General features: G+C 43.2%; 7 protein-coding genes across 39 annotated transcripts; 2 read left to right on the top strand and 5 right to left on the bottom strand.

The window, feature by feature from the left end:
* Nucleotides 1-17,948: 17,948 nt before the first annotated feature.
* On the bottom strand, nt 17,949-68,814 carry CTNND1 (catenin delta 1). Of its 25 annotated transcripts, none has more exons than XM_014827815.3 (21): nt 64,575-64,786; nt 41,906-42,022; nt 40,387-40,675; nt 38,286-38,357; nt 37,159-37,311; nt 36,254-36,789; nt 32,302-32,765; nt 31,007-31,190; nt 30,038-30,155; nt 29,400-29,553; nt 28,983-29,000; nt 28,484-28,552; nt 27,530-27,657; nt 27,277-27,427; nt 26,369-26,561; nt 25,900-26,014; nt 25,281-25,368; nt 22,517-22,579; nt 21,645-21,748; nt 21,144-21,230; nt 18,701-20,856 (listed from the first exon to the last, which is right to left on the bottom strand). In XM_014827815.3, the coding sequence occupies exons 3-21, from the start codon at nt 40,579-40,581 to the stop codon at nt 20,845-20,847; spliced, it is 2,904 nt and encodes a 967-aa protein (XP_014683301.1). In that variant the 5' UTR covers nt 40,582-40,675; nt 41,906-42,022; nt 64,575-64,786; the 3' UTR covers nt 18,701-20,844. The 25 variants fall into 25 exon arrangements, with proteins under 25 accessions (XP_014683303.1, XP_070343909.1, XP_070343921.1 ...); XM_044750379.2 differs by having other exon boundaries at nt 18,701-20,853; XM_014827817.3 differs by lacking the exon at nt 28,983-29,000 and having other exon boundaries at nt 17,949-20,856.
* BTBD18 (BTB domain containing 18) lies at nt 65,014-76,828 on the top strand. Its single transcript, XM_014827813.3, has 5 exons — nt 65,014-65,301; nt 68,914-70,014; nt 70,172-70,246; nt 71,145-71,312; nt 73,972-76,828. Exons 4-5 carry the CDS (start codon nt 71,189-71,191, stop codon nt 76,041-76,043), a joined length of 2,196 nt encoding a protein of 731 aa, XP_014683299.3. The 5' UTR covers nt 65,014-65,301; nt 68,914-70,014; nt 70,172-70,246; nt 71,145-71,188; the 3' UTR covers nt 76,044-76,828.
* On the bottom strand, nt 76,780-79,095 carry SELENOH (selenoprotein H). The gene is made up of 4 exons (XM_014827812.2): nt 78,584-79,095; nt 78,351-78,496; nt 78,082-78,212; nt 76,780-76,971 (listed from the first exon to the last, which is right to left on the bottom strand). The coding sequence occupies exons 1-3, from the start codon at nt 78,700-78,702 to the stop codon at nt 78,112-78,114; spliced, it is 366 nt and encodes a 121-aa protein (XP_014683298.1). The 5' UTR covers nt 78,703-79,095; the 3' UTR covers nt 76,780-76,971; nt 78,082-78,111.
* Nucleotides 79,096-79,318: 223 nt separating this feature from the next.
* Nucleotides 79,319-87,597, bottom strand: TMX2 (thioredoxin related transmembrane protein 2). Of its 2 annotated transcripts, XM_014827808.3 has the most exons (8): nt 87,133-87,597; nt 82,150-82,210; nt 81,812-81,925; nt 81,475-81,551; nt 81,140-81,246; nt 80,923-80,988; nt 80,714-80,843; nt 79,319-80,170 (listed from the first exon to the last, which is right to left on the bottom strand). In XM_014827808.3, exons 1-8 carry the CDS (start codon nt 87,319-87,321, stop codon nt 80,024-80,026), a joined length of 891 nt encoding a protein of 296 aa, XP_014683294.1. In that variant the 5' UTR covers nt 87,322-87,597; the 3' UTR covers nt 79,319-80,023. The 2 variants fall into 2 exon arrangements, with proteins under 2 accessions (XP_014683294.1, XP_044606326.1); XM_044750391.2 differs by lacking the exon at nt 79,319-80,170 and having other exon boundaries at nt 80,751-80,843; nt 80,934-80,988; nt 87,133-87,416.
* MED19 (mediator complex subunit 19) lies at nt 87,558-94,579 on the top strand. The gene is made up of 5 exons (XM_014827809.3): nt 87,558-87,973; nt 92,647-92,903; nt 93,066-93,162; nt 93,479-93,573; nt 93,769-94,579. Exons 1-5 carry the CDS (start codon nt 87,706-87,708, stop codon nt 93,835-93,837), a joined length of 786 nt encoding a protein of 261 aa, XP_014683295.1. The 5' UTR covers nt 87,558-87,705; the 3' UTR covers nt 93,838-94,579.
* Nucleotides 94,580-95,422: 843 nt separating this feature from the next.
* Nucleotides 95,423-118,624, bottom strand: ZDHHC5 (zinc finger DHHC-type palmitoyltransferase 5). Of its 4 annotated transcripts, none has more exons than XM_014827801.3 (12): nt 118,211-118,624; nt 113,362-114,556; nt 106,169-106,290; nt 102,503-102,660; nt 101,546-101,718; nt 101,292-101,394; nt 100,696-100,787; nt 100,119-100,251; nt 99,296-99,419; nt 98,521-98,633; nt 97,224-98,083; nt 95,423-96,753 (listed from the first exon to the last, which is right to left on the bottom strand). In XM_014827801.3, the coding sequence occupies exons 2-12, from the start codon at nt 113,463-113,465 to the stop codon at nt 96,588-96,590; spliced, it is 2,148 nt and encodes a 715-aa protein (XP_014683287.1). In that variant the 5' UTR covers nt 113,466-114,556; nt 118,211-118,624; the 3' UTR covers nt 95,423-96,587. The 4 variants fall into 4 exon arrangements, with proteins under 4 accessions (XP_014683287.1, XP_014683288.1, XP_044606319.1 ...); XM_014827802.3 differs by lacking the exon at nt 118,211-118,624 and adding an exon at nt 117,990-118,153; XM_044750384.2 differs by lacking the exon at nt 106,169-106,290.
* A 5,357-nt stretch (nt 118,625-123,981) lies between these two features.
* Nucleotides 123,982-128,037, bottom strand: CLP1 (cleavage factor polyribonucleotide kinase subunit 1). Of its 5 annotated transcripts, none has more exons than XM_044750389.2 (3): nt 127,906-128,037; nt 126,020-126,647; nt 123,982-125,106 (listed from the first exon to the last, which is right to left on the bottom strand). In XM_044750389.2, the coding sequence occupies exons 2-3, from the start codon at nt 126,623-126,625 to the stop codon at nt 124,435-124,437; spliced, it is 1,278 nt and encodes a 425-aa protein (XP_044606324.1). In that variant the 5' UTR covers nt 126,626-126,647; nt 127,906-128,037; the 3' UTR covers nt 123,982-124,434. The 5 variants fall into 5 exon arrangements, with proteins under 5 accessions (XP_044606324.1, XP_014683290.1, XP_014683293.1 ...); XM_014827804.3 differs by having other exon boundaries at nt 127,842-127,990; XM_014827807.3 differs by having other exon boundaries at nt 126,020-126,641; nt 127,842-127,960.
* Nucleotides 128,038-130,844: the final 2,807 nt, after the last annotated feature.

Below are 130,844 nucleotides of genomic sequence, written 5' to 3'. Positions count from 1 at the left end.
CCAAAGCGGAATGTGAGCACTTAACCACTGCACCACCAGGCCGGCTCCTCCATATGAATTTTAGGATCAGATTCTCCATTTCTGCCAGGAAGCCAGCTTGTTGGATTTTGATAGAGACTTTGTTGGATACATAAATCAGTTTGGAGTATCATTGTTTTAAAAACAGTAAACCTTCCTACTCGTGAACACAGGATGTCCTTTAATTTATTTAGATTTTCTTTTATTTCTTTCAACAATGCATTACAGTTTTCAGAGATTAAATTCTGCACTTGTTTATTAAATTTATTCCAAAGTACTTTGCTCTTTTTGATGCTATCATAAATGGAATTGTTTTCTTAACTTCATTTTTGGAATGGTCATTGCAAGTGTATAGAAATACAACTGATTTTTTTTCATCCCAATTGCAACAACATGGATGGACCTCGAGGGTATGATGTTAAGCAAAATAAGCCAGACAGAGAAAGACAAATACTGCACGATTTCACTCATATGTGGAAGATAACAAATACATGGATAAAGAGAACAGATTAGTGGTTACCAGAGGGGCAGGGCGTTGGAGGGGTGGATTAAAGGGATAAAGGGGCACATATGTATGGTGATGGATAAAAATTAGACTATTGGGGGTGAGGATGATGAAGTGTATTCAGGAATTGATAAACAATAATGTACACGTGAAATTACACAATGTTATAAACCATTATAATCCCCCAAAAAATTACTTGGGAAAAAAAAGAAACACAACTGATTTTTTAACTTTATTACATTGAGATATAATTTACGTATCATATGATTCACTTATTTAAAGTGCATGAGTCAACAGTAAAAATACAATTGATTTCTACATATTCTGTATCTTGAAAACTTACTGAACTCCTTTATTCATTCTAACAGTTTTTAGTGGATTCCTTAGAAATACAAGATCATGTTGCCTGTAAATAGAGATAGCTTTATTTCCTCCTTTCTAGTCCAGATTCCTTGTTTCCCCGACTCTAATTGACCGGGATAGAAACTCCTGTACAAGAAAAGTCATGAGAGCAGACATCATTCTTTCGCCTTGTCTTAGGTGATTTAGTCTTTCAGCATTAAGTATTATGTTAACTGTGGTTTTTCCATAGATGCCATTTATCAGATTGAGGAAATTCCCTTGTATTCCTAATTTGTTGAGCATTTTTATCATAAAAAAGTGTCATATTTTCTCAAATGTTCTTTTCTGTACATACTTATTTCTATTATGTCAGTAATAATGTCCCCTCTCTCATTCTTGATTTTAGCAATTTGAGTCGTCTTTTTTCTTGGTCAGTCTAGTTAAAAGTTTTGTCAATTGTGTTGATCATTTCAAAAGACCAACTTTTGGTTTTGTTAATTTTTCTCTATAGCTTTTCTATTCTCTGTTTAATTTCCACTCTAATCTTTCTTTTGTTTGCTTTAGGTTTGGTTTGCTCTTCTTTTTCCTTAAATACTTAAGGTAGAAGATTAGGTTATCGATTTGAGATCATTCTTTTTTTATAATATAAGTATTTATAGCTGTAAATTTCCCTCTAAGTACTGCTTTAGCTGTATCCCATAAATTTTGTTATATTGTGTCTTCATTTTCATTCATCTCAATGTATTTTCTGATTTCTCTTGTGATTCTTTCTTTGACTCATTGGTCATTAAGGAGTGTGTTAATTCCACATATTCATGAATTTCCCAAATTTATTTCAGTTATTGATTTCATTGTGGTTGAAGAACATTGAATAATTTTGATTCTTTTACATTTGTTGAGGTTTGTTTTATGCTCTAGCGTATTGTCTATCCTGGAGAATGTTCCATGTGCACTTGAGAAAAATTTATATTCCACTACTGTTGGGCAGTGTTCTATAGATGTCTGTTAGGATTAGTTGGTTTATATTGTTCAAATCTTCTATTTCCCGTTGATCTTCTGCCTACTTGTTTTACCCATTATTGAAAGTGAGGTATCAGAGTCTCTGATGATTATTATCAAATTGTTTCTATCTCTCCATTTATTTCTATCAATTTTTGCTTTATGTATTTTGGAGTTCTATTGTTAGGTATATATATATATATATATATATATATATATATATACACACACATACATGTTATGTCTTCCTGATGGATTGGCCTTTTTATCATTATAAAATGCCCCTCTTGATCTCTAGTGACATTTTTTAAAATCTATTTTTGTCTGATATCATTATAGCCACTCCAGATTTCCCTTAAGGTTCTGTTCATTTATCTTCATTCTTTTTCTCTCTGTTCTTTGTTTCCAGTCTTTCTTTCCCTCCATTGGATTGTTTTGCTTCCTTATCACATTTTAACTTCTGAAAGCAGAGCCTTGTTTTGTATCAAGTGAACAGCAAATACTTGAACAGCTACTGTTATCCAAAAGTATTTGAACAATTGAGGTTATCCAAAGTACTTTGGATTTTATAATCTTTATTGACCTATCTTCAGGTTCACTAATTTTTTCTTCTACCTGTTCAAATCTACCCTTGAGCCTCTCTAGTGAGTATTTAAGTTATTGTACTTGTCAACTTCACAAATTCTATTTGATTCTTTTTATAATTTCTATCTCTTTATTGATATTCTCTACATAAGACATTGTCATCATATTCTCTTCTACTTCATTAAGCATGGTTTCCTTTAGTTCTTCAAATATATTTATAATGGCTACTTTGAAGTCTTTGTTGTCTGACCTCTGTCCCTCTCACAGGCAGTTTCTGTTCCCTACTTTTAATCCCATGTATAGGTCACACTTTCCTGTTTCTTTAAATGTCACATAACTTTTGTTGACGTTGGACACTTCAGATAATATATTATAGCAACTCTGGATACCAGTCCCCTTCCTCTGCCTCCACAGCTTACTGTTGTTTGCTTGTTTGTTTACTGACTGGCTGGACTATTTAGTGAAGTCTATTTCCTCTACAGTATGAAGGCTCTGATGTTGCTCCTCACAGGGTGCAGAATTGTGCATGTCCACAGTCACACTAGGATGACAGTGAGTTTTAGTAGGGCTCTCTTCTACTGTCTCTTTCCTTGATCACTCCCAGATCTTAGGCTCCACTAATTGCCAGCTTATTGTCCTACTGTTTGTGACAAGGCTCTGGGACATATACTGCTCCATAGTCTAATCCAATTAAATTTGTGCTCCTTTGCAGGGGTAGTTTTTGAGGTCACAGTTTGAAGTTTGTTCTGTCCCCAGGAAGGCTCTTTTTAGTTGTCTCCCTGGTTCCCTCTGGTAAACTAGCTGGTCCATGGTTTAGCTTGTAGCACTCATGAAATTACCAGCATCTTCTAAATTGCTTTCTAACAAAAATTCCACTGTTTTTTGAGAGTACACGTAAACTTGAACTTCCCTACATTCTGTTTCAAATAGTGTGTTCCTTAAGGGAGAACTTTAGAGTTCTCCATTTTAGAGCCTGCCTCTTCCCCCGGGCAAAATTCCAGAGCCAGAGTTTGGAGCTGGGGGCAGGGACAGTGGTTTAATTCTCTCTGAGTGACAGCCTGTTTAAGAGGAGGGTGCTGGGTAAGAAAGTAACCTCTGGTCTTCTCAGTTTGCCCCTCCCAGCGTGTTCTCTCTGCCCTATAAGTACCCAAGTGATTTTCACCCATATCAGAAGATAACCTAAATCTACCAATTTTTCAAACAGCTTAACCTTAGGAAATATCAGAGACATGTTCATTTACTAATTCGGGTGTAGTGGGCAAAAGGAGGGGGGGGGACCTAATGTGCAAATGCACCTCAGGAAATCTAGGATAAGACAGAACACTAGAGTTCTATTTGCATGAGACTCTTCCCCAGCCCAGTTTCTGCAGAATGTTTCAAGTTCTTGAACGGAGGGAACTGTAAGAAACTGAAAGAGTAAAGCCATTCGAGCAGGTGTGGGACTGTCAGGGTTGGGGAGGTGATCACTAGAGCTGAGGATCCAGAGGTGGCAATAAGGACTTTTACTTACCAAAGAAGGAAAATTTTATTCCAATTCCAAGGCAGGAACAGCATGGGAAAAAGAAAGCAGGAGTCCTAGCAGAGGAGCCAGAGGGGAAATAACAGCAGGCACAGCAGAAAGAATGAGAACAAAGGAGGCAAGCCTCTTGAGAGTTTAGAACACCCACGGCAAACTGGGTTGGAGTTCATAGTCCATAAACTCTGGCATAATGTTTACTCGAGCCTGAAGTCTCTGAGAGGATGTGGTACAGGACTGAAGTTATGCTTCCACTATTAACAAAATAGACCGCCCCTCCTCTCTTCAGGAGAGAAAAGAGGTTGTTCCCATTTATCCTCTCCTCTCAACTCTATTTACCCACCTTTCATTGTAATATCTTGCTTGTGCACAAACCCTTTGGAGCATTTTTGTTATGTAGTGCAACTTCTAAGTGTGGTAAGACACTCCATTCAGCTAACCTTTCTGGAAAACAGTTCAGTACAGTATATCAAGAGCCTTAAAAATGTTCATAGCTTTTAACCCAGCAATTCCTCTTCTAAGGAAATAATCAAGGGGACAAAGATTTAGGCACAATGATGTTTATTACAGCATATTTATACTATACATAAGTATTACACCTAAGTATCCAACAACTAAGCAAAAGTTTAATAAATAATGTTATATCATTTGATTAAATATCATGTAGCCATGAAAAAAATCATGGTTTTGAAGAATTAACTGGGAAATGTTATAAAACAATGTTAGATAAGAGAAGCAGGTAACTATGACGTTTATATTGTATAAGCTGTATTATGTTTTTTTAAAAGTAGAAAAACACTAGATGGAAGGATGCCAAAATACTAATAGTGGTTGCCTCTGGATGGCAGGACCCAGGATTATAATTGACTTATCTTCTGCTTTCAAAAAAAACAAAATTCCTGTACTTTCTAAATTGTTTTCAATTATATTTTTAAAAATTTTATAGCCAGTAAAAAGAATCAATTAAAAGGAAGTAGCTCAATGACCTTCTCTATTCTATGATCTGTTTTGAACCTCAGGAAGGTGGCTGGACCTTCTGGCATGTAGACTTAACTCTGCAAACCTCATTACTGTATCCCTCTGTCCCACTTACAAGGTCCTCTAACTCTAAACTACTGACCAGCCACAGGAGTAATGCACCTGAGATGAAGCAAACATTCAGAAGCGCAGGACACCTTGCTTTGGGTGGGAATCTGCATCTCCACAACAGGGTAGGTTCACTGTGGATTAGGGAAAGGCGAGTACAGAAAGAATCCATGAGAGATGGATAAAAGGAAAGAGGGGAAAATGGCTCTCTGGGACATGACTTGGCTCTCTAAATTCAGAAATATGCCTGGAAATGAAAGAGACCTGGCCCCATTGGCAGACTCTGGAGCTTCTCCAAGAAGGGGCTTCACTTCAGCCTGAGAGGAAAGTAGTTGTTTTCTTTGGGTGAGGACCGGGACTGCAGAGTTTGAACACCTGTAGCCATGGTTAAGTGGCGGGGAGGGGAAGATGAGATGATAGACTGTGAAGATAAGATGAGTCTTCAAAGCAGAATTCCTGAAATATTAGCGTACTTACAAATTACCAGGGAGATTGTTTAAATTGCTGATACCAGGCTCTACCACCAGAAATTCTAATTTAATAGGTCTGGGGTAGAGCCAAGGACACTGCATTTTTATTAAGCAATGCCCCCTCCCCACCACCACCACCAAAAGGCTTCCTGATGCACGGAGCACAGCTTTGAAAACCTAGAGACTCAGAAATTTTGGGCACAATACTGTGTGTGTATTTTGCTGGAGAAGGTCCGTCCTATCATCAGTTCTCAAGGAGTTCCATAATTCAAGAAGGTTAAGAATTATCTTGATGAGCATAAAAAGAACTAAGGAGGTCTCATCCAAGCATCAAGACAGAGTGATAAGGGCAAGGTTTGAAAAAAGAACCCACAAAGCCAAACCATCAGAAAGCTGGCAGAACCAGGAAGGAGTAGAGTGAAAGCCAACGGGGTGGAGACCAGTGAGGAAGTACCCAAACTATTTTCACCTATTTGTCTGGAATGTTAATAGCTTATTTTTATTAGCCACAGGCAACTTGGTTTATGGGGGTGTGGCTTTAAGGTACAGGGGTCAGGGAGACATTAGCTCCAGGGGAGAGTAATGGGAACAAAGGTCAGATTTTCCTAGGCAGACAGACTCGAAGGTTGTGGAGATAATGGAAAAGGTGCTGGGTCTTAAAGTCTGGAATTCAGACTACTCTAAGAAGCTAGAGTACTGTCAAGCAGGTGTGGTGGGGCGTATCTGAGGAAGCTGTAGTTGAGACAGGGACAGGGGTGATAGAAGCGGTTGCCGTGAGCCCAAATAACAGGTGCCATTCCCTCCCGCTCTACACTATCAGTCATGGGGCACAGGAGGACCAGACTAAAGACACTGAGACTGTAACAAGAAGGGCATGCATTCTCCAGGTGCTCTGCCAAGAGTGGGACAGAAGGAGGAGCTGGGTTCCATCCCATACTCTAGAAGGTGCTCAGAGAGACTGACTTTGTTGTTAGAGGACTGGGCATATTTCCACATCCTCTTTGTTCTTCTTAGAATTGTGGCCTGGGAAACAACTATTGCAAATATTATCATAAAAGGTTTACCTCCTGGACCAAATCTTCATTAGCTAAATTCCTCTCAAAACAAATTTCTCATTCATTTGTGCTATCACAATAGTCTCTTAGCTGATTTCTCTGCTTCCAATTTTCTGCACTACTGCTCAAGTGATAGTCCTTAAAATATTCCATTGTTCCCCCAATGGCTAGAGAAAGTTCTTAAAGCCTCAGAATCCTGTTTTTAAACAAAATATTACCCAGAAGCCCAACTTAACAAAAGTTAGAAGCAAAGCTGTTCTTGTTAAAATGTCTAAGTGACCCAATGTCACCTCTCTTCAGCCTGACTCTCCCATCCTTGTGGCTGCTCGGGAGGCATGCCGCAGAACCCTAGGTCTCCAGGGTGACCTAGGGTTTAAAACCCATCTGCCTGCATATAGCAGGAAAAGAACTTCATAACCCGAGCACCACTGCTGCTACCACCACATCCCCTTCCTGACCTCACCTCCTGCTGCTATGTCCCGTGTGCCTCAGCTACCTTGAATGATTAGCTCCCAAATTCCCAAATTCACCATTTTTTAACAATGTTTTATTACAGGGAATTCCAAATACATAAAAATCAGGTAGAATACTATAATGAACCACCATACACCCGTAACCCAGCTTCAGTGATTATCAGCTCACAGCCAATCTTGCTACACTTATACCCCATCTACCCTTCCTCCCTCTACTTAGAAGCAAATTTCCTGATAACATTTCATCCATTAAAATTTCATCAATGCTCAAATTGACAAGGGATTAATTATAGCCCACAATACCATGGTCATATCTAAAAAAATAATAATCCCTTAGTAATATCAAGTATCCAGTGTTCAAATTTCCGATTGTCTCATAAAACGTCATCTTTATGTCGGGATCCAAATAAGACCCATGCCTTGAGACTGGTTGATGTATTTCTTTTAATCTATAGGTCTCCTTCCATCTTTTTTCTTCTTGCAATTAATTAAAGAAATCGAGTCACTTTTTTGTGGTCCCCCACCACCCATTTTGTTAATTGCATCCTCATGGTGTAGTTTAAAATTTGCCCCATTCTCTGTATTTCCCATAAAATAGTAGTTGGATCTAGAGGCTTGATCAGACTCAGGCTTGATTTTTTCTTTTTGCAAAACTACCGCATAGGTGGTATCTGATTGTCTCTTTTTCTGATGTTAGTAGCTGTTGATGCTCAATACCTAAAATCTATTTATTAAGGATTGCAAAATAGTGATTTTCTATTTCATTACTTCATTTATTAAATGAAATGTTTCTACAAAGAGAAACTTCCCTTGCCTACTAGGATACCCAGTGAACCATATTCTTTTCACCTCTGTACTTTTGCACATTATTCCATCTGACTTACATGACTTCACATCTTCTCCAATCGGTGGAATCCTAGTTATCCTTTCAAACCAACCTAACTATCACCTCTCAGGGAAGTCTTGCCCTCCCTCTAGCAGAATTCAGCCCTATTCTAATGTTAGAAAGGTATCATAATAATGCTCATCTCATTAACTCATATATTTAATGCCTCCATCCCTAGGACTGAAGCTTCTCAAAGACAGGAATAGATTTTGGCCCTAGCATCTGTGTAAAGCAGTGATTGAACAAATATTTGCAGGATGAATGAAATACTAAAAGAGTCAGGACTTCACTTTAGAAAAGTCAGTATCACTTAAGTGACATTATGTAGAACGCAAGTTACAAAGCAACTGGCAATGAGGTAACCATCACTAGAACAGAGTTACCAGAATTCAAGATGTCCTCCAAGAAGTAAAGGTGGAGTCAGAGCTGAGTTACCAAGTGTCCACAGCTGGACATTAACCAAATCAAGAGAAGAGAGCTCGGGGTGTGACTTCTCCAAAGTGCACAGAAGTCAGGGTGAGAATCAAGTTGAGCGAAGGTCCTTCCTAGGAATTCTACCAATCACAAGTCAGAAGCAGGTTGCAGCCTTCAAATGGCTGGCTGGGACTCAAAGCCAAGTGTATCCCACTTCCTGTCTCTGCACTCATATCATGCCTTGAGATAGCAGGCAAAGCAACTCCTACCTTCAAATGAAATCTGAGTTAAAAAGCCAAAATACTCCCTGGTGTGTTCTGAGGGAAGGGCAGGGTGTGATGATTAGCATCTTTGCCCAGGGTCACAGAGCAGTAGGAAGCTTATTTCCAAATCCTCTGGGGAGGTGAGGTGAGGAGGTTGACAGGCTGAACCATGGAGACGGGCAGAGGGGATGTCTGCTCATCCTAACCACAGGATTATAGGCACTGGCTAGAGGTTCCATACTTCCCAGTTTCCTGAGGTAGTGGACTGTTGGGTTCCACGTTGGCCACAAAAAAGTGGCCCAGAAGTAGGAATATGCCAGGATCTAAATGAAATTATGAGAGACTTAAAGTAGTAAACTAGGCAATCATGAGGAAAAGAAAGCAGACATATGCAGCAGAAAAATGTCCATGACATATTTTTATGGGAAAAAACAAAATGCAGAGTAATATGTATAGCGTGCCTGGATTAACTTCATTAGAAATAAGTCTATATTGTATAAGCACATTTAGAAAGATATCTGGAAGGATATACAACAAATTGTTAACAGTAGTTATCCCCAAGAAGTGACATAAAAGGGAGTGAGGAATTTTAATTCTATAATCTGCTATATTAAATTTTGAAGGAAAAAAAAGCTATATAGGGTTTTATCCTTTAAACCAAGTTTTTTTTTTTTTTTTTGAGGAAGATTAGCCCTGAGCTAACATCTGCCACCAATCCTTCTCTTTTTTTTGCTGAAGAAGGCTGGCCCTGAGCTAACATCCGTGCCCATCTTCCTCTACTTTATATGTGGGACGCCTACCACAGCATGGCTTGCCAAGCAATGCCATATCTGCACCCAGGATCCGAACCAGCGAACCCCTGGCCGCTGAAGTGGAATGTGTGCACTTAACCACTGAGCCACCTGTCCAGCCCCTAAACCAAGATTTTTTTTAAAAAAAAATCAATGTATGTGGCAGGGTGGAGTTAACGTTCACTGCTGAATGTGCATACCCTTACCAGAGGTGGAGATGCCTGGCAGCGATGGGCTTTGCCAGCAGAGGGCACCCATTTGTTATCTCTTGTACTGTGGGCAGATACCATGTACTCATACCTTCAGCACCTAGTATATTCTGTGCTTGGAGTTATACAAGGAATAAAAGGGATGTGTGTTCACAGGTCAGTCCTGCAAATCCTCCAGGATCCCTATCATGAGGGAGCTGGGAATCTGCTCTTCAGGGCAGACTCACTGACAGGGGCAACCTCGCACACAGTGGCTTCCTTCCATCGGTCACAGGATGGAAGATGGCACTGCCCTATCGGCTATGCTCACCACTCTTACAGGAACAAACTTCTGAGCAGGGAGACCCACAACCAGAGATTTGTGATTCTTGATAGGCTGCCAAGTGGTGCAGGTCTGGAGTGACAGCAACTAGAGATGCAGTGGAAGAGAAATGAAGAGGAAGCAAAGAAAGAGCGGGATCAAGGGGCAAGCAAGGAAGAGCAGAGAGATGAGACAGGACAGTCAGGCACAAGCTTGATAGTAGGAAGAATCTGAGCTATTGCTCATTTGTGTCCAACTGATAAAGAGGTCCTTCAGGATAGTGAACCTCCATTTTACACTAGAGGGAAGAAGAGTTAAAAAAAAAGATTGAACCCATGCCCTCTAGGATTTCAGACCCCAGAACAAGATCAAAACACTATAGGAAGATCAGAAAAAAACAAACATATCATCCAAAGATGAAACAGAGCAAAGCAAACCTTACTCTGTTGCTAGTTACTTCTTTGCACTGGAAGCCACGCAGGCTTTTTTTATTGTTATTTTTCTTTTGCAGAGGAAGAATCGCCCCAACAGCTGTGCCAATCTTCCTCTATTTTTTAGTATGTGGGTCGCCAGCACAGCATGGCCATTAACAGAGCAGTCCACGCCTGGAACTGAACCCAAGCCATTGAAGAGGAGCACACTGAACTTAACCACTAGGCCACCAGGGCTGGCCCCCATGCAGGCTTCTTTAAAAAACAAAAAACTGCTCCTAAGCCAGACAGTTCTCTGACATCACCAGCATTCTAGGAAACACACTCTAGTCCTTCTTTCAGTCCTCTTTTTCAGGATCTCCTTTCCCTTCTTAAATATGATATACCACTAGTGTTCAAATCTAAACCCTCTGCTTTTCTCACACTAACATTCCTTGGCCAGCTCAGATAGTCCCATAGCTTGAAGTATGACCTATAAATTGACCTATAGGGTGATAGCTAATAATACTGTATTGTATTTTTGAAAGTTGCTAAGAGAGAGCTTAAAAGTTCCCATCACAAGAAAAAAAACTATGCAGCTATGCATGGTGACAGATGTCAACTAGACTTACTGTGATTTCACAATGTACACAAAACATTTTGTACACCTGAAGCTAATATGTTATATGTCAATTATACCTCAATTTAATTTAAAAAATACCAAAAAAAATCCCACAAAAACCAAACAAATATAGTTGAAGTCTGACCTTTGCCACTGAGTGTAAGCTAAGGCAAGTTACTTAACTGCTCTAAGATTTCATTTCTTCATCTATAAGATGGATCTAATCATAGTTGTTGTAAATATTAAACAGGAACAATGCATGTGAAGCCTTTAACACAAAGTTGGCCCCAAAATATGTGCTATTATTATATACGTTCATGTAATTCCCCTCCTTATAGGGTTAAAGATTAAATGTCAATATATTCAAAGTACTTAAAGTCTTACACATAGAAAGCACTAAGTATTAGCTATTACCATTACTGAATAGACTGGAAATTGATTAACTTTTGTCTCTACACTACGGCCTGGTCTAAGCCACCATCATGTCTTGCCTAGAATCTTCCAGTTTCTTGTAACTGGTCATCTTGGTTCTCCCCTCCATACTATTCTCTATAGCTAGTGATCTGGTCTCCTTGCTGCTTAAAACTCTTTGCCCTCAGGGTAAAGTAGTTTGCTCCAAGTTCCTAGAGGACAAGGGCCTGTGTTCACTTCATTTCTATCACCAGTATAGGGCCTAGCATATCACAAGGTACTTAGTAAATATATGTAGTTTTTTATTCATTCTTTCATTCAGTTAAACCCCTTCCTAACTCCCATGGGCTCTGCATGAAGAGCTCTTCTTTATCTCTCAAGGTTTCAGACATACAGAAAAACCTTGGTATCTTGCTGGGAAGTCTTTTCTCATCCCTAGGTCAGAGAAGTCTACATGCTGTCACAGGCACTACCAGCCTTAAGGGACTCATCCTCCTGGACCTGCCACAAGTAGTCTCTAAGGCTTTAACATTAATTCCTGCAAGGTTCATCCCTAAAGCTCCTAACATTTAAGCACCTAGAACAGGGCCTGACCAAAGAGGCATAAGTACTCACTGAGTGACTAGTGCCACCCTTTCCTAACCCAGGGGCTGGACCTGTACACCACTCGGTTTTGTTATTTTGGGTTGCCCTTGAAATCATCCCTGAAATAGTTGGATACAATAACTGAGCAGAGTAATCATATAGCTAAACATAAATTATATACACATATATATAGAAGGACCTGGTGAATGATATAATAATATTCTATGTGCCAGAAACTGTTCTAAATGCAAATGTATTCATTATCTCATTTAATCTTCATAATGACCCTACGTATAGGTATTATTATTCCCATGTTACATATGATGAAAGGCACTAGAAGCTTAAGAAATTTGCCCAAGGTTTCATGGCTGAGTAGCAGAATAAGGACTTGAACTCGGGCAGTCAAGTTCCAGAGCCTGAGTTTAGGGCTGAGTAATATATATTATTTATATATATATAAAATCATTCTGTATCATATACCTATGTTATCATTCTGAATCATCTCAAACATCTATGAGCTAGATTTCAGAGACACTAACCCCAACAAGGAGAAAAGAAATAATGGATTAAAGCAATAGGCACTTGAATAAGACATTAGATAGCACATCTTGGTCCCACACATAATCCATGCCTTGCGGCACAAGTGCACATGGCTTAAGAGGATCATAAAAGAGAAAGAAATGTCTATTGCAAATGTGTGTCATGGAGCTGTATCACCAACAATCCAAAATTGGAATCAATGTCCCTGAGAAAGCCCTTCCTAGAGCCCCAGAAATGATCCATGACCCAGAGATGAGCTTTAACAGCCCAGTGCTCCCGCCTTGACTTCTACTCTAAAGCCAGCAGTCCCTAAAAAAAAAAAAAGGTCCATCTCCCTTATGTCAAAGGGCAGCCTCAAGCCTTAGCCCAGCCCTACTCTGAGTCAAGACCTGGTAGGACATGGTGAGGCCACTAAGACAAATAAGACTTTGTACTCAAGGAGTCGGCAATTTAGCCAGCAAGATAAATTCTTGGATTCTGTCCTGACCTTCTGTCTTGAAGTCAGGCTGAACAACTCGCATACTAGCCAGCAAACAATTATTTAAACTTTGCTTTAATGGCAATTGTCTTGGATCTGTTCTCTTTTCCCCTCCTCACACTTCACTCTCTGGTTCTTTTGCACACATCTACTTCATTTGCCACATACTACACCCCAGTCCTGCGATAGAGATAGGCTTTGCACCGTCTCCTATAAGTGGTGCCCTGGGAGCTCAGCTTGTCCTATCAGAGGTAGCACCAGTTCTAACTCCCTTCACCATCCTCTTGCCTTCTCTCTCTACTTGTTTGGAAGTTTTATGCTCTCTTTTCTTTAGTGGTTATTCTAACTAATACATACATTTAGTTTCATAAAGTCTTAATATGTTTACTCTCCTCCTGAATATAGGAACATGAAAGTTAATGTTCTAATCATCCCAACTTACATGCTATCGTTGGCCAATATTTTAATTCTAGTCCATATTTCCCTCCCACAAATCACACACTGCTTCAAGAGCTAATGTTTACTTTTACCAACCTTATTTACCAATATCTTTGTTCAGTATTCCTTCTCGCATCTGACTTGCCATTTGAGATCATCTTTCTTCTGCCTCAAGGGCATCCTGTAGAATTACCTTTTCTGAGAGTCAAACTCTGCTTTTGTCTGAAAATGTTTGTAGTTAGCCCTCTTTCTTAAAAAAGTTTCACTGGGGCTGCCCTGTGGCCAAGTGGTTTAGTTCACATGCTCCACTTCGGCGGCCCAGGGTTTGCCAGTTCAGATCCTAGGTGCAGACCTACACACCACCCATCAAGCCATGCTGTGGCGGCATCTCACATAGAACTAAAATGACCTTCAACTCGGATATACAACTATATACAGGGCTTCGGGGAGAAAAACGAAAAACAAAAAAAATGGGCAACAGATGTTAGCTCAGGGCCAATCTTCCTCAACAAAAAGCATACTTAAAAAAAAGTTTCACTAAGTGCCAACTTCTATAATTCTTCTGTTCTTAACAGGATGAAGGGTAAGAATTCGTTTTCTGGCTTTCCTTGTCAATGTTGAGAAGTCACCCACCTGGGCTGTTTTCTATAGGTAGTATTTTCTTTCTAGCTGCTCAAGATCTTAGGTTTTCTGCATTTTGCCTTGACTTCTCTAGATAGGAGTTGCTTTTTATCTTGCTTGGAACTCATTGGGATTCCTAAATCTGAGGTTTGGTGCCTTTCACCAAATTCGAAAACTTATCAGCCACTATCTCTTCCAATATTGCCTCTTCCTATTATCTCCTCCTGGAGCTCCCGATAATATACATTAGATCTTCTCATTTTACTTGTCCTCTATTGTCCATATTTCAACTTGTTATTTTCCATTCTTCTCCTTCTCTTTCTTGTTCTTTGGACTGCATTCTGGATAATTTCTTGACAACTATCTTCCAACTCACTAGTACCCCTTCAATTTCTCCAATGTATTTAATCCTAGTTTTTATTTCAAATTTGTATGTTTTAATTTCTTTTTCCAAATCTGCCTGTCGTTTTTTGTCATCTCATTTTCAAACTTGTTTTAGTTCATTAATCAAAATATTTCATCACAGTCTGTGTGACAAGACAAACATCTGAAGCATTTTCAGGATCAGCTTCTGTGTCTTTTTGTCCCCTTTTCACTCGTGGTGCCTTCTTTGTGCATCTTACAATTTTTGAGCAGGGCTGCTCATTTGCCTTGGGATCATGTCTGTGGGAGTTGTTTTGAGGCCTTCGAGGGACTGCATTTGCTTCTGGAAATCATCTGGAGGAATGACCAACTGAGCACCACTTTAAATTCTCCAGTTAAGATTTTTTTGGACCACACAGGTAGCATAAATTTGGACTGAAAATTCCAGAGGTCCATCTTGTGGTTATGAAGTCTCAGGGAAGATACTGTATATATTTTTCCTTCTACCTAGCACCAAGGTTAACACAAATAAGCTCTTTGCTGCCCCCTTCTATAATTTCATCTTTACACTGAGGGTATCCCGACTTTACTTGGAGTCACCTGCTAGACTCCTCATTTCCTGTTTCCCATATCCTGTGCAGTCACTAAAGCAGATGCTTGAAGTCTGCTGAGTTTTTACCCAGAGTAAAAGCTAGCTTTGGCAGTTGTTCACTTCCTAGGATTCCAGTTTTCACTTCATTTTTATTATCTGTGGATTCCGTACTTCTGTACTTGTTCAGCAATGTGTTTGCGGGTATTTTTTTTATAAATACATGTTACCCTGCATCTTACTCGTTTCTGCTGAAAGGACTTTTCAGAGTATCTAATCCACTGCAGTGCCAAAAACAGAAGCTTGAATTAGTTCCAACCATACACACTACACTTCCTCCACTCTGGATTCTGACAACAGAGTGAGTTGTAAAAAGGCCCAGAGTCCCAAGTCTGCAAAAGACCCACACTAACTTTGCCTTAAAGCTGAAGGAAAAAAGAATTAAGGTGAAGACAAGTGCAGAATACGTGCCTGGCACAATGTCACCACTGATACCCTTTTTCTTTTTCTTTTCCTCAGGCACCATGAGGAATGCCTTATGGCATTCAAACTATTTGTCCACTAGCACACAGATATCGGGGGAAAGACAGCAAGACAGTACTCCCTTCTGTATCCCCAGTAAAAGTGGAAGAACCTGTCTTTTTCAACAATAAAGATAGAGAGGTATATGGAGAGAAGGGTAGCACTTTTTCCTCAGCTAAAAATAAACCAAAAAAGCTAGTTGCTATGTGCTTACAATAATGCTTACGGCTCCTACAATTACAGTAACAGGTGTGAAGCTCTTGACTCAATCCACTTGTGGATAGCTGGCCCTGGTCATGTCATGCTACTTAAAAGGAGAAAAACGTAAGTCAGAATATAATGATGCAGACAGACCAAAATGATTGTTTTCAATGGTGCTTTCCCTACCTCACTTCCTCCAGCTTTCTCTCCATGTATGCCCCTAAATTCTAGGTGGATCAGCTGAAGAATTAATGCTTTAAGTGGCAGAGTCAGACAACAGAAAAAGCCAAAAGGTCATAAGGTTATATGAAAAAGAAATCAGATGAGACCAGCCCCGTGGCTGAGTGGTTAAGTTTGCGCGCTCCACTTCGGCAGCCTGGGGTTTCGCCGGTTCGGATGCTGGGCGTGGACATGGCACCACTCATCAAGCCATGCTGAGGCGGCATTCCACATGCCACAACTAGAAGGACCCACAACTAAAAACACACAACTGTGTACCAGGGGGCTTTGTGGAGAAAAAGGAAAAATAAAATCTTAAAAAAAAAAAAAAAAAGAAAAAGAAATTAGCTCTTACAACATCTTTTCTTACTTTTTTGTGCTTTCTTGAGGTAAGTTGTCTCTTAGGAGTGATTTAAGTTTCCAGACACACTGTCTTGACTTTGGCCAACGGGGCCACTTGCTCTCCAGTTGAAGTACCCTTTGTAGCCAGAGGTGACACTTCAGTCAAAATCAGCAACTCCAAGGGATTCTCTGTGCCCTAGAGGGCCCCATATCAGGGGCTAACTTCACCTCTCAGCAGCCTGGGCTTCACCTATGTGACATGATGTGCAAGATAAGAAGTTCCATCTATACACATGCTGCACATCAGCCTATCACTATTACCTCAAATTCAGTAAGCAACTCATCCCTTGAGATAAACTTTGTTTCCTCTATGAATTCTCCCTTACTGTGGTTATCACCACACCCACCATGAGACTAGTATTACTGCCAATGGAGTAGGAGCCAGTCATCCTGGATTCCAGCTTGAGGCTAGAACCTTAAGTAAGTCACTAGATCAGTAACTCAAGTTGCAAGAAGTACCACACGCATTAGAATAACCTAGGTGACTTATTAAGATTTCAGATTAAGGGAGTCCCATCTATTGAATCATTTTTTTGGAAATGGAACATGGGATTCTGCATTTTTAACATGTTTCCCAGGTAATTCTTATGTACTTGCTCAGATGTATAAAGCTAGGTCTAATTGGTATACAACTTAACTATGGAAATACCTAGTGAACCTTTATTATCCTAACTTCAGATATAAAGGTAGACAAAATGAGAAATAACTAGCTAGAAAGACTGGTCCTTAGTTCTCCCTGGGTGAGAGGCTTCCAGTTTGTAACAATGTGCATTATTCAGCAAGAAACAACAAGTGGCCAAATGAGGTCATAGCTTTGAGCTGTCAGAAAGTATGTCACAGCAAGACTCATTACAGCTAGCTATTTCACAAACATGTTAACAAAAATGCCTCATTGAGGCAGAAGAGTGGTTGAGCATAATCTATAATCACTTCCAGAAAAAGAACTCTAAAGGCTCTAAAGGATCAGAAGTACATGGGCAAGTCTTGACAAAATCCACAGGATTCCTAAAGTTGGTGTTAAGTAAGAGATACCAAGAGGCTTCAAAAGCATTACTAAATCAGTGTCAAGAAACTTAAGATATAGGGGCTTTACAGATCATTCTGTTTAACACCTTATTTTAGGTAAGGGCAGAGAGGAGCAATGTTTTTAAAAGATCACAGATCTTAGCTACATAGGATTCTCAGATTGCAATCTATATGAGAAAGGGTCCATCTGTTTTCTTCTCTAATCTAAACCTAACATCCACAACAATGCCTAGCATATAAAAATCCTCAGTAAATATTTATTGAATGAGATAAAACAAATGGACCTATCCAGAGAGGGGAGAAGAGTAAGGTTTATATATAGCTCAATGCCAGTGGATAATAAGGAACATAACAGAAATAAAGGCTATTCACCACTAGCCAGGTTTATCTACATAGATTTAAAAAACCATCTCAAGTGGGGTTACGAAACCTCTTTGGAAAGCAAACTCTTAATAGCTTTTTGGCTCTGTGCTTCAGCCTTCTAGTCTAAAACTACAACTGTCAGGCACAAATCAAGCTACAATGCTTAGGTTTCCTGGTCTCACTAGTACAAGAAAGTTTTCATACTCAAGACCTAAATTCAACAAAATTGAGACATGACATCATCATCAGAAGCAGCTATATATTTTTAATCTAAAGATTGGGCATACAAAAAGCATTTTACATAAATTCTCGAGTCTTTTAGTTATTTAACAGCAAATATGAGCCTCAGAAAAATAAGTTTCTTTCCATAGGTCTTAATCCTTGGCCTCTGCAGTAAAGAGAATCCCTGGTAATCCAACAAGTATTTGCTACCCTATTTGGTAGGACACAAAGGAAGCTATAGGCCTGTCCCTTGTCTTCTATTAAAGGACTGCAGATAGTCTGAGAAGCAACATTATGGCCTATTGTTCAGCACTTACATACATAAGGCTTTTAATTCTACATTTTCATATTTATTAAGTTGGTACATTCTAATCTTTTAGCCATAAATGTTACATTCAAGAGGGCCATGTAGTGCAATGGGCTTTATTCAATGTTAGTTTTGTCAAATGTTGCAAAAGAATCTCAGTGACTAAGGAAGTCATTAATTCTTTATACTTCCATTTCCTATCTCTAAGTTAGCAATAAACTTCCCGTGCTCTACTTGACCACATTTAATTTTTAAGACTTTTCAGAGGAAAAATGTTTCATATATAATTAAAAGCAATGTTGCTTGATAAGAGTTGGGATTGAGCTCCAAAAAAACCCATCCTGGTATAACCCCCTTCTTGGTTGCTCTGGAGAGAAAAAGGACACTGATACATAAAGCAGTAACCAAGATGAAAAAGAGAGAAGAGATATAGCTTGAAGTGAAGAAATGACACAGACCCCCCACATACACACTTTAAAAACTTTATTTATATAAAAAATTCATTTGTTTTTAAAAGCATTAACAAGAGAGAAAGAAAAACAGAAAAAGTGTGGAGCAGAAGACATGCCCCTTAGTAGTGTTCGGTGGGAAGGTGGGATTTTTGGTTCTCTGGAATTGAATGTTTAGTGTTTTTATAAACAAAAAAGAAAAAAAAAAACAGTTAAAGGTCCCCCAAAGCCCATGGCTGTTCTATCACCCACGCCCCACCGAGAAAAAGAGCACCAGGAAAAAGAGCAGAAGAGGACAAGAGAAACCAAGAGTGGAGCCAGGTCTAGATGGGGGCAATTCCCCTGTGCAGTATGCTCTTAGGGTCACAGGAAAAGGCTCCTTTTTGCCAGAAAAGGAGTGGGAAGAAACGGGAGGGGGAAAAGGGTGAATAAGGGATTTCAATGCATAGGGAAGGGGAGGGGGTTGGTGGCTGTGCACTTTTCTCCTACCCCATAGCCTCAATATATAAGGGAAGGAGGAGAGAGGAGAAGGATAAATATTTCCAGTTGCACTGAACGGAGCTTTAGATTAAGGGGAGGAGTAAAAGGGAAATAAACAGAAGGGTTAAAAACAAACAAAAAAATCAACCAGCACAGCAGCTGATTCCTCTAGCCCAACCTGCTAATATAGACTAAACTGAAAGGAGGAGGTATGGGGTGGGGGGGACAGACGACTTCCCTACAACTCCTTCAGAGATGATGGTAAATTCCGGGCAACTGAGGAGTAAGAGTGGCACCCCTCACTCCTCCCACCAACCTCATTTTGAGATTCATCAGAATAGGATTTTTGCAAAATCCCAACCATATACTGTTGAGCAAAAGTTTGCTATGGCTGAAATTAGAGGCTATACCAATTCCCAATGGAGAATCTGAGGTTCTCTAGGTCACCTCTCCTCTTCTTTCTGCAATTCAGGGCCAATAGTGGGTAAGAAAGCAACAAAATATAATTTGCAAAACCATGAAAAATGAGACTGCAGAGGCAAAGAAAGGCACATGGAAGGGAAGGAGGAGACGCACCCCAGGCCAAAGGCACAAAGAAGAGGCAAAGCCAGGGGCAATCCCACCTTTGAAAGGGTAAAGGGGGTAGGAGTATGTACATCAAGTCCTTTAGTCGGCCAACCAATCCAGGGAGAAGGCAGGGGAGGAAAGAGCTCTAAGGGTAAAAAAAGGAGAAATAAGGATGGGGAAGCCAGCTTTGAAGCTTCCTGCCAGTTTCAGACTAACTTATTCATGTACATTCCTATTAGCTCTTCCTAGAAGGTTTTCTCCTCCCCAGAAGACATCTTTCTGTTCCTTCTCACCCAGAAAGTCTTCCTTGACACATTCTCCTCTTTCTACAGCCTCTTGCAAATGGCCAGGCCAAGTCAGCAGACATTATCACAGGATGGGAGAGAAGGGTTAAGGGCAGCCTCAGTAAGGGGCAATAGTAGCAGCCCAGGGTTGACATGAGGCTTGGAGAAGAGATGGAGTCTGTAGGTCCTTGATGGTCCCTGCCCTGGAGATGAGGAGAGCAAGGTTTCTTAACCTCAGTTCTAGGAGACTTCCACTTACTCAAGGGCCCTTGCCAGATGGAATGTGCCAATGTTGCCAGCCTTCTTTGCTTCAAAAATAGTCGTTAGGAATAAGGGAAGAGCTTATACTTCCCGTTCTCCAAAAAAATTAAAAAATCCCTTCCCCACCAGGAAAAAAAAGCTTGATTAAGAATCACCGGTTTATCAGATTGCTGGACACTGCATATACAGTATGTAACTTCCAAGTCTTCCCACAGCTTCCAGTGAAGATTCCCACTCTCTCCCCTCCCTCCACACAAGGCCAAGAGTTCCAAGGAGAGCTGGCAAAAGAGCTAATCTGCAGCAGTTTCTCAAGATATGCGTATAACTGAGCCAAGGCTTCTTGGGAGCAATTGGAGGGGATCTGGAGAGGGGAAGAGGGACAATTAAGCTTCACTGGAAAAAGTTAGGAGTTGACGGAAATAAGGCAGCCACTTAGGGCTGTAAGGGCAGGAGGCAGCCTGGCAGTTGGCACAAAAGTCCAGCGAAGAAAGGGAAAAATCATCAGTCCATTTCACCACCAAAAAACAAAAGTACATATATTATAAGCCCAGATGTAGCGGAGATAGTGGTGCTAAATCTTCTGCTGTAGGGAAAAAAGAGAAAGAGATGTTAATAGGGTTGGGAATAAGGAGAGCCAAAAGACAGCTGAGCAAATCTGGAGGGAGGAAAGTAGCACATAACGGAGAATCAGATCACCAGCAGCACATCCCAGCCTCTTAAGAGGTAACAATCACAGAAGCATCACCCCCAAGCCCCATGTGGCTGAGACTAGTGTCTCTGGCCTGATCAGATCAGCATGATTGGCAAACTGCTGGCACACAGAGGCCTCCTTCCTCAAGGATGATCTGCGGGGGTGGCTGGAGGACATACCATGGGGGGGTAAGACACTTGGTCCCCCTCATCATCCAAAACCAACACATCCAACTCTTCCTCCAGAGAGTCCTGCCCCTCGTCCTGCTGTGAACACATGCAATTTGTTAGTATGAGAGTAAGGAAATAGGAACCTCATGAGTGTGTGCCAGATCCACGGAAAATCCCAAAACTTGTAAACTCAAACAAAACAAGATAGTAGTAAGTGAATGACACGACATTCGAGAAAAGGCAAGGACAGGAAGACAATGATGTGAGAATAGACCAGATGGCGTTAGTATAAGTAACACGTTTATAGCCTTCCTTCCCCCATCTTGACCATCACAGAATAATGGCTCAAGAAATCCCAACATCAGTCAAAACACTCACTTTTTCCCCAAAGACTCCTACCAGAAAAGGATGCTGTCTTTCACTAGGTACTTTTTTTCCTATTTCACAAAACATGCAGGCTTCAAAATAGAACTAACCTTAGAAAGACAACAGTATATAAAGAGAATTTACCATCAGGGGTGTTCCCTTCAATGGCTCCATTTCACCTAGATCCCCGGATCGATCCAGTGTTCTGCTGTGGTCCCCTCTCTCATTCAGTGTGGAATAGTTGTTATCTAGTGAAAAAAGTACACGAAAACATGATGTTCCTCTCTAGCGTACCAGGTACATTAGTGTACCATATATATTAGTGTACAACATATATTAAGCAGATAAGTGTGAATTAGGCACTGCTGCTGAGAACTGAGCTTTGCCAAATGCTCCAGAAAGGCATTAAGGTCTGGTGGTCCCTGATTTAAAAAGAACTTGAATCTAATCAGGAAGGCAATATATATGAAATACACAGAGTATGACATATGATAATAAAGTTAAACTGAAGAGATCTATCTATAAAGATTACTAGAATTAAGAGGAGAGAGTGAGGTATGCTGCAATAGTTAGGAAGGACCCAACAAATGAGATAGGACTTCAGTTAAGCCTTTGGGGATGAAGAGAATTTAGAAAGCAAATGGGAAATAGATGGCATTACATGAGCCCACCTGTTTCAAGTGAGCTGAAACAGAGTACAGGGAGAGAAGAGAGAGAGGAATCCTGGGATCAGACTTTGGCAGTAACAGTTTAGGGACACACACTTGATTCTGTAGTAATGGAGAAGGCATATGAAGATTTTTCTTTTAAACCCTTGAGCACATGGGAATGAAGAAAAAAGTAGATGGATCAAGTTTTCCTAAATGTCCTCACATCCTTCCAAACAGAAATGTCCAGCCAATGCTCTTCCAGGATGGTAAATGGTGAAGGTGCTAGAAAGAACTGCAGAGCCGGACAGTTCTCCTTGTCCCAGTGAAATAGTACTCCATATCCTTAGGCAGGAATTAATCACCTACCTAATGATTTTGTGTTTGATCCCATATTGCTCATCTGAATTTCTTCCCGATCAGGTTTCTTATCTACATGGAGTCAGAAAGTTATCCAGGTCAAAAAACCAACTCTTCAAAATCTAGACTCATCACAAAAATTGCTCTCTAGTCTGTCCTCCCTCCCTCCCTACCATCAGATTTTTACCGAATACCCACTAGGTGCCAGGTAGTAGACAAAGCTCTCCTGGATCTTAAAGACATCTCTCTCCTACAACTTGTAATATAAGAAACCATTCACTCTAAGTGAGTAATTTTCAAATCATTTGGTCTCAACGTCCCTTTACAGTCTTAAAAATCATGAGGATCCAAAGAGCTTTCATTGGTGTGGGTTATAGGTATTAATATCTACTGTACTAAGAAATTTTAAATATTTCACTAAAAATAATAAACTTATTCCATGTTAACATAAATAACACTTTTAATTTTAAAAAAGGCATTGCTTCATGGACAAAAAGAGCAGAGCAGTGGTTACCAAAGGGGAAAGGGGTTGGAAGGTGGGCATAATGAGTAAAGGGGCACATTTATACTGTGACTGACAAATAACGTACAGCTGAAATTTCACAATGTTATAAACCATTAAACTTCTTTAAAAGAATGGATAAAATAAATTATGTTACTTTCATACGGTAGAATTTTACATTAACTCTTAAAAGAATAAAGTAGAGCTATGTCTGCAGAAATGGAAATCTGTTCATCATAAGTCAAAATAGTGCAACATGCAAAAACACTGAGTATAATCCAATTTGGTAAAACAAAACTGTGAATCTGTTTATTTTTGTACACTTTTTAAATGTCTAAGATACCACATTCTTCACTCTGGGGAGTGGAATTTTACTTCATAAATTTCTGTTTAACTTGCATTACATGACAATAAGAATCTGTCACTTTTGTGATTTAAAAGTATACAAATGTTTTTTGGGGGGCCGGCCCCATGGCCAAATGGGTAAGTTTGCGGGCTCCACTTCGGCGGCCCAGGGTTTCACTGGTTCGAATCCTGGGTGTGGACATCGCACAACTCATCAAGCCATGCTGAGGCAGCATCCCACATGCCACAACCAGAAGGACCCACAACTAAAAATACACAACAATGTACCAGGGGACTTTGGGGACAAAAAGGAAAAATAAAATCATTTTTTAAAAAAGTACATGTTTTTCAAAGAACAAAAGGCATTGTTTTACATTTTTGGACATGTCTTTAAAGTTTGGCTCAAGAGAAGATAGCTGGATTCTCATATCTGCTTCAGCACTCAATCTGTTGTGATTTTATTTTGGTTAAGCGTATGAAGAAAATCCAGCCTCACACAGATAAGAAGTTGGAAAAGGGAGGAGAATTTTAATAGTCTTCTCAGATAATTGTAGATATTCTTTGATAGTACACTAATATCCAACAAGTAAAGCTTCTTTAAGGGTAGCAGCAAGATGGAATCTGAATCCAAACTAAAAATCTCTTCATACGCTGTTAAATTAAAATCCATTGATCTGTCTTGCACTTTGAATAGATCAGTTCCCTATGCATGATTCTGAAACATCACGCATTGGTCACTTGCAAAATACTGGTTTATAGTTATGCAGGTCTTCTAAATGTTAACACATCTCATTACACAATATTAAAAAAACGCATTCTTTAATATCAGCACTGATTTCATTAAAAAGTCCTTTAAGTAGTGAGATTTACCAGGCTCACAATGGCAGATACAAAATTATAATTTTCACTTAAAACTTCAGTACTGTCAGTTATTTTTCGTCAAAGTGATAAGCTCACAGCACTGATTTTCAAGAAAATGTCTGCCAAATACCCCAGTCTGAATAACCATAGCTTGTCCATCAGTCATTTTTTTCAAGTAAAAATGGTGTTCCATCAAAAAAGTGGCTAGTCCAACTAGTAACTCAACAGCCCAAGTGCTTTTCCTCAAAACCACCGTGCTTTGGTATGCAGCAGACTGCTTGATCAGTACTTCCTGTTTCATCAGCACAGAGTATTAGAAAGATGTGTACTCAAGGGTAGAAAGAAAAAAATAATTTTTACAGTTCCATCAAGTATATTCTTAAGTGAAACTGGCTCTTTTTTTAACTGCAAGTACATGGTAAGAAAAACTACAATGACCGTTTGGTTTGGCGTCATTGACCTGGTTTATGTCCAGCCATAAGCACCAACCACTGTTTTTGCACCATCAGCACAAATGTCAACAGACATGAGGACCCTCAGACCACATTTCAAGAACCCTGAGGCAAAACCAAGTGTCATTAAGATAACAGGGGTTACAATACACACTTAAGTGAAAAAGAAAACATTTTACAAAACAAAATATATGATTCATCTTTTAGGGAAAATGTGTTTGCTCACATGACTGGCGATTTAAAAGGAAAAAATTAATCATTTCGCTATATATATTTTCGTTTTATGTATCAAACCATTATATTGTACACCTTAAATTTATACAATGCTATATATATCTCAAATAGAGAGACTAGGGTTCACTTTCCAGTCATTTTAAGCCCAGAAGCAAAGACAGGGTACAACACCCAGGGTAACTGCCTGTTTTGTTTTACTATCTAATGTTCACGACTAGCAGCTTCTGTGTTACAATCCTGAGGGAAGTATTATTCCCCCTCAGCCAAAAGACTAGCTCATTCAGAAATAAATATATATCCTATTTCTTAGATAGTAAGCCCACTAAAGAATAGCAGATGTGGAATAAAAGCAGAAGGATATGCCCCCTGGATACTGTACCTGATTTCTGGTTCCGGTCAATGAGAGGGAGCGTGCTATCATCATATGAGTGACTGCTCTGGCTTCGAGAAGCATTGTGTAGATTCACCTGGAGGCAAACAAAATGCAACACCATCAGAGTACTGAATTCACCCATATGTTATCCCTCATGGGCACAGAGCTTTAGGTCCCATTCCCAAATACAACTCTCACCAAAAGGGTAAATAGATAGCTATACAGTGAAACAAATCAGGACATTATGGCTTCTATTTGTCTTTCTGAACAGGAGATTACAAAGGTACCAAACACTCATACTATCAGAAGTCTCAGAAAATGGCCAACTTCTTTAAAGGGCTAAGGCCGAGTTGGGGAAAAGTCAAAAAGGCCATCACTCTCCATCACCACCAGCATTTACAGTATGCTGTGTCACAGAGGAAAACCAGAGCTATTTCAGCAGCAAATGAACTGCAGGCACCATTCTTTTGTGAGGGGGGGGAAACCAAATGATTTCTTTACTAACAGAGACTTGGATCAAAAGCAGACTTAGTGTGATAGTGAAATAGAAGAAACCAGAGACAGAAGCATGACCCTAGACCAAGGAAAAAAATGGTAAAAGTCTCAGTCCCAAGAGTTATTCTACCTGAAAGTCTGATTTCTTCCATCCTTCTTTTTCCAGAGGCTTTCGCAGTTCCTTATACCCCCAGATTGTCTGTAACACAAGTGCTGCTGCTCGAACCTCTTTTTCTGAGCGGTTCCTTTTGAGGAAAGTAACACCATATGGAATTTGGATGTAAGACCAGGGAAGAAGCTGAGAACCTATACTTTCTAATATAATCTAACATGAGAATATAAATGCCAAAATGGGTAAGATCAAGTATTCACCAAGACCTGTATTATGTCCCAAACAGTGACAAAAAAATGTTTGATGGATGAGCCTGTTACCAATTCATGGATCAACACATAAGACAGAAAATGGAGCAATACCTCTTCACACTTTACACGTAAATAAGGGAAAATAACCTTAGAAAACAACAGGGGAAAGTTCCTTCCTAGCAACTCCCCTCTCATACCCAAATTCTTCCAGCTGTAATTTTAAATGTTAAGCTCACCCTGACTTGTTGATCAACACCAGCTTCTCAATACCCTGTGTCTCTCGAAGCTTTTTGGCAGCCTCCAAGTTGTCAGCAATAACTTCATTGATGGTGTTCAAAATAGAGACCACAGTGTCCTCAGAGAAATTCTGGGAAGAGCTCTGTTGCCTTTCTGGCAGATTCTTTACCAAGTTGGGAATAGCATGTTTACCTACAGTGGTAAGACAGAAGGAATGTGTACAGGGAGAATAAGCTGAGCCAGGTTAGGAGGGGCCTAACACTATGCTTAATTGCATTGATCATATAAAGTATAGGTACTGTCCATATGAATCAACTTTCTTCTCCTATAGAATTATCATATCAAAAGAACAAAGGACCTGGAATAGCCATGGATTTATTGTCCTTCCTATTCCTTTACTTATTCTCTCCTTCTTCAGCCATGTTGAAACAATGTGAATTACTTTATATCAAATATGCTACATAGTCCATTCAGATATTCTAATAAAAACAGGATATTTAATATTATAATAGTCATTATGAATTTAAAAAAATGAAGAGCTGGGCTCTGCCATTTATGAGCTATATTAACTAGGCAAATTACTTAACTTCCCTGACCCTCAGTTTCTTTATTCTGTAAAAAAAAAAAAAAAATGGACCTTTGCAAAGCTGTGACGATTAAATGAGAACATACAGAAGTGCTTAACAATGCCTACTAACAAAGTTAGTGCTTAGTAAATAATAACTATTATTATTACAGTTTTGAAGAGTCATCATTTCTTGTCTTTCCAAGAACCATTAAACTATAACCTCTTAAGGAGGGCTAGGATCCTCCTTCTCTGTCACTTCAATAAGTAAATTATTTAGCACTTGCTAGATTAAAGGCACTGCACTAGATGCTGAGGTACGGTTAATGTCCAACTCCTCACCAATTAATTCTTTGTTGCGAGCATCCACGGCCAGATTTCTCAGTGCTCCAGATGCAGCTTTTACTACCCGCTCATGTTCATTAGTAAGGAGGTCAGCGATGGCAGAAAGAGCCTTCTCTTGACGCAGAGCAGAGCGGATGTATCGACCATACTAGAAGTAGTACATGGGAAGAGGTGGAACAGATTACAAATGACAGCAAACTAGTTAGCTAAGTTCTCTCACCTCCAAATCCATCTTCTAAAAGGTACTCACTGTCCAGCGCCCAGCACACAAGTTCTGGATAGCTCCAGCTGAGGCTTCTAGAATGGCAGGAGTCTTGCTCTCTTTGAGGAGTGAGATGTATATCCGAACCACCTCTGGTTGAAATAAAAGCTCATAGCCTGCACAAAAAAGGGGAGGATGCTACTCAGTACCTACAAACCAGGCTCCGGCTGGTTGAAGTCCAGCCTTAGTACCCTGGAATGATGGATTTATGCTCCTATAGCATTAGGTTCCCTAAACTCTCCCACTCACCCAGCAGCAAACTCGGAGGCTTGACTCCATGCTTTCTTAAGAATAACTAATCCACGGTAAGAGCCAACAGATATCAACTCATCATATGCAACTCCTCTCTCTGCTTCCCCCTTGCCTCTTCTCTCCCAGTTTACTTTGGCCTTGCTGGCACTCAGGGGATTCATTTCCTCACTGATAGCACTCAGGTTTAAGATTCCTCATCTCAAGCAAATAATTTCTAACTTTTAACTGAGTCATTCTGCCCACTTTTACTATGACTCAGCAAAAGGGCCTATCATAGATTTAACAATATCTAAAATTTTTATATCCATAGAGAGCTGTGAATTTTGGACTCACTCTATTGATAAATATAAAGATCCAAACTGTGATAAAGAGGCTTCTTATAATAGGTAACTTTTAAGTCCCAGGAACTGTAGCAGCTACTTAGGATAACTAAGTTTCTGGTCTAAACTACCATCAGGACCTTATCCTATCATCAAGTAATCTGAATAGATGCCATAAGCAGCAGTTCTTTTAAGTTAGAGCTATCATACCATAGAGCTTCCCAATACTTTCACTATCACTTCAGATCCATTAAGTCGGAGAAGAGAGAACAGTGAACACACTGCATAGCCTCCTGCTAGGCTACCAAATACATCTCTGTGGACTATGTTTATGAGACCCTTGAAGACTGAGAAGAAAAAAATAACTTACCTCGAGCGGGACTAGTTCTTTTAGGAAAATCCACTGTATCATTTGCTGGATCTTCTGCTGGTTTTTTCCCTTTAGAAATTAAAAAAAGGAGAGAAGGGTAAAAACTTTAAGAAAAGAAGGAGTCCAGCGGGTGTATTTCTTATTCTTCAGTCAAAATCTCTGGATCAGAGATGCAACAAGAGGGGGGAAAAATCAGGGCCCTCAGCCTGTCCTAGCAAAGGGCTGTGCAGAAACAAGGACAGAAAACAGGCAGCAGATAGGTAAGATAAGGATAACCACTGTTGTTGCTATTGTCCTGAGTTCTGATAAGTGGGACTGCCCAGAAATAGCATGCCATGAGCCATTAGCTCAGAAGAGCTAACCTTGTTTCAATGGTCTTCCTCAACTTAATTTTCCTACATGCATCCAGAGGGAAGGGTTAGGCAAGGAAACACTAGGGAAGCTAAAACCCAAACATGCAAATTAGAAGTAGATAAGCGCCTTAAAAGATTTCACTCACCTCTGGAGAACCACTCATCTTCCAGTGCGTCACCCAAGGTGGAAAGCAGAGGAGAAATGAAGGAAGAAAAATGCAGGAGAAAGATGTCAACAGGATCATGAGAAATAAGCAGAAAAGCAGAGAGGAAAAGAAAAACACAGGAAACACAAAGGAGGAATGGGGGAGAAGGCCCCAGATTAGTTGAGTTCTCGTCCTTCCCTGCCCCAATCATTGATACCACTACCACCACCACCACCACCATCATCATTGCCTCAAATGAAGCACACGGCGCAGGGGAAGCAGCAGCAGAGCAAAAAGACATCCTAGACTATTCAGATTCCTGTATTGCTCGGTAAGCACTGTAGACCTAAAGCTAGAAGCATTCCTGCCTCTCCCCATCCTACGTTAAAGAGCAAGGAACAAGGAACCAAGACTCACCTTTGCCCTTCTTGGCCCCAAAGCAACTGGCAGCATGTGGCCCTGCATTGTTGGCAACATTGGGAGGGGCCTCTTGGTAACGCTCTGCCTGTGGGATCTCCCGGTGAACTTGATACGACAAGTTCCGAAGGAGGCAAACACAGTTCTCCACAAGCTTGGGAACACAAGACAAAAGGCTTAATGAGAGAAGAGAATGCCCATAGTGATTTCCTAGCAAGTACAGGTTTCCACGATTCAGGTACTAAAATACTGATCCTCAAAAGCACAGCCCAATCCATCATCTCTCACAAGGCCTCTTAAGTGCCCCAAGCTTCGCAAAATCCTTGTAGCCTGAGGCTAATGGAGGGTTTCTGCCACCTTTTGGTGTGTGGCACAAAACTTAGAGTCATTCTGACTTTTTCCTATTTCAAAAAATGTACAGCCTTGGAAGTACAGTTAAACAGCTTTAAAATATATTATATAGGTGAAAGAAATTCTAAAGAAAACAGTTTTCTTCTGAGGTGAACACCTGCTCTAGGAAGGAGGGGCTAGTATAGGTATCTAATGTCACCTGAAAGACTGAGATGATCAGATGTTCAGTCTGCACTAGAGGTACCTCATGATTGCTGTGAATGGAATTCATTCAGCCATTAACTTACCTTGCTGTCCGAATCCTTCTGCCCAATCTCAGCCTGAACAATGAAAATGAGGGCATCCACTAAACCATCACATTCCCGAAGTTTCCGGCGAGCTTCACTCCTCTCTGAGCTGACATTCCTAAGGAGAAAAGAAGAGGCTTCAAGATGACTCAAATCCAGAAATCCTCCCTTAATATCCTTGAGATCTAAAAGCCTCCTCAATACCTTTTCTATTCACTACACAAATAGTGAATACATGCTATAAGCAAGGCACTGCAGTCGAGAGAAACTTGAGTAAGACAGTCCCTGCCTTCAGGGCATTTATAACCAGGCCGGGGGTGGGAGGCAGGTGTAAATAAAGTATACCAAAAATGATAATTTAAGATAGAATAGATACTTCTTATACAGAAGTACAAATGAAAAAATGGGGAGTATATTGCAAAGAGAGAAAGAATATACTGCAGCATCTGTAGGATAAAAGAAGAAGAAATCAGGAAAAGTTTCATGAAACATAGGCACTTGAGTTTAGCCTGAAAAGATAAATAAGGAAAGAAAGGCATTGCAGACTAAAGAAAGAACAGATCTTCCTCACCCCATCTCCTAGCCTTCTAGGACTCTGTACTCTTGTTGCATCTATCACAGCCTGACTTGAAATACAGATCATTGAGGGCAAGGTCATAGACACACACAAGCCTAGGACCAGACAAGTGCCTTACATGTGGTAGGTATTGAACAAATGTTTACCAAATTCAATGAACAAAAAACAGGCACAGCAGTAAGGAGGATGTGTGAGAAACAGCAAGCAAACCGACATAGCAGGTGTATGTGGTACATAAGGAGTAGCGAAGGTAGGAAGATAGGTTGGACTCGTAGTGTACAGTATAGGTAAGAATGGAGGCTGAAAGACAGGCTAAAGAATTTAAACCTTTTTTAAAAAAGAAATCTAAGTTCAAAAGTTCAATCTTCATACTCTGAAAGCCCTTATGTTACCTAAGGCAGCCAGCTGTATTGGTGAGCACCGATTCCCACTCAATATGACGTGGCTTACAATCTTCATTAGGTTCCCGTTCCCAACCAGAATGCGGAATGATCACTTCATCTGTCAAGGCATGCAGTGCATGGTCCACAATCTCCATTTTGATTGAGTCATGGGATGAAAGATTCCACAGGGTTCCTGGCAGAGACAACTCGTCAGACAGTTCTCCAGCACCCAAGACAATATATTTGAAGAATGCCAAAGAAAATCCCCTATTCCATCAATTCTGTATCCCTCAGTGACCAAATATCTTGTAATGATATTCAAATTTTTATAAGAAATATATTTTACATTATGGCTCAATACAAATATATCTATCATGAAACAGTTTTATAAAACAATACTTACTATAAGCAACGTTCTCTGGGCTATCTACACCAGTTTCCCAACCTCAGCACCACTAACATTTTAGGTCAGAAAATTCTTTGTTGTGGTGAGCTGTCCGGTCCTACGTTAGATGTTTAGCAGTATCTCTGACCTTTACTCGTTAGATGTCAGTAGCACTCCCTTCCCCCACTCCCAAGTTACGACAACCAAAAATGTCTTCCAACATTGCAGGTGTCCTCTGGGGGGCAAGATTGCCCCCAAGTGAGAATCAACGGTCTATGCTATTTCTTTATCTTTCTTTCTTTCTCTTGTAATTCTGGTTGTGATGCACAAAATTGTGCTCAAGACACACTAATTAATCACAAACCACAACCTGAAAAACCACTCTTCTAAAGCAAGGACCACAAGCTCAAAAGTCTATACATGCCAGCCAGGTGAGTCAGGAAAAGCAGATATTTAAAAGAAATTACAAGAACATGGACAAATGACAAGTGACACTCAGCTTCAATGTTTGGGAGACAATTTCCTATATAGCGGCAGTTGGTCAGAGATAGAATGTACTGGGGATTATTGCAAACTTGTGTGGTATTGTGTGATAGCACAGGCCTGAATCAGCTTAGACCAACTACCGCCAAGTAGCAAAACAGATCCATTGTTACATGTTCTTGCCGGTTTTTAACAGAAGCTAAGAATCTGGAATTTTAAGTGGAATCTTCTGGATTTTAAACATTGGCAACCAATTCTTTAAAATTTTGAAAACCACAAGTGATCCAAACAAATCTGTGAGATGAATTTGACCTAAAGGCCACCAGTTCACAACTTTTCACCAAAAGTAAAAGGACTGGAAATCCTTCTAGCTCTCAGCATCTCTAGGGGTAACAGTGAACCTAACTTAGCAGTTTCCCTTGGGCCTAGAACTCACCAGTAATGACTTCAGTGAGATCCATATCACGAGCCTTTCGGAGTAATCGCACAAGGGCAGGAACACCATCACAGTTTTTTATGGCGATCTTGTTATCCTGGTCACGTCCAAAAGAGATATTCTTGAGAGCTCCACAGGCTCCAAGGTGCACTTCCTTTTTTGGGTGGTCTAACAATCCCACCAGTACTGGGATGCCTTTTAGCTTTCGAACATCGGTCTTCACCTTGTCATTGCGGTAGCACAAGTGTTGCAGGTATGCAGCTGCATTGGACTTGACGGCATCCAAGCGGAATCCTAGCATGGCTATTACCTCTGGCAGCTCTGGCTGTCTCCAATTTGGGGGTGGGGGCCCTCCCTTGCGCAGGCTATCCAAGCTTGCTAAACTTCCCCGTTCATGCTGGGCTAAAGGAGCCCAATAGTACTGGTCTGATGGCACCTCCTCACCAATCATGTCTTCATAGCTCCTGCAGTGTTGGAAGAACCAAGAGGAAAGAGGAATACATCAAGCTGTCAAGTCTGGTTTCATGGAGAGCTCCCATTACCCCTCATGTTCAAGGGAGGAGTAACCTCAGCCCTAGGAAACTAGATCTTATCTCTCCTTTGCATAAATGATATACTGATCAACTTTTCTTAATGAGATAAGGTAATAATTTTAAAGGCATCTGCAATTAGATTAAAACCACCTTTTTCCTGCGAAGCTTAGTAGCTTGGAGAGTAATGAGCATTCAGAAATATTAATCACAAAAAAAGAACCAAATCTTGACTGCTTAGCATTTGAATGATACCCAACAGCTATTAATTTCTCTGGGTAGAGATTGAAATAAACCCTCAGACAGCAGAGTTAACCAAAGCAACGGACTCTATGCCACAGAAGTCAGCAAACAACATCTGAGAGCAGTTCCCACAAGCCCTTAGCTAAACAGGAAATCAGGCATTTACACACAGGAAACAGCTGGTGGGATAAGACCCTTAAACACACTTTATATTTAAGCCTCTCCTTACCCTATTTTGGAAATTATAAAAGAGGAGAGGAGGTGATATAGTAAAAACAGTACAGGACTTCTTGCTACGTCATATGAGGGCCTGGCTTTGGTACTGATGAGGTATAAGCCTGAATATTAATTTTCACAGTTCATCCCAAGATCATCTCTGCTACTCAACAAATGTGTTTGAGACATGATTTCTAGCCTCTGATTTCTAAAGACAATACCTCCGATTCTGTCAAAATAGAGACTACTAACCACAATCATATTTAAGATTCCCAGCCACTAAGAAAAGGAACAGAGACAAAGCACAAGGCAACTGAAGGTAAAGAGAGTAACAGAGATCATTTTTCCCATTTCAGTACTATGAACAACCACTAGAGGGTGAGTCTGTCACACTATTATTTATTCATAGCCACCAGGAAGGAAGAGACCCATTATCTGTGAGCTCATCTCACTCTATGGCTCCCACAGGAGAGAGGAGAATCTATTGTGTGAAACTCCAAATAAGCCCATTGTTTGTTCCACAAAACCATTCCCACTGCCACCAAACCCTCAAGGTTAGCCTGAGCAGAGGGCCTGCCTCATAGCTGTCAACATCAACCACTCAACAGTGATTCAGATGAACAAAGCATTTAGTAAAAATCAACATTTTTTAATAGCATTGAAACAAAATGAAAAGATTATATAGCTAAGTTTTAAAAGTAGGCTACTAAACAGCATGTTAGTAAGACTCTTTTTGCAGGGGAAAAATAAAGTCAGAGTATGTTTCCTCGCATAGGAAAAAGAACTCAAAGGAAATGCACCAAAATGCTAGCAGCTCTTTATCAATGGATGGTGTGCTTTTCTGGCTTTTTCTAGTTTTGCAGAGAGCATGCTTTACTGTTATTATTATTTTAATATAAGCAATTACAAAAACAATTATCATAACCAAGATTTGGTCACTCAAGATCTATTTTCTTCTTTTACAAGCTGTGGATCATGACATTCTTTCCTTTGTTTTACAAATAACAAAGCTGTGCCCAGAAAGATTAAATGACTTGCTTGAGGCTACATAGCTTGTGGCAAAGGCACAACTAGAACCAAGGTCTTTTGGTTCAGTGCTTTTTCCACTAATTACTCTGCCTTGCTGTTTTGTCTGACCTTGCATTACTCTCCTAGGCCCAGAACAGGAAGCAGCAAATGTTCTTGCTAGTCAAGCAGGTTTCCAAGTCCAGCGCTACCTGGAACAAACCCAAGAACCAAGCCCCAAACCGTCTCTTTATGTCAACTGCCACAGCTAAGGACAGCAGAGAATGACCTGGCCACCCGCACCCACTTACGTCCAATCACTCTACTAATGAGGGAGTCAGAAAAGGCAGATTTGTCAACAAGCAGAAGGAGCCAACACCCTGGGCAGACTCCTTCAGTGATAGCTCTTATCTTCCACTGTTCCAAGTTGCACCAGCTAAGGTCTGGTGCCCCCTAGGAATAAAAGGTGAGTCACATGGGAAGTGGATTAGCTGTCCGAAAGATACCTGAAAGGTGAGTGACTCAGGCTTAGATAATGAGGCCTCTACCCCTGACCCAGCCAAGTTCACTGTTAACCAAAGCTACCTAATATGAGGAAAATGAGCACCAAGACACTGGCTTTAGAAGGTCATGACCCCATACAGAAATTTAGCAACAGCTGCTAGGATATCCTTACCATCAAGAGATCCATAAATCTTCTCCCTTATTTCTTAGTATTTCTCTTTGCCTGGAAAACACTGTCTCTTATTCATTCTAAAGTGGGGTTGGTAGCCCATAGGCCAAACCTGTTTTTATACAACCACAGAACTAAGAATGGTTTTTATATTTTTAAAAGGTTGTAAAAAGAAGAGCAACAACATACAACAAAAATGATATATGGCCTGCAAAGCCTAAAATAGTTCTACCTCATCTTTTACAGAAAAGATTTGCCAAACCCCATTCTACAGCATTCTCTCAAGGCAAACCATCTACCAGTCCAATCAATCACTCCCTTTTTCACATCACCAAAGAATCTCCAGGGATGAGTAGTAAAGTCAAAATAGGCAGCTACTTAGTGACCATTCAGAGTGTCACTAATGTACCAGCCTCTAAGGATGCCACCCCCATTTCACTTTATAATCAAATGTAAGAACCTAAGCACAAAGTGTCAGGGCTTTTGTGAGATCAAGGTTTTGTTTTGTTGTTATTTTTTTAAAGATTGGCACCTGTGCTAACATCTGTGCGAATCTTTTTTTTTCTTCTTCTTCTTCTTCTCCTCAAAGCCCCCTGGTACATGGTTGTATATTCTAGTTGTAAATGCCTCTGGTTGTGCTATATGGGACGCCGCCTTAGCATGGCCTGCTGAGCAGTGCCATGTCCACACCCAGGACAGAAACCAGCAAAATCTGGACCACTGCATGCAAACTTAATCCCTCAGCCACGGGCCGGCCCCAAGGTTTGTTTTTAATTTGAGATTAAAACCACCACAGAGAGGCTTCTTACATATATCCTAAACTATCTGTTCTTGCCCTGAAAGCCTAAAACCCTCAACTCTGTTCTTAATACCAAACCAGAAGCTGACAAAATTCACAGGAACAAGTGAGTATGCCATAGCCCCAGGCACCAGGCTCCTTTATGGTGCTCCCTATCACCAAAAGGGGGTCAGATCTTAGGCAGAAATAGCAGAAACTCTTAGCATAGCAGCAAAGGCCACTCTTCAGGACACAGACCAGTAACCATCACAAGTCATTTTATATAATTAGAATATATGATTTTTATAATGAAAAAGACACAAAAAAGCAAGTTGATACTTAGTAAAATCAGAAAAAAGAAGAGGGTGGCCTTTCACACACACAAAAAAGGCAGAAGAGAGGGGGCCACAAGTGTCTCTGACCCCAGAAAGCACTTAGGAGGAGAAGGAAGACCTACCCCTTTTCACTGTCTTGGAAAGACCCTATCTTTCCCCTTTCCTTGCCTACCTGAGGCGACGGCGAGGGTCAGATGGTGTCCCAGTTCGACGGGCAGTGCCATAATCAGACATCATGCCGTAATCCAGGTCATCATAGGCTACACTGCGCTGATCATCCTCGAGCCCATAAGGCTCTGGATGAAAGCGATGCAGATCCACACTGCTCCCACCGACCCGAACCTGGGGTTGGGGCCCGTAGACATCCTGTCTACTAGGTGCCCGGTAACCTTCCATGCTGGGCCTATACCGCTCCTCAATGCGGGTCACCCGGGACAGACTGCCATAGTTGTCACTGCTACTTGGATAACCATCTTCATAGTGGCGGCTATATCCATCAGGAGGGTAATGGAAGTTCCTGGGAAGGGTAGCAGTGCCTGCTTGCCCTACATAGGGACCAGGTCCTCCATTGCCATTCTTGCGGAAGTCACGACCCAGAGTCTGGATATAGTTGTTAGAAACGGATGACGCATCCACAGGCAGCCCATCTGGTCCCATAGGGACTGGCTGTACTGTCCGTGTTGTCACAGTCTTCACTACTTTCTTAACCTTCATGAAAGGAAAGAAAAAATAAAAATTAATGAAGTGAACAATATAAGCTTAAATTCTAGACCATTCTAAGAAAAGAAACAAACCCCTACCTCTAGCTCACTTTAACAGGAAATGCCTTACGATCTACTATCTACCCTTCTCTCCATCTTATAGGAAAGCTACTATAGACCTGGATATACCTCCTCTCTTCTCCGTTCCATTAGATTTTCCCACATCTCTTCTGTCTTCTCTGACCAGAGATCACTTTCTTTATGCCTTCACTACGGATCAGTGGCCCTTCATCCACCCTAAGTTCTTAATCCTTCCCCTAACAGACCATAGAAGACCTCCTCTGTCATCCCAGACCTTATACAAGCCTTAGCTTACAGTGGTCTCTGTGCGTCGAGTGGTTCCATCATCTGAGGTCTCCACAGAGACAACAGACATGGCTCCTTCAGGGTCCTCCTCCGTGTAGGTCTCCACAATCTGCCCTGGCTCCTGCATCCTGGGGATGGTGCTATACAGTAAGTGACTGTGATCCTATATGGAAAAGAGTAAAAGGAAGGAGCTACTACAGAGCCATATATATTAACAATCCCTACCAAAAAGAAGCACTGCCTCCCTGAAGACAGAGACTTCTCATGCATCTTCTATGGGTCCCAGGATTTTTAGAGGCATGGTTGTCCCCATCTTTTAAACTTGAACAAAAGGGGAGAAGATATAATTTCCCAGTTCTGGTCACTTAACAAATATGAACTAAGTTAACTAGAGCCACCCCAACACCCAAGAGACAAACTGCAGATTTAACTTCACAGTTCTTTGTCATCTATGCGAAGATGAACTGTGTTAACGGCAGCTACATCTACATCTGAGTAATCCTCCAAAGAAGAAGTTCACCCAATAAAGAACTTTTTAAATTTTTTTTGAGGAAGATTACCCTTGAATAACTACTGCCAGTCCTCCTCTTTTTGCTGAGGAAGCCTAGCCCTGAGCTTCCGTGCCCATCTTCCTCTACTTTATATGTGGGACGCCTACCACAGCATGGTGTGCCAAGCGATGCCACGTCCACACCCGGATCCAAACCGGCGAACCCCAGGCTGCCGAGAAGTGGAACGTGGGAACTTAACTGCTGCGCTACCAGGCTGGCCCCAAGAACTTTTAAGATGAACCAGAAAATCCCACTAAGAGCCATCTTCTGACTAGCTCCTTGTTACTCTTCAGATCTGGCTCAAGACCAGTCAGATTTTAGGTAGGGTTTTCTGCAAAGTAGAAGCACACTCAATCTAGAAAAGGGATGCAGTAGTTGAGGGATCAAATACTGTATCAATGGTCATTAAAATTCATTCCAAAATAAAACTGTACATTGAAGTTCCACTTTTCATTTTCCTAAATGAAAGAAACTAGTTAACAGGCGCTTACAACATGCCAGGCACAAGACAACAATATGCTCTTACAGGCTGGGAAGTTAAGAAGATATGAATGAAGCAACCCTAACCTTGAGTCAGAGGAATTACCTGGGGTCCGTTGAGTTTCAGATCTGAAAATTTCTGTCGCTCAAGGTCAGCATCGCCCACAAACCGGCCGTTCTGAAACACAGCCCACAAGAAGACAATTCATTTTGTGGCCTTCCTTTGCCCTACCAAACACAAATGATCTTTTTTTCCAAACAGGAAAAGGGCTTTCAAGAAGATATTTGTGGCCTGGAGTCCTTCTGTCAGTACTCATAAAAGAACCACATCACTCCTTAGTCTTAGCACTTTCCCCTAAATTGGAATCAGGCCTGGAACTCTGGCAGAGCGGGTCTCTGGAACATAAGAATGCAAGCTCCATGAGGGCAGAGGGGTTTTTTGCTTTGTTTCATTTTTGGTCAGTTTTGTCCAATGATGTATTCTTAGTGCCTTGAACAGTGCCTGGCACATAAAAGGCACTCAAAAACTATTTGCTGAGTGAATAGCGGAGACTCAGATAAGTTCCCCATCACACAATCTTTTTGGAAAGCCATAAGAATACAAGAAAAGTTGGAAAGGCTAGGTTGGGGAGTTTCCAAAAGCGTTCTTTATTGTTCCATGCATCTTCATGCTCTACCACCATTGGAAACTCCCATACCAGGCAGCTTTTTAAAGAAAGAAGCAACAGATGAGTCTCTCTTTCCAAGTAGAAAGAAAACAAGTACCCCAACTCCCCTCAGGCAAATAGATGTCTCAACATCTTCATCACCAATTATTAGAGCCATAGAACACACATGAAAATGTCATCCTTAAATTGTTCTGTCTTAAATAGCAGAAAATAATCTGAGGACACTATACTACTACACAAAAATCCATTTGACTGCTCCTCTTCCAATAGAATACAGTGAGACCCAGTCACCTTGGGAGACTCTTCCCCCACCCTACTCCCATTACATAGGGAATGTAATGCTGCAGGGAGAGGAAGTTAAACATTACTTTCAGGAAGAAGGAAGGGTGTGGTTTCATGCTGAGCAGAAGTTAAAAATAAAAGAGAGAGAGAGAAACCATGTACTAAATCCTGGAATTCCCCACTACCTCCAAGCCTGAGCAGTCCTGCTCTCCTCTTTCAATATATGCCTCTCATCCCTAACCCTCTATTCTGGTTACCATAAAAATCCTAGGAACATTGCAAACCTACGATCACTGCCTCCAAATTCCTGATCATTCCCCAACTGGAATTCAATCCTCTCATTCAACACGCATCTCAGCATGAGACCTTCTCTGTCTTAAAAAATAAATAAGTAATCAATGAAAAGGAGTATTGGAGCATGAGCACTCTTCTTAGTTCCCACCAGAGATTTCTTAAGATGCAATCTATCAGGCAATAATGCCTACTAGACACACACACATACACACACACACAGACAAAAACCTCAGACAGATTACATCACAGCAAAGTCAGACTAGAGAAACCATAGGAAACACAAGATACTTCTCATTTCTAACACCAACTCTCCCAAGTCACATCACAGAGTCGGCCAACCCAGAGACCACTGGCTCCTGTGGTTATTTGGGTTAAATAGCAGCATGATGCTCCCTCTCCAACTCTAACCAACAGAATTAACAATGACCCCTTCCTCCAAGACGTGATTTACACAGCCAACAAAAAGAGCACACTAGGACAACATGGAGCAGGGATACACCATTTATGGACAGTGCTACACCTTCTGAGCACAGGCTGTTCCCTGAGGGAGACTGAACTGGAGCTGAGAGGACAAGATGACCAATTTCCCCAACCACTAAGCAGGCATGTACTTTCCTGAATTTTTGAAACCAAGGGGGGAAAAAAATCAGAGAAAACAGAAGTAACTTGAATACAGCTCCAAACTATATGAGCTACCATTACTAGAAGTGCCTTCCCACACAGAAACCCCGCTCCAGCAAAAGAGTCAGATGGATGCTTCTACAGATAAAACCACCCAACTCAGCACGGCAGCAATATTCCCTCTCTCTTAATCTGTATTTATCACCCCTAGAAAGATTCATCACGAAGCGTGGGCACTGGACAGCCAACCACCACGAGAAGAGTCATATCCCAAGAAGGATCATAGCCTCTCTATGACCATGCCAAAGTCCTACCTGCAGGTCTGATGGAGAGAGGGGTTACCTGATGCCGGCGGGTGAGGGTGCCGTTGGCCATGAGTGGGTTGGCATCTTGTGGTGAGACCCGGACGCGTTCCAGTTGCGCCGAGACGTGGCGCCGTTCCTCCTCCAGCGCCCGGGTCAGCTTCTCAAACTGGGCCTCTTGTTCCTTCACAGAGGCCAAGATGCTGGCGGTCGACTCCACCTCTGAGTCGTCCATGAAGGTAAGGGGCGGAGCCGCCGCAGGGCAGGGTAAAAAGTAAGGTGGATCACAGAGGGAGGAGGAAGGAGGGAGAAGGCCCCCTCACTTCACACTACCGGGAGAAGGTAAGAGAAAGGAGAGAAAAGGTCACAGGTCAGAGAAGACAGATGAATTATTAATCCCAGAGCCAAAGATGCCCTCTTGTGGTTTCACTGCAGTGCAGAAAGCAAGCCACCACCAAGCCTGGGAGCCCATCACCAGTGTCTGCTCAAGCAGGATCTTTGCCCACCACCCTTATTAACACCCCACCAGAAATAACTATCGAAAGGAAAGGTACAACTAGATCCAAGTCCCCACACTGTTAGTCTGGGAGGGAGAATGTGACTAAGGGCTATAGTCATGACATGAGATTAAAATTAGATCATTTTTCCCTAAAAAAATTTGCTGGCCTCAACTCAATGAAAGTTGAGACTCCACAGTACATACAAGCACTCACTGTCCTTAGGGGCAAAAGCCCCTTCTAGAAATAAGGGGGCAGTGCAGATCTTACTTAACCTCTCCCAGATCTGAACACTGAAATTGGTCTAATGGCAGCAAAATATACTAAATTAATATGGTAAGTTAAAATGCCAACAAGAAATGGAAGTAGTAAAAAACTTCCCACAAGCAAAGGCAGGAAACAAAACTAAGGTCCTCATATTTAATACACTTATGAAAGGGCCTTTCTACTTTTCCAAACTATACTATAATATTGAGGGCAAAACGTGTGCCTTGGCTAATGGAGATAAGAGAGCAACAGAACCCCAAAAATTCTATGTGTAAAAAGGCACCATTTTCAGTGGCCGTCACTTCTTTGAGTAGGAAAAGGAGCACTAGACTCAAACTATGAAATTGTCCCTCGAAGTGGTTCATGTGCTAACCTCCAAACAGTCAGTGGTCGGAACTTCGTCCATCTCTGCTATCCTGCTGAAAGCTCTAAACAGACCATATTTTTACCTCTTTCCTTATTCCAACTCAGGGTAAATATCCAAGTATCCAGAGGTTTCATGTGTACTATTTATATGTTAGTTATACAGAAATGAAGAGTTACCCATACCCTATTATAAAAATTGCAAGTTGGCTAGTAAATGGAGGGGCGCTGTAGTTATACTGTTGGACTTAAGAGAGAAACCCCATTACAAGTTGGCTATGGGAGGCTTTTTGGCCAGTCCAAAATATACCATGTTGAAAGGCTGGTTTTACAACAAACCTTCTCCCCTACTCCCCACCCTCTCACCAACCCCTCAAGAAAAAACACAAGTAAATTATTTTTTATTCTTAATAAACATATTTCCATACACACCTGTTAAGAGAAGGTCGTAACTGATTGGTTTAACACAGAACGGCCCAGTCTAGATTCAAAAAATCATGGGAGAAGCATTCCAGCCACCACAGCAAGGAGGAAGCAGGAAGGAGAGAGCTGCAGAAATATTTGGAGGAAAAACGGGAATGAGAGGAAAATAAAATATACCCAACACATTAAAAAATAAGAGGAGCAAGGGCAAGTATTGGGAGAAAGACAATCTGGGAATGGAAGGGAGTAATTTAAAATATGACTTGGAATTGCTTAATGTGACAAATGCCCTTTTGGACTTTGCTCTGTATTCAGATACCTGGACCCCGGATGCAGTTTTCATTAAAATCTAGATTCTACTGTAATGTCAGAGTTCCTGTATTTGTATTTCTGTACAGAACCAGGAGCAGGTTATAGTATGGATAAAACTTTACTTATACCCCCTCTTCCCAGCAACCAAATTGGAAAAAGAAAACTGCTTTTGGAATGCCCTTCCCCCTCCTTTATACCCCTAAGGCAGAAACCTCAAAGCCCAGTCCCAGCATGCCCACAAAGACATTGAGAAAGCAATGCAATAGTCGTGGTGGGGAAGACATGTGGGGACTAGCCTAGGCTGAGCCTTTTGCTTCAGTTCCCTTTCCCACGCTCCTCAGAGCCCCACCAAGCACAAATGCTCGGGCCTGTCTGCCTTAAGAGTATATGCAGCATTCAGCAAGCAAGAGTACCCAGAGTAACCGATAAACAGGCGCCCAATAAACTCCTTAATTAATTTTCCATCACTAAGACTCCTTCCAGTGGATCCCCTCTCTAAATTCTTCCTACCCTGGCTCTGGGCTCCCACAATCACTTATCAACTCCTGTTCTTCCTTCAGTCCAAAGCCCCACTGTCGCTTTCTCATATCCCCACCCTACATTCTAAAAGGCCCCTCGAAGGTCTTTAATAAGTACCCTTATAAAAAAAAAGTTGCTCCCTTTTCATTTCCATTGCTTCATTTTAAGCACTTGCCCTTATCCGCTATGTACAATGACCTATGAACCTTCCACACCAAGAGGACTCTGAGCTCAAGAGAGATTCTTCCAGTTCTGGGTTTCAACAGGGCCCAAACTGCAGTTACCACTGTGGCAGCCTCCACCCTGTAATCTTCTTGGCTAATAAAAGCCCAAACTACCACTATTATGGCGCATACAGGGACAACACTCCCTGTTGCACAGATAAATTGTCATTCTGCCATAAATGGCCACTTTTTGCCCCCACAACTAATTCAATAACGGAAGTTAGGAAGGGTAGTATGGAAACTACCCAGGGCTCTAGGTCAGGAAGCAGTATCTTCTCCTACAACCACGGCCTTAAAAGCTGACCACCTGGCTCTAATTTGGAGAAGAGGACAACACAGTTAAGTAGGAAGAGAAGATCAGATTCCTGGGTCTAAAAGCATGGGGAGATTTTTCTGCCTGAAAGAGGACAGAAGCACAGGCTGTGTAGGATAGAATAGGACTCAGAAGACAGGTCCCAGTCCTGGCTCCACCGCTAGCCAACAATGGCACTAAGTCACTGCCATGTTCTCATCTGTAGGATGACAATACCACCAGCCCAGTGTAACTCAGAATTGCTGTGAGGATCAGGTGACATAGTACGTGTTATACAAATGTGAGGTATTAAGTTGTTTCAAAGGTTAGTTTCTGCCTTCCAATTACATTACTTAATGCTAATGCCTCAGCCCAAAACTATTTTGTGAACCAGTAGATGAAAATAACTGAATCAAGAGCATACCTGGGTTCTAAGGAGTGGACGAGCTGGTTTCCCTACTCTGACTCTATTTACTAGAGGTCCCACCTAGACCAGTGTTTCTGGGACATGGAGTGCTTCTGCCTTGCAGTTATCACAGCATTACACATTTGCTATAATAAGTTCTTGATTCCTTAACTGAAGTCTTAACAGTTTTTTACAGAGGAAAATAGGGAAGGTGAAAAGAACTAACAATTACTGAATGTTTTACATTTATTATCCTGGCAATCCTTACAACAACCCTAAGGAAATTTATCGCAAATGAGAAAACAGGCTCTAGGTGAGAAAATTTCCCAAGGTCTCAGTCAATAGCAAATTTTGAGGGCTGGCCCAGTGGTGCAGTGGTTAAGTTCGCACGTTCCGCTTTGGCGGCCTGGGGTTCACCAGTTCAGATCCCGGGTGCAGACCTACGCACCGCTTGTCAAGCAGGCATCCCACATATAAAGTAGAGGAAGACAGGCATGGATGTTAGCTCAGGACCAGCCTTCCTCAGCAAAAAAAAACGGAAAGAAAAAAACAGCAAATTTTGAATTTAAACCTGTATCTATGCCATTCCAAAGCCTGGGTTCTCTTTCTACCACATGCTATCAAGTCCAAAAATACAAGCCCAGTATAAGATGGATGGCCCAGCCCTCTCCTCTACATCCCTTGAGAGTTTTCTTCCCAAACATCACCGGAAAAAGGGAAAAGAAAAGATTCCTATTTTTCTTTAGGTTAAAGGGTTATCCATAATGTCTACATAAAAGATATAAGTGGGAGAATGGAAATAAATGGAAGGAAAAAGAAAACATAAGTGGGGATAAAGGGTTATCCATAATGTCTACATAAAAGATATAAGTGGGAGAATGGAAATAAATGGAAGGAAAAAGAAAACATAAGTGGGGAAAGAGAATGAAGCTGTTAGGCAAGCTATAGTACACTGCCTCACAACTTAAGAGACTTGAAAAAAGCTGCTTCTACATGCCATACATATCATAAAAAATTATACTGTAAACCAGAATCTGCCATTAACCATTAACTGACTTTGGCAATTACAGTCAAGAAAGTCTTATGAGTCCAGACCAACACCTTTCCAAGCTTGCAACTTAATATTTTCAAATGCATCACACTTGCTCTCACTAAAAAAAAGACCACCAAGGAATTCCCAAAGCAGGGGTGGGGTGGGGGAGAGGGGTACGCATAAAGTGAACCCTACTATTCCCCTAAGACTAGATTTTTCTGAGAATAACTGGTTTTACTCTTAACAAGCCATAGGTCCTATAGACCTGAGTCTATAGCCAGGCTCCCAGATTTAAGCAATGCCAATGGTAAAAGAATTCGAAACCAAAGGAAGTTAAATTGAATCAAATACCCAAAAGGATCAAACAGTTGGAAAATGCCAATCAGCTAGGAGCTGGGCAAAAAAAATTAACTTACCAATAGCAGAGTCTCTGGAATGATTTGTTCTACTGTAAAATGGCTGTAGAAATATAATTTGGAATTACGATTCTTAAAGGTTAAGAATATAGGCTTTGGGGGTCAGCCCCGTGGCTGAGTGGTTAAGTTCATGCACTCCGCTTTGGCGGCCCAGGGTTTCGCTGGTTTGGATCCTGGGCATGGACATGGCATCGCTCAGGCCATGTTGAGGCGGCGTGCCACATGCCACAACTAGAAGGACCCACAACTAAAATATACAACTATGTACTGGGGGGATTTGGGGAGAAAAAGCAGGGGGGGAAAAAAAGAAGACTGGCAACAGTTGTTAGCTCAGGTACCAATCTTTAAAAAAAAAAGAATATAGGCTTTCGAATCAGACTGACTAGGTTCAAATTCCAGCTCCACTGCTTCCTAGTTATATGACTTTGGGTAAAATACCACTTAATCTCTCTAAACCTCAGGTTCCTTTTCTGTAAAATGGGAGAAATAAAATAGAGTGGTTGTGTGAGACGATCCACATAAAGTGCTTAGAAAAATGTCTTGACACAGAAAAAGCTATTAACATTGTTACTAATACAAATACTACTACAAGAGCTAACACAAGGGACTAGAATTTTGGAGGTGTTGGTAGGACTTCTGAATAAACCACGTCTCCACATGCTCCCCTCTCCCATTAAGTAGCCCTGTAAACTACAAGAATTCTCCACATTCTCAAAAGGAAAAACGAAATAAAATTCTAGACTAGGGGGCCAAAAGACAAGGATTTAAGTCCTGGCTCTGCCAAAAACTAGCTGTGAGACCCCGGAGAAGTTATAACCCCTTCACTTTCTATTATAGCCATGCGTCACATAATGACGACTCAGTACGCCACGGACCGCATATACCACAATGGTACCACATCGCCTAGGTGCGTAGTAGGCTATACCATCAAGGCTTGTGGAAGTACACTCTATGATGTTCACACAATGATGGAATCGCCTAACGATGCATTTCTCAGAACGCTTCCCCTGTCGTTAAGCGACACATGACTGTACTTTTCAGAGTTTAGCTTTAATGGGCTAATATATGAAAACTCTAGACGGGTGACTCTGACCTCTCTCCTACCTCCATGCAGTTCAGATATCCAAAGACACGACCAGAATCAGGCAAGCAAGCCTCTGCATAAAGAGGAAAACTTATTTTTCCTGAGATAGAGAAGTCTAAACACCACGAAATAGTCTGAGTTCTTGGGAAAGAAATTTTATCTTCTGTAATCAATCCCAAAGGCAGCTCTACTCCTTTCTTTCTATTTATTCATTATGAAATCAAAACCAATGTCACAAATTTATGCCCACCCTCTAAAAGCAATGATAAGCAAAGCTCCTCTTCCATGTCATTTTAGGGATTTCAAAAGATTTTTTTTTTTTTTGAGGAAGATTAGCCCTGAGCTAACATCTGCTGCCAATCCTCCTCTTTTTGCTGAGGAAGCCTGACCCTGAGCTAACATCTGTGCCCATCTTCCTCTACTTTATATGTGGGACGCCTACCACAGCATGGCTTGCCAAGCAGTGTCATGTCTGCACCCGGGATCCAAACTGGCGAACCCCAGGCCGCCGAAGCAGAACGTGCACACTTAACCACTGCGCCACTGGGCCGGCCCCTCAAAAGCTTTTTTAAAAAGCACACTGAGCTTCCTACTGAAGAATACCAATCAAAAAAATATAGCACCTGTAACACTACAGAAATGTATTACATAACATTCAAGCCAAGAAAGGTGGGTCTTCTGGATACCTAAAAGGCATTTGTCTTAACTGGCATTTGCCCCCAAATTCAAAGCAATTATTCCTGTTCAACCACACACACAGAAAATTGTGTTTTATTTTTAAATCAAAGGAATATATTCTGTCAGTAGTTTTTCTACGGCTTCTTATCACAAAGAGCGCTTGTACCAGAGTCCAAAGTCTAAGTACCCCACCCATCACTTGATATTCCACCATCTGAAGCTCAGTCATAACAATTCTAGTACTTCTCTCTTAGCTGGGAAGACACTGCCGTACTAATCCCGAGTGCCTGGACGTGATCTGCGGTAAGACCTAAAGAGAACTCTGCTCACTTCAGTCTCATCTCAACTGAGTACTTCTCAGAGTTACAAAACTGATATTCCAGAAATGCCCGTCTTAGGTGTGAGCATTTTCTGTGCTTCCCTGGGGATCTGTTTTATGCTAGGCCCAGCTTCTCCACTTTAAGAGCACCCAAAAGGCTGACTGAAGGAGTCTTGCTTTCACAAGGACTGGATCTCACTGTGTCCACCCTGAATCTCTCTGATGAATTAAGGGAGTCTCTGGCAAACCACCCACCTTTTAGGAAAGAGTGATACATTCTATCTTATCAGAGTTTCAGAGAAAAGAAGGGATTAAAAATAAATATATAAAAGTTTTTAAAAATACTCCTTGTTAAAAGGAGGTTGAGCTGACAATCTCTAGGCCAACAGGACACCTTAAACTTATTTCAGATTTAAAATCCTGACCCAAAGTTAACCGTCAGGATTTAAAGTTTTTACTATGACTTTAGAAGAAAAATCACCTCCATCATCATGACCCTAAATTCAGAAACCAGATGGAACACGCTTCTTGCTTTCTTTTCCCCTCCCCAGTAATCTGTGAACCCCCCAAACCATACCATACTAAAATGGCTAAATGCTGGACAGGCTTTCAAGCAAAGGAAGGGTGTGGCTCTCAGCTAGTGAGGGGGTCCAGGACTGAAAGGGAATGGAAAGAAACAAAACCTGCTTCTCTCTGGAGCATGTGTGACACACACACAGGACTGGTCTAACAAGTCCGTCTGATCTCTCAGGCCAGGCTGCCTCCTTCTCCTCCCCCATGACCCACGTGCCTCTCCAAGGCCCTCCACTGGGACAGATTACACGGAATTTTCTCTAGATCCTGGGAGTCTGAGACACACTGTGTTACTTACCTGAATCCCTGTTGCAACCTTGCCAAAGGCGCCTCACCTAACCTTATAAGGAGAAAGCAGAGCTTTAGGGAGAGGCCGATAAGGAAACAAAGATAAAAGGGAGGGGCAAAAAAGAGAGGGAGGTGTCAGACTAGAGGAAGGGGAGAGGCCAAATGCCTTTCTCCTTCCTACAAGAGGAGGGAGAAAAAGAGAGGGAGGTCAGGTACAGAAGGGGAAATGAGAAAGTCTAATCAAAATGGAAAGGTATTGTTTAACTCTTGTGTCATAAAAGAAAAATCCTAAAATTAACCAGGATACCTTAAACCCTTCCCTACCCTAGGGTAGGGGAAAAAAAAATTCATGGAAAAAAAGCTTAACCTTAGGGTTTTCTAGAGGTCACCCAACTGTTTGAGCTCAAATTCCTTTTTTTAAAGAGGCAGCTTTTCACTAAACCCCCTTACTTTCTATCTATGGCACTCCCACCATCTCTTTGCCCATCATTTGAAGACAACTTGGAAAAGCTGAAAGCATGGAACTGAGTCATATTTACACAGTCCTGCCTCCTCAAAGCCCTGAAGAAAGCAGTAAGACACCTCTTCCATCAGATTTCAAGTACACCTCCCTTTTGAAAGAAAGAATAGAGCGAGGTGTGAGTCTATGAGGAAATCAGAGAAAGTGTTCAAGTCCTATCTCAGCTATAGGATAGCTAACTGAAGGAAATGTTTCTCCTTATCTAAAAGAAAGAAGAAAATCTGGGGCCGGCCCGGTAGCGCAGCAGTTAAGTTCGCACGTTCCGCTTTGGCGGCCCAGGGTTCGCTGGTTCGGATCCCAGGTGCGGACATGGCACCGCTTGGCAAGCCATGCTGTGGTAGGCGTCCCACATATAAAGTAGAGGAAGATGGGCACAGATGTTAGCTCAGGGTCAGTCTTCCTCAGCAAAAAGGAGGATTGGCAGCAGATGTTAGTTCAGGGCTAATCTTCCTCAAAAAAGAAAGAAAGAAAGAAGAAAATCTGACCTTCCAGCGGAAGAAAAGTTGCGAATTATTAACTATTGATCTTCTACTATAAATTATCACGCATAATCTTCTCAACAATTTCTGAGGCAATGTTGGCCTCATTTTATAGATGAGTAAACTGTACATCAGAAGCATTCAGTAACCTGCCGAGGTCATAGAGCTAATGGAAACACATCTGTTCCACTCCAAGTCCATGTTCCTTGTCCTTGATAGAGAGAAAGGAGTATGAACTTTCTATGCTTCTTGTGGTTAGAAGTCATTCTAACTCAAATAGAGAAATTAACCAAAAGTAAACTTTTAGGGGAGGAGTGGAAGGAGGTAGGAGAGGCTGGGGTGCAAGCACCTAGACCTTTGGGTCTTACCTTCACATTAAAGAACAAGACCTTACTCACAGTTCCGTGGAAGAACAGCTTGCAATCTACCTCAGATTTCCCATTTTATACAGAACAAGAACTCAGGAGGGAAGGTGCAAGGGACAAAAGTAGTATAACTTTGTACAAAATGACCTACCTTTCCAGTGGAAGGCCTCCTCTAGAAATCTGGCCACATACCACATTCTCTAATCACCCCCACCTCAAGGGAGAAAATCTAATCACAAATATCCCTACTCTAATTTTTAATGTGACATCTCACTAAACCAAAAGCAGAGATCAGAGTTGGGGTGGGAGACAGAAGGAACTAGAAGGAGGGAAGACTGTGCTAGCCAGCATCAGCACAGAGTGGAGGGATTGTTCTAGCGGTATGTTAGCAATCTGCCTCTAGGGCAGCTGTCCTCCTGGGCATCAAAGGCCAGTTTGTGTGTGTGCTCAGGGACTAGCCAGCTTGGCAAGAAGTTGAGGACTCAGCCACCCAATCCGCAAAGCAAGAAGAGATGCCTGTTTCACAGCTGGAATGGCGTGCAGGGAAAACACAAAACAAGGGGAAAAAGAAAGGAGGAGGGGAACATTGAGTGCTACAGGTGCTATTTCAGTCTAGACAGAGGCAGGAAAAATCCTAGGAACTACCAACCATCCTCTAGTTATGTGCAAAGAGAGAATTGCCAGTACCTCTCAATACTGAAATCAAAGAATGGGTAGGTTTCTCTAGCTCTGTATGTAGTAGGGGGTACCAATTAGAAGGATGAGACCTAGAATGTAAAGCCCCAGCATTGCCTGTTTCTCTGTCCCTTTCAGACCCAACAAGGCATCTTAAATATATATACAGTAAAAAAAAAAACATACAAATAAACATCTATCTCCTTCTAGAATTCCTTTCCTTAATTCCTTAATTAAATCCTAGAGATTTATAAATAATAGAAGCACACACAAAACTCAGTGAGATCCCCAATTCTAAGAGATCGGGGCCATTTATATAACTCAAGTGCTAAGATGCAAAAGGCCACAGTCAGAATTCACACTCCCTAATCCCTCAGAGTAGCTAGACGCTCTGAGACCCATTAGACACACAAAGGCTGCTCTCTTCTCAGTAGAGCCCTGTAGCAGAGCTGCTCTCCAGGGACAAAGAGATTTCACAGGAGAACCACAAAGACATCGCCCCTCTCCGTTCCCCCACTCCCAGCTTTCTCACTTCCTGTCACAGTAGCACCAGACCACAGTCTCCCAGAAACAAACAAATACAAAGTGCTGGATTCTGGGCTGCAGGCCAACCACATTCCAGGGCATCCTGTCTACCAATCACCAGCCAGAGCTCCCACTTTGCCCTGCTCAGTTCCTTATCATGTTCGGGAAAACAACCCTCCTCCCTGCTCCAAGCCAACACTACATAGGACAAAGCTCAGGCCTTTAAGAATCAGCAGAAAGATACTGTGTGTGGATCTAAGGGTTCAGAGGGGGTGAGGGGATTTTTAAGATTCCTACTTGGCAAATTTCTTCACTTTGGAGGCACTCTACTGGGGATTTTAAAGCTACTGCTGCTATTATACTCAGCTCAGCAACATGTGATACTTCCCAAAGAAAGCTTCATCATGGCAATCTGATCGCCAATCTAGATTCAGTCAACGGACTATTCCCACCTGGAGAACTACTTTAGGCCACATCCTCTGTCACCTTCTCTATCACCCTTTTCCACTGTTTTCAAAGTCTTTCAAACTCTTTTTCCCCACAGCCATAAAGTTGATTGTAAGAGGCCCCACAGAAAACAAACAAAGGCAGCAGACTCCACCCTACAAAGAGGCAGGATAGGCACCAGCAGGTGCTGGGAGCAAAGTTCCCTACTTCCCTAGGGGATGAGAGGCAGACCACTAGGAATTGCACAGTAGCCCTGGGAGCAAAGAAGTCAAGACAGCAATCTCAGCTTTTCCTACTCAGTACTCCCCCTGGAGTGGGTCAGGGGCTGTAGATTTGGAATCTTGTCAGAAAAGAAAGCCTCCCTTCCTAATAAGGTCCTTGGCTGATTCCAAGAATGGGATAAATGATACATTTTTCTGTTATCTTGTACAAACCCACTGGATGTTAGCCCTAACCCCCAGAAGCAAAGATGCAGATAGAAGTCAAGCTCTAATAGCCAGAGATTTTTGAAATCCAAAGAAGGAACACCCTTTACCCAAAGGGCTCAAATTTCCTTGCAAAAAGCATAGCACTAGGCTCAGCACAGAGTTCTCCAACCAGAAGATCATTCTAAGCAACTAACTAGTAACATGCTATCATTTCTCATCTTTTCTCCTCTCTTCCTCCTTGACTCCTTCCCCCTTCTTGGATCTGCTAAAAGCACACTGGGCTGAACCCTGATTGAAACAGTACATGATGCAAAGGAGCTAAGTCTAAAACAGCAAAATTCAGAAAGAATTAATCTATATCTGGATCTGATATAACCAGGTAGAAAGACATGGGGCAGGGGCCGGCCCTGTGGCCGAGTGGTTAAGTTTGCATGCTCTGCTTCAGCAGCCCAGGATTTCGCCAGTTCGGATCCTGGGCGTGGACATGGCACTGCTCATCAAGCCATGCTGAGGTGGCATCCCACATGCCACAACTAGAAGGACCCACAACTAAAAAAATACACAACTATGTATCAGGGGGCTTTGGGGAAAAAAACGAAAAATAAAAAACCTTCAAAAAAATTTTTTAAATAAATTTTAAAAAAGAAAGAAAGAAAGATAGGGCAGGGATATACACAATAGTCTGCCATTCTAAGGCTGGACAGAAAAGAGAATATTTAGGGGCCAGTCCAGTGGCACAGCGGTTAAGTTCACACCTTCCGCTTTGGTGGCCTGGGGTTCGCCAGTTCAGATCCCAGGTGCGGACCTACACACCAGTTGTCAAGCCATGCTGTGGCAGACATCCCACATACAAAGTAGAGGAAGATGGGCACAGATCTTAGCTCAGGGCCAGTCTTCCTCAGCAAAAAGAGGACTGGAGGCAGATGTTAGCTCAGGGTTAATCTTCCTCAAAAAAATAAATAAATAAAAAGAGAATATTTAGCAACACTATATTTTAGAACAGAACTTCAACAGCAGGGCCTAGTTACTGCAAACTCTATCGTGGAAGCACACCAAAACCAAAGTGTAAGATCTCGTACCTAGCACTGAATCAGACTAATTCCCTTTTTCTCTCAAGAGTAACTGAAAAATAATTACAATTTTAGTATTCTTAGCCAATTCTCCCTCATTCACAGCCCAAGACAAATAAATCAGTCAATTAAGTACCATAGTGTGAGGCAGATATACAAAAAGCAGATAAAAATAGTAGAGTCAAGTAGGGGGCTGTTCGGAGATACTTTCAAAAGAGTTTTTTAAAAGGAGGGTTAGAAAAGACACACCCCAGACAGAGAACTGGACACACCCTTATCAATGCTGCTGCTGCTGCTGCTGCTCCAAAAGGATGCTTGGCGAGTTCTCAACCTCAAACTGAACAGGTGAGACAGAAAGGAGTGCTGACTCAGAAATACAGTCACCCCAGCGTGTGAGGGAGGGAAGGACACCAGTACAGCCAAGCAATTATAATTCATATTACTTCACCAGAGGTGCTGGTTCTAACTCTATCTAGCTGTTCGCAGACATGTTTAGAAAACCTAACCAACTGAATAATGAATAAGGAAAAAGTCAACGGAGGGGCCTAAGACTTAAGCTGAATACTCAATGGTTGAAAATCTAACTTCCCACATACCTCTTTCTCTCCAAATCAGGCCCAAAGCTGAAAGAATTAGAGGGAGGGGAGGCAGAGAAAAGAATGTGACTGGGAAAGGTTTAGCTACATTCCAACTAGCCAACATCCCACATAGTATTAAGAGTGCCTGAGAATCCAATCCCACTACATGAGAGTTGCTGGGACTCTGCTAACACACATCCAATTCCTCTGTCACCCCCCACCCCCAAACACTCTGAAAAGAAGCGTAATTGAGATAGCTTGATGAAAGCACCAGCTGTTTCCACCACTCTCCCTTCCCCCAACCCCAGAGACCACAGTTCAAACTCACATCAAACACTTAATACAATTGACTGGCCAGTAGGAAGGAGAAGCCTGGACTAAAATAGCAGGAAGAATGCCAACTGGCCCCACTTAGAAGGAATGCTTTCTTGGCTCAATTTAAAAATTTGAAACCTCTGTCATCCACTCCCCTCTGCCCAGTTATGTTCTCCTTTCCACAACCTACCCTCCTTCAGTGTCAAATGGATTTCAGTTTCTTCTCTACAACTCCTTGATCTATTTTCAAATGTCAAGGAATACAGAGGAGATATAAGGCTGAATGTAAAATAATGTCTGGGAGATTGGAAGGCTTCCTGGACTGCAACAGCCAAACCTAGCACAGGGCTCCCACATAAGGGGGGTAGGGGGGGCCTGGCCCGGTGAGGCAGTGGTTAAGTTCGCACGTTCCACTTCGGTGACCCAGGGCTTGTGGGTTTGGATCCCGGGTGTAGACCCACGCACCGCTTGTCAAGCCATGCTGTGGCAGGCGTCCCACATACAATAGAGGAAGATGGGCACGGATGTTGTTAGCTCAGGGCCAGTCTTCCTCAGCAAAAAGAGGAAGACTGCCAACAGATGTTAGCTCAGGGCTAATCTTCCTCAGAAAAAAACAAAAGAAAAGGGCAAGGGGACAGGAGCCCAAAGCACCCATCCCTGTGTTTCAAGTAAGGAAAGAAAGGAGCGAGTGTTATGCTTCTGCACTTGAACATTGATGGTAACCTGACTTTCCAAGGCATGAGTAGCCAGTTAAAAGTATTAACGTGGGGCTGGACCCATGGCTGAGTGGTTAAGTTCGAGCGCTCCGCTGCAGGCGGCCCAGTGTTTCATTGGTTCCAATCCTAGGCGCAGACATGGCACTGCTCATCAAACCATGCTGACGCAGCATCCCACATGCCACAACTAGAAGGACCCACAACAAAGAATATACAACTATGTACCGTGGGGCTTTGGGGAGAAAAAGGAAAAAAATTTTAAAAATCTTGAAAAAAAAAAAAAGTATTAACATGATCAACCCCTCCCCCACCCATACTCTAAGTTAGCCAGAGTTAGCCAAGGAGGAAGGGAAGGAAGCCAGCACTTCCTTTTCAGACAGGAAGTAACATTGGCCCTTCCTGTTGCATTTTAAACAAATTGTCCAGCTGAGTTTAATGCTAACATCCTCTCCTGAATTTGTTCCACAATTTCAAAATGGGGAGAAAAAATAGAGATATGGTCTAAAATTTCCCTTCCCCTTAACAGGCAAGTCCTCCAAACCATGCTAAGTGCTAGCATAACACCCAAATCAGGCAGTGACATCTGTAATTCCAAAACAACACAAGATACAGAGGTAGAAACCTTCAAATTAGCCACCTTCTCACAATGTCTACTACCTGAACTATTCTCCTCTACTTCTCGTATTAATTAACCACTCACCTAAGAAATCACATAGATATGTAGCTTTACTCAAATGTTCAGGTTTTGTGGTCCTCAAACCTCAGTGACCAGAATCACCTGGGAAGCTTTTCTAAAAAATACAATACATCAAGCCAGCCCTGATGGCCTAGCGGTTAAAGTTTGGCACACTCTGCGCTCCATCTCAGTGGCCCAGGTTCAGTTCCTGGGTATGGAACCACATCACTCATCTGTCAGTAGCCATGCTGTGGTGGCAGCTCACCTAGAAGAACTAGAACTTCCAACTATACACAGCTATGTACTGGGGCTTTGCAGCGGGGTTGGGGAGGGTGATAAAAAAGGAGGAAGATTGGCAACAGATATTAAAGTAGGGTGAATCTTCCCCTGAAAAAAAAAAAGCACAATCTCCCAAGTCTACCTCCCCATCCCCTACAAATCAATTTATGGACGGAATACTGAGAATTCATATTTTTAAAAAGCCCTCAAAGTGATTCCAATAGTCAGCTGTTGGGAACCACTGTACTGGCCTATCCCTGACAACCCTCTGACCACCACATTCCTCTGGCAGAAATGGCACTGATTACAAAATACATTATTTGGGCCTGCTTTACTGTTCACCAGACAGCTCAGATCATTGTTTGGTCTGGATTAGAGTCTCTTTGAAAGCATGGATTTAAATATAAGGATGGCTGGAATGACACAATCCTAAATCCTATAACCTGGACTCAGACCTAGACGAGCAGTCTCACTTCTTTGGAATCCTGAGTTGCTACATTGGAGGATATCCCTATTTACATTGCAGATTGGACAAGTGGATTATTTTTAAAATGACTTAGTTTCCTCCAAGGAACAAAGAGCTGTGTCACATATTTAAAGATTGGTTCCATATTCCATCCCAAAAGAAGTCCAAAGTCCTAAAGCTAGCATTCAAGACCCTAGATAATTCTAGCCCAGTTGACAATATAATAGAAATAACCAGAAACTCTGGATTCAAGTGTTACCTCTGATACTTATCCAAGCAAATCACTTTAACTTCTGGTTTGAGTAAGAGCAAATGAGTAGCAAAATGTTTTTAGAAGAACCATAAAGAGAAATATCTTCACAAGGAAGCATGTATCACTAAAGATTTAGGAAAGATGAATGGCATTGAAAGACATACTTTCAAGACAACTACAACATCTATAAATGCTGAAGTAATACATATCAAGCAGTTATTTAAAGCAACTTCAAAATTTGGGGGTCTATGATTGCCTAGAGTACTTCCTATGCAAGATAATACAGTTACCTGACCAAAAGAGAGGGAGACGAAGAGAAAAAAATGTTTCTGGATTGAGGTCATCTCCCAAGGACGGTATTAAGTAACAGGATGACAACTAGGTATAATTAAAAGGAAGAATAGAGGGTAACCAGGTCAAGTTCCAGGGCTAAACTTCAAACTAAGAGAGAGAGATGGAGACAAAGAGACTCTTTAACTGAGAGACAGACTAGCTAAACCAGAAATCTTGAGAGGGAAAGTAAGATTGGGTGATTCAAGTACTCTGGTAATCAAATATCCTGTTACTGTCATATATGGGGCTGTCATAGGACAGCAATCACTAAATAGCTGGTGCTTCTTCCTCAGTCCTACCAAAGTCAACCAGGCCAAGTGGCTCAGTGCATACTTTAATAACACTGACTGCTTGAACATACATATGGAAAGGGAAAGCAGACATACAGTTAGTTATTGGGGATGATCATCTCCCCTGATGTGCAAGACAGATATGGATTTGGTGACCTATAAAGTAGTCCCTGAAGCCATTAAATCCCAATGATTAGGGTTTTGGGAAAGCAGGAGCTTTTTGGTCAAATGAGGAAAAAAAAAAAAAAGCAGCAGATAACTGGGGCAGGCACAATATTTGGTCAAAAGCACATAAACCAAACCAACAAATACACTCAAAAGGAAACTGTACCAGATCTGGGCTGTCACTTCTGTTCACAGAAAACTGACTATGTAGATAAGAAGGTGAAGAAACACTATTTCTCTGGGGAAGAAAATTTTAATCTCACTTCCCAAACACATACAAGCTTATTCTCAGTAGTTGCCCCACTAATTATCATTCTCCAAGACAAGGGTCATCAACCTATGCAAAATCTGCCACTCTGCAAATTACTTGCTGACTATACTCACATGGAGCTTCTGCAACGGGACAAAGATGGAGGCCAGGTCAGGTGTTGCCTCAACTGCTTACAAAGAATACACAAAAAAAACTGCTAAGAGCTGCTGTCTCTGGGGTCTGAAGTGAGGCGGAGACAACTTTTCTTTGTACTGTACAGTGCACGACAAGGTCCTGTATTATCTCCCCTTCCTCCCAACCCACATCTCATTGGACCTCCCTGAACAGGCTACTTCTTCCCACATCTCTTGCTCACTGGTAATAACCAGCCTCAGGGCCTTTGCACTTTCTACTTACATCTACATAACTCAACCCTCATTTCTTTTAGGTCTCTCTCAAACACATCTTAAAAGTGAGGCCTTCCCTGACCACTCTATATTAAAAAACCTCACTCCCACCCTGGCACTTCTTATTTACCACCCTACATATTCTGCTTTATTTTATTCTTCGTAATATTATCACACTCTGACATACTATATATTTACTTACTTATTTATTATTTATCTCTTTCAACTAGAATGTAAGCTCTGTGAGGTCTAGTTGGTATACTGTTTATTCCAGTGCACAGCATCCAGCAGGCTCTAAAATTTCTTTCAAATAAATGAAGACATTTTACTTTCTCAATGAAAACAAAAGTTAAATCTTAGAAAAATAAATCAACTTTGTTTCATTTTTCTTTCTATACTTTTTTTCTAATTGTGATCCTAGGCCCATCAACTGGGGTCTCCTGTAGCCTCACCTGCAGACTTGGCTAATCTTCAGCAGAGTAGACATTCAAATGGCCAGCTTGGCTCTGGTTACAAAGCAGTCAACAGAGAGTAGAACAGCAGAGAGGTTACAGAACTCCCTCTTCATTCCAACAAAGAAACAGTGGAAACAAATCAGATTGGCACCAACTTCTCCTTTAAAATAGACTATACTCTATTTTAAAAGTGTGCTGAATATACACCAGCTATTTTATTTCAATGAGATTTACTTCACTTGCAATGAAATGGGAACTGTAGGTGCTCTGATAAAGGTATTGAAAAGCTGACCTAGTTTCTATAACATCTTATGTCCTCAACCATCAGAATATATTTAGGTTTCTTAAAAAATAAGCTCCCTAAAAGAAAAATCTTTTCACCCCGGAGACTTCTCAACACGATCCTGCATGCCAATATAGAACAACATGGGAAGCACATATAAAACTGGTAACTTACTCTGGGAAAAGTAAATTTCTTTCGCTTTACTGTCAGCTGAATCAAAATGAGTAATTAATTAATAAATGTGGATGAGATCTGAAAGTCAAAAAGACAAAAACTAACCTGAATTACTAGAAGAAACCAACCTTCTTGGATCACAACAATTAATCCTAATCTAGATCTAATTGAAATCAACCAGAAGCAGAATCCTAAAACTTGTACCTTTAGCACGAGTACAATTTATTCTATAATAAGAATCAGAAATTTCTTCCATATTAAATGTTAGTGAGGCAAAGTGATGCCCATGAAGACCACCAACCTAAGGGGAATAAAAGATAGGGGAGGCAAACAGGGAAAGGGAGACACCACAGAACAGGAAAGCCAACAAAATGGAGAAAACACAGGAGAAATCAATAGAGGGAAATATGGGTTTACAAAAATGCGGAGAGCTGGGGGAGTTATGATAGGAAGCTATGGAGCGCCAACAGAAATTAGTTTAAACACCATTCAGAACAGTAGTTTCATGGGTTATTTAGTATGAAGGGAAGGAAAAAAGAGGAAAACTTTAGACTGGAGGAAGCCTAAAAGTTTCCAAGTAAGGCTGCATCTAACACATATATTTCCCACAGTCCACAGTTCGGCTTTTCCACATATAAGAGGAGACCTCTTTCTTAGAAGCACACTGTTCACAGGAAGCATTGGTGAACTCAAAATTTCTGCATGTCCCAAGTTTGCAAACATCCATAAATAAGGGTTGAAAATAGAGAATGATGTTTTCTGGATATAAAAGAGAGAGGTTTACTTCAAGAAAAGGGAGAGTAAAAGCCTGCCTTCATTTCTATGTAATTTACTTCTCGTACAATCATTCATACTGAATGTTATCCTCCAAAATTCTGGTTGGACAAGTAAGATTTCAAGGTAAAGAATCTGGTTCAAAGTCAAGAATAATAAACCCAAACAAAGCTTTTTCAAGCCATTCTCTGCCAAAATTAAGGTTTACCTTTGGATGCTAGAGTTTGGTCTGTCTCTTATAGATACAAAAAGGTGGGAAAAACTTCTATCGCTTTTTTTCCCTAAAATATCCAAATCTCTGAAGACATTAGTGCACAATATTCAAGTTTTGCCACCTGTTTCTCTTCCCCTATTCACACCTCACTTCACTGTATTAAAAGTTATCCATGCCCATAAAACCTTTATCTTGGACAACCCTACCCATAAAACTCCCCAAACTTGACTATTACTAAAGACACTTTTTTCCCCATTAAAAAAAAAAAAGCAAGTTAGTTTACCCATTCAGAGAGCCCATTTCTTCTGAATATAAACATCCATATTTACCATGTAGTCTCAGGTTTTAAGAGATCTTAAAGGGCATTTATTCCAACAGACAAATGATGTTTGAATTCATTTAATGCTTTAATTCTAATAGCAAACAATTGCAAGGTATTCCCATGAGGTGGGCACCATTCTATGAATTTTACATATATTAAATCACTTAATTGTCACAGCAATCCTATGAGAGTTAATATCATTGTCCTCATTTTACAGACAAGGAGATCAATGCATAGAGCAATTAAACAATTTGCCCAAGGTTACACAGCTAGTAAGTGGCAGAGCAAGAGCTGAACTCAAGCAGTCTAGCTCCAGCATCCATGCTCGTAACCATATGCTAAGCTGTCTTGCCTCTCCATATTTGTGGAACTCTCAGATTGGAAATTCCCTGTTTGGTCATATATCGATCAAACAATATAGAACAAAGCATTTGTGGCAAAATGTTAACAATTGGTGAACATTACTAGTGAAATAGGTGAAAGAAGGGTATACAGGGAGTAACCGTGCTATTCTTGTAACTTTCCTGTAAGTCTGAAATTTTTTCAAAATAAAAAGTTAAAAGTTGCTTTTATCATCACATAATGAGACATGTTTTGAGAAAGTGATGAGCAAATTATCTACTGGCCAGCAAAGAGGGCTTTAAGAAAAGAAAACTCTGGATCCTTATAATGTCCCCACTATATGCCTGATCTAAATGGCACACACCACTCAGCCCACACCAGTCGGCCACAGGCCCACTGAAGGACTCACTGGAGAGGAAGTGGCCCTAAAAATGGGGAACACTGGTCCTGAACCAGAATAGTAAATGTGGGCACTGTTCTCAATGCTTAATATATAATAATCAACAACATGCAATTATTCCAAGCAGAATTAGGGGAAAAAATTACTTCCAAAAATATATTATAAAATATAACTAAATACAAACCAATCCATATTTCTCTTATTAGTTCTGACCAGACAGGCATTCTTCCCTCTTTACAATATTCCTGCCAGACTATATCAATGCTTTCTATTGGAAATGTGGGAGGCAGCTGCATTGAAGCAAAGCAATCCCTATTTCAGCTTCTTATGGTATTTAACCCCTTTTTCGAGGGAAGAGAACATGAAATCACATACAGAATACCTAACCTACGGTTCATTCCTTTAGGCATGTTTCTTGTTACTATTATTCTAAATTGTCCATGAAAATTAATTTGGATTCTTAAACTCATAAACTTCCCATACATTTTGTGAACAAAATCTCTTGAAGTTTCACAGTGGAAGCAGTGACAAAAAATACAGTGATATCTAAAACATACTTTCTTTGAAACACTGATGTTCAAAACTATCATCCCAAGCTTTTTATATTTTTCTTAACAGGTATAAAAACCACTCACTTACAACATGGCTGAATGCCAATACGTGCCTGCTGCTGCCCTGATATGTTCTAGGTAACCAGTTCCTCTCCCCTAGCAAATGGCTACATTCAAGATTTCAGCGCTTGAAGTTAACAGCTACCTATATTATGAAACGAACCAACTAGGACGCTTACTTTTTTACACTATTCTTTGGATCACTTGCCCAGAAAGAAAACAGAATTAAAGAAAAATTGAAATGTTAAATCTTCAATTATTTCCAGGAACTTTACTGAAAAATGGAAGGTAGGAGATGCGTAAGAGGTTGAAACTACAGACTGCAGTAAAGTTTCAAAATTACATTGCGATTTTATTAATCCATATTGTATTGCTTCCTATCTCAATTTCCTTTCAGCCTTCGCCAAAAGTCCCTCACTGATTCCCATCAAATGCCTTATTTAACCAAGCCTTACTGAACACCTCAGTACATAACAGACACGAGGATAGGTGCTAAGAGAATATGGAGATAAGACAGTACCTACACTCAAGCAATTCAGTCTAGAGGAAATGACAAAAATAAATAGACAATTTTAATACAGTGTGATAAACATTATTTGAACTACCTGCTACAAGTCTCTCCCTGAAAGTCATTCCAAACCACAATGGCAATAGCATTCCAAACCACATGCCTGAAAATTCTCTGCAAGAAAAAATTTCACTGATAATCAAATGAAGTTTGAGGCATTTCCGATAAGTTTAAGAAATTAGGACAGCAATGGTGTGCATATGGAAAGATCCCTGTTCGAAAGATAACATCCATTCCAGCAAATTCAGCTCCCCATGTGCTTTATGGAAAGTGGATTTTTTACATACATTATCCCAACACAGAGTGGGTTGGAAATCTAAGTGAAGACTGACCCTCCACAAGATGAAACACTCTTGCCTCTAGCAAGGGCTCATTTTAGTTCTGGCTCTTGTTTCCATTCTCTCTGGAGAATGGCAGTGTATTAGTGGTTAAGTCCACGGACTTTGTAGTTAGTCAGACCAGGGTTTAATCCTAGCCTTGGCCACTTACAGGCAATGAGATTTTCAGCAAACCTCAGCTTCTCTGAGGCTCAAATTCCTTAGCACCCCCCCCCAAAAAAAAGCCAAAAACACAGTTGTTGTGGGAAATTAAGTAAATACTTTATGCAAAATGCTTAGCACACAGTAAAAAAACAAGGGAGGATGGGAGAGGGAGGACTAGCAGTTAGTAACAGGGGACCATCAGGTACCAAAATAGAAAGCAATCAATTATACAGAGCTAATCATTTTGTTATTCCAATTGAATAGTGATCTATGCTTGATTTATTTGCATCCATCCTATCTCACCCACCCATCCCTAGAGAGCAACTACCTCATAAACCTAAGGCTGAAATGCAATTATTCGGGAGCCGTTTTTTTTTTAAGATCTCCAATAGCCCCAATTTTTATACTAGCTGAGAGAACATGTTCTAGCCCCTCTGACTCTCCATAATTGGAACCCTAAGAAAGGCACTAGAATTCTAACCACCCAAAGGAGACACCCACCTGGAACACAGACCCGCTACCTTAGTCACATAACAAAGAAACCAACAATATATAGGAGTCAAACAAGGAAAGCAAAATCTGCACAACTCATACTTACTTGTCATCATTTTTTACCCCAAAATCAAAATGAGCAAAACAAAAAATAAAAGATTTACTTATTCACACCCCTTATTATATTTCCTGAAAGAACTAGGAGAGGTGAGGTAAAAGACAAACCTTCCATCTTATCATCCCAAAGGCTTTACAGTACACACCAGTCAAAACAATGCTTCAGTTCGTGGTAACAGTCCTGGACCCTAGTTAACTAGGATACTCACTGCAGCTACACAAAGCCCAGTATCTAAAGCTGGACCCAAATCACCACCACTCAGTCATCCAGAACCTATTTTCAAACTGCCTTTGTACTCCTTCTTCAGATTCCCTCATCCCTCCCCCTAAAGGTTGAGTGGGAAACTGACACTGTGGCAGAAACAGAACCAACCCTCCAAAGATCCACCAAGAAACCTCCCTAGGCTGGAGTCAAGGCAGAGGGAACATTTGAAAGAAATGTGGAAAATATTAAATAAGAACTACAGCCCAAGAGCCTATACACGTTGTCTTTTTTTCTTTTTAACTGCACTTGCTATAATTATGACATCCAGACATTAAAATTTTACTGTAGTTCTTGCATAGATTATCGTATATTAATAGGAGGAACAAAGTTCTGTTTCCCCTGAAGCCACAACCTCACAAAGATGAAATCACCTTTCAAGAAATACTTTCATTCTAGAAAACAAATTCAAGGAAGAGTTCTACTCTAAAAAGAATTGGGAGGAGGGAGGCACGAAACCAGAGGATTACTAAAGATACATACCAGTTTAAAGCTAATGAGCAGCTTACATATTAAGGTCCATCTTGTTACAATTAGGGCAGTATCTATTCCAACCAGAATTTTCAGACTGATTCGCATTTTCAAAGGGAGAAGGAAGAGAACACCCAGTTTTCAGCTACTGATGAGTTGGCTATATAATTACCTAGAATCAGTATTTTTGCAAGAATGTATTTGCAAAAACAAAGCATACCTTAAGATTAAATATAAGATATGAAAGCACTCATGGGCCTTCAGCTCTTACAGACTTTTGATTTCACAGCAAATTAACCAAACAAAAAACTCACCTCCAAGAAAACAACTTTCAGTTTGGTTTAAAGATAAGAATTCCCCTTGTTCTTTCTCAAATGCATTCTCAACACCAAAGTCTGTACGTGTTTTCTCTTAGCCTAACCTTATTTAATCCAAGGCCATTTCAGAGAGCACAAAGCTGAAAATGTTTCCAGGTGTGTTGCCACTTTACTCAGGTGAACTAAAAAACATGCTTAGAATTTCCTTATCCCTTTAAGGACATAAACCAAACATTACTGTACTTGCAGACTGAACATACAACACCTCCACAAATCTTTGCAATCAAAGGTAGTTTAAAGAGGAAGGGAATGGCAATTCAGTTAACATGGATCCATTTGTTTTCTTTTATAAGGCAAAGCACGGAGGCTAGATCTAGCAGGAGAATAAGGCTCCCACCCACCACACCTGGAAAAGTAAGAGGGATCCACCCAGGAACAGCAAGGCTGAAACTGATCTGGGCTGCTCCAACTCCCTGGGGAAAAAATACCACCATTTAAGCTGCAAAGCTCCTTGCAACTTTCCACTTCCACAAATCTAATGATAAAAGGAGAAAAAAGTTTTGAAACACATGAAGAACCATCTGTATAACTAGCTTCCGACCGGACAAATTCCTTTCTCAACCCACAAGCAACATGCCAGAAAAACCAACTTTCGGTTTGGGCTCCGAAATCAGAATTTTGTTAGCTTAACCCAGAAAAAAATATAAAATCAAAGAACATATCAAAATGTAAATCTACAGAATCGCTCTCACCCCGCTGAATCGATTCACCACCCCAATATCAGAGAGACCTAGAAGTTTGTTTCTGGGTCTTGAATATTTTACCTCTTTCTTCATACAATAAAATACCAAAATTCCCCAAAGTAAGTAGAAAAATTAGTAATTGCTTAAAAGTCACCCGTCAGCATAGCAGACTCTTGTTTTTAAATTCCCTCTGGGTACCATAAGACGAAAATTCGACTTGGCTTATCCTCCTTTACCCGTCTGTACACACATTTTTAAAAAGGCACACACCTCAAACGTGGACTTCTAAAAACCAGTCCTTTAGGAAAGAAATCCAAGGCTTCGTCAACGAGTTGAGAAAGACAAATCCAGCAAGGCAGTTGATTTTTCGCCACCTCTTCCTCCTTTCAGGATCTTTCCTACTCTTCTCTCTCTCTCTCCCTCTCTCCTTTTTTTTCTCTCAGATCCAACACCTAAAATGGAAGTTGCACCCAGCCAAAGGCTAGAGAGCCTGGGTGGTGACAAACTGATCTGGCAGCCCTACCCCCTCACTTTCCTAAGTGATGTCAGCCCCTGAGAACTTCCAATAGGAGCCAGGCATAAATCAGGGAGCTGATTTTATCCAATAGGAAACTTTATTATAGGAAATTAAAAAAAAAAAAAAGGAAAGAGGAGGAGAGAAAGAGACGGGGGAAGTTTTATATATATATTTACATTTAAAGTGGAGACTATACAATCTCTGAGGAATTACTGCAGAGCTCCAGCGGGGGCCAAAGGAACGAGGGCTTTCTAGAATGGCACGCCTAAGCCTCGGTTCTCTTTGACGGTGGGGGTCCTTGCTCCCTCTCCCTTCCTTTCCGGGTTGGGAAACAGAAAAGAGCTGATTTTATTTCTCTGCTGCTATTTGGTTTGTTGCTTTCCACCCCAAAGCATTTTCCCAAAGGAAGACAGGAAGGAAAGGAGAAATCCGAGAAACAGGACTACTATGTATTGATTGGGATAGTAGGGGATATCTGAGGTAAACTCTCAATTTCATTGTTTTAGTTTAACTGCATTAGAGCTAATTAGAAAAAAATAAATGCCTGGGTTTGCTAACAGTTTTTAGTGTCTATACTTTTAACTAGAAGGAAACTGAATCCACTGGCTGTTGAGGAAAATCACTGTCTTCCCCTTTGTCCTCAAATCAAAATAACGTGGGTTTGAGGGGGAGAATAAATGAAATCCAATAAACAAGGAATATATTTAGAGAAGATAGCAGTGTAAGGAAAAGTCTCACATCGAGAAAATTTGATTTCTTTGTGAACTTCAAGCTTAACACAATCTAGTTCATACATTATCTTTTTACACGCGACCTACATAAAGAATTATACAAGTATTCTTTTTCTGAATTAAGAGTTGTCCTTAATATGTGCTTAGACAGGCCATGAAGGAAGGGATTGGATTTTTTTTTTAACATGCTTGACAAAGACTAGTATTTTATGGTCATTCAGTGGTTACTAAACAAAGAGGATAATAATAAATTGAAAATTTCCTTCTTTCTTACTGAAAAATCTAAAACCTATCCTGTAGACTACTGCCAAATGAATCTTCATAAAGTTTTCATAATCTAGAATAGTGGTTAAGAGCATAGATTCTGCAGTCAGATTGCCTGGCTTCGAACCTTCCTCCTCTGTAAGTACACTTACTTGAGTAAATGCACTCCTACGTGATCTCGGACAAATTATATAATCTCTCTGTGCCTCAGTTTTCTTAACTATAAAATGGAGATAATAACTATCTCTCTCTCACAGGACTGTTGTGAGAATTAAAATACATATAAAGTTCTTAAAACAATGTATGGCATAGAGTATAAACTCACTAAGAATGAGTTATTATTATATTTCAGAAGCCAAAAATAATTGCCAAAGGAAAACAATCTGCACGAGAAATGCTCATTGGTTCCTAGGTCAAAACCATATTCTAGAATATTCTATGATTTTCTAGAGATGGATTGGTCTTGTTTCCTTTACATCACTGCTAACTACTTGCAAGTATTTTGCCTTCCTTTTTCGTGTATGTGTGTGTATGTGTGTTTTCCTGTCTCCCCCACCCGAAGATAAGCTCCATGAAGGCATGAACAGTGTCTTTCTAGTTCATATTGTACCCCCCGAGCTCAGCCTTATATCTCACATTTAGCAACAGATGAATGAGTGAATGAAGTCTCTTGGCTTACTAGTTATGTAATCCTGAACAAGTCATTTAACATTAATGAATTTGTAGATAACATTCAAAATAAAATTATAGGGGCTGGCTGGTGGTGTAGTGGTTAAGTTCGCACACTCTGCTTCAGTGGCCTGGGGTTCGCCTGTTCGGATCCTGGGCATGAACCTACGCAGCACTTATCAAGCTATACTGTGGCAGGTGTCCCACATATAAAGTAGAGGAAGGTGGGCACCGATGTTAGCTCAGGGCCAGTCTTCCTCAGCAAAAAAAAAAAAAAAAAAGAGGATTAGCAGTGGGTGTTACCTCAGGGCTAATCTTCCTCCAAAATAAAATGATATACAAATCAAAAAAGATCACTCAGTAGTGAAAAAGTTGTTGAAATTTATCTGAAACAGCTATCTCCAAATAAAGCATCACAGCATTAATAGTCACTAAAGGAAAAACTGTTTACACTCTGTTAATAGAAAATAAAAAGACTAGCTCCACTTGGGTTATTTTGAGCACCTACTGTGAACTAGGTACTCTTCTAGATGTCAAGGATAATGGGATAGACAAGTATCCTGTTCTCAAAAAGCTTACATTCTAGCAGGGGTAGAGAGAAGATTAGAAATAAGATGTCAGATGGAGCACTATGCAGAGATTTACAACAGACTGATGAGAATGATTTGTTGCTTGTTCTAGATTGGATGTCAGGGACAAACCTCAGGAGAGGTGACGTTTAAGTTGAAATGTGAATAGTAAGAAGCAGTCAACCATGACAAGATATGAGCAATGATAACTATTAATGCCAAAGCCCTAAAGTGTGGGGCTGAAACATACTGGATCCAGCAGAGCTATTGGTAACAAGAAGGAAGGGACAGGCAGGAATCAGAATATGAAGGGTTTGTAGGTTAGAGGAAGTTTCGATTTTATTCTTAGGTAGAGGAAAGCCTATGGGGGTTTTAAACAGCAGAATGACATGATCTAACTCACATTTGGAAAAGATCTGGCTGCTTATGTGACAAACGGATTAAAGAGGATGCAAGAGTGAAAGCAAGGAAATTAGTTTGAAGGTCAAGCTGCAGTAATATGTAACAATGGGGAGAAGTCAATGGACAGAGTTGATGTTTAGGGATCCAGGGTTGTTTTTTAAGTTGTTTTTGTTTTTTCTTTTTTCTTTCTTTTCTTGTTTTCTTTTGAATGCATGGAATATTACATTCTGTGCTCAGTTTTACAACTCTCAAACTTTAACTTACCCACCCACAACCATTACCACTTACACACAAAGAAAAACAAGACACCATAAAATGGTGAAAAATTAAGGAAGAGCTTAGAAATACAATTGTATTTTAAAAAGCAATATGAAAATTATATAGAGCAGACTGCTGTGCTGTAATGAAGCTACTTGTAAAACAGACTGACTATAAATACCAGAGAAGAAATGAACAAAACTCAACTACAAAAACACTGGCTATGCAAACAAAGGACAACAAAATAATTTTACTCGTTTCTACCCTCTGGTGGCTATATGTTACCATCCCATGGTTGTCATTTTTGAAGCCGTGAGTAGGATGACCATTTATCATTCCCTTTAGAAATTCTACTAACACAAGATTTAACGAACATGGTCTTGCATTAAAAAAAAAAAAGGAGTCCTCTCCACTTCTCAAAAATTAATATAATCCTGATAACAATATATTCACCAGGGGATATAATATTTCTATTTTCCTTACAACTCCACAGAGTCACCTGTGCTGGTGCTCCACCTGCCTAATCAAGTCTTGATTCCACAGTAACAGATGCCATAAACAAGCATGGTTCTGCCTTCTGTCTTTTTTTTTGATTGCTTGCTTGCTTTTGTGTGTATGCACGTGCGCTGCTGACAACGTCTAAAATCTGTCCTCCGTCTGCTAAATTTTATGTCCTTTCACGAATTGCTTCCTCTTCAAAATAGGACAACTGCAGCCCAAAATGTCTTCGGTTCTTTGCTTCTTTTTCCATCTTAAGAGCAGAGACCTCAAAGTAGGGAAAATATTACCTGACTTGGAAATTCCCCCCCGCCACCCAATATTTCAGCCAACCACCTCAAACCCTTTTTGCAAAAGTATTAGATATCAGTAGGACATATTTGAGCGTACTATACTACTCACCCCTCTAGTTTTGTCCCTTTGCAGGTTCCCTTTCTCTCAGGCATCTTACCTTTCTGCCTCCAGTTGGTCTCAGAGGGGCTGCTCCATTTTAATTCACCACATTTTGTCATCAACGGCTTTGTCGTTCAGAGCTGGACATCAGGGGGACATCTGACCAAAGCCAGGACCGGGTCCTAATACACACAAGGGAAAGAACCGCTGTCCAGATTTATAACATGGGTTAGCATTCTCCCCAAATGTTTAATCTTGAGATCATGCAATTTTTAATATCATCCCTGACACCAGCTGTTTCCACTCAGGAAGTGCGCTAAATCAATCAGCTCTGGAAGGACATCAGAGACCACTCCAGACCGGAAGTTCTGCAACTCCCTTGGCCACCAGTTCTCCGAGATTTGGGGCTGAAGTGGTATCTGTGAAAAACGTGAATTCAGAAACTAGCCAATGACCTTGTTCCAGAACACCGCTGCGTTGGGAGACACCCAGATTAGAGATGTGGGGTCAAGGTGTGAGCAGAGCCATCCAGAGGCTTTTTCCTGCCTTAAACCTGCAGTGAGGCCATTTGCAACGTCTTCAAAGGGAGGCCGGAAGTGTCCTTCAATGGCCTGGGAGCCTGCCCTCTGGCAGCGTCCAGCCCCTCTTTTCGGCGACTTTTCATGGAGCGCCGAACGAGAAGCCTGGCTTCCCTAAGAATTCCTCCCAAGCTGGCCCTTCCCCTACCTCTCGCGGCAGCCGACTCTCTTCCCTCAACCCTCAAGTCCCTCGAGACTTAGCCTCCCGCCCAAAGCGCTCCTCCTCCTGTGATTGGCTCTCCGAGGAGCCTTCGGCCAATGGGGATGACGTATTCCGGCAGACGTCGGCCGGAGGGTGGGGGAGGGGGAAGGACGTCGGGCCCCGCGACGCCTAGCGCGAGGACGGCGGCGCGAGGTGTGTGGCGCGGGCCGCGTGGTCTCCGGCCCTCAGTGCCACCAGCTGCCAGTGCATAAGGGCACCGGGGCCCGCGGCGGTGCCAGGGCGCCAGGGGGTGGCTGCAAAGCCCGTGCGGCCAGAGGTGGCGGTGAGGGTGAGCCCTGAATTCGGGCCTCCAGGATCCGCACGCTCCATTCCCAGAAACCTTCGCGCTGAGAGGTCTCTCTTCAAAGGAGTTGGGCCGGGGCGTCTGGAGCGTGCGGGGCGCCCAACTTTGCAGGGCCTTGCCTGAAGCCTTGCTTTCTCCGCCAACCCCGCTCCCCTTGGTTCTGAACGGGGCGAGGAACCCTCAGGCCGTTGACCCACCTGTGCTGCTTTCTTTGCTAATCGTCCCCGTGAGAGGCCGGACATTGGGAGGAAGCAAGGCGGGCTGGACAGAGGACCCACACACAGAGAGGACGGCAGGAGCAGCTCCTACTGCAGGACTATTGCAGGTTGGATCTAGGGGCAAGGCTGGGGGGATTGGGAAGCTTCCCCAGGCCCTAAGTTTGGGCCCTTGCAACATCTGCCATCCTCCACCCACAGCCAGGGATTAGCAGTGAGCCTTCCCTTTCTTAATTTTCCTTTCTGCTCTTTTTTTTCCCTTGATAGTTTGGCGTGAACTCTTTGCATTCTCAGTGCCACCTGACAGAAAAGTGCATGCAGGAAAGGAACGTCAGCTGTGCAGTGAGTCTGGGGGTTTCGGTGCAAAAAGCCGTAAACGTAGTAAGCCTGAAGTCCGAATATCCAGGTTCTTTGGGGAGGGGTAGAATGCTTAATGATCCTTGCTGCATGGTTAGCCAGGCAATTAACCAGAGTGACAAACCTGAAAGCTAAATTCTTTGCCAATTTCCAGGCCAAATCAGGCTTGCTTTGGTCAAGAGTATCTGAACCAAGGGTGGCAAGGACCTTATTTCTGTGAGAGACCTTCCCACCCAGTCCAGCAGCTTCTTTTCTTTACGGTGCACCCTCTGCTGGTTAGTGTGATAGTGAGCTAAGAGAAAAGATGTGTACGACTTTCTGGGGATCATTTTATGCTCACTCCTTAAAAGTATTAAATCGAGGATTATACCCATGGAACTTGGAAGTGTGGTGCTCAGGAAGAATATGAGTAGTCAGCACTGTGGGAGTTGAGTCTTAACAGTTGAGATGTTGAGTGAGGAAGGTTTAAGGATAATAATAACAGCTACCATATTGGGAGGGATATTTATTATGTGCCAGGCACTCACAGTGCTAAGCAATTTTACCTGCACTGACTCATTTAATCTTTAAAACAGCCCTGCTAGGTAAGTGCTGTTATTATTCCCTTTTCACATATGGGAAAAGTGAGACTCGGAAAAGTTAGGTCATCTGCCTGAGATTATACAGCTATACTAATAAATATAGCTGAGATTCAAATGTAGGTTTCTCTCTGAGCTCCCACATGTAATCACTATGATATTCTTTCTTGAGATATCCTTGGCATAATTTCTGGGCTTACGGTTTCTCAACTCATGCTATTATCTCTCACTTTTAAAATTTATTTCAAAGGCAAAAAACCAATTAGGTATCACCATGCTTCTGAAATGTATTATCTCATCCACAGGAATCTGATCTGAGAAAACATAGAAGGTTTGTTAAGGGACCAGTATGTGCTCTCCCGCCAGTCCCAAAATCCTGTACAGGAATCCCCGGTTCCTCCGGTTAGCTTTTTTGCAGCTTCATCACCAGCAACAGAGTGGTGTGTTCTGTGATGTCCTTCTGCAGGCAGAAGGTAAGAGACGTGGGGACTAGTTGAAAACACCATAGAATAAGATAAAACGAGTTTAGGATTGGGGGTAGAGGACAGACCCAGGAAATGTGTTATCATCGCCTTTGAGTGCTGTAAGCTATTTGGTAAAGAGCTGTTTGGTTCTAGGACACTTACTGTTTTCAAGAGTGAAAATGAGACTATGCTCTTTTTCTCTTAAAAAAGTGAAACTAATTGTGAAGTTTTGTAAGCGTAGAAATTCTATAAAACATGGATAATAATATGGTATTGGGGTGGTTGTGAAGATTGAGTTAACATATGTAAAGCACTTTGAAGAGTGCTTTTAATGTACTAAGCACAATATAAATTTCAGATGATACTTTTACATGTTTTCCCATTTTTTTTCCAAGCTGTTGCTTAATTTTTTTCTTGTCTTCAAATTGATGGTTTTTGTTGTTTGTTGTTAGACTTAAAAATATATAGCTTATTTCCACCCCTTCTCTTTACACTTAAAATGTTAAATCATCATGAGGTAGAGCCTGGTATAATGTAAAAGGCCCAAGACTAGGAGTCAGAGGACCTGATTTAAGTCCTAGCTTTGTTACTTGGGGGCTGCATGACAAGTGGACAAATGATTTCATCTCTCTGGAGCTCAGTTTCTTCATTTATAAAAAAGATTTTGACAACCAACGTTGTGTAGCACTCTACAGTTTGCAGAGTAAAACAGTATAGTATAGTGTCTCATTTGAGTCTCATAACAGCCTTGGGAGATAAGTAATGTTATATGGTACCAGTTCTACAGATGAATGAATTGAAGCCTGGAGAGTTAAGTGACTTGCTTGTTGGTTCTCTTAGTAAATTCTGAGTTGGGATTCATTCCTTTATTCAAAATAAAAAAGTATCAGTTGCTTGTACACTGTACTAGCATGGGCATTCAGTATCTATGAAGATAAAGTCCCTCCCTATAAGGAAATCATGTAAGGAGGAGACATGCAAATAACCAGTGCATTCAAGTAACTATGAAGTATAATAAATAACATATTGGGGTAAGTATAGGCTGAGAGAGGAGCATCTTTCATAGACCTGAGGAGGTTGAGGGACAGGGTTAGGGAGATTTCTTGGAGGAAAAAACGCCTTAGCTGAGATCTGAAGGACAAACAGAAGTAGGAGAAAGTGTGGAAAGATTTTCACAAACAGAGAGAACAGCATGTACAGAGATTTAGAGATGTGGCCAGGGATTTGTGAGTGGTTCATTACGGCTAGAGCACAGACTACAAGAAGTGTGTTGACCGGAGATATGGCTAGAGAAATTAGCAGCAATTTAAGGTATTTAAAGGTTTTAAGAGGAAGGTCATGATCAGATACCTGCTTTACAAACAGCACTTGGGATACATGAGAAGAGTGATTGGATTGTTATTGAGCCCAAATAAGAGGCTGTTTTGGAATCCAGGAAAGAGGGAACGGTGGCCTGAACAAAGGCTTTGAGAACAGAGAGAAATGTATGGTTTATAAGCTATTAAGGAAAATTTATAAAACTTGCTGCAGTTAAGAGCACAGACTGCAGCCAGACTCCCTGGGTTAAAATCTTGTCCCTGCTATTTACCACATAACTGTGGGCATGTTACTTAATTATGCTATAGTTTACTTATCTGTAATAACAGCTACTTCACAGGGTTGCAGTGAAGATTAATTAATACTGGTAAAACCCTTAGAACAGTACCTGGTACATAATAAGGACTCAAGAAGTATTAGCTTTTTTAAAATTTGATTAGGTACAGAGGGTAAGGGAGAAGGAAGAATCAAAGATGACTTCCAGTTTTCAGGCTTGGGCAGCTAGGTGAATGTGGTACCTTATTTTGAAGTAAGAAATAGGGGAAGTTTTTGCGGGTGGGGAATGATGGGTACTTTTTCTAGAAAGGCTGCGTTGGAGGTACTTGTGGGACATCCATATAGACATACAGGCTTTGGCATATTTAATGTCAGGAAAGAGATCTGGGCAGAGGTAGGATCTGGGAGTCATCAGCAAGTCTTTGGTAATTGAAGCCAGGAGAGAGACCTAGATTGCCCAGGAAGTGAGAAGGGGCATAGTGGCATAAAGTGAGAAAAAGGTGGCATAGGACAGACCACTGCCTAGCAGGCAGTGCCTAAAGGTCAGGAGAGAATTGAACCCTGATTGTCCACATCCAGAGCTCATTCTCTATTAGACCATAAGAAGCTTCTATAAAATTTTTTAAACTCTCATGTGAGTCAAAAAAATTTATTCAGCCTCCCTCCTTTGTGTCAAGCAGCGAGTATACCTCAGTGAGAAAGACAGACAGGGTCTCTGCTCACAGAGCTTCAGTTTAGTGAAGGAGATAGACAGTGACATTATAGATAGCTAAGTGCTATGATAGCTATGGAGTATCTCTCTGTGCCCAGGAACGCCTAATTTTAGACTTGGGGTGGGATGGGGGAAGGCTTTCTGAAAGAAGTAATGTCTAAACTTGATTTTCCAGGATAAAAAATGAGTTAGGTACGTAATGGCAGAAGATTCCAGGCAGGTAGAAGGAACAAATTTCTCTACTTGAACTTCCGTGGAGGGAAATTGAGAGAAGGGCCAGCACATTTGGCTAGTAATCTCTCTGCTTAGCCCATGAACATGCTAGTCTGCATGAGATAACAAAGTGTTTGTGTCTCCCTCCAGGTGAGGCAGTCCCAGCCCACTGCTGCATCCTGTCAGCCTGCAGCCCATTCTTCACAGAGCGCCTGGAGCGAGAGAGGCCAGCCCAGGGCCGGAAGGTGGTGCTGGAGCTGGGGGGCCTGAAGATCAGGACACTCAGGAAGCTGGTGGACTTCCTGTATACCTCAGAGATGGAAGTTTCTCGAGAAGAAGCCCAGGATGTGCTTTCTGCTGCCCGTCAGCTCCGTGTATCTGAGCTAGAATCCCTTCAGTTAGAGGGTGGGAAGTTGGTCAAGGCTCCTCAGGGCCGAAGACTGAACCGGGAGTGCTTACAACCTCCAAGTGCCGCACCAATCTCTGCCAGGGTGGTGGCATCCAGCCGCCGCCCTCGAACTCCACTGCCTGTTACCCAAACTCCCGGTCCCCTTGGGGCTGTGAGATTGAAGTCCTCAGGGAAGGAGGAGGGGCCCCTGGAGAAGAGCAACCGACAGAATGCAGAGAACTTGTCTGGCACTCTTCTGCTCAAGAGGAAGGCCAGAGCCTGCCCAAATCCACAAGAAAAAAGCTCTTCACCATCAAGCCACAGTCAGGGACCTAAAGAGAACAAGAGTGACCCTGCCCTTGGTCCTACAGCGCTTTCCCCACCCAGCTTGTACCCCTCTGTGGATGAGCGACTATTGCCCAGAAAGATCAGGCTGAGTCGCTCAAAACTGTCTCCTGATGTCTGTACATCTAAGCCTTCCAGCGTTTCAAGTGGACCCAGCTCAGTGCCCACAGCCCCTGGCCGGCGTCTTTGGCGGCAGAAGAGTATAAATAAAGAAGTGCCAGAGGACAAGCAGAAACCAGGGAGAGGTAGTCCTCTACAGAACACCCCAAACCCCTCTAGTCTCGGAAAGACAGGTGGGAGCAAGAAGCGGAGCCCTGAAGTCAGGGCACCTCATTCAGACTCTGCAGAGGAGGGGCAGGTTGGGAGAGTGAAACTTCGAAAGATTGTCAACGGGACATGTTGGGAAGTGGTGCAAGAGCCTCCCCTCAAAAACTCTCAAGTTAGCCCTCAGACCTCAGAACCTGGAGACTTGGAAGAGTCCCCTCCAGAGACTCAGCCATCCTCCATTAAGGAGCAGGAAATGTCATCTGCTAGAATAGGTCTGTGTCAGGACTCCCCCCTTTGCTCTAGGCTACAAGACATTCTGCTCTCGGCTAGCCGCTCCCCGGACCACCAGGTGGTGAAGTCCAAGTTTGGGTCCAGTTCAGAGCTGGTAGGGAAGGAAACTGGGTTGGATATTGACTGCAGAGAGCCCTATGCATTTGACACAGCCCTGCTTGGGCAACCCTGTGAAGCTGAGGAGTACCGAATCACAAGTGCTGCTGCCACCAGTGAGCTGGAGGAGATCCTTGACTTCATGCTCTGTGGCTCAGATATTGAGCCACCCATAGGGTCTCTGGAGAGTCCTGAAGCTGAGGGCTGCAGGACCCCTAGTTATCACCTGACGGAAACAGGAAAAAACTGGATTGAAAGGGAAGAATGGTGTTTGCCAGACATGGAACTCTGGCCCAGGGAGCTCACAGGACTGGAAAAGGAACCTGTTGGTGAGAGCAAAGAGCCAGTTGAGCCCTTTAGCCCCCTTGTCATGCCCTCTGAGAACAAAGCACCAGCTGAACCCCTTAGCCCCCTAGTCATGCCCTCTGAGATGAGTGAAGAGGAGGTGCTTTCAGTGGGAGGCTCTTGGACTCCAGAGCTGGAAATCACCAGCTCCCAGCCACCGGATGGTCAGAAAGACAAGCTTGTCCACATTGACTCCTGTGACCCTCCCCAAAGGTCCTATGAGGACCTCTCGCCTCCATGTTCAAACTGGGTGAAGACTCCACTGGAAGTGTCCCTAACTATGGATGAGGTATTGTGCCCTTCTCCAGAGGCAGGCAAGGTGGTGTCTGGCAACTCTGAGTTGTTGAGCCCACTTCCTGCTAGCTCCGAAGAGGAAGAGATTGATGTGGTGGACTGGACATCAGAGGGGAGGCTGGTGCCCACCAGTTTTCCCTCCGTATGGCCCGACCCTTCCTCAGAGTCAGAAACAGAGGTAGACATACTAACGTAGTGGAGTGGGGAGGGCAGGTCAGGGGCAATGGGAGGGTAGGAACTGTTGACCAGCAAAAGGTGTATCGACAGAGGCTAGCATATGCCCTGTCCTCTTAGCACAAGAGGCAGGTGTACCCATGGCTCTCTGTACGTCCCTTCCTCCCCTCCCCAGGCTTTCAGAGCTGGGCAGTAGTACCACAGGTAGAAAACCATCTTATTTCTCTGTAATCTATTTTCCAATTAGTGACAAACAAGTGGTCCCTAACTCTAGTGGGTCATAGGTAACAGCCGAGGCCAGGTTTCCCAGATTATGAGGCACCTATAGTCACTGCTAATATAGGAAAGGTTGAGGAAGAACACCCTCTGTGATGGGAATTTCGTGTCAGAGAAAATATTCCAGGTGTGAAGCAGTGCTGGCTTGGAACATTAAGTGGGTGGGAGTGACAGGACATTGTCCAGTACCTAATGTGTGTGCCTTATTCATTGCCAGTATGGGAAGTCTAGCGAAAACCTCTGCAGGGGCCAGGAAGATGTACTTCCATCATCACTTCCAAGAAGTGAGTTGAAAAAGATACAATTGTTTAAAAAAAATAAATTACCTTTTCCCCATAGTTTTTACAGATATTTCACATGCTTTACCAAAGACCCTAGGAGCTCCAGGTTAATTGGTAACCTTAGGCTATGAAAAATACAAGTGGGACCAATCCCATAAGGCTGGCTTTGTCCATCCCTTAAGATCTAAGATTAAGTTTGACTTTATTACTCAAATACTTTATTTCAACTTTTATTAAACAAACCAAATCCAAGAACTTCTCAGTGCTTTACTACAGGGTTGCCTCACAACCAAACCATCATTTCTGGAGGGGAAGAAACCACAGCTTCAGGCACATGACTGATGTTTGGCCATGTACCGTCATAAATGCTCCAACATCACCAGGGACCGAAGGCTGTGAAAATAAGAGCGGGAAAAAGGTTAGAAAAGGGATCCAGGCAATCACAAAAGCCCCAGGAAGATGTGCCTCCACCCTTGAACCCACAAACCTCTAAGAGAGCACAAGAATTGCATCCTCCCCCCACATCTCAATATAACAAGCCCCTGACAGTATGCCAAAGCACTGTATGAAGCACTGGGGATAAAGACCACAGCCAGATCCTCGTGACCAGGAGTGAGGTACTGAAATGCAGTGTTACCATACGGGACCATTAACAGAACATACTAGAAACAAAAAACTCGAGGGCAGGGGTAAGCATATGTCAAGTTACACAAAGACTTTGCTAGTATGGGGCTGGCCTGGTGGCGCAGCGGTTAAGTGCACACATTCTGCCTCTCGGCAGCCCAGGGTTCGCCGGTTCGGATCCCGGGTGCAGACATGGCACCACTTGACAAGCCACGCTGTGGTAGGCGTCCCACATATAACGTGCAGGAAGATGGGCATGGATGTTAGCTCAGGGCCAGTCTTCCTCATCAAAAAGAGGAGGACTGGCAGCAGTTAGCTCAGGGATAATCTTCCTCAAAAAAAATAAATAAAATAAACCATTTAAAAAAAAATTTTGCTAGTAAAATGGGAAAGTCATGACTCATACAAATAGACACTTGTCAATGATTTTGTTTAACTCATAAATGAGGGTAGCGGTGGGATCCACAACCAGTTCAAAGAATCAAAACGTGCCATCAAGGACGTGGAAAATGAATTTTCTAACAAAAACTGGTCCATACCCCCAAGGCAGTAACTGCATCTGCAGAGGCCACAAATTGTATTTCTATAAAGAATCATTTACATTGCCGTCAGTACCCCACGACTTAGCTCCAAGACCATGAAATGAAACATGGAATTAGTAAAAGGCACACTAGATAGGAAACAGTGATTTTTTTCTTTTGAAGGTTTCAGTTTTTCCTACCAGGAAAAAGGGAAGGAAGTATTCCCAATAGAGGAAATCCTGAGAGCAAGAAAAGAGTTATGAAAACGTAGCTCCTGCGTGAAATGAGGGGTAACAGTGAGGGCTGCTACGCAAACAACCAAACACGATTAATCCACTCCCCCGCCCCCATTTCAAACCTCCGCGTGAGGACTTCTGCCCAAACCTCCCTACGAAAGGTACTTCTTCAGCTCTTCCACCACCTCTTGAGGCTCAGGGAACTTGAGTTTGCGCGGGGGCCCCTTCTTAATCCCAGTCCAGAGCTCCGCACCTGGGAGAAGACCGAGTAAAGCGAAGTTACTTTGGAACCCACCACATCTCTCCGACATCATCACGTGCGCGCGGTTTGAAACCCGCGCTTCCTCGCCTAGCACCCGCGCCCCTCCCCCAGGCCCGGGCCCCTACTCACTGCTGCCGTCCGGGCGCAGCAGCGTCACCTCGAAGCTGCCCCTTCTGGGCTTGGCAGGGTTCACCTTCACTGGAAGCTCGGGGGCCTCCAGGCGCAGCGCCTGGCTCAGGGCCGCGGCGTTGCGCCCGTAGACGCGTCAGCTCGTGCTAGGGACAGAGGGGGAAGGTCAGAGACTGCGGCCCTTGGTCTGCGACGCCCTCACTCCCCTCCCCATGACTCTCCCGGTCCCTTACCAATGCTCGATAACGACCGTCACCTCCTCCATTCCCTTGCCGCCGCTGGTCAGCTTCTCTCGCTTCTCGGCCACTGCGACCGCCGCCTCGGCCTTCCGCTTCCTCCCGCGGGAAGCCATGGCGCCTGGAGCCCGACGGGGAACCGAGCCGACCAAGGGCGGGAACAGGGTGGAGACGCGGCCACTGAGCGGGCACGGAGCAGCGGACAGAGCCGCGCCGAGCGCCAAACCGCAGGCCAGAAACTCCGCTGGCGGAACAAAACCTCTCCTCGCGGCAGAAAGCGTGGCGCTGGGCGCACATGTGGTCTAGAGGCTGGACCTCCGGGCACAGCTACGCGGCACGCAAGTGGGGGGAGGTACGGAGCACCGGACCAAACCATAGGGCGGGGGCACGAGGGGCGGACCCAGCAGGGGCGGGGACTACGTAGCTCTGATTACAGGCTTGGCTTCACAATGGCTTTTCTGTAACCGCGCGTCCAGCTAACCGTGTGTGCTACGGCCCCGCCCCTCCCCAAAACCTCCTCCCTGGGACCTGCAGACCAATCCCAAACCAAGTCCACAACCTAACTCTAGGATTAGGGAAACCAGCCTTTCCCAACTCTTCCCCAGTGCTGGGAACCAACAGCGCGCAGTGGTGAAACTAATCAGGTTGGCCTTTGAAATTAAGATGGGCACTTCCTCTGCAGTTGCCTGGCTTTTCAAATATAGGAGTAACACAAAAAGGCACAATCAAAAGGAAATTCCAGTCTCTTTTATTACGGAAAACCATCAACCGGGTGTGGTGAGCAGGTAGAAGGGTAAGTGAAACCCCAATCTTACCCAGGGACTTTCTCCTCTAGGCCCCACTACCTCCCACTCTCCACAAAATAGGGGGATTATTCATTACTATCTTCAATGAGAAAACTCTGTGGTTAAAGGTTTCTCCTTGGGAGCAGTGACAAAGTTAAGCTTATACTTTTTAATGAAGGCCACAGACCAAGCCAGAAGGGCCTAAAGCAGCAAGGGTCCTTGAGGGAAAAACCTTAGTGCTGACTCCGTACCCCAGCATCTTATATTAGGATTTACTTAATCTAAGTATCTAAGTAGGCTGTGTAAGTCCACGAAGAGGAGTAATGAAACCTCACTGTGGTGATGTGTGAGTGGTGGACAGCAGCTGACACACTGACCCAAGCTTGGAGGGAAAGCATTTCCTCCTCCATCATATGACATCTCTCCCTTCCTCTAGTGCAACAGCAGTGGAGCCCTTCCTGGAGGAGGCCTGTCAATTCCCATGATGCCTCTTTAAAATCAGAAGCAGTGCCCTGCCCCACCCAGGCACAGCCAAACAGAGAAAACATAAACAAAGGGCTGAGGCCGCAGGCAAGGCTTGTGGTTAGAGAAGGGGCAGGGCCTCAAAAATTCCTGGCACTGACAAGAGAGAAGCACTGACAGGGCAGGGATCCTATTTTTCCTTCTTGCTTTCCCCATCTGGCACTGCAGCGGGGGTTGGGACTACAGGCTGCTCCTCAGGGATATTATCTCCAGCCTTTGACAGCTTCTTGGCCCGTTGATAGAGCTCATTCAAGCTGAATTCTCGGATCACATTCTCCTGTGCAAAAGAGATGCACACATCAGGGTTCAGGTTGGAAGGGAGAGTACAGAGCCTAGGAACTAAGAAGTATTTAGACACAGTCTCTAGGAAAGGAGGAAGCAAAGGACAGAAATCTACTCTAACTCCTTTTTTGGGTACCTGGAAAAGTCAACTAATATCTAAGTACCTATTATGTGCCAATCACTGTGCCAACAATTATAGCTATATTATTTAATGTAATCTGCAAAACAACCCTATGATCTGAGTGTTACTGTCTCCAATTTACTGCTAAGGAACCTAAGGTCTACAGACTATAGGTACAAGGGCCTTTGAGACTAAATCTTAACTCATAATTGTTCCCCAGTACTAGCAGGTCTGGCACATGGTAGAAGCATAATATAAATTTGCTGAGAGAATTCATGAATGAGTTCTAATAATTAGTCCCCACCCTCAAAGCTTGTGGGCAAGTGGCAGAGCTAGGAATCAAACCCAGGTTGGGCTTCAAAGCCCACCCACTGTTCCACACCCTTCTCCAAACCACTTGCCCACTCTTTCATGTACCTCAGAGAAAGTCCAAGAGACAGCTCGTCCTTTCTTGTCAATCTGTGGCCGCCGCATGACCTCCTTGCCACCTTGGAACAGGATCAGGGTAGGGAGCTGCTTGGTGAGGGGTGATGTGCTCACTTTGTACCTTCAGGGCCAAGAAAGTATTCTGTAAACACATCTGTATACATTACGCAAAGTGATTCCCTGCCCAGGCCCTTACATACCGGGTACTAACATCAGTGTAGCGTCCAACGTCCACCTTCCCAAAATTTAGCCCTGTACAGTTGTACCTGAGAAGAACATATTATTAACATAGTGAAACAAGACAGGTTGGGGGGGGGGGGAGCCTTTGACTGTAATGTGCAAAAATCAGGGCCAAAAACAATGAGAGAGAAGGTACAGCATCTCCATTTCCATCGTCCCTCCCTTTACAGTACTCACTTGAGGGAGAGGTCAGCATAGATAGGAGCAAATGATTGGCAGTCATTAGACCAATTGGCAAAGAACTCCACAATCCAAGTGACCCTCTTGTCCCGCTCCAGTTCTTCCTGCCACACACAGGGAAGAAACAGTGAGCTGGATCACACAGGCTCCTGGGGAGGTTCAGACATTAGCATCTAATTCCCCCTCCTGGCTCCCCCTCTCCCCTAGATCCCATAATAAACCATCGTGCCCAACTTCCATTCTGAAGCACTGTTGCTCCTGCTAGTGAGTAAAGAATACAACTACAAAACCCACAAGGGCCCCAAGAAACAGAAGGGAGGAAGGACACTCACATCAATGGTTTTATCATTGAAGTACTTGATATACTCAGGGCCCATATACAAGGGGGGCTTGCACGTCATCAGGAACACTAAACACAGAAAAAAGACATCAGAGGAAACATAGAAAGCCTTGGGTAGGGGACTTACTTTCAAACCAACTCAGATTTCAGGCACCAAAGATATGTAGACCACTGACACATTCCCTTCCTCTTAAATAAAGTCACTGTAGATTCTCATTACCTGAGCCACATCCACAATTAATTAGGTACAAGATATGGAAGAAGGGTATGGAGAAACTGGTTTGGGATTGGAATGTGGTTCCCACAACCAAGTCTTCCAGTCTCCTTACCTATGCAGAGTGTGATGTAAAGCAGGCCCATGCGAATATCCAGGCGGAAGAAAAGAATTGCATTGGCCACTTTACTAAACATGAAGATGTTGCCTATATGCTGCTCCACAGTGACTGAAACACAAAGACGTCACAGGTCAGGCTGGGCTGCACGCTCCTATATCCCATTATTTGTCTCTCTTCCTGGAGTACTTTGAAACGGGAGAGGAGGAAGGGGATAAAAGTCCAAGATCAAATTCAGCCTTGGCTTGGAATGAGGGACTCTCATAACATCAATGAAAGCACTTCCAGAGGCATTAGGCCTAACCTTGAGAGACGAAGAAGCAGGCTAAACTTACTGGATCTGCGGTTCTTCATCATCACAATGGCACTGAGGAACATCAGGATCTCTACTTCTCTCTGGGACAGAATCAAAGTGACAAGAGAGCCATGAATAGAGATGATTTGGGTGGGCAAGGAAGCCAAATATGGAATAAAAACCAACAGAGATCCAAACTGCAAATGGTAATGTTACTGCACAGAAAGGGGCTTCTCTGCCCGATGCACATAAAAACAAGCCAATAATTATACCACCAGCATTTGAGAAAAGAAAAGGCTTTATTGCAAGGTCGACCTGCAAGGAGACAGGACGCAAAGCTCTCAACTCTGTCTCCCCGATTCACTGTTTGGGGTGAAACATAAGAGGTTAGGGAGAACAGGCTGGTACGTGGAAACACTGGCGGGGCAGGTGTCAATTGGAGAGCTTCAAACATTTACAGTAAGGTGTGGAAAGGGTTTTCACACCAGGTCTTCCTACACACTGGACCCCTCGCTTCTGGTAAGAATCCGACTTTCAAGTTCTAATCATGTCCCAGTCCTTTGGTTCCATGGTGGGGGGGAATCTTTGGTTCCGGTGTCATTTCAGGTCAAGATTTTCTCCTCTGCACATGTTCTGGCTACGTGACTTGCAACTTCTTTTGCACACTGCCTCTGAAAAACAACTCTTAATCACTCTGTTGATAAGATGAGGTCAGTTCAAACTGGTCCTAGTGGGCCCGTGGTTACAGTAACAAGAACGAAAGAACTGGAGACAGCTAAGGTATAGCAGGAAGGACAACCATCAGAAGATCTAGGTTCAGGTTCTACCCCTGCCACAAACTGGCTGGTGACTTTCAACAAATCACTGGAGTAACCTCTGAGCTTTGGTTTCCTCAACTGAACAAGATCTTTCTCAAAATGCTGTTGTGAGGATGAAATAAGATAACAGGTATGAAAGAGTTGTATAAAGTATTTAGCGTAAAACTGTATGATATTACAACCAACTCAGTATGACCCTGGAAAAACAAAACTTTTCCAGGGAAACTTGCTCAGTAATATTCCATTCATACAATATATGCTTATTCCATTTGTTTGGTTGTGCTTAACTTAAGTCACTCCTCTCTACCTAATCATCAGTGAAATCCATGCACCTTTAATTTAATTTGAGAATCGAAGGAGGCCTTTCAGAACTCTCAAAGGCCCTTTTTGGTAACCTTGGCTTATAGTTCTTTCTCACCTTCTAGAATGTAAGCTCCATATGAGCAAGTGAGACACACAATAAACATGACAAAGAAACAAGATAATTTCAAAGAGTAAAGACTGCAATGAAGAATAGCAAAAACCATGTGAGAGAAAGCATGGGAGGAAGGGCAACTATACATTTGATGGTCTGAAGCCTTCCATACCTTTTGTTTATAATACAGGGACCCAAATCATTATTGCAGACAGAACCGGTCAACAGCAATTTACAGGTAGGAGTCAGGGACCTAGGTTTGCAGCCTTGATCTCCAAAAAAAAGTAACTGACTAGATTTAGAAATGGACGTGTAGGGGCTGGCCCCGTGGCCGAGTGGTTAAGTTCGCGCACTCCGCTGCAGGCGGCCCAGTGTTTCGTTGGTTCAAATCCTGGGCACAGACATGGCACTGCTCATCAAACCACGCTGAGGCAGCGTCCCACATGCCACAACTAGAAGGACCCACAACGAAGAATATACAACTATGTACCGGGGGGCTTTGGGGAGAAAAAGGAAAAAAATTAAATCTAAAAAAAAAAAGAAATGGACATGTAAAGTGGGGGTTAAGGAAGACGACACACCTTACTAAATATACCTGAGCAGAAATTAAGAAGCGTTTTCACGAATGAAATTGGTTTAGAATTGGGATTTACAATTGTGGAAAGGTGAATTTTAAAAGGGAACTGTGGTCAGTCAGAAGACCAAAGATGGGACTACAAGGAATATTCTCTCAAGATAGAGAATGAGTCTATGACAAAAGCTGGCTATGTATACTCCAAACCTTATTTCCTTTTCCTCTTGGGCATACTGCAACTAGACTCCCAGTCTCCTTGCATCTAGGTAGAACTGTGTGACTAGTACTCCTGAATAGAATGTGAGTGGCCACTGCCCCTAGACAGTTAAGAAGGAGTGTATCCTTGAATTCCAGCTTTCTTTCATCATCTGCTCGCTGGATGATGCTGGGATGACGGTAAGGCCATAGGCTGAAGACAGAATGAGACTGGGTTCAGAATAAATGTATGAAGCAGAGGCCCCCTGGTCATTCTGCTTGTTCATTCACTGTTTTTAAACTTTTTATTACAGGAAATTTCAAACATACACAAAAGGAAAGAGAGGATACTAGAGGGTAAGAGAATATGCCACTTTGGCATAAGGATTATTTTGAGCCTGAAGGTAATTAAGAAGTAGATACAAGAAAAGTTCCCGGGGCTGGCCAAGTGGCGCAGCAGTTAAGTTCACATGTTCTGCTTCTCGGTGGCCCAGGGTTCGCCAGTTCGGATCCCAGGTGTGGACATGGCACTGCTTGGCAAAAGCCATGCTGAGGTAGGCATCCCACGTATAAAGTAGAGGAAGATTGGCAGTAGTTAGCTCAGGGCTAATCTTCCTCAAAAAAAAAAGTTCCCGGTTCTCCCTCTGTTAGTCTAAAAGCAGGATATAAATTTTCAAAGGTATCCCTCCAACTCTCTCTACCAGGAAAGACAAAAGTTAATCAAGGGAGATAACTTTAGACCCTATCAGCCTGGAGACTGCCCCAGAAGAATCTACCTAGCAAACTAGGCTTTACCTAGCATTAGTTTCCCCCAGTTTGTTGCCCTTGGAAGCCTAAAACTGCTTTCCTTTGTCCAGTTGTTTCTCCACAAATTTATCATACTTTGCTGAAGATGCTGCATAAGTAGAGTTCTAAGCCACCCCTTAGAGTTATTCATGTTTCCTGGGGCATCTCCTGTGTATGCATGAGGTATACATGTTAATAAACTTCTATTTGTCTTTTAATTGTCTAGTCTTTTATTACAGGCGTTTCAGCCAAGAAACTCAGAAGAGTATAAGGAAAATTATTTTTCCTCCTCATAACACTTTAATGAACCCCTTTTACTCAGCTTCATGGCAACATTTTGCCAGAATGGTTCTATTTCATCTATGCTACTCACTTTTTTTGCTGGGGAAACTTAAAGCAAATTCCAGTTATATCATTTCACTATAAATACTTCAGTGTGTATCTCTTACAGATATGGAGATAATTAATTAACTTATTTATTTATTTTGAGGAAGATTAACCCTGAGCTAACATCTGCCACCAATCCTCCTCTTTTTGCTGAGGAAGACTGGCCCTGAGCTAACATCAGTGCCCATCTTCCTCTACTTTATATGTGGGATGCTTGCCACAGCATGGTTGACAAGTGGTGCATAGGTCCGCACCCAGGATCCGAACTGGTGAACCCTGGCTGCTGAAGAGGAACATGCAAACTTGACCACTGTGCTTTAGGGCCTGGGTTTGTGGGTTCAGATCCACGGTGCAGACCTACACAGTGGTCATCAAGCAACACTGTAGCAGCATCCCACATACAAAATAGAGGAAGATGGGCACAGATGTTAGCTCAGGGACAATCCTCCTCAAGCAAAAAGAGGAAGGTTGGCAACAGATGTTAGCTCAGTGCCAACCTTCCTCACCAAAAAAAAAAATTCTATCAGAGTAATAATAAACTATAAAACTTCCAATATCTTGCATATTATTAGATGAGTATATAGAGAAATTAATTATATAAAAGGTCCCTACATTTATTAAAATCTTTGGGGCTGGCCCCGTGGCTGAGTGGTTAAGTTCGCGCACTCCGCTGCAGGCGGCCCCGTGTTTTGTTGGTTCGAATCCTGGGCGCGGACATGGCACTGCTCATCAAACCACACTGAGGCAGCGTCCCACATGCCAAAACTAGAAGGACCCACAACGAAGAATATACAACTATGTACTGGGGGGCTTTGGGGAGAAAAAGGAAAAAATAAAATCTTTAAAACAAAATCTTTATTACTATCCACTTATATTTTTGAGTTCCATATTTTTTAAAATGGTATAGAATATCAGATAAAAATAGGATCTTTTGAAAATAGTAGGGCAACATTTGAGCTAATTAATAATACTGTCTGGAAAGGACTGACAAAGCACTAAAGAGTAAACAAGAGATGGAGGATAAAAGTAAACGAGTAGCTTCTAGTAAAGGTCAAGACTCATTTGAGAGGGCTGGAAAAAAAGATAAAAACTCAGGATGACCCTCCTTCCTCAGAATACAGATGCTGCCATACAGCAGAGGGCACAGAGCTTCAATTCATTTTTCTGAGTGGTCCCTCCACTCCTACCCAGGAAATACAGCAAGAGGCTTGAGATAGATTTCTCTACAATGTATTTTTTACAATTCCTTTTCAATAGGCTTAACAATTTTATTCATTTTTGCATTCTCAGGATGCAGCACAGTGCCTAGCATAAAGCTCGCACTCCGGAAATGTGAACTGAATTAAGAAATGGCTGACAGAGGGTGCAGGTACTATGGCCAGAAGAGTGGTTTCAAATCCCAGTCACTCACTAGTTGTGTGACCTTGGGCAAGTCGCGTAACCACGCTGAGATCAATTTCTTCATCAATAAAACAGGAACACCATTTGCCTTGTTCACCTCACTGGCTTCTCAACGGGCTTTACATACGAGCAGCACTGTAAAACACTGCACATGTGTTGAGTTGGGGAGGGCTATTGACAACCATGAATGGTAAGATGGAAAGATGACTCCAGAGTCAGAAAGAGCCAGGCTATCGTCCAGGCTAACCCGCTGTTTTCCTATCTTAATTGAACATGCAGAGGTTTAGACTCGAAGAGGATCCAGGCCCTACACTCTAATGGTCTGTTAAGTCCGCTACAGGCTCAGAACCTCAGGTGTTCTCACAAAGCTGAACCTCGGGGCCCCCGGATGCACCCGCGCGGGCAGGGACAGTCAAGGTCGCGGGGTCCTCAGCGGGGGTCGCTCACCCAGTCAAAGTCACACGGGTTGCCGTCTTCGCGTTGCGTGGGGAGACTGTGGCAGAGCGGGGGCAGCTTCCTCACGAGTAGGAAGGCAGCCGAGAGCAGGGCTGACAAAAGGTAGTAAGGTCGTGCCAGCCATCGTGAAAGTCGCGGCACCGAATACACCAGAGCAATTAAAGGCGCCAGGACCGCCATCTTTTCAGCCGGAGCCGGGCCCGCAGCTCCCAGGCGTCGGTTGGTCAGGTAACCGCCTCTCCCTCCATTGGGCCTGGTCTCGGATGCACCGCCTCTGGACCCGGAATTAGATCTCTGACTGGACTTTACGATAGGTCAGCAGTGAAAATGGGATTTGACATTTTATTGGCCAACGTGGCTGTCGCTTTTCCCGCCTAAGTCATTTTATTGGATATATGACCCCGGCTGGCAGAGAGAGAATTTAATAAGGTTAAATAGCGCTTCCTGAACGTTCTCACAAAGCGACGGAAGTCCTTGCCGGAAGAAGGTAGGCGGGGCCCGAGGCACTCCAATGATAAGCGGCTCCTGGAGGAAGAGGGCGGTACCCCGTGAAAGGATTGTCCAATGAGAATCACCAATACTAAACAACCAGACAGCGCCGGGGCGGAGGGGAAGATGGAGAATTTCACGGCGCTGTTTGGGGCTCAGGCTGACCCACCACCGCCCCCAACCGCACTCGGCTTCGGACCTGGAAAGCCTCCACCACCGCCTCCCCCTCCTCCGGGCGGGGGACCCGGCACAGCTCCGCCCCCCACCGCGGCCACGGCCCCTCCTGGCGCCGACAAGTCAGCGGCTGGCTGTGGTCCCTTCTACTTAATGCGGGAACTGCCAGGTGAGTACAAGGCCTAGCCGAAGCCAGCCAATCAGATCATAGCGAGGATATGATGGGCGTGGCTTTCAGCCGGCTGGTAGAGGTGAGAGGTAACCTAGGCAACGCGTGCCGGGACTTCGGGGCTCTAAGTTCGAAGGGCTCTGAGGATTCACCACCAAAGGGATGACATGAGTTCTTGTGATGGCTTGCGAACGGGAAGAGAATGCATCCCCATGACCATCTTTCACGCCTTATCAGGCCCCTGTCCCTCACACTGGCTTATGCCTCCCTAAAAACTATCCAGGGTTCGAGTTTGGAACGAGAGAGTCCGGATTTAACATCCCCGCGGATCTAAGGTTTTAGTTTCAAATCTGCGAAAAACTTGCTGTTGGTTTTGGGCATGTAGCCCTCCTCAGGGCCTCAGCTTTCCTCATCTGTTTGAAGAAGTGATTCGAATTGAACTAGATTCTTTCATTCAAAAAATTATTTTGTTGAGCACGTACTGTGTACTGAGCTCTGTTCTAAATGCTGAAGACACAGCTGTGAACAAGACTGACAAGATCTTTGCGTTTTTCGGAGTTTGTCAGTGAAGGAGGCAAAGAGTACACAAGGTAATATCAGATAATGGAGAAAACGTGATAAAGAATTGAGGGGGAGGCCGGCCGGTGGCGCAGCGGTTAACTCCGCATGTTCTGCTTCTCCGCAGCCTCGGGTTCGCTGGTTCGGATCCCGGGTGCGGACATGGCACCACTTGGCAAAAGCCATGCTGTGGTAGGCGTCCCACGTATAAAGTGGAGGAAGATGGCCGTGGGTGTTAGCTCAGGGCCAGTCTTCCTCAGCAGAAAGAGGGGGGTTGGCAGTAGTTAGCTCAGGGCTAATCTTCCTCAAAAAAAAAAAAAATTGAGGAGGGAGAAATCCTTTAGCTGAAGCCATCAGAGAAGCCCTCTCTGAGGAGATTATGTTTGAGCTAAAACATAAGCGCAGCGGAAGCGCCATTTATGAATAGGAGAGACGGATAATTCTAGATACAGGAAATGAGATTAGAAGCCCTGATGTGAGAAAAAGCTTGGGATATCTGAGGGACAGAAGACCTGCTGGACTCCAGTGACGTGAACAAAAGAAAGAGTGATAGGAGGTGAAGGTGGGAGGAATAGGCAGAGGCCTTTTTAAGGCATTTAGATTTTAAGTTCAGGGGGAAGCCATTTTAACATAGGAGAGTGACATGGTCTGTTATTTATTTTTAATCCTTCAAGCAGCTACATTAAGAAACGAAAGTGGGAAAATCAGTCAAGAGTTACTGTTTAGGAGTCCAAGAAAGAGATGGTTTCGACTAGGTGATAGCAGTGAAGGAGAGAAGTAAATGGATGCAGGATAAATGTTTGAGGTAGAGCTGATAGGAATGAAGGACTGAATATAGAAGTGAAGGAGAGAGGAATTAAGGATGATTTGGAAATTTTTAGCTTGAATAATTGGGTGGATGGTAGTGCTGAGACCAGGAAAGAGCAAGTTTGAGGAGGTGGAAATCAAGAGTCGTTTTGGACATGTTAAGTCTTCAAGATGCCTTTCAGTTCATCCCATCCTACTGCTACATCAAGAGTTGAGGGAAGGGGCCGGCCCAGTGGCCAAGTGGTTTAGTTTGTGAGCTCCAACTTCAGTGGCCTGGGGTTTGCCAGTTTGGGTCCTGGGCACAGACCTACACACTACTGAGCAAGCCATCATCAACTCATCAAGCTGTGGCAGCATCCCACATAGAACTAGAATGACTTACAACTAGGATACACAACTATGTACTGGAGCTTTGGGGAGGAAAAAAAAGAGGAAGATTGGCAATAGATGTTAGCTCAGGACCAGTCTTCCTCACCAAAAAAAGCGTACCTTAAAAAAAAAAAGTTGAGGGAAATAATAATGAATATCAGTACAGTACTTTGAAGTTCATAGTGCAGTTATATATGTAATAGTATTGAATAGAGAGGCTGCCTTTCCTTTGCTTAGTGGTTCACATCTACCAGCAGTTTCTTTAACCTTACCTGTTCTGATTGTACCTATTTATATCAATCAGTTGATAGATATTGAATATCTGTTTTGAGCAAATGCTGGATGTGTAGGAAAGGGGACATGGGGTGAGAAAGGGAGAGAGATTAATAAGCCTGTTCCTTACTTTTTTTTTTTTTTAAAGATTTTATTTTTCCTTTTTCTCCCAAAGTCCCCCAGTACATAATTGTGTATTTTTAGTTGTGGATCCTTCTAGTTGTGGCATGTGGGACGCCACCTCAGCATGACTTGGTGCGTGGTGCCATGTCCGTGCCCAGGATTCGAACTGGCAAAACCCTGGGCCACCGAAGCAGAGCGCGTGAACTTAAGCACTTGGCCACAGGGCCGGCCCCATGGTCCTTACTTTTAAGTGTATTTTACTTAGGGATACAAACTATGTTGTTTAAGGATAAAGTAGTGACTCTGTTTCTTGTCAAGGCCAAGCTCATTACTTTGTGGTCATGACTCACGACTATTAAGAACTACATGATGGTTTTCAAAATATGTCCCTTTTTATCCAAAATGACAGCAGGAATAAGTTGTCACTTGAGCTGGACCTTGAAGAATTCACATGAGTGAAGAAAATTAGGAAGAATTTTCCAATAATTAGGTCAATTTTCCTAAAAGGAATTTCCTAAAAAGAAACAATATGAGGGGTGTTTTTCTGAGGAGATGATGGCGACCCATTTGGATGGATCAGCAGCTTTGCAGAGGGGATTAGTGGTTGATCAGGCCCCGAAGCTAAGTCACAGTAACATGTGTTTGACGGCAAATGCCAAAGGAATATGAGCTTTTTCCTGAGGGCAATAGGAAGCCACTGAGATTTCTGAACTGAGGAGTACTGCTCCTAAAAACATCTGGAGAATGTGGGTGCCATGTATTGAAACAGAGAAACCATGAGTAAGGTGAGGAAGATTTGGAGTTCAAAAAAACAAATTGAAGCTGCATGGAATTAAGTCAGAGGAAGTTGGAAAGGCAAGATTAGTTTTCAGGAGGGCTGGGGACAGAGATTTGTAAGTCATCCTCATAGAACTGATTGTTCTATGAAGCTGGATGGACTCTTAGGTTAAAGAGTTGAGAAAAAGCACAGAGTGCCATCTCACCTGAGCCTTGAGCATAACCACCTGGCAGGAGGAGAGCTGAGAGAGGGGAAAAAATCAGGATACTGTTATGGCAGGAGGCACTGCTTAGGAGTTATGAGGAGAGGTACTGTGGCATTGGGTCTCCAGCCATTACGGTAGACATTCTTCTGAGATATTTGGCATGAAAAAACAAGGCAAAGAATAGGGTAAGGCCTAGAGGTCTGAGGGAAAGATTCCTTCTTCATTTAATAGTTATTGAGCACCCACTGTGTCTACTGTGTTGGGCACGAGGGATATATGAATGAACAAGACATTGTCGCTGCCCTCAAGGGGCTCACAGTTCAGAACCTGAGTTTTCCCAAGTGAATGATTATAAACAAGCCACTTTTGTCATTTGTACCCTTTGTGTTCATCATAACTCTAGATGAAGTTGTAGGCTAGATATGTCCACCCTTGCCACTGGATCCTTATTATATTACTAATAAGTTTATATTCTTTGAAAAAAGTCAGCTATGCAATATTTGTACTGATAATGCCTTGCATTTATATAATACTTTATCCTTTTGAATATGTTCTCATTTGAACCTTGAAAAAAAATTTAGTGTACTTAAGATAGTTATAACCCCATTCCATAGATAAGAGGAAACCGAGGCATAGAGGACAGCCAGAATTAGAATTCTAGTTGCCCAACTTCTGAGCAAACGTTTCTTTCTTCTAGGCAAAGTATTACAGTCGGTATGATGTGGAAGAATAAAAATGGTGATAAAAGTTAGGCAGCAGTAGCTAGAAAAATCTCCTGGCTGTTTTTCTATGTAAAGGTGATTAATGTTTCTTCCTAGTTAAAAAAAAAAGGTGGGGGAAGGGCTGGCCCAGTGGCACAGCAGTTAAGTTCGCACGTTCTACTTCAGCAGCCCAGGGTTCACTGGTTCGGATCCCAAGTGCCGACCTACACACCGTGTATCAAGCCCATATATAAAGTAGAGGAAGATGGGCACAAATGTTAGCTCAGGACCAGTCTTCCTCAGCAGAAGGAGGAGGATTGGTGGCAGATGTTAGCTCAGGGCTAATCTTCCTCAAAAAAAAACAGATCCTTGACAAGATACTCAAGCCATTGGGTCATACTTGGCCCTTAGCTTGGTTGTAGCTGAGCTGTGAGGTAGTAGTATCCTGGTCATGTCCGAGAGTATAATTTCTCACTAGTACATTTTATCAAAAGCACTCAGAACAGTGTTTAGCAGGGAGTAAGCATCATATTATTCTGGTTAGTCTAAGAAGGGAAGAGTGTCTCCTTCATGGGGTTAGAGAAGTTTCCATCTCTGCCCTGTTTGGACTTTTCCCTATTTTTTTCTCGTTCCTATTCCAACCCACCATCCTATAGTATTTTATTTTTAGTATTTATCATGTTATTTACTTTTGCTGTTTGACTTTAAAAAAAAGTGAATTTAAATTTTGTGATTCACACTTACAAGATTCCTTATTTAGGCCAAAACATAGTCCTTCATTTTCCCTCAGGGTCAGTGACTTAAAAAAATTTTCTACTCTTGGGACTAATCCTGTTTTATTATTCTCCCCGTCCTCCAGGCAGCACAGAGCTGACCGGCAGCACCAATCTGATCACACACTACAACCTGGAACATGCCTATAATAAATTCTGTGGGAAGAAAGTGAAGGAGAAGCTAAGCAACTTCCTGCCTGACCTGCCGGGGATGATTGATCTGCCTGGTTCCCATGATAATAGCAGCCTCCGCTCCCTCATTGAGAAGCCCCCTATTCTTGGTGGCTCTTTTAATCCTATCACAGGGACGATGCTGGCTGGCTTCCGCCTCCACACTGGCCCGGTGAGTCCCCTCTTGGGGAGAAAGAAGGCAGATGGGGGGGCCTGAAAGGCACGGAGGTGGTTTTTCTGTCCAAGTCTGTTCCTTCGTAACTTACTGAGCAGAACAGATGATGGGAGCAGATGTCCTCCCTCTACTCACCTGGACTTTCTTTGGTTCCTTCAGTTGCCAGAGCAGTGTCGTCTGATGCACATTCAGCCTCCCAAGAAGAAGAATAAACACAAGCACAAACAGAGCCGTACCCAGGATCCTGTCCCCCCAGGTAAGAAGTGGTTCTATTCAAAGGCAGAAAACCTGACATTCTGAATGTGGTTCCACCTTCCTCAGTTAAAAGCCGAATTAAGTTCGCCATGGAGCCCTGGACTCCCAAATTCTCCTGACAAAAGAAACTGACGGAACAGTGTCTCCTGGGCAAGTAGCAACTTGCGACAGGGGCTTTAGCAGTGCCTCCATATCCTTTCTGGCCATTTGAAGAAAAGCAATTGCCCTTGACTAGGGGTTGTCCTGTAGTCTTCAGAGTTCCTAGCTATAGGGAATCTGGAGCTCTGTGGGTGATAGACACCTAATGTCTCCTACAGAAACACCATCTGATTCAGATCACAAGAAGAAGAAAAAGAAAAAAGAAGAGGATCCTGAAAGGAAAAGGAAGAAGAAAGAGAAGAAGAAAAAGAAGGTAAGGCAGGGGCTGGTTACTACAGCCCACTGCGTTCCCCAGTATCTCTCCCCTGTCCTAGGTGGAGTCCTTTGCCTCAGGTTGGACCCAAGGTAAAACCCCAGGCAGGTTCCAGTTTTCCTCTGGACAGCCCTGGTCAAAGCCAAGGCTACTTCCTAAGGTGTTCTCTTACCCCTCCTTTCTTGTCTTCCCCAGAACCGACACAGTCCAGACCACCCAGGTATGGGCAGCTCTCAGGCCAGCAGCAGCAGCAGTCTCCGCTAACAGGACCACTGGACTCTGTCAGAATGGCTTTTCCTGCCATACCTAACCTGATGACAAAAGCTGCCTTCCCGGCTCTTGGACACCGCCTGGGGAGCATCCCCTCTGGGTGGGACAGAAGCCAGCTCCTGCTGTGCTCGGTTAAGATTAATGCATTGTAAGAGAAGGGCCATGCTTTTCTAAGGCGCAGCCCAGTTGGCTTTCTCAGTGGACATCTCTTCCTTTCCCAGGAAGCCTTCTTTTCATCTCTTCTGTGCAATTTGTCTGATTTAGGACTTTACCTGATTTGTTAGGGTTTTTCTTTTTTTAAAAAAATTGTGTTTACCAAACTGGCTGAAGAGTGGCTGCCTGTTAAGAGGTAAGTGCCTTTCCATGAGTCAGGGTTTAAGCCAAGGCATGCGAAGATCTGAGTGGATTTGGGTCTTGTCATGTATTATTTGATCAGCAGAGAGGGAAACAACCAGAGTGAGATTGGGGAACATGGTCCAAAAGTGAGGCAGAGATTGCTAATACCTGTCCACAGCGTAACACTCTGCCCATAATGTTGAGAACCAAGCACCCGGATGATCTTCAGACTCCATCTGAAGAGCTGATCCAGTTAGGGCTCAACTGTCTTCTAGGTCACTTTTGTGTTGAAACAGTAGCCACTGAAAAAGCACCCACAATCACCAGTGTATTTCAACAAGGTTGATTCTTGGTCAAGCCTATGATTTTTTTAAATAAACCTCTGGCAAGCAAAAGTAAATGCCTCTCTTGTCTGTATAACTTTTGACCTGCCTCATTCCTTAGTTAAGACAATGAAATTATCTGGCCAATGTGAAAACATTTCTAAGCTCTTAAGCAACAAATAGGCAGCCTAAACTAGCAAAATGTAAAATAAATCTGTTCAGTCTTTGCAGCAGGTCAGGTAACTGAAAATATCCATAAGAAAATCCAAGTTAATGTAATCTGACTTGAAGCTAAATTTGATGTACAACAGTTAAAATCTGTTGCTATGAGCCAAGGTTGTTCTTAGATCAATAGGCAGGAAACCACTCATTCAGCTCCAGTTCTAATCTAGGACTTCAGAGCAAGAGTTTATGTATTTAAGTTATGGATAGTGAAAATAAAGGATTCTGGCCAGTTTTCTGAGATTTAGTGTCTGAGGATGCCTATTTAAAATTAGGGCATAGCCTTTTGCTTTTGACAACTGGAAGAGAAAATATGAGAGATGAAATTGAACTGCCACCCATTTATCCCACCAGTCTGCCTTTAACAGGCTTTCATACTTTGATCATCCACTGTGTCACCTTTGGCTACATCCAAAATGAGCTTTTCTTTCCAGAGACAAAATTCTCTATTAAGGAACATCTGTGTCACAAGTCAGGAGTTCTCTAAGCTTTGAGACAACAAGAAACTTTGGTGATTACAAAAGGTTTTTTCAGGAATTTTTGAAATCTCTGAAATAAAACCAGGACCTGTTGTTTTAACTATAGTCCTGCCTAAAGATGGGCCTGGACAAGAGAAGCTTGAGGTTTTCTTTGTAATTTCCCACCAGAGATCACTCACCCTGCCTTAACCAGACAAAATAACACAAGTCAGGGGGAGCTGGTTAGATCAGGATTTCTTTTTATTCCTTGTTGGTTTAAAATGGCTAATCAGAATAAAAAATAAAAGGGCCTCTGTCTAGAGGCTGGGGTCTCCCCTATTTAAAGGTTAGAACCCAGGTATCCCCTCTACCCAGCACCATACTGAGGTGGGCTGAGGGGTAACCCCCAAGGGACAATCGGAGGGGCCTAGGCCTGCCACTCCTTCTCTCTATCCCAGTTTTTGGCATGTGATGAAAAATATTGCTTTTTGGATTCTTCTCTCCCGGCCTTGGATTTAAAAATAATGTTAACTGTGTGAAGTCGGGGCAGGCTTAGAGGGGACTTGAAGAAGCCCACCCTAATACCTCTCCCCCAAGGAGGGGGGATTATCCAATATTGTTTCTGGAGCTCGGCCAAGCTCTTTTCCTGATCTCCCCACCACCACCAAAGTCATGGGGCTGTGACCCCTTTCCTGGGGAAGCTAAGTGCCAATGAGCCTAGAAAACCAACTCTCCTCTCCAGGTCCTTCCCTCCTCTGATCAAGACCCCAGACTCGCCTCTCCCCGGGTTTCTTTCCTGATCACTTAGCACCAACAACAGGGGGTGCTATTTCCTTAGTTGGTAACTGGGACAAAAGAGAGGGAACCATGGGGAAAAGGAAGACTTGATCGATGTCTCCCCTCTTTTCCTGCTGGTCTGAGGAATGGGAAGAGTAAGATCCCCCTCCTTATACATATCCCTCCCTCGTTTTCCCAACCCAGGATAGATATATAATTTCTTTGATATTTATAATATATATATATATATATGTACACACACACCTGGTAACGCAGAAGAGGAAAAAAATAGAATCCGTAACAATAATAAAAAAAATTATTTCTGGTTTAAAAATGATCTGGTTCCCTCCAGGGCGAGCAATTGCACAAATGTCCACTGAGTCTGGTCCAGGGGTTAAGGAAGGGAAGGTCTTAAAAGGTGAAGGGGGTTTACTACCCCAGTCTCAGGGCCCCAACTCTCTGACTCCCCAACCCCACTGCATTTTATAAAACACTCCTCATCCTCTTGGAATCGGTAGTTTAAAAAATGTCCATGCAGGGGAGAGGAGCCCCTTGAGGAAAGGAAGGTGGCCACCTGGGGCCCTTTGGTGTAGGCGCAGAGGCATGGGGGAGGGGAGGTGCCGAAGGCTCACACCGAAATCTCATAGGTGGTGCCACCCACCCCTGACACCTTTTTGACTCCTCCCCTTGTGGGGCTACTGAGAGGTGGCTGGCCTGGGCCAGGGGAGGCTGAGCCTATGCTCTTGGGCTGCCCGTTGGATTTGCTGTAGGCGGTCTTGAGCTGTACTTCATCTCTGGGAAGAAAAGAAGAGAGATGTCAGGAAGTGGGACACAAAACACAGAAAAGGGAGACAGTGTAAAAAGTTAAGAGAAAAAATGAGGTACTTTTCTACATACACACTTTCTTACACAAACATTCCCTTTTGTTTTATTGCCCTGCTTAAAACAAGCCTGATTCTCTTTCTCCTCTATTTATTCCTTCTCTCCAATAGCAGCTATCTTGCATGCTTACTCTCAGGCAAATACATTACTTTTTAGGAAGACAAGATTAAGAAAAAGTATCTGTCGTCAGTCTCTTAACAGAAATGGCCCATGAAGGCAGCGGAGTGAGAGTGAAAACGAAGACCTGTCTACAAGCAGGCTAACCCTGGGTCTACAGGCACTGAGTACAAGTGTAGCCCTGATCCCTTTGGCAGGGCAGTGTGCTAACAGGGCGGTATGCTAATTTTAAGTCCCCTGAAGGCCAGGATGGGCTAATACTTACTTGGGTGTCAGTAATGGCTGCAAGGCCACTTCTTCAGTCTCAGAGACACCAGGTGGGGCTTTTTGGCTGCTGTAAGACATAGATCTGCCCAGGTATGGGGCAGTTGGGCCTGGTTCAGGGGAACCTATTCCCCGGCCCCTCAGCCCATCTGGCTTGCCAAAACGGGGAGCAGCTGGGCGTCCCAGTGGAGTCTTGCCCAAGGGTGATCTCTTCGAATCATCTGAGGAGGAACTAGTACGAGGGGCATGGCCTGAGCCTGGTGTTGACTGAATGCCTGAGTCCCCCAAGCCTGGTTCTTCCTCACGGCCTGGGAGTGGGGGTGACTGGCGTAGCAGCTTCTCTCGTTCCTGGAGGGAGGCCACGATATGGCGCGACAGATTGTCGTACCGGACTGGTGAGGGCTCTCGGTGTGTTGGGCCGGTTGGCACCAAACGTGGGTGCCTCTCGGCTTCCCGTTGCTGGGCCAGCCGGGCTGACAGGAAGGGAGAGGTGTAGCCTAAAGGTGGGTCTGGCTCAGGCCCTGCCTGCACTGACTCAAAATCAGGGCTGTCTGAAGGAGTGAGCAGGCTGTCATAAGATAGGCTTCCATTGCGTGTCTGGTTGGCGAGGCTCTTATAGGAGGTGGAGGTTGTGCCCTCTGAACGAATGGACTGCAACTGGCCCAGCTCAAAGCCTGTGCCCTGGGCCGACTTGAGGCTGGAGGAGCGTGAGCCACTGGATAGTGGATCGAAGTGAAAACTCTTGCCAAAGGTGGGAGAACGGAAGCTCTCTGGCTCCAAGCTGGGCTCCGAGCGGTAGCTGGGATGGCGGCTGCTCTCTGCAATGGAGGTCGGCTCCTTCAAGCTGTCCCCACGACTCAGCTGAGGGAGAAAGTAAAGCAAGCTCTTAGTGCTCCTCCCCTTGTGACAGATGCTAGGCCCCAGAGCCCACGGAGTCAGTCAAAAACAATACTTGTTATATGCCAGCAATATGCTTAGAACTTTTACATGCATTATCTTGTTTAACCTCTAAAGCAAATCTATGAGTTGGTACAAATATTTCAATTTAAGATGTAGAAGATGAGACTTAAGAATTCACATATGATGCTATAAGCAGTGCCTTTATCTAGTAGGCTGCTTTGGCCCCTCCTTGATGAAGGACACACTATCAAGGAGATTCAATCCTACTAATGCCAACAATTAGTAAAATGCCTTTTGTTTTCTTTTCTTCCCTCTGCCTCTTCCTTCCCTTCTCCCAATCTTTTTCCCAGAACAGTTGGCATACATTACGATCCCACTTCTTAGAGGGTTCTCAGTACCTTGGCGCTGGAAGAATGAGGCATGGCGGCTGACGTACTGCTGCTACTGTAGCCTGGCCGATACTTGTACATGGTAGGTGTAGGGGGACTGTCCTTGCCCAAGAGGCTAGTATCTGCAGGAAAAAAGGCCCAAGGGGCACCACTTTACAAGCTGTTCTCTTAACCTGGCTAGAGTTCCTTAAAGAACAAGAGGAGAACAAGGCAGGAACAGACTCAGCAAAAGGAAGTCCCAGAAAGATGATTTTGCTGAAATCAAGACTAAAGACTCGGGGCTGGCCCCGTGGCCAAGTGGTTGGGTTCGCGCGCTCCGCTTTGGCGATCCAGAGTTTCGGCAGTTTGGATCCCGGGCGTGGAAATGGCACTGCTCATCAAGCCATGCTGAGGCGGCATCCCACATGCCACAACTAGAAGGACCCACAACTAAAAAAAATACACAACAATGTACCAGGGGGCTTTGGAGAGAAAAAGGAAAAATAAAATCTTTAAAAAAAAAAAAAAGACTAAAGACTCATACCAGCCCAGAACTCAGAGTGAACCTATCAAACAGGTCTGGGATGTTCTATGGTCTGTCTAGAGGCTGACACTTCCCCCTACAACAGTCCAATTCACTGCCGATAGCTAACTGGCATCCCCTTTCTCCCAGCTGTCAAAAGAAGTGGCTCAGGTACTACCTGTTGGATGCTCTCAGCCACACGACCAGTACTACCTCCCAGCCCTTGTCTGTCTCCTCTCTATAGCTCACAAGTAACCTCCTCACTCCTGCCGTTGTCCTTACCCTCATTAGTAGCCAGGGTGAGGTGTGTTCGTAGCCCCGTGTAACGGCTCAGGTCTGGCTTAGGAGGTGGTGGAGGTTCAGCATCCGCAGACTGGCTCTCTGTTATCTCCAGGCTTCCCTTAGACTGCATAAAGGAGGGGAAGTCAGATTTGGAGAACTGGGCATTAGGGCAACTCAAAGTATGAAACTGGCATAAGAATGGGGGTTGGGAAGTCAATTATCATATATTTCCAAACGAACTGGAAGACAAGAGTCAGTTTGGGGATGGTACTGGATAAAGAGAAGTTGTCAGCAAGGGTTTAATTCTGTCACTTATTTGTTCATTTCCACCAACTACTACTTATCAAGCTCCTACCATGTGCAAACTACTGTATTAACTCCTATGAAGACATGGAAATGAATGAACTCAATTTCTACTGTCAAAGAACTTACAATCTAGGGGCCGCCCTGTGGCTGAGTGGTTAAGTTCCCACGCTCCGCTATGGTAGCCCAGGGTTTCACCTGTTCGAATCCTGGGCACGGACATGGCACCGCTAGTCGGGCCATGCTGAGGTGGCATCCCATATGCCACAACTAGAAGGACCCACAACTAAGAATATACAACTATATACCAGGGGGGTTTTGGGGAGAAAAAGGAAAAAAATAAAATCTTAAAAACAAAGAACTTACAATCTAATGGAGAAAAGAAGATATGTATTTAAGTAATTTTAACACAAGTCAGAAAGTGATAAACACTCTGAGATGTAAACCAAAACAAGTTTCCATCTCTTTGCCCTGAGTGAGAGTCCGCAATTATCTAGCTTGACTCCTCTAAACTCCTCACCTTACTTCTCCTCAGCTCTCCCTGGATGCCATTGTCCATGATCTTCACAGTTATCTGCCCGTCTGATACATCTGGTCGAAGGAAGGGAGGTCTGATGACAATTGTCTTCTCTTTCTTTGGTCTCCCCAAATACCTGTGTATCAAGAGTGAGAAGGCTTTCATTCATTCATTCATTCAAAAATATCTTTTGGTTGCCTACTTGTGTAAAAAATTTTTACAAATACAAGAAACAGTCCTACCAGGACAGTGAAAAAAGTCAGCGTTGAACTGATTCCTTTGAAATCATGAAGAACTGCAGCAAGACTAGGCCTCTGGGCAGATAGCGAGCACAAGGCACTCAGAAGTAAATCTCACCCTCAACTCTCAAAGGAGAATAATTCTCAATTCTCAAGGGAGAATACCTAAAGAATATCAACTAAACTCACAGGGCCCACTAAAGGATGGCAAGTCTCTCCCCTGGCGACTTCTTAGAAGAACCCTTCTTAAAAGGCAGCCTCCCACCAGACCTCCCCTATACCAGAACAAGCCCAAAGAAGACAAGTTTTGACCAAAGGTGAACCCAAAGAGGTAGATGTACCTGGGTGCTGGGGAACTGCAGAGTACACGGCTGACATTGTTACAGCAGCCATTGGTGAAGGGGTTCACACCTCCCCGGAATTTACCCGTAACCTAGAGGGAGGAAAAAAGGGCCAGATCAACCACACAATGGGACCTTCACTTCCAAAGGCCAAAACACAAATCAATGACAAATTACTGTGCACCCTCTACCTGGGAGATGTAAAAATGAGTAAACTTCATGTAAAATGGGGATAAATAGCTCTCTGAATATTGAAAACTGAGATAAACATAAGATAAGCAAATAAGGTTAGCTATTATTATATGCACGAAAAAAAACTGTTTTCCGTTAAGCAGCACTGTAAGCTTCTTGAGGGTTCGCCCAGGTCTTTTATTGTTTCTATAAGCTCAGAGCCCAAATTGCCCAGTATATAGTGGGCATTTTGTAAATGGTAACGAGAAATGGTCTCTGTTCCCATGCTTACATGAGGAACTCGGACACATCATCATAAAAAGTATTCATTAAGCATTTGTGAAAGCACTATGCTATACACTAATCAGAGGGCTAAGTGACACAAGCCCTGCTCTGCAGGAGTCTCCCATCACTTGTCCCTGTACCTGTTCATTGGTTGTGCGTCCCCTAGCCACCAGCACCACGTGAAATCCCGTGAGGCCAGCTACAGGGATGAAGAATAAGCCAGCCACACACATCACTGCCATTCTGAAGCCAAACAGTCAAGGAGAACAGAGAAACATGCTCTCACCTTCCTCAGCCCATACTGTAGCCATCTTCCCTTTGACCCTCACTACCACAGGACTCACCTTTCCTCTTTTCCCCTCCCAATCCCACAACCCACAGGCTTGAAGGATACGTGACAGCCGTGCGGACCCCTGAGAGTTCCTCCATGTGGTAGAGGACGTAAAGGAGGCCAAAGCCAAACACACCCATGATGTGCGCTGTCAGGGAAAGGAGGAAGAGGAAGAAATAACGGTAGTTCCGGCGACCAATACAGTTGTTCACCCAGGGGCAGTGATGATCAAATTCCTAGGGGCAAAGAGAGAGAGACTGAGAGGCATCCTCAGACCACAGCACTAGATCACTTCCGTCAAGAAGAGGTATAAATGGGAGAACTTAAGTGTTGCTTTTAGTAATTTGTGATCATCATCATCATTTAGTTGCAAAATTAAAAACAGCTTCATGCAGTTTATCCTGCTCTATCAATCTATAAGGAAAACCTTCCAGAAGTTAATCAAAGGCCAAGGCCATCTCTCAAAGTTTATCCTATGTGACCAAGGAACACTGAAAGGGATCAATGTCAGAAGCTTTGCAAAAAAATCAAGATTCATGAGAAAGAGGCTTGGAAGGAAAATCTGGTAGGCAACTGCTTAAAGCTAAGTAAAAATTGATTGGAAAACAGGGTTAAAAATAAAAGACAAGAGTTGGAGAAGCACAGGGAACAAGAGAAATATAATGGAAAAGTTTTAATGCAACAGCATGCTGTAGTGGAAGCAAGAAATAACACAAAGCCAGGACAAACAACCAAAAAGATGAGCCAAGAGAAAGAAGGCTGGAGCTATGAATCTTAGTGCTGGGAAAGCCTATGCCCAGTGGGGGTCCCTCCTGTAACAGAAGAAGATTTATGCTCCACCTTTCATGTGTACATCATCGCTAACACTTTTTGAGAGAGCTAAAACACACAGTCCAGGGAGTCAGCCAGGACTATATTTCAATCAAGGCCAAGAATCCACAGGATTCAGTTCTTCTTCTATGGGTAGAAAGAAGAGAACTTAGGTTAAGCATCAAGGCTTACCCTACTCAGGGTTCTTACCTCCACACAATTGTCACAGACACTGCAGTGGGAACATCGAGGAGGACGGTAGAAGCGGCAGGTGGCACACCATTTCATGCGCACCTGGATGCCCTTGATCTCCACTGTTTTGTAAAGAGGAGCTCGGAAGTCATCTTCTTTGTCTTCATCCTCCTCCGCTGTAGAGAGGAAAAGTTAATTGAAAAACAACCATGCTAGAACCATACTGGGCACTAGGAATACAGTGATATTCAAAATATGGCCTCTGCTTTCAAGGAATTCAGGCTAATGGGTAAGAGAGACTAGGAACTAGTAACTCTAACACTGTGAGATCAGCTCTATCTATACACAACACTATGGGAACATAGATAAGGAAGCAACTGATCTCTGCACTGGGAAATGAGGTTCAAGAGAGTATGACTCAGAGGTGGCGCCGATATGGGTATGCTAATATTCCTGGTTTACATATGATGAAAATATTTAAAAAGAAATAGATAATTTACATAACAAAGCACATATATCATGAGTTTGCACAACAGTTCAGTATCTACAAGTACACGACTGAACTATAGTAATCCAAAAGAGCAACTAACACCAACCTTTTCCCAAGCACAAACCCCTTGCTCGAAAGGTCTGCCCCTACTCTATTAATTCCCTATACATATTTCAGTGTTGTTTGTCTCTTTACCTGAATGCCCTTTCAGTTTTCGGCTATCAGAAACCCACCATCCCACTCCAAAACTTAAAGAACATTATTTGCCTTCTCATCTACAGTGTGCAATTCTTACTTTTTATTATTAATGTAGGAAAAAACACATGTAGGAAGGAAAAATTAAACAAGTGATGACATTAGGTACTAAAAAATAAGTTTTCAAATTTACTGACTTAGGGAAATGCTTACAATATAAATAAGTGAAAAAATGCAAGGTAAAGAACTGTGCAAACAAAAGATCCCATTTTGAAAACAGAAATAAAAATACATACACATATATGCTACAGATACATGGTATATATGAATATTATATATATAAATCTTCAAAATATTTGAAGGAAATATACAATATAATAGCAGTTATCGCTCGGCTGTGAAATTATAGGTATTATTTGTCTTTTTTATACTTTCTACATAATGAATATTCACTACTGACTAAAATCTTTACTTTTTTACAAGGAGTTTTTCTTTTAAAGAAAAAAATTCAAATGCTACTTACTTTGAAATATCTGATCTTTCCACACCATCATCTACCAGAAGTGAGCCCTTTCTTGTCTTAAAGTACCACAGTCATGCTTCACTTAATGACGGGGACTTGTTCTGAGAAATGCGTCATTAGGTGATTTTGGCGTTGTGCAAACATCAGAGAGTATACTTGCACCAACCCAGATGGTATTGCCTTCCCCACACCTAGGCTGTACAATACTAATCTTATGGGACCACCATCATGTTAGGTGGTCCATCGTTGACCAAAAAGTTATTATGTGGTGCATGACTGTATAATTCTTTGATTACTCTTCTAACTTATCACAGAGTATTTATTCATATAAATGTCTTCCCTTCTACACTGAGCTATTTAAAAGCAAGGACCTTTTAAAAAAATCATCTCAAATGACCATAATAAGGCCTACCATATAAGAGAGCAATAAATATTTGATAAATGAACACTAAAATAGCCCTCCTTGGCTTTAGGGACTCAAAGTTCCTCCAGCTCACTTAATCTTTGAAAGAGAAGTCACAAATGAAGTAGTGACACAGGCTTGATGAGCACAATGAATTTCAGAAAGATCTCATCTCACTCAAGTTGCTATCCCAATCCCATCTGTCTCACTCTTACAGGGTAACTTTACATTTGAGAGAAAAAGTAGATATCATAAGCACCAGTCTTCATCAATTTCTCTTCTTTCTACCTCTTACTTTTTCCACTAATGATGGTTCTTCCTCTCACCTCCTGTCCCAGAAACAGCCTACTTCTTCTGTAAGCACAATCCTTTCAACATGCACAGGAAAGCATCTCCTTCCTACAGAACATCACTCTTTAATTATCCCCTTTCCTCAGCTTCAGCTTCTCTCCCTTCTCTGCTTCAATCTCCTTATGCTACCAACATGCTAAAGCCTTCTGTATCATTAAAAAAAAAAACTCTCCCAGAAGATATTCCATCTTCTCCTTTCTCTGCTTAACTTCTTGAAAGAGTAAACTTAATACCCACTGACTGCTTCCTCATTTCCCATTCACTGCCTTCCAAACGATTACATATACACATACACACAAACACACTATTAAAACTATTCTTGTAAAAAAGAAAAAACTATTCTTGTTAAGATCACTAATTTCTGAGTTTCCATACCAAAGGGCAATTTTGAGTTTCTACATTATTGGGTCTAATTTCTTATACTGCCAACCATCAGGTACTTCATGAACTTTCCTTAGTTCCCACTTTGTCCGGTTTCTCCTCCTACTAACCTTTCCTGATCAATCCCTCTCAGTGACTCCTCCTTCTTTGCTCATTATTAAAATGTCAATACTAAAAAAAAAAAAAAAAAAAAAAAAAGTCAATAATGGTCACGTCTGACCTTGGTTCTGTCCTAATCTCATTCTACTTTCTCTAGACAATCTTACAACTGTTGCTTCAAATACCACATGGCTGAAGGCTCTGAGATCAAGGTCTTTGACTCTGACTACTCAACTGCCCACTGGATGACCCAAAAGTCTCCCAAATTCAACATGTCTGAGATGCTCTCTTTGTCTTCCTTCCAAACCTGTTCAACATTCCTTTAACTCATATCTTGGTTTATGAAAATCAGCATCCAACTTGTCTCCCAAGTTAGGAACCGTGAAACTACCCTAGACAATTCCTTCACCCTTTCGCTCTTCCCCAATAAGCAATTGGTTATGAAAAATTCTGTTCAGTCTACTTCCAAAAAATCTGTAAATCCAACCTTGAATTCAAGTCTCATCTGGCTTGCATTATTGCAATATCCTCCCAAAAGTTATCTGTACATTCTTACAAGAATTATTTTTATAAAAGGAAATCTGATTCTGTGATTCCTCCAATTAAAGACCTCTTGTTGTCCAAAGGAAGAAATATAATCTATTTAATTTAGCATATAAAATCTTTCACAATTTGGCTCTGGGTTTATCTCCTGCCCCTTTCTGGTCCCACCATGCCCTCTATCTTCCACCCAACTGAGTTCAGCATTTCATGGTTACAAGCATCTACACACGCTGCTTCCTCTGCCTAGAACACCCTTCCCTTCCATCCTCTACTTGGTAGTCTTTCCTACCTCCCCTTAGCAGCATTTCACCAATTTATCTGGGCAGATATAAGTGTACCCTTTTCTATGATCTCACAGAACCTTGATCATGCCTCTATTACAGTTTGTATCACACCATTACAACTGCCTAATTCATCTTAGATATTATTGTACCTAGCATTAACGCCCAACCCATATGCTTGAAATAAATCTCTGCTGAATGAATAACGGAAAATCACAGAGTTGACCCAAAGTGAATCACATGGCTAGAAGTTGTGACATATATTCCTGAAGACCCTGACCTGCCTTACATCATTAGACTATACAAGAAATCCCAAAACCTGAGGACTCCTAATGCCCAGGATCAAATGTGTGTGTCCAAAAGTCATTATTTTTCAAAGGTAGTAAGGAGCTTCCAAGAGAGGAGAGTGAGATCTTACCTCGAGGGAAAATCCCTGGGTCCATGAAGGTGGCCATGCTGAAGTTGGCCAGCACAAAGAGAAAAACAATCGCATTGTAGATGGGCACTGCAGGTGACACATAGAGGCTTAGTCCTGGACAGCTGCACAGATAATAAAGAAAATGAGGGGCTGCCTCTAACACTTTGGGACACCAACCATACGAAAATCTACAAAGATTCAGCCCTCACACCTATATATAAATCTTGTGTGGTTCACTTTTGCTGTCTCAAATTATCTTTATCCTTCCCAACAAGCGGGCCTATTTTCCCACAGAAATGCTCATTTTAGATCAAGCTACAGAACTCAGAAACCCTCCTACCATAACCCCTTGCACTAAGGTCTATGTTCTTCAGATTCATTATTCCCCTGTCTATCTTTCCATGTTTTGGAATCTGTCCTTATCCCCTTTTAAACCAGGCACAAGAGCTAGGGACTGAGTATGTAAGTGACACCAGCGACATTCCCTTCTCTGGAGCAGCCTGAGGCTTCTGGATCCCAGCCATGCCCCACTGACCTGCACAGTGGCCCAAAGCATGGGATACCAGCTGCCTCTCTGGCTCCCAGCTGGCTTTGAACCACTCTCAACTGCCTAAAGTTTCTTCACTGCGTCAGATATTCCTGAGAGTTTTATTCAACTAGAGGCTAGATTTCAAGGTGGAGAAAAGAAAAAAAAAAAACACAACATAACGATAAGGATGGACATCAAGTCACAGAACTGGACCCCTTGAGGTCTAGAGATGAAGAGTGGAGGAGAAAAAAAAGACAAGATAGCAGCCCTAAATCAAAAGAAACTGGCCCAACATATCCAGTATTCCACAGGGTCAAATCAAGAGACATACTTTAGGTAACTTTTCTTTGACAAAAAAAGAGTGCCCTAGACCAGGATTAAGCTCAGTCTCTGCTAGGATTTGAGTCTAAGCAGGACTGCTGCAAGAACTCTTCCTTTCTGTGGTGACTTCCTGGGAGCTGGAAGTTTCAGAAGAACATCTGATATGCTGCTTGCTTTGTCAGTAGTATCAAACGCCCTCTCTCCTGTCTCAGTTCAGGAGGAACTTCCCATTACAAGACAGCGGCTAAATACCCTAATCTACTTTGTGGCTGAGAACTTAATCTCTGGAATTAGGACAGCATCTGTCCTTGTCCCCTTTATCTAGACCAGTCACAAGGAAAGAAGAGTTCACTGAAGGAAAGGAAAAACGGGCCGGGAGAACAAGACAGTAAATGAGTCTGGAGAATTAATCCACAGCAGTCCTGGGTTCTGTTAAGAGAGGTGATCTGTCTCCATCAAAACAAAAAGCATAGCCCTGAACAGTGATTCAGAACAATTCACAGGAATTGAGCTTCTTAATGAGACATAAATAAACTAATGATAAGAGACAAGACTGTCACAAAGCATCTCACAAGTCTCTGCCACCACCATCCATTTATTCAAATTCCATTAAGCCGTTCATTAAAAAAAAAAAGTGAAGTAAATATTTATTACATGCTGGCTTTTTAGATAGTAAATAGCAATTAACTCTTTGCATCTCTTGACAGTTCAGTACGTAATTGGGAGACAAAATAATGTAGAGTGAAGGCACTGATTTCAAGGGCAGGACAGACCTTCAGTCACAGCTCTAGTTTTATTCTGTCAAAATCTCCTACGGAAGCCTCTTCCTCTGGGGATTCTTTGGTTCAGAAAAGATGTCCCCTTACCTTGACAGGGTTTGGGGTGGAATACAATCAAGAAGGAAGAGTCCTTACACAGCCCCACCCAAAGCCTGATATCCTAGGCTCCTTAGGAGGGAGGGAGAGAAACTGAAAACCAGTCATCCAGGTCGGAGCCCCTCCCTAGTACTTAGCTGTCACTTCAATTTCTGCCCAGGGAAGAGGAGAAAGGGTGACTCACTTGATTCCTACAGCCTGGGAAGATAATTAGAAGGGAGAAAGAAATTAAATCCTCAGAACACTGAGGTGCCCATGATTTAAAAGTCTCATTCCTAGAACTGGCTACTGTGGCCTCTTGAGCTTCTGAAAAAATAAGGATACCTCCATCCCTGCGGGAAACTAAGGTGAATGAGAAAGAGACAACAGCCCCCTCACAAGCCCAGATGTCAATCTTTGCAACCCCATTCTTTCTTCAGCTTCTGCATTTCCAAACAAAGCAAATCACTCAATTTCATGGGTATCCTGCCAACCACCTACCCTGGATAATGAACTTTACCCCTACAAGCTTCTTGATATCAACCCATCTCAGTTGAAGTGTGTAATCCTAGAATCGAGTTCCAACACTAGTTGCCAATAAAGGCTACCCCTGCAATAACAGTATCTAGACATAATGCAAGTTACTCAACTTCACAGGCAGTATTTGTTCCCAGATTCAAATCAAAGACCCATCGCTTCCAACCTCAGCACTCTAGCTTAGGGAACACCCCACCAAGGAGAGGCATATGTGAGCACAGCCTGTTCCCGCCATATCCTATATTGTGCTTGGCTTGAGGAGAAGCTTGCCGTTGCTATAGTACTTTGCCAGATTCCTAGGTGACCACCCCAAGTGGCCTGTCTGAATCTGTTGCCTTTGATGGAAGGAGATGAGGCCTGAGCTGAGGAGGAGTTGCTGGGGCTTGTCCTCAGCCTATGGCAGTAATCATAGAGCTCCAAAGCATAGGGAGTGGCTGTAGCCCAGGCTGGCTGACTCATTGATGAGACTCTCAGACCTATACCATCCCTCGAAGAACAGGTTCTTCTGCCCACCCATTCAGCACTGCTGTTTTCACGGCCAAATAAAATTGGGAGAGTGGATTTCAATACCCACACTCCTAAAAATCTGTTTCCTACCCCTCTCTAACACTTCCTATTACAAAAACTGTTTAAGTTCCTGGTAAGAAAAACAAAGTAGGAAGCAAGAAGCTTTGGATTTTAATCCCATCTTGATCAATGCTTTGCCAGTAGGCTTAGGTAATCCACAGGAAACTCTCCAAGCTTATTACTTCAGCTACATAATACAGATATGAGAATGAAGGAGACGATGTTTGAAAAGATTCTGGGATTCTTTTTAAACCAGCTGGCTTAATACTGAGCATTCAGGAGATAGAAGACACAAGGAAAACATTACTAACTATCACCATCATCATCAATTATCATTCCAGCTCCACCTTCATCCCTAATTCCACTCCCCCTATTATGAGGTATGTACTAGAGATTCAAGAACACTCAAAACAGAGGCAGTAAGCTCCTGAAGAATAGGTCTATGCATTCCACCCATGCCTAGCACATAGTTTGAGTACATGACTAGTGTTTCTTTTGATGAGGCAAGGCTGAAATGAATATCCCACTTCCTGCCCCTGGGGATCCTCAAGATTCTATGGGAAAACAATCTCTCCCCTTCAGGGTGCGTAAGTTTCTCTTAAAACACTTGATTTGTCGTGTCTTACTCAGACTTTCAAGCAGCAGAGTACAAGATGTAGGACTTGGGCACTTATTCCTGGATGAGAAAACAACGTGGGAAGGAAAAGGAACAACCACTGCTCAATTAATGCCCTACATCACGAGGCTGCTCCCACTCAAATCAGGTGCTAGCACCTCTGCAGTCATGAAAAAAGGACCAGAGGGAGAGTCACTGAGGTTGCCCAGCTCTGTGGGTAAAAGGGTCAGGAGGGACTAGAGGTAGAAAGTGAAAAAGAGCAAGCTCTCTGGTGTACAGAACATTGGAAAGACCATCATGGATCTCTGGATAGCCCTGACTTTTGTCCTTCCCACAGATCACTGGCAGCAGAGATTTTACCCCCATGCCCTCTCTGCCAACTTTAGAAATAGACAAAATGAGACAGTAGCCAACTTAACTCACAGCTCGAGACTTCTGGGGATACAATTCAGTGATTTACTTCAAATGGTATTTCCAGGAGGCCCAGTAAAGTCTCAGGGGTCCCCAGGAAGGCAAAGGGGAGACACCAAGTAGCTGAGCCTCTAAGCACCAGCCTCACTTGAACTAGAGCAGCCTTGCTCTTATGTTTTATATACTCGATTTCCACATAAGATCTCACTTGAAAAAAGGGTCATGATACTTAAATAAACTGCTCGAGGTCAATATCCTCATTATAGAGAGGAAGAAACAGGTCCACAAGGGTTAACAGACTTTACCAAAATAAGTCTCCTGACCCCCAAACAGTGCTCATTCCTACTACCTAGCACTGCCCCCTTGCCAATCACAAAAGGAGACTAAACCAAGATGGCTAGGGCTCCAGGCCCATTGTCTTAAATGCAGAGTCTAGCACCGAATTGAGAGGGGGAGGGTTACTTTAGCAGCCACTCTCCTTCCCAAATAGTGAAAAGGGAAAAGAATTCAGAAAGGATCCTCAGTAACTCTCCCGCTGAGCTTTAGTACTGGACAAATTCAGTGAACAAGAGGGAGTAGAGGTCTAGGGGGAAGGCCTCAACTGTTCTATTCAAGCTTCTTGGGGGCAGATCACCATTTTTTGATGACCAAATCCAACTGAAAACTTCTGCTTATAGCTTTCTCTACTTGACAAAGCAACATGGAGGGTAAATTGTTCCTAATTAGTTGAAGCCTACATGCCTCCACTAATTACGCCTGCCAATTAAAAGGGACTCTTCCTCCTATTCCCAGTCCTCTAGGTCCCAAAGTAATTCTCACCTGGGGCTTATACTGATGTAAGAACAGACCGTTGTGGCCTAGTGAAGAGAATGGAAGGATGACAGAGTGCTTACAGATTTAAGGCCCCAAATAGGAGCTGGTTCGAAGACCCTTTCTCTCATCTCTATTTGAAACCATGAATTCTTTTTTAGGTTGTATATGGTTTTAAACAGGTGTTTCTTCAAAGAATTGAACCTCAAAAGGGATAGAATCCATGGGAGAACAGTTTCTGAGAACAGTAGCACCTCAGCCCAGATACAAGCTGGCCCTGGAACTAGTATGGTCGGACAGTGAGGAAGAGATGAGAATTTCCGAGGCACCAAGAGCAAGGTGATAGAATAAGATAAACAGCGTGTTTATGTCTCCAGGAGGTGGGCAGGAGAGACCCTAAGATGGAAAAGAGAGCCCAAAAATTGGTCCTGAGGAAGCTGCCAGGGAGAAGTCTTACTATGACTTAAAGGCTTTTCTCACTTTGGATTAGAGGCAATAATTTCAAATAGAGTCAATACCGTCTTCCAAAATTCTTTGTCCCGGGGCTGAGAGACTATGGAATAAGGAGGGCCCCTACTTTTCTGAAGGGAATGGGAAAGCAGGTTAAATAGCTTCAACAATCAGCTGAGAAAACACCTATGTCACGACACCTCTTGGTGGCAAAACTGGTATAACCAGCCAAGCACTTCAACGGTTCCAGATCACCAAGTTAAGAACTTGCCCTATTCTCAAGAACAGATGAACTGAAAGACAGAAACCACTTACTCCCCTGAACTTCCTAGCTTCTCCAAAGGCTCTGCATTTTGGGAAAATAGACCCTCCCCAACTAAGCAGCTCTAAGGGTGTCAAACAGACCTTGTGTATATCCCTCTGACACAGCACAGCTGCTACAAGAATACTAAGATCCCATATAAACATCCCTTGGTTAAAATGTTGACTCTATACTGGCCATAACAGCAGAAACCAAAACAAGTGTGATACTGAAGACTCACTCTTCCTTACTGGTAGTCAATGTGTGAAAGACAGAACACTGAACATACTGAGTTTAAGCAAGAGAAAAAGGACTAGGAAGAAAAGAAGTCAAATAGAAAAGAGTAAGGCTGCTCCAGACCCCTGAGAAATCCAGCAGGCATGCTCTGGCTGGAGAGCTGGGGCCAAAGAATCTGCACCTTCCACTCTTCAGAGGAAGAGGTGAGAAATAGGATGATTCTCCTACCTTAGATAATACATTCATTCTGTCCTTGTTTAAAAACTAAACAGAAAAACATCGCTATCACTTTGCTGACTCTTTTAGCCAAACGACCCATATTTTTTAGAATTCCTTTTGGCATCTGAAGCTCAGCTTGGGGGGTTTTCCTTCCCTCCTATACCAGATTTAATTTCTGTTCTGTGTTTCTCCCCATAAGAGTAACTGCCTCCACCCCAGCAATTCCTGTTTCATTCATCCTTCAATGAGTCCAAACTGCTTTTATTCCCTATCACTTTAATTCTTTATCTTCCTCTTCCCAGCCACCTCACATTGCTCTAAACAACCCCTCACAATTAGGTTTGAGCCTAAATCACGGCAAAGTGAACTCCTCAGAAAATCTAGCACGCTCTGATTGTTCCAAGAGCTACAACCAGAACACTAATTCAATGACTCAACAGTTTAAGGCTCAGAAGCCTGGTCCATGTTCATTTATAAACAGGTAACAGCAAAAATGCTTGCCAGGTGGTCGACAGCTCAAATACTGGGGAAAAGGGGAAGGATAAATCAGTTTCCTCCGGTAACAAGCAGATGAACAAAGTCTGAATATCCTAAGCGGGAAATCTTTCAATACCAACTGCTTTTCCTAATGAGACCAGGGAACGGGAGAATTACTGCCATTCCCTTCAGAAGGAACTAATGTAAAGGAAGTCTTCTAGGACTCCCTTCCTAAGTAAAACTTGCCCTTTCCCAGTGGCCTCCAGTTCTCCAGGCTCCAGCTCTTAAGAATACAGAGCAAACCATCTGAACAACACTAAAAGGCAAAACCTTCCCACTGGTATATCTTCTCAATCAATTCTGAAATTCTCCAGTACTCTCAGTTCCCACAATCTCAAATCCAAGCTTCAGACATCCTGAGGAAAGCCATTACCATCTGAAAAACCTTTCGTCTAGTCTAGTTCTCTTTCTCTCATAGAACTGATTACTTAAGCTGCTTCAAGCCTCTCTGGTGGTTTCCTCTCACTTCCTTCCTAGATCAGGATCATCTAATGATGGAACTGGGTAGGAAAATATGAAGACATCTGGGATTCCAGAGGAAGGGAGGCAGAGGAAGGTAGAGGATTGAAAGGAACAAAATTTATAACAAGTCCAAGAGGACAGGATTTTTCTCACTCTTCTCACCATGCCTCTGGGATTTGGATTTACCTGTATCAAACATCAAGTACTCCCAGTCACTTGGCTTTAAAGCCAACTAGAAAAACTCAAGTGAAAAAATACCCCCTCACCCCCCAACAGAAATACCCCCAAATACCACCCTCCCCCAAACACCCCCTCAAATACCACCGCTGGGAGAAAACTCACGTGAAGGCAAAGAAGAGGGTCGTAGCTCCCACTAAGAAGATGGCGGCTGCTGAGACCGGAACATACTTGCTGGGTTTGAATCTCTTTCCAGACTCTGCGGGCATGTTGGAGCTCTGATGGGAGATCTGCCCTGCCGCATAGCCCAGGCCCACACAGCGGCAGAACAGACAAGAAAATGGGATGAGGGAAACAACGGAGAGAAGAGTACAGAGGGAAACCAGGGAAACAGAAAATTTAAAATTATCACCCTTCCCCCTCCCAAATAAAAACCAAAGGTCAAAAGATCTCAAATGAAGGAAAGCACATGGGAGGGGGAAAGGTGATTCCAAACGATGAATAACCACCTCCCCAGAACAAGGCAGAAGGAGAGATTAAGAAATACAACTTGTACAATTTAAAAATTGGAGACAAACAGTAGGCTGTACACATGCAAATGGTTGCAGGTGGAGAACATGGGCAGTCAGACAGATCAAGGAATAGCTCATGGATGGAGGCAAGTCTTCAAAAGGAAAGAAGGGGAGAATATCAGGGCAGAGCAGGACACTTCGGGCAAGGAAAAATTCTTCCGAGGAGACACTGCAGCACCTCCACGACTACCACACTTCCACAAAATGTGAGCTGCACCTAAAAGAGGTGTGCCCTGTGATTCTATTTTAATCCATGAAGGAACCTGGGGCCCCTTCCAGCTTTAGAGAAGCTGTTTCTACTGCAGTCCTTGTCCTTTTTAGGCAGTTTTCTCAATGCCACCACTCCCACACCTTGACTTCAGGGCTTGTCGTCTGGCAATGGTGGTTTAATTTTATTTATTTTCTCTTGATGGCTAAAGCTGGGCAGCAGCTGTTACAGGGTTGAGTTGTAAATCCTTTTCTTTGAAGGGGGAGGGAAAATAGGAGAGAGAGAGCAAGCTTGTCTGTCTTCAATCTCTTCTTATTATTCCCAAGCCCTTTAAGGGCTCTGTTTCCTATAGAGTTCATGCAAAACTAAAGGGAAATGTAAAATCCCTGAAGCCATGTTCTTCCCAATAAGCAAAATAAGATGAAATCAATTCTGTTCGAAGATACTTTTGAAAGGGTAGTGCGGATGAAAACAAAGTTCCAAAGAGGTCCCTGTTTCCAGGTTAGTCAACGTCTCTGATCTTTCTTCTTCAATCTTGGGCTTTCTGGATGCAGAGTTCAACTGGCTTACGGTGCCTCACCTGGAGAAAAACAAGAACCTTTATCAGAGAAATTCTTTCAGAGTATTTAACAACATCAAGGCTAAAACCCCACAGGCTACTCTGTTAAAAGTGCCTTTGCTCTTCACTTCTGTGTAGGTGGGAAAGGTCTGTGAATTAGGGGGACAAGGGATTCAGAATCCTTCACTCTTCTAAGTACTGTTCATTTTGGAAAGAGAAGAACATGGCATCACCTGGCCGAAGGTCATCAAAGAACAAGCTTTCATAAGGGGCCCATCTCACCTCACACCAAAGGGCAGTAACAAATATCAAGAATATCAAAATCTAAAAACAAACAAGGGCACAGCAGCAAGAGCAGTCCTAGAAAAGAGCTTTCTCTTTGGACAGAGAGTACATATTGATACAATGAAAAAAGAAAAAAAAAAGTAACCTCAAAATTAGGACAGTAAGTCTCATTTCCTTTCTGTGTACATCTCTCTCTCTCTCTCTCATCCCTCTATGCTTTTTAGTCATAACTCTGCAGAGGCAGAAGCCGAATTTTTGGTCTTCTGGAATAACCCATGAAAGAACCTAGGTGAGAAATGTTCTTGCACTGAAAAGTGAGATGTCCTCTATGAGAAACTGAGACATCATAAGGGCTGGTCCTTTTCTTTCCAATTCAACAGTTTTTTTATTCCTACACTGGCCTGTTAGGAAGTCAACTTGCCCCACCTTCCCAGATATGATTAAGAATAACAATTATTTCTGTTGATGGTAGCAGCAAAATAACACTAGCGCTTTGAATTTCACAGGATGCTTTTCATCTAGTGATCTCAAAGCACTTAACTCACATTATCTGGTGACACAGTCCCTTATCCCACTCCACAAAATTGAAGGCTGGAGAATGCCTGAGGCCATTCCACTGAATCACTTGAGCAACCAGGTTCAGAACCCAAGAGTTCACACAGCCCTTTGCCGACAAAAACCCTTTGTACCTCTTTCTCATCCATTACACCGCCTGCCCAGTCATGACAACTTGGAATCTGCGCACCAAAAATTTACTTAGGTTAAAATTTTAAAATAAACGTTTTGGGGCCGGCGCTGTGGCCAAGTGGTTAAGTTCACGCACTCCGCTTTGGTAGCCCAGGGTTTTGCCAGTTCGGATCCCGGCCGCAAACATGGCACCGCTCACCAGGCCATGCTGAGGCAGCATCCCACATGCCACAACCAGGGGCACGCACAACTAGAATATACAACTATGTACTGGGGGGCTTTGGGGAGAAGGAAAAAAAAAGAAGATTGGCAACAGTTGTTAGCTCAGGTGCCAATCTTTAAAAAGAAAAAATAAATAAATAAAATAAAATAAAAGTTTTATTCCACCCAAGTGGTCTAGTATTTCCCTTAATACCAAAGGCGGAGAGCAAAATATCAGAAGATTTGTTTTGTGAAATACAAATATGCCCCAGAATTTATCACTTCCTCTCTTACCTATGGCATGGAAGGCAAAGGCGCCTTCCTCCAGGATGCATCATCTCTCTCTTTAAAATATAGAGTTTTAGGGGCCAGCCCCATGGCCGAATGGTTAAGTTCATGCGCTCCACTTTGGCGGCCCAGGGTTTCGCCGGTTCAGATCCTGGGCGCGGACATGGCACCGCTCATCAGGCCATGCTTAGGCAGCATCCCACATGCCACAACTAGAAGGTCCCACAACTAAAAATACACAACTATGTACTGGGGGGTTTGGGGAGAAAAAGGAAAAATAAAATCTTAAAAACAAAATAGAGTTTTAGAGGATCAAGCAGCAATATCAGAGTGAACACCCAGAGATTACAAGAAATTGTTAAAGTCCTAAAAAAGATAAATCCTCTCTAGTCCCTGATTTTATGATTATTTAACTCCCAGTTTCCTATATGAATCAAAGCCCAGCCTTCTGAATTTAGGCCTAAGCAACTTTATTAACAATGAGAAGCAAATTCTTGGTTTGTCGACAGTACTCTTAAAGTAAACTTTCCCCTCAAAACCCCAAAGATTAAAGTAAATGGAAAATTGCACTGCTTATATTTTATCTACAGTAGGATATCATTTAGACAACATATACTATTTCAGATTATATTTTCTGACAGAAAAAAACCCCACATGGGTTAATACTGCCACATAATACTGCTCATAAAAGCCCACGCAATTTGGGGGGTACAATACTGGGAAACAAAAGAGATCAGCATCTGAGATGTTTGGGGGATACGCATTAGAAGGGACAAGACAAAACCTAAGAATTTACTGACTTTAATAAAGACGTACCAAGTCTTAGCAGAAAGAGGTACTTTGAGTAGTAAGGATGAGACGGCGGGGTGAGTGTGGTTCCTCAGAGCCAGCAGTCTGGATCCACACCAGGATGAGAAAGGTGTGCAAGAATGTGCATGATATACTCAGGCACAGAGTAATCTATGGAATGGAAATGTGTAGATAACAAACTATAGACCATGTGGTTTGAAGGCTTTCAGGAAGGTTTCATACAAGTACCTCCTTAAAGGTGTGAATGGATACGGGCAGTACCACTGACAGCACAAGTACTGTTTGCTGAAATAAAGTGATGCAATAACACAATACAGTAAACCTGAATAAAAGTAATCACGGTATCATGGAGTAATCCACATGTCAAGAAGCTGGCTGAAGAGTCAGGGAGAAGTTTAACATGGGTGTTATCACTATACACCGAGGTAGCAAAGCACATCATGGCAATATAATTCTTGTAAGCATTAGGTGGGTTTTAAAGAACGGGTGATAATCAGCATTCTGAAGAGAGCTGATAGAGTACAGAGGGTTACTGGGATAAAAGAACAGGGATGCGACTATAAGATCAACCCAGACAAGATGGCATTAACCAGGAAGTGAAAAATCCAAGGCAGAAAAATGGTTTAGAGTATAACACATATCCGATCCTACACGTCTTCTCAGAACTTTAAATCACTTTCTTCCTTCTCATTTCAATGTTTTCATTGGGCCAAGCGGGTAAAACAGTTTCCACCTCCCTGTCCCACAAAGAGATTCCTATAGGTAAAATATCGGCAAACACATTAGAGCTCCACTTGTAAAAAGTACAAAGTACTAAAAGCATGGAGCACCCGGCTGGTGGGGGTAGGGGGAGGAAGCTGACGGATGGGAGAAAAAACAGGTAACAGGATGAGGCTTGAGCCAAAATAAGTATCAGCAGAGTGGGGAGAGGGAGCTGAAAAAGCAAAGAGCTAACAGGAGAACAGCACCCAGTCCCCACCAAAGACCTGGAGCACGGAGAATCACCGCATGGAGCAGAGCTGGCTAAGACCGAGAAGACGGAATCCGCGGCGGCAGGGCCCACTGGGGTTGCGGGAGCTGGCTGCAGGGAGACGGCAGGGCCGGGGGCGGGAGGGGCGGCGGCTGGGCGCCAGACGCGGAGGGACCCGGGTCCTGATACAGGACCCCGCGGCCCGGCACTAACCCGTTCTGAGCCCCGGCGGCCGCGGATCCCCGGCCTCTACTCGTCGTCCGTTTCCGGGGCCCACGGGTCCCGCTGCAGTTGGATGGCCCGGCCCGGAGGAGGAATGGAGCCTCAAACCACCTCCCCCTCCTCGGTCCCCCTTCCCTAGAGGTCACTCTCCCCTCCCACCTCGCTGGCCCGGCACTTCCGGTTCCGCAGAGGCCAGTGTCCCCGGTACTCACCCCCGGCGCGGCTCCCGTCACCGCCGCCGTCGTTGTCGCCGCCGCCTCCCGGCAGTGCCGTCCGGCCTCTGAGAGGCAGTGCGCTGCCCCCGCACGCTCGACGCCCGCCCTGCTCCGCGCGCTCCCGCCCGGCGACGCTCGTCTTCGAGCCGGCGCGCGGCCGTTGCCCTCAGCGCCGGGTCTCGAGCCCTCCCAGCGTTCCCATTGGCTCTCTCTCCCGGGCGCGCGCGACGTCTCGCGCGGGGCACGTTTGTCTCATTCATGCGGCTCGCGCCGCAGCGCCCGCCCCCGCTGACTCTCCCATTCACCCATAGCCCCCACCCCAACTCCCCTCCAGGGCGTGCGCGCGAACGCCGGCGACCGCGGCGACCTCGTGCTCTGATTGGACGCAGGAGCACAGCGCCGTACGCACGCGAGACAACGAGAACGCGCGCGCAAGGCCGTCGGGTTACGCAGACGACTGGGAGAGGAGGGTTGGCGTATTGCGCAGGAGTCAGAAATGGGGAAATGGCCGGGTGAGTCTTCCCTTTTGCTGCGTTCTATTTTATATTCCTACCGTATCCAAGCAGAAGTCCTCGGAAGTAAAAGATAATTTTGTGTCTATGTTGGAAGTACTCAAAAGCAAGCAGCTACCCTCTCGAATTCACCAAACCCCCTCCAACTAAGTGTGGTACAGTCCAGACAGACTTTTGGCACAACCAATCACCGATGGGCCTCGCCGTCTTCCTGCCTAAATAGCCCTCCCCCCTCTGTTTTTTTTTTGTTTTTTTTTTTTCCTCCTTTTCTTTTTTGATGGCGAAAACTTTGTTTAAAACAATCTTGATGGAGCCGTCCTCGGTCGGGCGAATTCCTTGGTACCAGCAGAATTCCAGGATGATGGAATGATCTGGACTGCGGCTTCCGCATGGAGGGGCCGCCGGGACTAGAAGAATCAGCGTGGGCCGAAGCTCCTGCCAAAGGCCGGGGAGGAAGAGGAAAGACAGCGGGCTCGAGCGCGAGCCTGGGAGCCGTAGTGCCAACCATGGAAGGAGGCGCAGGGAGTGCGCGCCATCTGCGGCGATGACAGCCCCCCATAGTGCCAGCCTTCTCTTGGCTCCGCTTAATTCCCTTAGTTTCTCACTGCAACCCAAGAGATGGGCGCCCACTTCCTTAACCTCGCCCAACCTGGGAATACAGACTGGAAGGAAAAGGTTCTCTAGGAGCTCCTGTCCCTGGCGAGCTGCTGGCCAACTCTACCTGGAACACAGCGCCACACTTTGCCCTAATTAGCCCTAGAGAGCTGTCAAACCAAGAGCAGGAATAGGTGTACTCTCCTCAGTTAGCTCGCGGCCGTTTTTCTTTTGAAACCAGCTCTGGATGTTACATAACAGTTTTTCGAAAAAGTGTTCCACCAGCCGCTTCTCTAAAGCCAAGTTCCTCGCCTGTAAAGTGTGATTCTAAATGGTGCGTTCTGTCTTCAGGTTTGGTGTCAAATGTTGCTGGTTTAACTGTGGTCTGATACTTTAGCGCTAGGCATCAAGGTCTACTTTCTGTTTTCTGGGGTATGGTCTAGTTCCTTCTCTGACATGGCATGTATATCAGGTTTCAGTTCATTCTGTCCAAGGGCTTCAATCCACCATTTATTGCAACACACTCAGGAGTTCTCTTTTTAACGACAGTGTGTATTAAAAAGTGAAATATTTTTTCACTCATATGTGGGAGATAAACACATAGATAAGGAGAACTGACTGGTGGTTACCAGAGGGGAAGAGGGTGGTGGGACGGCGAAAGGGGTAAAGGGGCACATATGTATGATGATGGACCAAAACTAGACTACTGGTGGTGAACATGAGGCAGTCTACACAGAAACTGAAATATAATAATGCACACCTGAAATTTACACAATGGTAAAGCCAATATGACCTCAAATAAAGTAATTTTTTAAATGAAATCTTTTAAATATTTTTGAAAGATAAAAGGTATTATTGGAGTACAATATTTCTTTTATTTATAGAGGTTTTTCTGCCTGTAAATCAGGTTAATTTGTTTCCTTAAGAAGAAATCAAATTTCATGTTTCTATTATCTATTTTTTTGGGATTTTAAGACTTCATTTCCGGGGCCGGCCCCGTGGCCCAGTGGTTAAGTTCGCGCGCTCCGCTGCAGGTGGCCCAGTGCTTCGTCGGTTCGAATCCTGGGCGTGGACATGGCACCGCTCATCAGGCCTTACTGAGGCAGCGTCCCACATGCCACACCTAGAAGGACCCACAACTAAGAATATACAACTATGTACTGGGGGGATTTGGGGAGAAAAAGGAAAGAATAAAAAAAAAAAAGACTTCATTTCCCTAACTTCACAAATTAGGCATCTTTCTTTTCCTACTTTCAACAGTCTAAGAACATGTAAATTGTTTTTTCTCTTGGCTGGACAGTGCTAAATGGGAATAAAAACTCAACCTTCCATCATCCAGCCACACAGACTAAACTGCCCTTGGACACTGGACGCCTACCTCTTAGCTGGAAGAGCACTAATGATTGCATAATCACTATCCCAAGGTTTAGAGAGAGATTCCCTTTTCTTGTCGAGTTTTCCTTGGGATTATGCAAGATATTTCCTGGAAAGGACGTTTAATAGAACTTAAGATTTAAAGTGGCAGCCACTTTTGAAAAGTATTGCACAGTAAAATCTAGGCTAAAATAATGGGATGTCCAGACTACCAGACTTCAAATAAATTACTTTGCTATGTATGTCGTTAGACCTTTTGGTTTTTCTAGTATAGTTTATCTATACTTTTTCAAATCCTCTTCACTTGGCTTTCCTCATGCTGATAGATGGCAAACCACAGGGTCGTTTTTAGTTCAACTCACTGGTAAACAAACAGGCAGACAAGTAAAATGCTACCCTTGAGTTGAGACGTAATCGGAGAGGAATGCCCTGTCTTTCGGCACCAAAACCACCAATGACTTCTGTATGTTTAAATACTGCTGCCATGGGGCCGGCCCAGTGGCACAGCGGTTGGGTGCACACGTTCCACTTTGGCCACCTGGGGTTCACTGGTTCGGATTCCGGGTGCGGACGTGGCACCGATTGACAAGCCATGCTGTGGTAGGTGTCCCACATATACAGTAGAGGAAGATGGGCGCCGATGTTGGCTCAGGGTCGGTCTTGCTCAGCAGAAAGAGGATTGGCAGCAGTTAGCTCAGGGCTAATCTTCCTCAGAAAAAAAAAAAAAAGAAATCTGAAAAAAAAAAATACTGCTGCCTGCCATTCTATCCTTATGAAATGTCTCTGCTTGTGTTAAAGGACAATTTGTCCCCTTGTGCTCTGGATCCCATTCCCTTCACTCTTGCATTTTCTTCTGAAATTTTTCTTTGACATTTAACTTGAAAAATGAAAAACAGACAGGGCCAGCCCTGGTGGCCTAGTGGTTAAGTTTAGTATGCTCCACTTCAGCGGCCCAGGTTCAGTTCCTGGGTGTGGACCTACCCCATTCATCAGTGGCCATGCTGTGGTGGTGGCTCACGTGCAAAAAGAGGAAGATTGCTAACAGATGTTAGCTCAGGGCGAATCTTCCTCAGCAAAAAAAAAAAAAAAAAATAGAAAGAAAGAAAAATATACAGAAAAAAACAGAATAGTGTCAAGAACACACCAATAGCCATCATTAAATTCTCTCCCTCTAGAGTCTGTTAATATGCTGAGAGGCATCCTACCTATCTAAAAAACTAACAACCCTACCTTGACCCCATATCCAGGCCTGTCTTTCTTAGCAAAGCTTTTTGAAAGAGTTGTCTATAGTTCTCTCTCCTTCTTCAGTTTATATTATCTCCTCAATATATTTCAATAGGACTTTTTCTCCTACTCTTCCAAGACTGCACTCTTCAGGGTCAATACTGACATCCATGTTCCCAGATCCACTGTCAGGTCTCCTTTGCTAGCTCCCATTATACTTCACCTCTTATTGGATTGCCCTGAAAGTCCATCTTCTGCCTCCTGATTTCCATTTACACAGTTCCTAAGTGACTTCATCAAAAACCACTGCTTTAAATGCCCTCATAGGCCAATAGCTCCCATGAACTGTCAGCCTTAACTTTCCTCAACCTTCCAGATTCATGTTTTCAGCTGTCTACCTGGCATCTCCAAATGGATGACTAACAGATCAAACTTGACATTGCCAAAGCAGAACTCTTGATATTCCCTTATCCCCTCCCTGCGTTTCCCCAATCTCATATCCTGTCTAGTTGCTCAAGTAAAAAATGTCATAAGCATCTTTGATTCTTTTCCTCACCATTCCCATCTGCAAATCCTATCAATTTTATCTCCCAAATATCCCACGGCAATCAATTCTCCAACTCCACCTCTGCTGCCCTTGTCTAATCCCCCATCAATGCTCATATTGAAACCACAAGTCTGCTGACTTGTGTCCTTGCTTCTACTCTTGCCTCTATCTCTATAATCATTTTCCACACAGCAGTGATCTTTCCAAAATGTATTTTTGATCATGCCATTCCTGTTTAACCACCTGCTATGGTCTGAATGTTTGTGTCCCCACAAAATTCCTATGTTGAAACCATAACCCCCAAAGATCCATGGTATTAGGAGGTGATGCCTTTGAGAGGTGCTTAGGTCTTGAATGTAGAGCCTTCATGAATGGGATTAGTGCCTTTATAAAAGAGGCCCCACAGAGCTCCCTTGCCCCTTCCAATGCATGAGGACACAGGTAGAAGTAGACAGTCTACAACCCAGCAGAGAGCCTGCATCAGAACATGATCCTGCTGGGGCCTTGATCTGGGACTTTCTAGCCTCCAGAACTGTGAGAATTTTCTCATGTCTATAAGCTATCCGGTCTGTGTTATTTTGTTATAGCAGCCTGAGGAACTAAAACACCACCCCTCTGCCATCATTTCCCACTGCACTTGATTGCAGAAGCTCTCCATGATCTGATCTTTGCTGCCCCTGCCAGCCTCAATTTCACCACTCTCCCCTTGATTCACCACTTCAACCACACATCAAAAGGCCTTTCCCTTCACCGAACACATCAAGTTTTTTTCTTTTTCTTTCTTAAGAGTTTTGCACTGTTTCCTTCCACGAGGAAGATTCTGCCCCAGTTTCACACAGCCACTCAGGTCTTAACTCAAAATGTTTGCTCAGGAGAGGCCTTTCCCAACCACCCAATCTAAGGTAGCCCCCCACTCACTGTTCCTATCACCCAATTTTAAGTCTCTGTATAACACTTATCTTTGTTTATTCTATAATGTAAGCTCTGTAAGACTCTGTCTATCTTGTTCCCCGTCTAGAATGGTTCTTGACAAACAGCAGTTGCTCGATAAATATCTGAATGAATGAAGGGCATCAGATACTTATTCAATAATCCAAGTCCAAACTAGGAACACCAATCATTTGCAAGAGATCAAAGAGAAAGTGCTTTCCCAGCTTCTAACCACCGGAAAGCTCAATTTACACTTTGACTTAGGGCCTGGTTCTAATCAAACAGGCAATAGGAAAGATAGCTGCAGCTGAAAAGAAATGAGCTCTGGAAAATTATTAGATCTGCAATCTCATCCCAAGTTTATTACTAGCCTCTTTAGTCCCTCATTATAAACCCGACACTGACAACAGACTTAACATCTATTTACAAAAGTGCAGAGGAAATGGGAACCGTCATAAAAATTCACCTGCTTGGCTCTCAGGTGGGCTCTTGGTTTCCCCTCCTCTAAGCATTTAGCAATAAATCATTCCAATAATGTTTCTCTAATGCTTAGGGGGAGAAACAAAATTTTAAAAAATTATACCAACTTCTGTGATATGGCAAAAATATTTATTAAAATATATTTTTTCCCCAAGTTTGAACTTTATTGGAAGGAATCCTCCTAATTCACTCTTTCATCCTGGATAAATGAGATAACAAGATCTCTATACAGAATATAAAGCAGTGATAAAAAACCCGTCCTAAAAATTAGTCCGCATAGTAGCACAGTGAAAGAAATGGGATTCTCCAGGGCCTCAGAGAGTTCAAAGTGGCACCTTAGGTGATCTAAGAAATCAATTATATTCTCATGGTTTTCCTCGTGGGTCAAGATTAGAAGACTTAGGCCGCCACCACCTGTTTTAAGAGGTAGAATATATGCTTCCTACTAGTCCACCGTTTCCTGGTCAGCCTGGCCTCAATAGAGTCTCAAACCCCAGTCCATCTGCCTTTGGTAACGGCCAGATCTCTATACCCCAGGCAGCAAGGCTTCCTGCTGATCCCTACTTAAGATCCATGAACCGGATATCCATGATGAGAAGGAAGTTCTTAGGCAGTGGGCGAGGGGCTGGAGAGAGAACGGTAAACACCTGATGCTCTAGGTCCACACTGGTCACCACAATGAAGCCAGCCACACTTGTCTCAGAAAGGTTCTCCTCTGTGCCCTCAGCAGTGCTCACACTCAGGAGGTGGTGCACCATATCTCGGCCAGGAGTGACAGGTACTAGCTTGAGCTGATTGTCCTCCTGAGACATGCCCAAAGGCAAACAGGAGTCTGGGATGGTGGGTGCCCCAACTTTGTAGATTTTCACATCTGAAAATTTGACATTGAAGGCATGGGGATAGAAACAGCCCCGGAATCCGTAGAAATACTCACGAATACGCTCATCCCTACATTCCCGCCGGAAGTCTTTGGAGCGCTCAACCACACCCCCTGATTTGGGGAGCAGCACAGTGCGTACAAAGTGAGGCAGGTCCCGTTTCAGTTCATTGTACAGTCGTTCTTGATCCAGAACCACAACCACATCCACCTCAAAGGCTGAGGCTGCATGCACCAGGGCCTGGTAACCTGAGCCCTTGACCCAGCCACAGGTGTTAATGACACAGCCACTCACAGAGGCCCTTCGGTTCACTTCACACCGTTGGTTGAACACATCTGCTAAACGAGATGTAATCTGCAGAAGAAAGGATCAAGGTGAGGGGGAAAAAACACAAAAATGAACAAACCTATAGCTGTTTTGTCCCACTTTAGAATAAGTGGTATTAGGTACAAGAAAAATGACATTTTTTTTTTTTTAAAGATGGGCACCTGAGCTAACAACTACTGCCAATCTTTTTTTTTTTTCTCCTTCTTTTTCTCCCCAAAGCTCCACAGTACATGGTTGTATATTTTAATTGTGGGCATGTGGGACGCCGCGTCAGCATGGCCTGATGAACGGTGCCATCTCCACACCCAGGATCCAAACCGGTGAAACCCTGGGCTGCAAAAGCAGAGCACGAGAACTTAACCACTCAGCCATGGGGCCAGCCCCAAAAATGACGTTCTTAATGGCTGTGATTTTGACCCCATAATATGGATTTAATTTTTATGTTTCTTCTGTCTCCTGTTTCACGTCCTAAGTGGAAATCTAATAAATGACTCAAGAATAGGTCCACAGAAACGTTTAACCATCTGCAGTTGACTTATATTTGAAACTGTCTTTTCCAAAATCATGTGGCGGTAATTCCAGCTGAGGGGGAGCAAAGGGATGGCCATACACAGTTGTTTTTTTTTTGAGGAAGATTAGCCCTGAGCTAACTGCCGCCAATACTCTTCTTGCTGAGGAAGACTGGCCCTGAGCTAACCTTGGTGCCCATCTTCCTCTACTTTATATGTGGGACGCCTGCCACAGCATGGCTTGCCAAGCAGTGCCATGTCCGCACCCGGGATCGGAACCGGTGGACCCCGGACCACTGAAGCAGAATGTGCGAACTTAAACGATGCGCCACCAGACCAGCCCCCAAACAGTTTTAACTAGCAAACTTCTGCACAGCTTCCTACCCTGATAGCAGCCCTTCCCGCCACCCCACCTTCGCTCTGGCTCTGACCTTATTATAAAGCTTGATGTTGGTGCCAGGAGTAGTGGAGCCAAAATGATATACCAAAGGGGCCTGGATAGAGAATCCCTCTTCAACGTCTGCTGGCCGCTCAATGTAGAGGGCCCCCATGGTACCAGGAATGGACACAGAGCCCTGGCCTACATCCAGCTCCACATAAGTGGGACGGCGGCCCAAACGCACTGCATAGTTGAGCAGTAGACGGCACACTGTGGACTTGCCCACATCAGTGGGGCCCACTACCATCACCCGGGGCCCTCGCTCTTCTTCCTTCTCTGCCTGCCTCCGCATCTGCTCCAAGGCTGTATGAGTGTTGAGGTAAAGCAACATAGGGGTATCCTTGGAGACATAAGCCACTTCAGTGCGGCCACTCAGCTGTACAGAACAGCCATGCCAAGTGAAAACTGCCACCTTGGCACCAGCATCAAAGGTGAATTTCTTGTTTCGGGTCAGCTCTGTGCCGAAGATTTCTGCCATGCCAGTCAGCAGCTCCAACTGAACTGACTGAGATGCCTCCACCTCAAAGCGAAGTTCTGTTTCTCGCTCTAGTTCGAATTTAGTTGTTGGCTTCTTGTCATCACTGGCCTCCTCTCCCATCTTTTCCGTGTAGCTGCTGTACCTAGAACACAAATTAAGTATCAGAGCTAAACATAGTTGGGACTCTGTTCAAAATCCTCCACTGGTTGGGCCGGCCTGGTGGCGGAGTGGTTAAGTTCTTGGGCTCCTAGCACTGCTCATCAAGCCATGCTGAGGTGGTGTCCCACATGCCACAACCAGAAGGACCCAAAACTAAGAAAAATATACAACTATGTACTGGGGGGCTTTGGGGAGAAAAAGGAAAAATAAAATCTTAAAAAAAAAAAATGCTCCAACCAATGTTCCCCCCCCCTTTTTTTTTTTGGTGAGGAAGACTGGCCCTGAGCTAACATCTGTTGCCAAACTTCCTCTTTTTGCTTGAGGAAGATTGTCACTGAGCTAACATCTGTGCCCATCTTCCTCTATTTTTGTATGTGGGACACAGTCAGAGTATGGCTTGATGAGCGGCATGTACCTCCATGCCTGGGATCCATGCCAGTGAGCCCCAGGCCACTGAAGTAGAGCAGACGAACTTAACCACTATGTTACCAGGCCGGCACCCCTACCTTGCTTTATTTTTCTCATCTCTGGATCACCATCTCTCTCTCTATCCCCACTAGAATGTAAAGGTTGGGCATTTTCATTTGTTGCTGTATCTCCAGTACCTAGAATAGGGCTTGACATCCTATAGGCACCTCTACAAATACGAGTGACTAAATCATTCAGACATAAGAAAAAAACTCTATCTACAGATTGATAGACTTGATTACATCACTTTCATCGCTCCCTTCTCCACTCTATTGGGATATTCTAGACTTAAGAACGCTAATAGATACTCACTCCCCAGTCCTCTTAGTCAACAAGAAAGGGCGTCTGCCATCTGGATGCAAAGAAGAGAATACCGGGTTTGGACTTAGAAAAGAGCATTAAGGCTCCGCTCAGCAAGTACTAGTAGTGTCTTTGGACAAATCACTTAACCTCTCTCAACATTTTCCTCAACTGTCAACTGGAGGAAGTTACACTTCCTCACTCAGAATGTTGTTCTGGTGCTTAAGAGGGATGACTGGAAGAAAATATTACCTCGTAAACTAGAAAACGCCGAGGAATAGGGAAGAATTATTTCCGATCCCGACCGCAGCTCTAGGTCCAGCATTTGTCCCAGCCTCCCCAGACATCGAAATCCTCCCAGGCCCCCAGGAAGCTACACACAGTTGAGTTCCTGAGGTTATTATCTCACCTTGCACAGCCACGAGCCCAAACGGGTAACCCAAGAAGCACTTGCAGGTAGAACCTAAACCCACCTACAAGCCACGCTCCCACAGACCCACGCCGGAAACAAAGGCGGTTCCGCACTTGCGCAGTGGAGGAGACGCGGTCGCGCGATGCCCCTTGGGAAATGTAGTTGTGCTGGAACAGCCGCGAGTGGTTGAGCTCGCGCCGCCGCTCGGCCTTCTGGGAGTTGTAGTTAAAGGATTGTTTTGATAGTGACGCCGAAAGTGGGAGGGGCGGCGGCCGTCATTGTTCGCGAAGCCAGCCAGAGGAGTGGCAGTTACGCCCCCGCACGGGGGCGGGGCCCGGCCAAGAGGCCAATGGTCACCGAGGCGCGGCGGTTGTGCACTCTCGCCCCAGTGTTCTCGCTCACCTGGAGCCTGGAAAGGGAAAGGACGGCGGGAAGGAGGTGGACTCACGGTCTAGGTCCCACGATCGCCTGGAGCGGGGGAAATTAGCAAAACCCCATTTGGACACGAGGAAACTGAGGGGTAGGGACAGGGAAGGAAAACAGCCTGTCAGGGGCTAACCTGGGCTATCATCCTCTACCTGACACAGTGCTTGGCACCGAGAGGGCATTAAAAACATTTTTTAAATAAAAAAATAAAAGTCCAAGAACTTCTTCCACTTAGACTATATATATGTCAGTCATTATCCAACAACCTCTCTCCTACGGAGTTTTGTTGGAGACTCTGTTTCCATCCCTAAATCCCTGACAGTGATACGAGGCTGATCATCTACCCCGCAGGCAACAGGTTGGGCCACGTCTATAATCCTCTTCTCGCGAGTTTGGGTTTAGGAATCTTGTATTCTTTGCCATGCCCCTTGCTCTCGGTGTGACTTTGAGCAAATCAAAGGCTTAAACTCTTTCTGTAAAATAGGGATAATAACAGTACCCAGCCTCTTAAAGTTGGTTTGGCGATTAACGGAATGATGCCTGTAAAGCACTAAACACAATGCCTGTAACATAGAAAGCATCTGATGGTGGCTCCTAAGTTTTTATTATAGGTTGGGGGGCTATAATAATGCCATCCATTTGTACAGTAGTTTACATTTTTCTAATCCCTTTCAGGTATCTTCTTCCACAGCCAGCTTGTAAAGTCAGTTTTATTATCTCCAACTTCAGATGAGGGAGGAGACTAAGATAGCTGAAGGGACTTGCCCAAGCTAGGACTCAAACCCAGGATTTTAGCGTCCGAGTCCAGTTTTCAACAACAACGAATACTTAGATAGTGTTAGATGCCAGGTACTGTTCTATGGGCTTTACTGTTTCTATGGGTGTTAATTCATTTAATCCTCACAAGAATCCCGTGAAGTATATACTATAATTGTCATCCCACTTTATACATGAGTACATTTTTCAGCACAGCTCACATGGTTAATCCTGCTTGAGAAGCCTGGGAAGATTTTCTGGGTTGCCTTTTTCCCCACTGGCTCTACCTTAGCACTCACTTTCTAACAGTGCCATCCTCACTTCTCACTTCTCACAGTTTTTCCTTTGATGGTTTGCTTTAATTATTTCATCACTCACCATTCACTCATTAGTTCTCCAATAAACCATTAAGTATCCCCTAATCTTTCACCATTCTTCAAAACTTTAGTTTCAGTCTTCTAATTGCAACTTTTCTCCCTGAGTGACCTCATCCTCCCCTGTTTCCATACAATCTACCTCCCAGATCTGTTTCTTCGCCTCCACACTCTCCCCCTTGAGGCAATTTCTCAATCATCTTTATTTGGATATAGCCATCTCAACTCAAATTTAGGGAGAAAAAAACCGTCCCCTCCCCCATTTAGACTGCTCTCCAGTTTGCTTTTTCAACAGAGTCAGGACACATTAAGAGCATCTGTGTTTGCCTACATTCTCTTTCCTCACTTTGAGTCTCTCACCAAGCACTCCTGTCATTTCCATCCCACTCTCAAATAACACTGACCTCATAAGTCTTTTTCATTCTTCTCTCCACCAAAATCTTGGTTTTCTTCCTCTGTTAATTTAAATTAATTGGTATCCTTTTTGCTTCCAAACTTTCAATCCTTGCCCTGAAAACTACTCATCTTCCTTTTCCCCACTTGCCAGTGTTTTCCTGAACAATGGTTCCTCAAATTCCTCCTCCACTTACATTTCCTTTCCCATCTGCTGCCCAGACAAGAACACTTCTCTCCTCTTTCTTTACCCAGTTCTCCTTCTCAATTCCAAACCTCTGGTAATATCACTGAAAATACCCACATTGTGTTTTCAGAATTTACCTTAAACCCCAGAATCTTCCCTGATCGAATATTCAGGGTTCCTGTTATTTTTTCTTTTTTTTTTTAAAGATTTCATTTTTTCCTTTTTCTCCCCAAAGCCCCCCGGTACATAGTTGTATATTCTTCGTTGTGGATCCTTCTAGTTGTGGCATGTGGGACGCTGCCTCAGTGTGGTTTGATGAGCAGTGCCATGTCCGCGCCCAGGATTCGAACCAAGGAAACACTGGGCCGCCTGCAGCGGAGTGCGCGAACTTAACCACTTGGCCATGGGGCCAGCCCCTCCTGTCATTTTTTCATACCCAGTTACTAATGCCTCCCATTAACCACATTTCCCTATCTTAATTTTCTCCCCTCCTTACATGTGAAAAGAAAAACAAACCACCCACAAGCAGTCCTTTCTAAGTAACTATCTTTGTCGCACTTTATTTCCTGAATGTTAGCCTCTGTCAGAAATCAGAGTTTTAATTTTAGAGGTTATGTTCTGTGTCCACATACTTTAGTGACATGCACAGGGCAACGCTCCATGAGAAATATTCTGAGTCAAATAAAACATAACTGGAAGCTGATAGAAAAACAGCATATATTCTCAACATATCAGAATCTAATAATAAATCCTCTCTGGGTTTAGGGATATTAAGTTGAGAACAGTCTTGCAATAACAGTAACTACTGTTCACTAAGAGCCTAGCATGTGTTTTTTAGGCACTTTTTAGGTGTTTACATGTTAT

The sequence above is a fragment of the Equus asinus genome, chromosome 17, assembly GCF_041296235.1.
Source record: "Equus asinus isolate D_3611 breed Donkey chromosome 17, EquAss-T2T_v2, whole genome shotgun sequence".
NCBI lineage: Eukaryota > Metazoa > Chordata > Mammalia > Perissodactyla > Equidae > Equus > Equus asinus.
The sequence above is the reverse complement of the archived record's forward strand: the minus strand, read 5'-3'. Positions and strand labels throughout refer to the sequence as shown.

Coding starts and splice junctions, on each gene's coding strand:
- CTNND1 (XM_014827815.3), bottom strand. CDS start 40,581: ATGGACGACTCAGAGGTGGAGTCGACCGCCAGCATCTTGGCCTCTGTG. Junction 27,428..27,529: donor TGTGTGCTGGGCGCTGGACA/GTGAGTACCTTT, acceptor TACTACTTCTAG/TATGGTCGATACATCCGCTC. Junction 22,580..25,280: donor TGACCGGAACCAGAAATCAG/GTACAGTATCCA, acceptor GACTCCATGTAG/ATAAGAAACCTGATCGGGAA.
- BTBD18 (XM_014827813.3), top strand. CDS start 71,189: ATGTGCTCTCCCGCCAGTCCCAAAATCCTGTACAGGAATCCCCGGTTC. Junction 71,313..73,971: donor TGTCCTTCTGCAGGCAGAAG/GTAAGAGACGTG, acceptor GTCTCCCTCCAG/GTGAGGCAGTCCCAGCCCAC.
- TMX2 (XM_014827808.3), bottom strand. CDS start 87,321: ATGGCGGTCCTGGCGCCTTTAATTGCTCTGGTGTATTCGGTGCCGCGA. Junction 81,247..81,474: donor TCAATGATAAAACCATTGAT/GTGAGTGTCCTT, acceptor TGTGTGTGGCAG/GAAGAACTGGAGCGGGACAA. Junction 80,989..81,139: donor TATGCTGACCTCTCCCTCAA/GTGAGTACTGTA, acceptor TGTTCTTCTCAG/GTACAACTGTACAGGGCTAA.
- MED19 (XM_014827809.3), top strand. CDS start 87,706: ATGAGAATCACCAATACTAAACAACCAGACAGCGCCGGGGCGGAGGGG. Junction 87,974..92,646: donor CTTAATGCGGGAACTGCCAG/GTGAGTACAAGG, acceptor CCCGTCCTCCAG/GCAGCACAGAGCTGACCGGC. Junction 92,904..93,065: donor TCCGCCTCCACACTGGCCCG/GTGAGTCCCCTC, acceptor TGGTTCCTTCAG/TTGCCAGAGCAGTGTCGTCT.
- ZDHHC5 (XM_014827801.3), bottom strand. CDS start 113,465: ATGCCCGCAGAGTCTGGAAAGAGATTCAAACCCAGCAAGTATGTTCCG. Junction 101,719..102,502: donor TCTGTGACAATTGTGTGGAG/GTAAGAACCCTG, acceptor CTTTGCCCCTAG/GAATTTGATCATCACTGCCC. Junction 98,634..99,295: donor CACCCTGGCTACTAATGAGG/GTAAGGACAACG, acceptor TTTTTCCTGCAG/ATACTAGCCTCTTGGGCAAG.
- CLP1 (XM_044750389.2), bottom strand. CDS start 126,625: ATGGGAGAGGAGGCCAGTGATGACAAGAAGCCAACAACTAAATTCGAA. Junction 125,107..126,019: donor ACATCAAGCTTTATAATAAG/GTCAGAGCCAGA, acceptor TTTCTTCTGCAG/ATTACATCTCGTTTAGCAGA.